General features: G+C 43.6%; 2 protein-coding genes across 4 annotated transcripts; both read left to right on the top strand.

Annotated features, from left to right (window-relative positions):
* The first annotated feature begins 11,694 nt into the window (after positions 1-11,694).
* On the top strand, positions 11,695-59,277 carry LOC106576501 (sortilin). Its single transcript, XM_045700021.1, has 21 exons — positions 11,695-12,608; positions 13,195-13,257; positions 13,948-14,024; positions 14,123-14,225; positions 14,786-14,953; positions 15,534-15,607; positions 16,042-16,088; positions 16,210-16,346; positions 17,376-17,459; positions 20,519-20,579; positions 45,076-45,231; positions 46,371-46,471; positions 46,598-46,697; positions 47,221-47,395; positions 47,933-48,126; positions 48,667-48,859; positions 52,731-52,847; positions 53,235-53,361; positions 53,770-53,876; positions 57,779-57,899; positions 58,120-59,277. Exons 1-21 carry the CDS (start codon positions 12,363-12,365, stop codon positions 58,132-58,134), a joined length of 2,466 nt encoding a protein of 821 aa, XP_045555977.1. The 5' UTR covers positions 11,695-12,362; the 3' UTR covers positions 58,135-59,277.
* Positions 59,278-60,985: 1,708 nt separating this feature from the next.
* Positions 60,986-80,174, top strand: LOC106576502 (protein FAM3C). 3 transcript variants are annotated; one of them, XM_014153716.2, is made up of 10 exons: positions 60,986-61,244; positions 64,402-64,458; positions 70,689-70,793; positions 71,685-71,708; positions 72,195-72,318; positions 73,659-73,717; positions 76,014-76,064; positions 76,180-76,264; positions 76,733-76,859; positions 77,933-80,174. In XM_014153716.2, the coding sequence occupies exons 2-10, from the start codon at positions 64,446-64,448 to the stop codon at positions 78,020-78,022; spliced, it is 678 nt and encodes a 225-aa protein (XP_014009191.1). In that variant the 5' UTR covers positions 60,986-61,244; positions 64,402-64,445; the 3' UTR covers positions 78,023-80,174. The 3 variants fall into 3 exon arrangements, with proteins under 3 accessions (XP_014009191.1, XP_014009192.1, XP_014009193.1); XM_014153717.2 differs by lacking the exon at positions 60,986-61,244 and adding an exon at positions 61,628-61,820; XM_014153718.2 differs by lacking the exon at positions 60,986-61,244 and adding an exon at positions 62,601-62,780.
* The last annotated feature ends 53,065 nt before the right edge of the window (positions 80,175-133,239 follow it).

The following is a 133,239-nucleotide window of genomic DNA, read 5'->3' as shown; positions in this document are numbered from 1 at the left end:
ATCTCTTAAATGGGCTCTTCTCTTCATTTCTTTTAAACAATGTCAGAGAAAGAGGCTGAGGACGAGAAAGGGAAAGAAATAGCTACCACTGAGAAAGAGGTATCTCCCCATCACCCCTTTCTCCCACTCGAGACCTGGTGTCTGAAAGGGATCAGAAACAGGTGACTGAGTGTTTGTGACAGTTGCTCAGACTCGAGGACGGAAAATCCTCTTATGCTGCCCGTGGAGAGCATAGCAACGCCCCATCCTTGTCTGTGCAGTCAAGCCCCCAGTCAACCTCTCCATGGAACCCTCTTTTCACAGCTAGGTTAACACTGGAGCCGAAGCCTAACGTGAGATCAGCACGCTTGTTACTCTAAACGTTCGTGGAAATCACACACTGCTATCTATGTGATATGCGTGTCAATTCAAGTTCAGATGTGCCTCTCTGTGTTGTTTACCTCGAAAGCATATATACAAATGCATGCATGCATGCATGCACGCACGCACGCACGCACGCACGCACGCACGCACGCACGCACGCACGCACACACACACACACACACACACACACACACTGGCATAGGGAGTTGGGTCACTTTAGTCCATTATTTGTACTCTGTCTTTGTGACCCTTCCGCTCATGTACTAATGTGTGTGAACCCCCCCACCCCACACATTCACTGGATTACCATAATGATAATGGGTCTCATGTGCAGTATGTGGCAAGGTGGTGTTGGCCGTACCCCTTTCCTGCAGTCAATGGCCAAAAGCGCCCTCTTTGGTCTCATGGGTAGAATGTTATTAATAAAAATTAATTATTATTATTTATTTATTTTACAACAAAAATCCAGTATTTTCTATGTCAAGCAGTTTTGTTATTGATTGAAACGTAGATGCTGGCAGTAGAGAAGCAGGTGCAGGTGGTAGGTTTAATATAACAAACATGGAACGATACAACATAGGAGTAGCATCTTGACATGAAACAAAGAAGCAATCCTGCCTGGGGAAAGAACACAATGGAGTGCCAGATAAAGGGGAGGTAATAAATGAGGTAATGGAGTCCAGGTGTGCCTCATGATGAAGCACAGGTGAGCGTAATGATGTTTGCCAGGACCGGTGGTTAGTAAACCGGGACTCCACACCAACCTTTGGGGACCACCCTTGAGGAGAGAGGTGAGAGGAGCGGCGATGGAGCTAAAGCTCCTGAGGAAACGGCCTTGGAACTTGGCAATCCACAAAAAAAACGTTGTAACCTGTTTATGGTGGTTGGGACTGGCCATAACCTGACTGCATCTACCTTCTTGACGTCCATCTTCACTCCTTGCGGGCTGATTTGGTAGTATAGGAAGGAGACAGCCTCCTGATGAAACTGGTATTTCTGAGCCTTGTCAAACAGTTGGTTAGCCAGAAGGCGTTCCAGGACTACTCGGACGTGAGCGATGTGATCCTATAAGGTAGCCGAGTAGACCAGGATGTCGTCGATATACACAACCACCTGACTTCTGAGCATATCCCAGAACACCTCATTGACAAATGCCTGGAACACTGACGGAGCATTGGCTAAGCCAAATGGCATCACCAAGTACTCGTAGTGACCAGACATCGTGCTTCCGTTCATCCCCCTCCCGGATGCAGATGAGATTGTATGCACTCCGCAGGTCCAGTTTGGTAAAGAACCGGGCCACGCGGAGCTGTTTGATGGCACCAATGGGAGAGGGTAACGGTACTTGGTGGTGATGTCATTGAGTCCTCTTGTAATCAATACATGGGCGTAACGCTCCATCCTTCTTGGCCATGAAGAAGAAGCCTGCAGAAGTGGACGTGTGGATGAAACCTTGTTGGAGCGCCTCATGGATGTACTCCATGGCCTTGGTTTCAGCCACCGACAGAGGGTAGATGCGTCTGGGTGGGGGCGCAGAGTCTGCAAGCAGGTCGATGGCAAAGTCCCAGGGGCGATGAGGAGGGAGACAGGTGGCGCAGGTTTTGGAAAATACCTTCCCCAGGTCCTGGTATACCTTCGGGATGTTGGGCTGAAGGGCAACCACAGGACTCTCAACCGGCGTGGAACCGAAGGGGATGGGAAAGCAGGCCCTTCGGCATTCGGGTGCCCAGTCCATGATTTTCATCCTTGACCATGAGATGGTGGGATTATGGCTTTGAAGCCAAGGGAGGCCGAGGATGATCTTGTGAGCTGGTGCACGGGTGATGAAGGGAATGTTCTCCTGATGGATGGACTCCACAGTGAGGGTGAGTGGTTCGGTGATGTGTGTGATGGTCCCGGGACCTAATGGCTGATTATCGAGGGCTTGAACATGGAAAGGAGAGGAGAGCAGGTATGAGGTGATGTTAAGAGAGGAGGCAACAGTCTGGTCAGTAAAGTTCCCCGCGGCACCGGAAACCACTAATGCTGTAGAAACAGACGCTGGCAGTAGAGAAGCAGGTGCAGGTGGTAGGTTTAATATAACAAACATGGAACGATACAACATAGGAGTAGCATCTTGACATGAAACACAGAAACAATACTGCCTGGGGAAAGAACACAATGGAGTGCCAGATAAAGGGGAGGTAATAAGTGAGGTAATGGAGTCCAGGTGTGCCTCATGATGAAGCGCAGGTGAGCGTAATGATATTTGCCAGGACCGGTAGTTAGTAAACCGGCGACGTCGAACGCCAGAGGGGATTAGCGGGAATAGACGTGACAGTGATGTAAATAAAGTGTAATATTGGGATGCAAACTCAACATTTCAACTCTATATCTGACATGGTACAGGTGTCTTCTTTTTTAAAGCCCATAACCATGTGTGTTGAGGTGTATACTTTGGTTTCAAAGTGTGTGTCACTGTGTGTGACCGTGATTTAGCCCACTGCAGTCTTATGTAACCATACCAAACGTAACATATCATACTCATTTGAGTGTCCTGGATTTACATTTACTGTTACGTACACTCTACACTGTGTATACAAAACATTAAGAACACCTTCCTAATATTGAGTTGCACCATCCGCTTTTGTTCTCAGAACAGCCTCAATTCTTCGGGGCATGGACTCGAAAGCACAAGGTGTCGAAAGCGTTCCACAGGGATGCTGGTCCATGTTGACTCCAATGCTTCCCACAGTTGTGTCAAGTTGGCTGGATGTCCTTTGGGTGATAGACCTTTCTTGATACACACAGGAAACTGTTGAGTGTGAAAAACCCAGCAGCATTGCAGTTCTTGACACAAACCGTGCACCTGGTACCTACTACTAAACCCCAATCAAAGCCACTTAAATATTTTGTCTAGCCCATTCACCCTCTGAATGGCACACATACACAATCAATGTCAATTTTCTCAAGGCTTAAAAAATGTTATTTGACCTGTCTTCTCCCGTTCATCTACACTGATTGAAGTAGTATAGTGACATCAATAAGGGATCATAGCTTTCACCTGAATTCACCTAGTCAGTCTATGTCATGGAAAGAGCGAGTGTTCTTAATGTTTTGTATACTCAATGTATGAGACCAGTCTTTGTGTGGACACTCATTGAGCAGAACTAAGACAAACGTCAGGCATGAGACTCCTCAACCCAGCGATGACTGGGCCCAACAAACGAGCCCTGTGTGTGTGTGTGTGTGTGTGTGTAGACTGAGGACATCCTCCATCAGGTGACCTGAATATAGAGTCCCCCTGCCTAACTCATGTCACATTTAGCCACTTTGATAGAACAGTGCTCTCTTTTCACAGAATACTTCCTTGGCTACTTTACACTAGGCTACTTTGCCAAATTCACTTTATTCTCTTTTATTCTAGACATAATCCTATCTGTTGGCCTTCACATCTTTCAAAGCCTAACTTACATATGCATGCAATGCAAGATGCAAAACGACGTTGCGTAGCAAAAGCACGCAGATGTGCAGCCCTGCAATTTAAACTCAATGCAAGTACTGCTACGCTGGATCGCCACTAGACGCAAACATTTTGTCCAAACGTTCACTGCTTGATCCTCATGTTTGCCGGCTTTGACAATGAATAGTCTAATGTAGGGCATTGAATATGACCCACAATCTTGTGGCCATCAGCTCTCAACCAGAGGAGGCTGGTGGGAGGAGATATAGGAGGATGGGCTCATTGTAATGGCTGGAATAGAATAAATGGAACCGTTTCAAAAACATTAAATATATGGAAACAACATGTTTGACTCCATTCCATTTATTCCATTCCAGCCCGTTCCTCCCACCAACCTCCCCGGCAATATGGCCTTGTTGAATACAGTATTTAAAATGGATTTTATTTTTCGTTGAGTTACTGGTTTAATGTATATTGTGTTACATTGGGTTATTTTGTACTGCGCAGCCATTAGGTTGTCATCGTTTTACCCGCAATGTACATCTATATTTCCCTGCTGGCATTAGCTGGAACAGAAATATAGTAATCTGAGTAAAATGACTTTGACACCCCTGTGCCAGTATTTATCAAGAGTCTCAGAGTTGGAGTGTGGATCTAGGAGTAGGTCCTCTACCCCTGTCCATGATAATCTGATCCATTGTAATCTGAAAGGCAAAAGTGATACTTGACCATCATTCCTACTCTGAGGCATTGTTAAATATATCTCTCTCATTCAGAAGGGTTGGGTTAAATGCAGAAGACACACTTCGGTGGAATGTGTTCAGTTGTACAGCTGACTAGGTATTCCCCTTTCCCTAATACACTGAGACGCTTATAAAACGGGCCCAGGTTGGTGCCCTGGTGTTCTACTGTTAATCATCGACATCTAGTGGTCATGGACTTTTAATGCAATATCCCCTGTGATTTCCCCCATGCATACCTTCTGAGGACAAGCCACTAGTCATTTGTCTGGGCATTCCCTAGTCAAATCAAATCAAATCAAATTGTATTAGTTACATGTGCCCGAATACAACAGGTGTAGACCTTACAGTGAAATGCTTACTTACGAGCCCCTAACCAACAATGCAGTTTAAAGAAACAAATATGAATAAGAATAAGAAATAAAATTAACAAGTAATTAAAGAGCGGCAGGAAAATAACAATAGCGAGACTATATATAGGGGGTACGTGTACAGAGTCAATGTGCGGGGGCACTGGTTAGTTGAGGTAATATGTACATGTAGGTAGATTTATTAAAGTGACTATGCATAGATGATAACAACAGAGAGTAGCAGAGGTGTAAAAGAGGGGGGGCAATGCAAATAGTCTGGGAGGCCATTTGATTAGATGTTCAGGAGTCTTATGGCTTGGGGGTAGAAGCTGTTAAGAAGCCTCTTGGAGGAAGCCTCTTGGAGCCTCTCGGAGGCCGAGCAGTTGCCATAGCAGGCAGTGATGCAGCCAGTCAGGATGCTCTCGATGGTGGAGCTGTAGAACCTTTAGAGGATCTGAGGACCCATGCTAATTCTTTTCAGTCTCCTGAGGGGGAATAGGTTTTGTCGTGCCCTCTTCCCGACTGTCTTGGTGTGCTTGGACCATGTTAGTTTGTTGGTGATGTGGACGCCAAGGAACTTGAACCTCTCAACCTGCTCCACTGCAGCCCCGTCGATGAGAATGGGGGCGTGCTCGGTCCTCTTTTTCCTGTAGTCCACAATCATCTCCTTTGTCTTGATCACGTTGAGGGAGAGGTTGTTGTCCTGGCACCACACGGCCAGGTCTCTGACCTCCTCCCTATAGGCTGTTTCATCGTTGTCGGTGATCAGGCCTACCAATGTTGTGTCATCGGCAAACTTAATGCTGGTGTTGAAGTCGTGCCTGGCCGTGCAGTCATGAGTGAACAGGGAGTACAGGAGGGGACTGAGCACGCACCCCTGAGGGGCCCCTTTGTTGAGGATCAGCTTGGCGGATGTGTTGTTACCTACCCTTACCACCTGGGGGCAGCCCGTCAGGAAGTCCAGGATCCAGTTGCAGGGTGAGGTGTTTAGTCCCAGGGTCCTTAGCTTATTGATAAGCTTTGACGGCACTATGGTGTTGAACGCTGAGCTGTAGTCAATGAATAGCATTCTCACATAGGTGTTCCTTTTGTCCAGGTGGGAAAGGGCAGTGTGGAGTGCAATAGAGACCACATCATCTGTGGATCTGTTGGGGCGGTATGCAAATTGGAGTGGGTCTAGGGTTTCTGGGATGATGGTGTTGATGTGAGCCATGACCAGCCTTTCAAAGCACTTCATGGCTACAGACGTGAGTGCTATGGGTCAATACTCATTTAGGCAGGTCCTTGTTAGCTTCAAGAATATTAAATATGGTGTGACTCATCTTTGGAGAGCTATCCTATAGAAAATACCGTTAGGCCTACTAATACAGTTTACAGTTGTAGTTTACTGGGGTTTCTAGGGTTCTATATTATGTCAGGTGGGGTTTGCCCAGTGGTGGAAAAAGTACCCAATTTTCCTACTTGAATAAAAGTAAAGATACCTTAATAGGAAATGACTCAAGTAAAAATGAAAGTAACCCAGTAAAATACTACTTAAAAGTATAAAGTCTATTTCCTTATATTAAGCAAACCAGACAGCACAATTTGTATTCATTTTTTTAGGGATAGACAGGGGCACGTCCTTTCAACGTCTAGTTTTGATTTACATTTGGTTGAGTTGTCAACTAACGTGAATTCAACTTGAAATCAACAAAAAATGTCACCATGTCATTGGACAGGTTGAAAAAAAGGGAAAACATATTTTATTTTCATTACTTTTTGCAAATCCAATCAGTTTTCCACATTGATTCAACATCAGCAATTTAAATGTTTTGTTGTTTAAATTACATGGAAACAACGTTGATTCAGCCAGTTTTTGCCCTGTGGGCGTGACCAGAAACAAAACAATGTGACCCATTTAAAAATGGACCTGAAGGGGGACCTTAAAAAAGGCAAGTCATATAATTTATATGCTATTATTCAGAATATTATTTGTTTATTTAACCTTTATTTAACCAGTAAGTCCCATCCTTGGTTAACTTTTACCCAGAGTGCCTTTAGCAGCTCAGTGAATTTCTGTCCATTTGCTCCCTGTGGTCAATGTCAAGTCCTTGGAGAAACATGAGAGTGTATGACTGACTGACCGCAAATAGCAAGAGACAGGCCACAATAGGCCTACAACAATACTCATTGGTTGTTTGATTCACTGATTCTACAGAAAGCTGAAGCTTAAATTGTGAAATTTGCTGGGTGAAACTAGTACCCAAATCACCAGCCTAATGTGGAAGTCCCCATGTCAGTGTACATCTGTCTGATATATATGAAAGCCGAAAGGTTACTCAAGGGGATGAGAAGGGTGTGGGTGTATGTTAATATTACTGTAAAAGCAAACCACAGAGTATAAAGCTGAACCTATTAATGTGTAATCACTCTCTTTGACATACACAGAAAGTAGCCTAAAGCAAAATGGGTCTCAGAACTGTGGGAAAGAATGCATTGTGCAACAACTCCTAACTTCCCAGAGCTACTTATTGAGTGGATTGTCAAACAACTAAAGAGTCTACAGTGGTTACATTCTTAACTGCTATGTCATGTTATTTCTTGGTGGGATGGGAATAGGCTAAATATAAAATATGTAGAGCACTTGTCTTATCACACAGACAAGTAGTCCATCCAAGTCCAATCAGACTTCAGTAGCCTTTTCTGCCATCTTGCGTGAGTTACCTGTGAAAGAGACTAAAATTAAATCATTAGCACGCCTATGTATCAAGAATTGGACATTCCCATCTATTTGATGATGTCATTACACACAAGCTTTGAAGCAAGGGAGCGCTGCGATGCATCATCACATTGCCACATTGCTGTCTGATATCAAGAGGAGAGTAACGTATTTACCTCGATTGTTTTAAAGAAAACTTGAGGAATATCTAAAGACTGTGTCGTCATTAGCAAGGAAAGTCTGTCTTCCACGCCAACCTTGGATAGGTAGTTAACCCACTCTGCACAAGTTGAAGTTGAAAATCGGCAGGCATATTGTAAGTACTCAACAGTTTCTGGCAGCGTTCCTTTTGGTACTGTACTTTACCACCACGCGGTTAATGTGGGGTTGTGTTTCCGGTTATGTAATAGTAATTTAGTATACGTTTTGGAAAATACATGGAAAAGAGTACAAACAACAAAACACATGTAATTAATATTATTTCTATTTGTGAAGGTGACGCTGCGGTTGTCCAACCACGTTCATTTCACTGGAGAAGCTATGATGACAGACGTCTTGAAGATGTTTTTTATCGGGACAGCGTTCACTGTCCTAGCCGCGCTGATGGAAATGGTGGATTCATTTGGTGGTCTCATGTATGTCCAAGGCGCGGATGCGGCAGAATATTTACAGTTGGACAGCAGTACTGACATACGGATGTCTTCAACCCATTCAAGAGGTTCAGAGAGTACCAAACGCATTGGATCCTGATGAGGAAAGAATGTGGAGTAGAATTAACACGGACAGGCTTGGTTTATGTTATGTTTTCGTTTGTCAATTACTGCTTGCACTGTACAATGTGTACACTGATTTTTACAATAACATTATTGAGCCTTTCATCGTTGTTCGCTTTCAGTTTCACTAGTTGGTGTCCCACTCCCACTGGCCAAAACCTGGTTGAATCAGCGCTGTTTCCACGTCATTTCAACCCCCGAAAAATCTATGTGATGACGTTGAATGAGCGTGGAAAACTGATTGGATTTGTAAAAAGTCATCAATGTATGGCCACTCTGTCTCGTTTTTAACCTGAATCCAATGACATGGTGATATTTTTTGTTGAATTGTGCAATTCAGAACTAGACGTCGAACCCCGTGCGCAGTGGGGTTTGATTTATACAGGTCACTACGGGTTTGATGAGTTGTTTAACTTGTTTTGCACATTTGAAGAACACCCTAGTTGATGTTTATAGTAGGCTATTACTAAAGTACTAGGTCATATGGACAGCTATTACGATGTAGTTCTATCCACTATATTCTATACTAATACTTGGTAGGGCAGCAGGCGGAGCGTTGGGGCAGTAACTGAAAGATCGCTGGTTTCAACCCCCGAATTGACTAGGGGGGGAATCTGTCTGTGCCCTTGAGAAAGTTACATAATTTCTGATTGATTGATTGCTTCTGTGGACAGGTGTCTTTTATACATGTAACAAATTGAGATTAGGAGCACTCCCTTTAGGAGTGTGCTCCTAATCTCAGCTCGTTACCTGTATAAAAGACACCTGGGAGCCAAAAATCTTTCTGATTGAGAGGGGGTCAAATACTTATTTCCCCCATTAAAATGCAAATCAATTTATAACATTTTTTTTCATGCGTTTTTCTGGATTTTTGTTGTTGTTATTCTGTCTCTCACTGTTCAAATAAACCTACCATTAAAATTATAGACTGATCATTTCTTTGTCAGTGGGCAAACGTACAAAATCAGCAGGCGATCAAATAGTTTTTTCCCCCACTGTAGCGTTGCTTTCAAATATACAGTAACATGAGTAACCTGCTTCATTGATCACACAGCATAAAATAGGGTATATTATAGGCTACAGGTGTTTTCCATCACAGATCACACAGGAAACAGAATAAAATAAATGAACTGAAAATGCTAAATGATGAGAAAACATGACAAAGTAGATGTCTAACTATTGTCAATGTTCAACTGAAAGTTTATGTATCTGTAATGATGTAGGCCTTTACATCATTCAGAATGACTCTAGTCTTTAGGTTGGTCTTTTTAGCCACTGGGGCTACCACGCTGCTGTTGACTGAAATGCGATGCTTTTATGCCAGGCTATTAGCCTGGCTACTAGCCACATCATTTTGTACTATGCCCTTGCATCTAAGATGTAAGTTGCTCTCTCATCTTGCATATCATTTGATTTGATTTGATATACTAAATTGACCAAGAGGAGAAATTTGACTTGGACAATTAAAGAGTGCTGCTGATTCTACATAAATACATACAATCAATTGACACAACATACATAGAATAACACCCCATCATACACCCACTCAAAAAAAGGTTGTTCATGCCAGCAAGGCTGTGACTTAGGTTCCACATGATATAAGTCCTACAGGCCAGGCTCCAGTCCATTATTGCTATCTCCCTAATCAACCTCTGTGTTTCCCCTGCTGTTTACAAAATCTATTGACATGGGGACAAAATCATGTTTATATCTGTTCAGCCTGCATCTAGGCATAACAGGGGTTCTCAAACTTTTTGGGGCCGGGGAACCCTTTTGTGATAGCAAATTTGTAAGGGACCCCCCTGATAATCAGAACACAACTCCAGTGTTGTACATGGCTGGACGAACCATGTCTCAGGCCTTGTGATGGAACATTTTAAAGGCCCACCTACTGGCATCGGAGAGAACATTTAGCATTTTCTAGCTAATTTCTTGCAGTTCTACGTATTTTATCATGGGGCAGAGAGATTTTTTGTTGTTCCAACTTTAAAGCCAATATCCTGCAATTCTACACACATTTTGCAGTTTTTCCCAAGTAGCGCAGCGGTCTAAAGCACTGCATCTCAGTGCTTAATACGTCACTACAGACACCCTGGATTGAAACCAGGCTGTATCACAACCGGCCGTGATTGGGAGTCCCATAGGGCGGCGCACAATTAGCCCAGCGTCGCCCGGGTTTGGCCGGTGTAGGCCGTCATTGTAAATAAGAATTTGTTCTTATCTGACTTGCCAACTTAAATAAAGGTTCAATTAAAAAATATAAAAAAATTGCAGTGCATTTATGTAAAAAATAAATAATTGATAATTGGTGGAGTACTGTGGATACCAATATCCCTGTGAGCCTCCCATGCCCATGTTACCCAGGGTTAACCTTTTACTGCAGTGGGCTAAATCAGGGTCACAGAGTGTTTCTTGGTAGTCTTAAACAAATCTACTTTGAAACAAAAGTATACAGCTCACACACATGGTTATGGGCTTAACAAAAGGAGACACCTGTACTATGTCAGATATAGAGTTGAAATATATTACATTTTGAGTTTGCATCCCAATATTACACTTTATATACATCACAGAAGACTGAAATATAACAAAACCAGTTGTTTAAAAAAAAATAGGTTTATTTATGAAAAATATGAATAACATTCCACCCATGAGGCCACTAGTCATTTGACTGCAGGACAGGGCTACCAACCTGAATTGTAGATGAATAATATTAGGTCTACATGTATTGTACCCTCTGAACTTAATCCACAGATCCCTTGGCCAAAATGTGTTTAATCTGTTGTTATTAGTAACATTCTTAAAATAATTACATGTAATTAATTATATATATATATATATATATATATTACCAGTTCAAAATTTGGGGTCATTTAGAAATATCCTTGTTTTTGAAAGAAAAGCACATTTTTTTTGTCCATTAAAATAACATCAAATTGATCAGAAATACAGTGTAGACATTGTTAATGTTGTAAATGACTATTGTAGCTAGAAACGGCAGATTGTTAATGTTACTAATATCCTTCTTGAAGAAGGAAGGCTATCACTCAATTTTGGAACGCCGTGCCATACCCTAAGGACGGCGCCAGTGTCCTCAACAGAACAATGACCCAAAGCACAGCTCCAAACTATGCAAGAACTATTTAGGGAAGAAGCAGTCACCGGATCGGTTTTGTGTCATTTAGAGGGAAATTGCGTGCGTTTTAGCGTTTGAGTCACGTTTCAAAAGTTGCTAAAAGTTCCAAATATATTTTTAAAAGTAGCTAAATTTGTTGCTAGGTGCTGTTTGAAAAAAAAGTTGCCAGGGTAGTCTGAAAAGTTGCTAAATCTAGCAACAAAATTGCTAAATTGGCATCACTGTCTACATGAATTTGTAAAAAAAAATCCCAGAAGGAATTGGTACGAGAGGCTACAGTGTTCTCTTATAGGCCAACTGCGTCATCTCGCGGTGTTCAACAGTTGTTTTACTGTCTGCGGGACAAGGGAGAAGCGCATAAATTGTTGCTGATGACATTACATCTATTAGGCAGGTTGTTTAGTTCTATGTAGTAATATTTTGCAGACTACTGTAGATGTGTTGCTATGGTGGGAGATACTTTTCTCACACTTGTAATACATAAATGACTTGTTATGCTACAGGGAATTTAGCCTATAGCTACTATAGCATTGACATAAATCATAGGCTGCTATAGGCTTAGCTTACTATTAATATTTGCAAAGGCGTTATAGTGGCTGATGTGAAGGAGGTTTTGTAGCCTATATATACAGTATATGGACATCACTTGGATGCGGCATGGGGGCGAACAACCGTTGATATACCCACTGGCAGCAGATTTTATGTAAATGATTCGTCATACATGTGTCTCTCCGTCCCCCAGCCATTCAAGTGCGACACTTGTCATTTGTCGCTTGAAGCGATAGGCAGTGCTGGTCTATCATACGTGACCCGAACTGTGGGATTTGGGACTTTACCGTTATTTAGCCCACCACATCAAAATGACTTGGAGACTTTTGGTCCTCGGTGGGGCATGCTTTCTTCTTCTGGGTGTGGGGGGTCAGTGCAAAGAGCAACGAAACCGGAGAACGGTGTCTTTCCATCAGACTCAGCAAGGTGGGGACCAACGCCAAGTCCTCTCACGGCCAGAAAGGGATACCACAGCTTCTCCAAGACCCACTTTCACCGCTTGTAAACTCCCTCTCACACCATTAGAACACCGGGTGTTGGATCAAAATACACACGAGGTGAGAGCTATGTCAGTGCTGTTTTTGACGTACTTTATCAATTACTATAGCATCAACAACGCAGTTTTACTTTTGCAATAGCATAAATAAATGCAAATGTATCATAAATGTCATCATGATTAATGCTTGCTTTATTCATGATTTTGAAGGTGTGATGTTATGGGTGTATGTGAGGAAAACTATTAAGTTGAGTCTCACTCGCTCTCTTTCTCAATACAATTCAAATTGCTTTTTTGGCATGACGTGACAATGTGCCAAAGCTTTCTTTGGAGATTTACAATATTTACATAATTAATAATAATCAATATTGTCAACTGGACAACAGTAACAAAAATAACCGAGGGTAAAAATAACCATACATTGAATAAAAGCAATAAGAATAGAGGACATGTGCAGGTTGGTTGGTCTGTCAGACACTGTCCCTCATCTTGTCTCTCTCGCTCTCTCTCTTTCTCTCTCTCTCTTTCTTTCTCTCTCTTTATCTTTATCTTTCACTCTCTCTCTCTATCTCTCTTTCTTTCTCTCTCTATCTCTCTTTCACTCTCTCTCTCTCTCTCTCTCTCTCTCTCTCTCTCTCTCCCTTCAGACAGGGTTTCATGGTGATGATGGCTCCAGTTTTACTGTCACATGGGTTGGAGACGGGACAGGAGTACGTATGGTCGTCACTAAATGGATGATGGATGTAGCATCATTGTCATCATCACTCATTGGGTGCATCTGAAAGGGCTGCAGCTCATTACGCTGGAGTAGCTTCCTCACCTCGTTTCCTCTCTTTCAACTGCGATAACCAGACAGTGAGGCAACGTGATAGATGCCAACAGGGAATTTGCTTTCACCTGTCCAGTTCTCTCACATCGATGCAGATGAAGGAAAGGAAAGGGGACGAGGAGAGAGGAAACCTTTTAAACCTTTGACAACAGTTTTTACATTTGGTTGATTGATTGAGTGATTGGTTAATTTATTGATTTGTTGATTGAGTGATTGATTGAGTGAGTGATTGGTTAATTTATTGATTTGTTGATTGAGTGAGTGATTGAGTGAGTGATTGGTTAATTTATTGATTTGTTGATTGAGTGAGTGATTGAGTGATTGGTTAATTTATTGATTTGTTGATTGAGTGAGTGATTGAGTGATTGCGTGATTGGTTAATTTATTGATTTGTTGATTGAGTGAGTGATTGAGTGAGTGATTGTTTAATTTATTGATTTGTTGATTGAGTGAGTGATTGAGTGATTGCTTGTAATGACAGGTGGATAAATGGTAATTGCTAACTGTGCATAAACTGGTAATAGTACAGTTATGGTGAAGTTTAGCCAAGTGTTAATTTGTGTCCCACCAGGTGATCTTGGTGTTGTCTACAATCAGTGCTCCTCTAGATTCCTTCTTCGAGGGCGGTTCTTCACGATTGTACCGCAGGTTAGTGGATGGTGGCAATATATCTGTCTGTCTGTTTGTGTCTCTAGATGAACTGAGCCAGTGTTCTGACATTTTGGCCTGTTATACTCCCCTCTCAGTGCAGACTATGGCAAGTCTTTCCATGATATTTCTCATCTCATCAACAACACCTTCATAAGGAAGGAATTTGGACTTCTGGCTGGACCAGGGAACTCTCAACAGGTAAGCTGCCTGATCACAAGTGTACATGCAGGAAAGCATTCTGGCTGATGACAGACGCTGTGTGTCTGTATGTCTGTGTGTATGTGTGTGTGTTTGTGACTGTCTGTTGTGCATGTGCAGACACGTCAGCCGTCTTGGTTCTTGCTGTCCAATCAGCTTGAGCCATGCCACTGTGGTCACATGCCACTGTGGTCACGCTGCTCAGAACACTGGTGTGAAGACTAGGCAGTGAGAACAACAAAACTACCAAACCCATTTCTCCTAAACAACCACATCAGGGTGGTATCCATTAGGGCACAACGTAGCAAAACAATCTGCAACGGAAAATGTTCAGCAGCAAAAACAAGCGTTTCTTATTGGACAAATTCAGATCTGTTGCAGTTTGTTTTTGTCTGTTTGGCGTCTAACGAGTACACCTCAGGATGAGGCCTCATAGTTTTATGTTGGGGGAGGTGATTTATATGAAGACAATAGAGAAGACAAGGGGAGGAAGCCAGTTTAGACTATTGAGATGCACGTTAAGGCAACCTCCAATCACCGATGCGTGTTCTGATTGACAGGTGATTCTGACTGCAGACACACCGGTTTTGGACAACCCCGGTGGCGTCATCTTTACCTCAACTGACGCCGGAGTGTCGTTTAAGTCTGTCCAGCTGCCTTTTCACCTGGCCCAGCCAATCACCTTCCACTTCTTGAATCCCGAGTACTTAGTGGCCATCAGCATAGATGTGAGTAAATAAACAAACATGCTCTTTATCTCTTTGTGATCACACTCACCTCATGGGCACACACATACACACACACACACACACACACACACACACACACACACACACACACACACACACACACACACACATACATACATACATACATACACACACACACATACATACATACATACATACATACATACATACATACATACATACAAATCACTCTGCCATTTCCTGGTAGAAAAAATTATAATAGTTAACCTAATTTCAAATTATGTGACAAAACAAGCAAGTCTAGTGTAGATAATCATTGTACCATCTTAACTGCTGTGAAATATATTTTCCATAACCAAAAATATTGTATTTTCAGCTGTTTGAAGCTGGTGTACAAAACCAAAAGTAAAAGACGCAAAAACGGAACTTAATAACAGGAAGCAGCACAGATAAAACAGATCTAACGCTTCTTAAGATTGCTTTCAATTAGAATTATAGACCTATAACTCACATTTCTATGGGAATTTGGTCGGGTCACCCAAAAAGTTACATATTCCAGCATTAAAAACACATTCTCCTATGCTTTTCTCACTTGCAGGGCGGCCTGTGGCTTTCTCTGGACTTTGGGGCTGTGTGGACAAAGGTTCACGAAGGAACACAATCTTTCACGTGGTGAGAACAAACGGGGCACACACACAAACACACACACACCACAATGCTCAGTTTGATCAGCCGTGCCCAGACAAAGAGTGGAGGTGTGTCGTGTTCAATCTAAATACTGACTTCAGTACATCAATGTAGTAAACACACAGAGCTCATGAAGCACATTTGGAATGTTTATCCCAGGTCTGGTGGCAACTGTAGTGTGTTTGGTAGGAGTAAGAAGCTCCTATTTGTTAAGTCACTAAAGGCACATTTTCACATTGGTTGATATCAATGCATGACCAAGTGAAAATTACTTGAGTGTAAGTTATAGGATTTGCCCCTATGTAATAAATAAAAACAAAATGTAATAAATATGATTATTAACTGGGTCTCTCTCTCTCTCTCTCTCTCTCTCTCTCTCTCTCTCTCTCTCTCTCTCTCTCTCTCTCTCATTTTGTCAGGGGCTCCGGCATCACTCTCTTCTTCAGCTTCAGTCCCAAAGGAACAGGTGAGAGCAGGGTCGTATTCATTAGTACACACCGTAGCAAAACATTTTGAAACCAAAAAATGAGCGACAAGTTCATTTTCTTCTGTTTGTGCGCTGGTCTAGTAATGTGTTGTGTCATTAGTGGAGGCAGACAGAAGAGGAGAGCTGTTCCTAAAGAGGACAGAAGACCTGGGGAAGACGTTCACCACCGTGGCACACAGCATCTTCTCCTTCGGCTATGTAGGAGGCTTCCTCTTCACCTCAGTCATGGAGACACTGGTGAGACACACACACACACACACACACACACACACACACACACACACACACACACACACACACACACACACACACACACACACACACACACACACACACACGGGTATCAACATATAAGCTGACATATACAATCATTTACACTCTGTGTTATTCTGTGTTATTTCCACTCACTCTGCCTTTCATTGGTCCAGTCAGTCAACAGTCCTACACCACATTGTGGTTCTTGCTTGGTTAGATCTGTGTTGTGACTAAGTGATTCTCTCCCAGGGAGCCTTGGTTAGATCTGTGTTGTGACTAAGTGATTCTCTCCCAGAGAGCCTTGGTTAGATCTGTGTGGTGACAGGGAGCCTTGGTTAGATCTGTGTGGTGACAGGGAGCCTTGGTTAGATCTGTGTGGTGACAGGGAGCCTTGGTTAGATCTGTGTGGTGACAGGGAGCCTTGGTTAGATCTGTGTTGTGACTAAGTGATTCTCTCCCAGGGAGCCTTGGTTAGATCTGTGTTGTGACTAAGTGATTCTCTCCCAGGGAGCCTTGGTTAGATCTGTGTTGCGACTAAGTGATTCTCTCCCAGGGAGCCTTGGTTAGATCTGTGTTGTGACTAAGTGATTCTCTCCCAGGGAGCCTTGGTTAGATCTGTGTTGTGACTAAGTGATTCTCTCCCAGGGAGCCTTGGTTAGATCTGTGTTGTGACTAAGTGATTCTCTCCCAGGGAGCCTTGGTTAGATCTGTGTGGTGACAGGGAGCCTTGGTTAGATCTGTGTTGTGACTAATTGATTCTCTCCCAGGGAGCCTTGGTTAGATCTGTGTTGTGACTAATTGATTCTCTCCCAGGGAGCCTTGGTTAGATCTGTGTGGTGACAGGGAGCCTTGGTTAGATCTGTGTTGTGGCTAAGTGATTCTCTCCTAGGGAGCCCTGGTTAGATCTGTGTGGTGACAGGGAGCCTTGGTTAGATCTGTGTTGTGACTAATTGATTCTCTCCCAGGAAGCCTTGGTTAGATCTGTTTTGTGACTAATTGATTCTCTCCTAGGGAGCCCCACGTGTCATCTATGTGTCCTCAGACCAAGGGGACCACTTCAACAAGGCCCAGCTCCCCTCCGCCTCCACTGAGCAGGTAGGACAGGCTCTTGTCTGTCTGTCTGTCCATTATGTCCCTCTGTACCCCACTATGTCCCCTCAGCCCTCACTTCATTCTATTGTCCTCTGTCTATGGCTGTTATGGTAACCATATTACCGCCACACCGGTAATGAGTAATGATGGCAGTCAAATTCCACGTGACCTTTTAGTCATGGTAATTAGGCTTCTGCAAGCTCTGATGCTGCTGATGGTCATTAGTAGCCTACATAAATTACTAACTGCAACATTTCTAAAAGCTATGCAATTGTGTGAGAAAACAGAGTTTTGATGGCCTCTATTAAAAAGAGGAGGATCCCATCAGCTTTCTATAGGCTAGGCCTACTATATTTATTAACTTTCCTAATATTAAGCACATTGCTTTGCTTTACAACAGGAGTATAGCCTACCTGGCTGGCATGAAAATGAACCATGGGAAAAGGGTCTTCTATTTAAGTATTTCCCCATGCCTCTGGTCAGAGACAGGTGCATGATAATGGCCCATTCTAAATCAAAGCTAATTTCAGACATATATTATTTAGTATGTAAAGATAACATTAGATTAAGAATAGTCTGATGGATGACAATATAAGCCTATCACTTCTGAATGATATATTATCAGTTGTGAATGATGCCCAGCTTGTGCAGTAATAAGTAAGGCAAGAAACAGTGCATGCCTTTTTTTGCGACTTTTTCAAATCATAGTCACACACCTCATGTAGCCTAGCCCATAGGCCTATATGTTTTGATAATGTTTGTATCACAACTAAAGTAGCCAAATAACTTCCAAAAATCAGGCATATCAGGCATATTAATCCGCTCTATAGAGCCAAACTGGCATATTTACGCTGCACGTGAGTTTCAAGTTTGGGGAAGATCATTTTCACCATAGAAATGCGCCTTTATAATACACCATTGTATGCCTAATCACATTTGCCGTCACTTTCAAGGACAGTTTTCCCGCTAATTGATTGCTGCGCTTATAATGTGAAGAAATAGCCGAATAGTTTATCAACATTTTAAGCTAAACGTTCTGATCTGTTGCCTCTATTGCTTTTAAAAGTTTTTTTGATGCAAGTGGCCTGGGGATGAAGCCCAAAACAAACACGTAAACAAAAACACAGGAGTGTAACCCAAACAAAAGAGCGAGGGAAAACCTCTAATAAATACACGGGACCAGACCCGCAGTACACTACACGGGGTGAGATCCATAATAACAAATGCACAACATAACACGGGACGAAACCCGTAATAAAAAGCACTATACACGCAGCACGAAAGCCGAAATAACAAAGAACAGGTACTCACAGACCAACGTACATGGGAACAATAACCGGCAAGACAATGGTGAACAGAGGGCACATATATACAATTACTAATCAGGGGAATTGGAATCAGGTGTGCGTAATGAGACAGCTCAGTGACGCCTAGAGGCCGGTGACATAGACCTCCAGAACTGGTGCATGGAAGGGCAGCAGTACCGGGGGAATCCGTGATATATGGGGGAATAGTAGATTGACATAGGCTAGTGTTCTGCTGTTCGTTAGGGCCACTCATCTTATTGGCTGATGAAAAGTAGTGGACAGTTCTAACATCTTCAATATGGGCCTGGGAATTTGGAATTGCGTCCCCCGATGTGTCTGTCTTCATTCACTTGTATCCTACTTCTTAGCTGAAATGCCTGTGAGAAGGACCCGATCACGTGACGGGCAATGGATATTAAAAATGTAGATATCTGAGAGAGCCATGCGAGTGAGAGGTGCTTCGGAGCACGGCAGCTGGGAGAAGGGAATTCTAATTATTATATTCAGCCAAAGGGCACAACGGCCACTTTGGCCGCAAAGGCATGGATTTTTTAGGGGGCGTTACGGCCACACAAGGGGGATGCCGCCCGGGAAATTTGAGGCTTGTCAAATTGTGAATGAGAGACTGCTGAAGTGTGTGTAGCTTGGACAATAAACAAATAAGAGCTCATGCCTTTCATGCAACTATCTTTCAAATCAATATTAGAGTCGCATCATACAGCCTTAGAATGTATAAAAACTCTGAACATATAGCCCGACGTTTGTGTCACAGCTAAAGTTGCATAAATAACTCTAAATTAAGCATATAGGAGGACCAGTTTCTTTGTTAACCGCTCAACACAGAATAGCCGCATGTGCGCGCTTCCTTTGAAATCGTTTGGAGAAAAGATCCTTTCTATTTTATGAATCTATGTTCGATTGTATTCTTCATACTATAAAATAATACAATTAATAACGTTCATTAACCGTGAGACTGGCAGTTATTTGCTTGACAATCATCGGCTGACAAAATTTCATGACCGCCACAATCCTACCCTTGTCCATCTCTCCTGTTCCTCTGTACTGTTGTCTTCCTGTCCCTGTCTTCCCCTGTCTCTCTGTTCCCCCTGTCCCTCTGTCTCTGTCCCTCTATCTGTCCCTCTGTCATAAATTCATTTTAAAATATCTAAAATTCCAGATCAGGGTGACAGCATTTTGTCAAGTACACAGTAAAGAATCTGTCACAACAATTGACAAGACATAGTACAGATTAAAAACCACATTGTGATAAAGTAACTACAAGATATAGTAACTGTCACCAAGGTTCTGGTCTAGAAGCTCTTGAAAGAGGAAGTAGGGGTTTGAAAGAAGTTCGCTCATATCAGGAGGAGACCGTTTGGCATCTTTCCATTACAACACATAACGTAACGACAGATGCCCACACCTGGTCTTGCCACCGACAAAGACACACATACGATCCCCTGCTCTCCTCTCTTTCCCTCAACTCCCTCCCAAACTGTATCTTGCTGACGAGACAGAAACAAAGATATTCTCTCACGATGATTAAAGGCTTAGAAATGGGATAACACACACACACACACACACACACACACACACACACACACACACACACACACACACACACACACACACACACACGCACACACACACACACACAGAGGATGTCGCTTGCATGCCATGGGTTACAATAACGCAAACAGTTGCACACGTCTTAATGATTCATTTTCTCACCTGTATACGTGTGTGTGTTTCCAGTTCTACTCGGTTCTGGATGGGGATGAGGATATGATCTTCATGCATGTGGACAATCCAGGAGGTACTGTAGGGGAAAGGAGTGAGCGTCATCGCAACTCACTCAAACACACATATCTTACAGACACTCTGTCACACGCACACACTCTAGTCTCTTTTTCTATCTCACTTTCTCTCCCTCTCTCTTTCACACATTCTAACTCACACACTCACACATGATTTTCAAGTACAGACAAAGGACATATGAGCCACATGGTCTTTAGATTAAACATTAAAGTTTACTCATGTATTTTGCTCAGCACCGATTGTGTCTGAAATTGTACATCTATTTCATCTAGATCTATGGCTGTCTAAGCCTGCTAACCCTTATGTCTGTCTCAGCCGTACTAACCCTGGTATGTCTGTCTCAGTGCTACTAACCCTGATATGTCTGTCTCAGTCCTACTAACCCTGATATGTCTGTCTCTGTCCTACTAACCCTGATATGTCTGTCTCTGTCCTACTAATTCTAACCCTGATATGTCTGTCTCAGTTCTACTAACCCTGATATGTCTGTCTCTGTCCTACTAACCCTGATATGTCTGTCTCTGTCCTACTAATCCTGATATGTCTGTCTCAGTCCTACTAATCCTGATATGTCTGTCTCAGTCCTACTAACCCTGATATGTCTGTCTCAGTCCTGCTAACTCTAACCCTGATATGTCTGTCTCTGTCCTACTAACTCTAATCCTGATATGTCTGTCTCATTCCTACTAACCCTGATATGTCTGTCTCAGTCCTGATAACTCTAACCCTGATATGTCTGTCTCTGTCCTACTAACTCTAACCCTGATATGTCTGTCTCAGTTCTAATAACCCTGATATGTCTGTCTCAGTTCTACTAACCCTGATATGTCTGTCTCAGTTCTACTAACCCTGATATGTCTGTCTCTGTCCTACTAACTCTAACCCTGATATGTCTGTCTCAGTCCTACTAACCCTGATATGTCTGTCTCAGTTCTACTAACCCTGATATGTCTGTCTCAGTTCTACTAACCCTGATATGTCTGTCTCAGTCCTACTACCCTGATATGTCTGTCTCAGTCCTACTAACCCTGATATGTCTGTCTCAGTCCTTCTGACCCTGATATGTCTGTCTCAATCCTACTAACCCTGATATGTCTGTCTCAGTCCTACTAACTCTAACCCTGATATGTCTGTCTCAGTTCTACTAACCCTGATATGTCTGTCTCAGTCCTACTAACCCTGATATGTCTGTCTCAGTCCTACTAACCCTGATATGTCTGTCTCAGTCCTACTAACTCTAACCCTGATATGTCTGTCTCAGTCCTACTAACCCTAACCCTGATATGTCTGTCTCAGTCCTACTAACCCTGGTATGTCTGTCTCAGTCCTACTAACCCTGGTATGTCTGTCTCAGTCCTACTAACCCTGGTATGTCTGTCTCAGTCCTACTAACTCTAACCCTGATATGTCTGTCTCAGTTCTACTAACTCTAACCCTGATATGTCTGTCTCAGTCCTACTAACCCTGATATGACTGTCTCTGTCCTACTAACCCTGATATGTCTGTCTCATTCCTACTAACCCTGATATGTCTGTCTCATTCCTACTAACCCTGATATATCTGTCTCAGTCCTACTAACTCTAACCCTGATATGTCTGTCTCAGTTCTACTAACTCTAACCCTGATATGTCTATCTCAGTCCTACTACCCTGATATGTCTGTCTCAGTTCTACTAACCCTGATATGTCTGTCTCAGTTCTACTAACCCTGATATGTCTGTCTCAGTCCTACTAACCCTGATATGTCTGTCTCAGTCCTACTAACCCTGATATGTCTGTCTCAGTCCTACTAACCCTGATATGTCTGTCTCAGTTCTACTAACCCTGATATGTCTGTCTCAGTTCTACTAATTCTAACCCTGATATGTCTGTCTCAGTTCTACTAACCCTGATATGTCTGTCTCAGTCCTACTAACCCTGATATGTCTGTCTCAGTCCTACTAACCCGGATATGTCTGTCTCAGTCCTACTACCCTGATATGTCTGTCTCAGTCCTACTAACTCTAACCCTGATATGTCTGTCTCAGTTCTACTAACCCTGATATGTCTGTCTCAGTTCTACTAACCCTGATATGTCTGTCTCAGTTCTACTAACCCTGATATGTCTGTCTCAGTTCTACTAACCCTGAGATGTCTGTCTCAGTTCTACTAACCCTGAGATGTCTGTCTCAGTCCTACTAACACTGATATGTCTGTCTCAGTCCTACTAACACTGATATGTCTGTCTCAGTCCTACTAACCCTGATATGTCTGTCTCAGTCCTACTAACCCTGATATGTCTGTCTCAGTTCTACTAACTCTAACCCTGATATTTCTGTCTCAGTTCTACTAACCCTGATATGTCTGTCTCAGTCCTACTAACCCTGATATGTCTGTCTCAGTCCTACTAACCCTGATATGTCTGTCTCAGTCCTACCAACCCTGATATGTCTGTCTCAGTCCTACTAACTCTAACCCTGATATGTCTGTCTCAGTCCTACTAACTCTAACCCTGATATGTCTGTCTCAGTTCTACTAACTCTAACCTTGATATGTCTGTCTCAGTCCTACTAACCCTGATATGTCTGTCTCAGTTCTACTAACTCTAACCCTGATATTTCTGTCTCAGTTCTACTAACCCTGATATGTCTGTCTCAGTCCTACTAACCCTGATATGTCTGTCTCAGTCCTACTATCCCGGATATGTCTGTCTCAGTCCTACTAACCCTGATATGTCTGTCTCAGTCCTACTAACCCTGATATGTCTGTCTCAGTCCTACTAACTCTAACCCTGATATGTCTGTCTCAGTTCTACTAACTCTAACCCTGATATGTCTGTCTCAGTTCTACTAACTCTAACCCTGATATGTCTGTCTCAGTCCTACTAACCCTGATATGTCTGTCTCTGTCCTACTAACCCTGATATGTCTGTCTCATTCCTACTAACCCTGATATATCTGTCTTAGTCCTACTAACTCTAACCCTGATATGTCTATCTCAGTCCTTCTACCCTGATATGTCTGTCTCAGTCCTACTAACCCTGATATGTCTGTCTCAGTTCTACTAACTCTAACCCTGATATGTCTGTCTCAGTTCTACTAACCCTGATATGTCTGTCTCAGTCCTACTAACCCTGATATGTCTGTCTCAGTTCTACTATCCCTGATATGTCTGTCTCAGTTCTACTATCCCTGATATGTCTGTCTCAGTTCTACTAATTCTAACCCTGATATGTCTGTCTCAGTTCTACTAACCCTGATATGTCTGTCTCAGTCCTACTAACCCTGATATGTCTGTCTCAGTTCTACTAATCCTGATATGTCTGTCTCAGTCCTACTAACCCTGATATGTCTGTCTCAGTTCTACTAACCCTGATATGTCTGTCTCAGTCCTACTACCCTGATATGTCTGTCTCAGTTCTACTAACCCTGATATGTCTGTCTCAGTTCTACTAACCCTGATATGTCTGTCTCAGTTCTACTAACCCTGATATGTCTGTCTCAGTTCTACTAACCCTGATATGTCTGTCTCAGTTCTACTAACCCTGAGATGTCTGTCTCAGTCCTACTAACCCTGATATGTCTGTCTCAGTTCTACTAATCCTGATATGTCTGTCTCTGTCCTACTAACTCTAACCCTGATATGTCTGTCTCAGTTCTACTAACCCTGATATGTCTGTCTCAGTCCTACTAACTCTAACCCTGATATGTCTGTCTCAGTTCTACTAACCCTGATATGTCTGTCTCAGTTCTACTAACCCTGATATGTCTGTCTCAGTTCTACTAACCCTGATATGTCTGTCTCAGTCCTACTAACCCTGATATGTCTGTCTCAGTTCTACTAACCCTGATATGTCTGTCTCAGTTCTACTAATTCTAACCCTGATATGTCTGTCTCAGTTCTACTAATTCTAACCCTGATATGTCTGTCTCAGTTCTACTAACCCTGATATGTCTGTCTCAGTCCTACTAACCCTGATATGTCTGTCTCAGTCCTACTAACCCTGATATGTCTGTCTCAGTCCTACTAACCCTGATATGTCTGTCTCAGTCCTACTAACTCTAACCCTGATATGTCTGTCTCAGTTCTACTAACCCTGATATGTCTGTCTCAGTCTACTAACCCTGATATGTCTGTCTCAGTTCTACTAACCCTGACATGTCTGTCTCAGTTCTACTAACCCTGAGATGTCTGTCTCAGTTCTATCTAACCCTGAGATGTCTGTCTCAGTCCTACTAACCTACCCTGATATGTCTGTCTCAGTCCTACTAACACTGATATGTCTGTCTCAGTCCTACTAACCCTGATATGTCTGTCTCAGTCCTAACCTAACCCTGATATGTCTGTCTCAGTCCTGCTAACTCTAACCCTGATATGTCTGTCTCAGTTCCTACTAACCCTGATATGTCTGTCTCAGTCCTACTAACCCTGATATGTCTGTCTCTGTCCTACTAACTCTGTAGAACCCTGATATGTCTGTCTCAGTCCTACTAACCCTGATATGTCTGTCTCAGTCCTACTAACTCTAACCCTGATATGTCTGTCTCAGTGCTACTAACTCTAACCTTGATATGTCTGTCTCAGTCCTACTAACCCTGATATGTCTGTCTCAGTCCTACTAACTCTAACCCTGATATGTCTGTCTCTGTTCTACTAACCCTGATAGGTCTGTCTCAGTCCTACTAACCCTGATATGTCTGTCTCAGTCCTACTCTAACCCGGATATGTCTGTCTCTGTCCTACTAACCCTGATATGTCTGTCTCAGTCCTACTAACCCTGATATGTCTGTCTCAGTTCTACTTCTAACCCTGATATGTCTGTCTCAGTTCTACTAACCCTGATATGTCTGTCTCAGTCCTACTAACTCTAACCCTGATATGTCTGTCTCAGTCCTGCTAACCCTGAGATGTCTGTCTCTGTCCTACTAACCCTGATATGTCTGTCTCAGTCCTACTACCAACCCTGATATGTCTGTCTCAGTTCTACTAACCCTGATATGTCTGTCTCAGTCCTACTAACCCTGATATGTCTGTCTCAGTTCTACTAACAACCCTGATATGTCTGTCTCAGTTCTACTAACCCTGATATGTCTGTCTCAGTCCTACTAACCATGATATGTCTGTCTCAGTTCTACTAACCCTGAGATGTCTGTCTCAGTTCTACTACTAACCCTGATATGTCTATCTCAGTCCTTCTAACCCTGATATGTCTGTCTCAGTCCTACTAACCCTGATATGTCTGTCTCAGTTCTACTAACTCTAACCCTGATATGTCTGTCTCAGTTCTACTAACCCTGATATGTCTGTCTCAGTCCTACTAACCCTGATATGTCTGTCTCAGTTCTACTGACCCTGATATGTCTGTCTCAGTGCTACTAACCCTGATATGTCTGTCTCAGTTCACTGCTAACCCTGATATGTCTGTCTCAGTTCTACTAACCCTGATATGTCTGTCTCAGTCCTACTAACCCTGATATGTCTGTCTCAGTCCTACTAACCCTGATATGTCTGTCTCAGTTCTATAACTAACCCTGATATGTCTGTCTCAGTTCTACTAACTACCCTGATATGTCTGTCTCAGTCCTACTAACCCTGATATGTCTGTCTCAGTCCTACTAACCCTGATATGTCTGTCTCAGTTCTATCCTAACCCTGATATGTCGGTCTCAGTTCTACACTAACCCTGATATGTCTGTCTCAGTCCTACTAACCCTGAGATGTCTGTCTCAGTCCTATATTAACCCTGATATGTCTGTCTCAGTCCTACTAACTTCCTGATATGTCTGTCTCAGTTCTACTAACTCTAACCCTGATATGTCTGTCTCAGTTCTACTAACCCTGATATGTCTGTCTCAGTTCTACTAACCCTGATATGTCTGTCTCAGTCCTACTAACCCTGATATGTCTGTCTCAGTTCTACTAACCCTGATATGTCTGTCTCAGTTCTACTAACCCTGATATGTCTGTCTCAGTCCTACTAACCCTGATATGTCTGTCTCAGTTCTACTAACCCTGATATGTCTGTCTCAGTTCTACTAACTCTAACCCTGATATGTCTGTCTCAGTTCTACTAAGCCTGATATGTCTGTCTCAGTCCTACTAACCCTGATATGTCTGTCTCAGTTCTACTAACCCTGATATGTCTGTCTCAGTCCTACTACCCTGATATGTCTGTCTCAGTCCTACTAACCCTGACATGACTGTCTCAGTTCTACTAACCCTGATATGTCTGTCTCAGTTCTACTAACTCTAACCCTGATATGTCTGTCTCAGTCCTACTAACTCTAACCCTGATATGTCTGTCTCAGTCCTACTAACCCTGATATGTCTGTCTCAGTCCTACTATCCCTGATATGTCTGTCTCTGTCCTACTAACTCTAACCCTGATATGTCTGTCTCAGTCCTGCTAACTCTAACCCTGATATGTCTGTCTCATTCCTACTAACCCTGATATGTCTGTCTCAGTCCTACTAACCCTGATATGTCTGTCTCTGTCCTACTAACTCTAACCCTGATATGTCTGTCTCAGTCCTACTAACCCTGATATGTCTGTCTCTGTCCTACTAACTCTAACCCTGATATGTCTGTCTCAGTGCTACTAACCCTGATATGTCTGTCTCAGTCCTACTAACCCTGATATGTCTGTCTCAGTCCTACTAACTCTAACCCTGATATGTCTGTCTCTGTCCTACTAACCCTGATAGGTCTGTCTCAGTTCTACTAACCCTGATATGTCTGTCTCAGTTCTTCTAACCCTGATATGTCTGTCTCAGTTCTACTAACCCTGATATGTCTGTCTCAGTCCTACTAACCCTGATATGTCTGTCTCAGTTCTGCTAACCCTGAGATGTCTGTCTCAGTTCTACTAACCCTGATATGTCTGTCTCAGTCCTACTAACCCTGATATTTCTGTCTCAGTTCTACTAACCCTGAGATGTCTGTCTCAGTTCTACTAACTCTAACCCTGATATGTCTGTCTCAGTTCTACTAACCCTGATATGTCTGTCTCAGTTCTACTAACCCTGATATGTCTGTCTCAGTCCTACTAACCCTGATATATCTGTCTCAGTTCTACTAACCCTGAGATGTCTGTCTCAGTTCTACTAACCCTGATATGTCTGTCTCAGTCCTACTAACCCTGATATGTCTGTCTCAGTCCTACTAACCCTGATATGTCTGTCTCAGTTCTACTAACTCTAACCCTGATATGTCTTTCTCAGTTCTACTAACCCTGATATGTCTGTCTCAGTTCTACTAACCCTGAGATGTCTGTCTCAGTTCTACTGACCCTGATATGTCTGTCTCAGTGCTACTAACCCTGAGATGTCTGTCTCAGTTCTGCTAACCCTGATATGTCTGTCTCAGTCCTACTAACCCTGATATGTCTGTCTCAGTCCTACTAACCCTGATATGTCTGTCTCAGTCCTACTATCCCTGATATGTCTGTCTCAGTTCTATTAACTCTAACCCTGATATGTCTGTCTCAGTTCTACTAACTCTAACCCTGATATGTCTGTCTCAGTCCTACTAACCCTGATATGTCTGTCTCAGTCCTACTAACCCTGATATGTCTGTCTCAGTTCTACTAACTCTAACCCTGATATGTCTGTCTCAGTTCTACTCACTCTAACCCTGATATGTCTGTCTCAGTCCTACTAACCCTGATATGTCTGTCTCAGTTCTACTAACTCTAACCCTGATATGTCTGTCTCAGTCCTACTAACTCTAACCCTGATATGTCTGTCTCAGTTCTACTAACCCTGATATGTCTGTCTCAGTTCTACTAACCCTGATATGTCTGTCTCAGTTCTACTAAGCCCTGATATGTCTGTCTCAGTCCTACTAACCCTGATATGTCTGTCTCAGTTCTACTAACCCTGATATGTCTGTCTCAGTTCTACTAACTCTAACCCTGATATGTCTGTCTCAGTTCTACTAAGCCTGATATGTCTGTCTCAGTCCTACTAACCCTGATATGTCTGTCTCAGTTCTACTAACCCTGATATGTCTGTCTCAGTCCTACTAACCCTGATATGTCTGTCTCTGTCCTACTAACCCTGACATGACTGTCTCAGTCCTACTAACCCTGATATGTCTGTCTCAGTTCTACTAACTCTAACCCTGATATGTCTGTCTCAGTCCTACTAACTCTAACCCTGATATGTCTGTCTCAGTCCTACTAACCCTGATATGTCTGTCTCAGTCCTACTATCCCTGATATGTCTGTCTCTGTCCTACTAACTCTAACCCTGATATGTCTGTCTCAGTCCTGCTAACTCTAACCCTGATATGTCTGTCTCAGTGCTACTAACCCTGATATGTCTGTCTCAGTCCTACTAACCCTGATATGTCTGTCTCAGTCCTGCTAACTCTAACCCTGATATGTCTGTCTCTGTCCTACTAACTCTAATCCTGATATGTCTGTCTCATTCCTACTAACCCTGATATGTCTGTCTCAGTCCTGATAACTCTAACCCTGATATGTCTGTCTCTGTCCTACTAACTCTAACCCTGATATGTCTGTCTCAGTTCTAATAACCCTGATATGTCTGTCTCAGTTCTACTAACCCTGATATGTCTGTCTCAGTTCTACTAACCCTGATATGTCTGTCTCTGTCCTACTAACTCTAACCCTGATATGTCTGTCTCAGTCCTACTAACCCTGATATGTCTGTCTCAGTCCTACTAACCCTGATATGTCTGTCTCAGTTCTACTAACCCTGATATGTCTGTCTCAGTTCTACTAACCCTGATATGTCTGTCTCAGTCCTACTACCCTGATATGTCTGTCTCAGTCCTACTAACCCTGATATGTCTGTCTCAGTCCTTCTGACCCTGATATGTCTGTCTCAATCCTACTAACCCTGATATGTCTGTCTCAGTCCTACTAACTCTAACCCTGATATGTCTGTCTCAGTTCTACTAACCCTGATATGTCTGTCTCAGTCCTACTAACCCTGATATGTCTGTCTCAGTCCTACTAACCCTGATATGTCTGTCTCAGTCCTACTAACTCTAACCCTGATATGTCTGTCTCAGTCCTACTAACCCTAACCCTGATATGTCTGTCTCAGTCCTACTAACCCTGGTATGTCTGTCTCAGTCCTACTAACCCTGGTATGTCTGTCTCAGTCCTACTAACCCTGGTATGTCTGTCTCAGTCCTACTAACTCTAACCCTGATATGTCTGTCTCAGTTCTACTAACTCTAACCCTGATATGTCTGTCTCAGTCCTACTAACCCTGATATGACTGTCTCTGTCCTACTAACCCTGATATGTCTGTCTCATTCCTACTAACCCTGATATGTCTGTCTCATTCCTACTAACCCTGATATATCTGTCTCAGTCCTACTAACTCTAACCCTGATATGTCTGTCTCAGTTCTACTAACTCTAACCCTGATATGTCTATCTCAGTCCTACTACCCTGATATGTCTGTCTCAGTTCTACTAACCCTGATATGTCTGTCTCAGTTCTACTAACCCTGATATGTCTGTCTCAGTCCTACTAACCCTGATATGTCTGTCTCAGTCCTACTAACCCTGATATGTCTGTCTCAGTCCTACTAACCCTGATATGTCTGTCTCAGTTCTACTAATTCTAACCCTGATATGTCTGTCTCAGTTCTACTAATTCTAACCCTGATATGTCTGTCTCAGTTCTACTAATTCTAACCCTGATATGTCTGTCTCAGTCCTACTAACCCTGATATGTCTGTCTCAGTCCTACTAACCCGGATATGTCTGTCTCAGTCCTACTACCCTGATATGTCTGTCTCAGTCCTACTAACTCTAACCCTTATATGTCTGTCTCAGTTCTACTAACCCTGATATGTCTGTCTCAGTTCTACTAACCCTGATATGTCTGTCTCAGTTCTACTAACCCTGATATGTCTGTCTCAGTTCTACTAACCCTGAGATGTCTGTCTCAGTTCTACTAACCCTGAGATGTCTGTCTCAGTCCTACTAACACTGATATGTCTGTCTCAGTCCTACTAACACTGATATGTCTGTCTCAGTCCTACTAACCCTGATATGTCTGTCTCAGTCCTACTAACCCTGATATGTCTGTCTCAGTTCTACTAACTCTAACCCTGATATTTCTGTCTCAGTTCTACTAACCCTGATATGTCTGTCTCAGTCCTACTAACCCTGATATGTCTGTCTCAGTCCTACTAACCCTGATATGTCTGTCTCAGTCCTACCAACCCTGATATGTCTGTCTCAGTCCTACTAACTCTAACCCTGATATGTCTGTCTCAGTCCTACTAACTCTAACCCTGATATGTCTGTCTCAGTTCTACTAACTCTAACCTTGATATGTCTGTCTCAGTCCTACTAACCCTGATATGTCTGTCTCAGTTCTACTAACTCTAACCCTGATATTTCTGTCTCAGTTCTACTAACCCTGATATGTCTTGTCTCAGTCCTACTAACCCTGATATGTCTGTCTCAGTCCTACTATCCCGGATATGTCTGTCTCAGTCCTACTAACCCTGATATGTCTGTCTCAGTCCTACTAACCCTGATATGTCTGTCTCAGTCCTACTAACTCTAACCCTGATATGTCTGTCTCAGTTCTACTAACTCTAACCCTGATATGTCTGTCTCAGTTCTACTAACTCTAACCCTGATATGTCTGTCTCAGTCCTACTAACCCTGATATGTCTGTCTCTGTCCTACTAACCCTGATATGTCTGTCTCATTCCTACTAACCCTGATATATCTGTCTTAGTCCTACTAACTCTAACCCTGATATGTCTATCTCAGTCCTTCTACCCTGATATGTCTGTCTCAGTCCTACTAACCCTGATATGTCTGTCTCAGTTCTACTAACTCTAACCCTGATATGTCTGTCTCAGTTCTACTAACCCTGATATGTCTGTCTCAGTCCTACTAACCCTGATATGTCTGTCTCAGTTCTACTATCCCTGATATGTCTGTCTCAGTTCTACTAACCCTGATATGTCTGTCTCAGTCCTACTAACTCTAACCCTGATATGTCTGTCTCTGTCCTACTAACCCTGATAGGTCTGTCTCAGTTCTACTAACCCTGATATGTCTGTCTCAGTTCTACTAACCCTGATATGTCTGTCTCAGTCCTACTAACCCTGATATGTCTGTCTCAGTCCTACTAACCCTGATATGTCTGTCTCAGTTCTGCTAACCCTGAGATGTCTGTCTCAGTTCTACTAACCCTGATATGTCTGTCTCAGTCCTACTAACCCTGATATGTCTGTCTCAGTTCTACTAACCCTGAGATGTCTGTCTCAGTTCTACTAACCTAACCCTGATATGTCTGTCTCAGTTCTACTAACCCTGATATGTCTGTCTCAGTCCTACTAACCCTGATATGTCTGTCTCAGTCCTACTAACCCTGATATGTCTGTCTCAGTTCTACTAACCCTGAGATGTCTGTCTCAGTTCTACTAACCCTGATATGTCTGTCTCAGTCCTACTAACCCTGATATGTCTGTCTCAGTCCTACTAACCCTGATATGTCTGTCTCAGTTCTACTAACTCTAACCCTGATATGTCTTTCTCAGTTCTACTAACCCCTGATATGTCTGTCTCAGTTCTACTAACCCTGAGATGTCTGTCTCAGTTCTACTGACCCTGATATGTCTGTCTCAGTGCTACTAACCCTGAGATGTCTGTCTCAGTTCTGCTAACCCTGATATGTCTGTCTCAGTCCTACTAACCCTGATATGTCTGTCTCAGTCCTACTAACCCTGATATGTCTGTCTCAGTTCTACTAACCCTGATATGTCTGTCTCAGTTCTATTCCTAACCCTGATATGTCTGTCTCAGTTCTACTAACTCTAACCCTGATATGTCTGTCTCAGTCCTACTAACCCTGATATGTCTGTCTCAGTCCTACTAACCCTGATATGTCTGTCTCAGTTCTACTAACTCTAACCCTGATATGTCTGTCTCAGTCCTACTCTAACTCTAACCCTGATATGTCTGTCTCAGTCCTACTAACCCTGATATGTCTGTCTCAGTTCTACTAACCTAACCCTGATATGTCTGTCTCAGTCCTACTAACCTAACCCTGATATGTCTGTCTCAGTCCTACTAACCCTGATATGTCTGTCTCAGTTCTACTAACCCTGATATGTCTGTCTCAGTTCTACTAACCCTGATATGTCTGTCTCAGTCCTACTAACCCTGATATGTCTGTCTCAGTTCTACTAACCCTGATATGTCTGTCTCAGTTCTACTAACTCTAACCCTGATATGTCTGTCTCAGTTCTACTAAGCCTGATATGTCTGTCTCAGTCCTACTAACCCTGATATGTCTGTCTCAGTTCTACTAACCCTGATATGTCTGTCTCAGTCCTACTACCCTGATATGTCTGTCTCAGTCCTACTAACCCTGACATGACTGTCTCAGTTCTACTAACCCTGATATGTCTGTCTCAGTTCTACTAACTCTAACCCTGATATGTCTGTCTCAGTCCTACTAACTCTAACCCTGATATGTCTGTCTCAGTCCTACTAACCCTGATATGTCTGTCTCAGTCCTACTATCCCTGATATGTCTGTCTCTGTCCTACTAACTCTAACCCTGATATGTCTGTCTCAGTCCTGCTAACTCTAACCCTGATATGTCTGTCTCAGTGCTACTAACCCTGATATGTCTGTCTCAGTCCTACTAACCCTGATATGTCTGTCTCAGTCCTGCTAACTCTAACCCTGATATGTCTGTCTCTGTCCTACTAACTCTAATCCTGATATGTCTGTCTCATTCCTACTAACCCTGATATGTCTGTCTCAGTCCTATAACTCTAACCCTGATATGTCTGTCTCAGTCCTACTAACTCTAACCCTGATATGTCTGTCTCAGTTCTACTAACCCTGATATGTCTGTCTCAGTTCTACTAACCCTGATATGTCTGTCTCAGTTCTACTAACCCTGATATGTCTGTCTCTGTCCTACTAACTCTAACCCTGATATGTCTGTCTCAGTCCTACTAACCCTGATATGTCTGTCTCAGTCCTACTAACCCTGATATGTCTGTCTCAGTTCTACTAACCCTGATATGTCTGTCTCAGTTCTACTAACCCTGATATGTCTGTCTCAGTCCTACTACCCTGATATGTCTGTCTCAGTCCTACTAACCCTGATATGTCTGTCTCAGTCCTACTGACCCTGATATGTCTGTCTCAGTCCTACTAACCCTGATATGTCTGTCTCAGTCCTACTAACTCTAACCCTGATATGTCTGTCTCAGTTCTACTAACCCTGATATGTCTGTCTCAGTCCTACTAACCCTGATATGTCTGTCTCAGTCCTACTAACCCTGATATGTCTGTCTCAGTCCTACTAACTCTAACCCTGATATGTCTGTCTCAGTCCTACTAACCCTAACCCTGATATGTCTGTCTCAGTCCTACTAACCCTGGTATGTCTGTCTCAGTCCTACTAACCCTGGTATGTCTGTCTCAGTCCTACTAACCCTGGTATGTCTGTCTCAGTCCTACTAACTCTAACCCTGATATGTCTGTCTCAGTTCTACTAACTCTAACCCTGATATGTCTGTCTCAGTCCTACTAACCCTGATATGACTGTCTCTGTCCTACTAACCCTGATATGTCTGTCTCATTCCTACTAACCCTGATATGTCTGTCTCATTCCTACTAACCCTGATATGTCTGTCTCAGTCCTACTAACTCTAACCCTGATATGTCTGTCTCAGTTCTACTAACTCTAACCCTGATATGTCTGTCTCAGTCCTACTAACCCTGATATGTCTGTCTCAGTTCTACTAACCCTGATATGTCTGTCTCAGTTCTACTAACCCTGATATGTCTGTCTCAGTCTTACTAACCCTGATATGTCTGTCTCAGTCCTACTAACCCTGATATGTCTGTCTCAGTCCTACTAACCCTGATATGTCTGTCTCAGTTCTACTAATTCTAACCCTGATATGTCTGTCTCAGTTCTACTAATTCTAACCCTGATATGTCTGTCTCAGTTCTACTAACCCTGATATGTCTGTCTCAGTCCTACTAACCCTGATATGTCTGTCTCAGTCCTACTAACCCGGATATGTCTGTCTCAGTCCTACTACCCTGATATGTCTGTCTCAGTCCTACTAACTCTAACCCTGATATGTCTGTCTCAGTTCTACTAACCCTGATATGTCTGTCTCAGTTCTACTAACCCTGATATGTCTGTCTCAGTTCTACTAACCCTGATATGTCTGTCTCAGTTCTACTAACCCTGAGATGTCTGTCTCAGTTCTACTAACCCTGAGATGTCTGTCTCAGTCCTACTAACACTGATATGTCTGTCTCAGTCCTACTAACCCTGATATGTCTGTCTCAGTCCTACTAACCCTGATATGTCTGTCTCAGTCCTACTAACCCTGATATGTCTGTCTCAGTTCTACTAACTCTAACCCTGATATGTCTGTCTCAGTTCTACTAACCCTGATATGTCTGTCTCAGTCCTACTAACCCTGATATGTCTGTCTCAGTCCTACTAACCCTGATATGTCTGTCTCAGTCCTACCAACCCTGATATGTCTGTCTCTGTCCTACTAACTCTAACCCTGATATGTCTGTCTCAGTCCTACTAACTCTAACCCTGATATGTCTGTCTCAGTTCTACTAACTCTAACCTTGATATGTCTGTCTCAGTCCTACTAACCCTGATATGTCTGTCTCAGTTCTACTAACTCTAACCCTGATATTTCTGTCTCAGTCCTACTAACCCTGATATGTCTTGTCTCAGTCCTACTAACCCTGATATGTCTGTCTCAGTCCTACTATCCCGGATATGTCTGTCTCAGTCCTACTAACCCTGATATGTCTGTCTCAGTCCTACTAACCCTGATATGTCTGTCTCAGTCCTACTAACTCTAACCCTGATATGTCTGTCTCAGTTCTACTAACTCTAACCCTGATATGTCTGTCTCAGTTCTACTAACTCTAACCCTGATATGTCTGTCTCAGTCCTACTAACCCTGATATGTCTGTCTCTGTCCTACTAACCCTGATATGTCTGTCTCAGTCCTACTAACCCTGATATATCTGTCTTAGTCCTACTAACTAACCCTGATATGTCTGTCTCAGTCCTACTAACCCTGATATGTCTGTCTCAGTCCTACTAACCCTGATATGTCTGTCTCAGTTCTACTAACTAACCCTGATATGTCTGTCTCAGTCCTACTAACCCTGATATGTCTGTCTCAGTCCTACTAACCCTGATATGTCTGTCTCAGTTCTACTATCCCTGATATGTCTGTCTCAGTTCTACTACACCTGATATGTCTGTCTCAGTTCTACTAATTCTAACCCTGATATGTCTGTCTCAGTTCTACTAACCCTGATATGTCTGTCTCAGTCCTACTAACCCTGATATGTCTGTCTCAGTTCTGCTAACCCTGATATGTCTGTCTCAGTCCTACTAACCCTGATATGTCTGTCTCAGTTCTACTAACCCTGATATGTCTGTCTCAGTCCTACTACCCTGATATGTCTGTCTCAGTTCTACTAACCCTGATATGTCTGTCTCAGTTCTACTAACCCTGATATGTCTGTCTCAGTTCTACTAACCCTGATATGTCTGTCTCAGTCCTACTAACCCTGATATGTCTGTCTCAGTTCTACTAACCCTGAGATGTCTGTCTCAGTCCTACTAACCCTGATATGTCTGTCTCAGTTCTACTAATCCTGATATGTCTGTCTCTGTCCTACTAATCTAACCCTGATATGTCTGTCTCAGTTCTACTCTAACCCTGATATGTCTGTCTCAGTCCTACTAACTCTAACCCTGATATGTCTGTCTCAGTTCTACTAACCCTGATATGTCTGTCTCAGTTCTACTAACCCTGATATGTCTGTCTCAGTTCTACTAACCCTGATATGTCTGTCTCAGTCCTACTAACCCTGATATGTCTGTCTCAGTTCTACTAACCCTGATATGTCTGTCTCAGTTCTACTAACTCTAACCCTGATATGTCTGTCTCAGTTCTACTAAGCCTGATATGTCTGTCTCAGTCCTACTAACCCTGATATGTCTGTCTCAGTTCTACTAACCCTGATATGTCTGTCTCAGTCCTACTACCCTGATATGTCTGTCTCAGTCCTACTAACCCTGACATGACTGTCTCAGTTCTACTAACCCTGATATGTCTGTCTCAGTTCTACTAACTCTAACCCTGATATGTCTGTCTCAGTCCTACTAACTCTAACCCTGATATGTCTGTCTCAGTCCTACTAACCCTGATATGTCTGTCTCAGTCCTACTATCCCTGATATGTCTGTCTCTGTCCTACTAACTCTAACCCTGATATGTCTGTCTCAGTCCTGCTAACTCTAACCCTGATATGTCTGTCTCAGTGCTACTAACCCTGATATGTCTGTCTCAGTCCTGCTAACTCTAACCCTGATATGTCTGTCTCTGTACTACTCACTCTAATCCTGATATGTCTGTCTCATTCCTACTAACCCTGATATGTCTGTCTCAGTCCTGATAACTCTAACCCTGATATGTCTGTCTCTGTCCTACTAACTCTAACCCTGATATGTCTGTCTCAGTTCTAATAACCCTGATATGTCTGTCTCAGTTCTACTAACCCTGATATGTCTGTCTCAGTTCTACTAACCCTGATATGTCTGTCTCTGTCCTACTAACTCTAACCCTGATATGTCTGTCTCAGTCCTACTAACCCTGATATGTCTGTCTCAGTCCTACTAACCCTGATATGTCTGTCTCAGTTCTACTAACCCTGATATGTCTGTCTCAGTTCTACTAACCCTGATATGTCTGTCTCAGTCCTACTACCCTGATATGTCTGTCTCAGTCCTACTAACCCTGATATGTCTGTCTCAGTCCTTCTGACCCTGATATGTCTGTCTCAATCCTACTAACCCTGATATGTCTGTCTCAGTCCTACTAACTCTAACCCTGATATGTCTGTCTCAGTTCTACTAACCCTGATATGTCTGTCTCAGTCCTACTAACCCTGATATGTCTGTCTCAGTCCTACTAACCCTGATATGTCTGTCTCAGTCCTACTAACTCTAACCCTGATATGTCTGTCTCAGTCCTACTAACCCTAACCCTGATATGTCTGTCTCAGTCCTACTAACCCTGGTATGTCTGTCTCAGTCCTACTAACCCTGGTATGTCTGTCTCAGTCCTACTAACTCTAACCCTGATATGTCTGTCTCAGTTCTACTAACTCTAACCCTGATATGTCTGTCTCAGTCCTACTAACCCTGATATGACTGTCTCTGTCCTACTAACCCTGATATGTCTGTCTCATTCCTACTAACCCTGATATGTCTGTCTCATTCCTACTAACCCTGATATTTCTGTCTCAGTCCTACTAACTCTAACCCTGATATGTCTGTCTCAGTTCTACTAACTCTAACCCTGATATGTCTATCTCAGTCCTACTACCCTGATATGTCTGTCTCAGTTCTACTAACCCTGATATGTCTGTCTCAGTTCTACTAACCCTGATATGTCTGTCTCAGTCTTACTAACCCTGATATGTCTGTCTCAGTCCTACTAACCCTGATATGTCTGTCTCAGTCCTACTAACCCTGATATGTCTGTCTCAGTTCTACTAATTCTAACCCTGATATGTCTGTCTCAGTTCTACTAATTCTAACCCTGATATGTCTGTCTCAGTTCTACTAACCCTGATATGTCTGTCTCAGTTCTACTAACCCTGATATGTCTGTCTCAGTCCTACTAACCCTGATATGTCTGTCTCAGTCCTACTAACCCTGATATGTCTGTCTCAGTCCTACTAACCCTGATATGTCTGTCTCAGTCCTACTAACTAACCCTGATATGTCTGTCTCAGTTCTACTAACCCTGATATGTCTGTCTCAGTTCTACTAACCCTGATATGTCTGTCTCAGTCCTACTAACCCTGATATGTCTGTCTCAGTTCTACTAACCCTGATATGTCTGTCTCAGTTCTACTAACTAACCCTGAGATGTCTGTCTCAGTCCTACTAACACTGATATGTCTGTCTCAGTCCTACTAACCAACCCTGATATTATGTCTGTCTCAGTCCTACTAACCCTGATATGTCTGTCTCAGTCCTACTAACCCTGATATGTCTGTCTCAGTCCTACTAACCCTGATATGTCTGTCTCAGTCCTACTAACCCTGATATGTCTGTCTCAGTCCTACTAACTAACCCTGATATGTCTGTCTCAGTCCTACACTCTAACCCTGATATGTCTGTCTCAGTTCTACTAACAACCCTGATATGTCTGTCTCAGTCCTATCTAACCCTGATATGTCTGTCTCAGTCCTACTAACCCTGATATGTCTGTCTCAGTTCTACTAACCCTGATATGTCTGTCTCAGTCCTACTAACCCTGATATGTCTGTCTCAGTTCTACTAACTCTAACCCTGATATGTCTGTCTCAGTCCTACTAACCCTGATATGTCTGTCTCAGTCCTACTAACCCTGATATGTCTGTCTCAGTCCTACTAACCCGGATATGTCTGTCTCAGTCCTACTAACCCTGATATGTCTGTCTCAGTCCTACTAACCCTGATATGTCTGTCTCAGTCCTACTAACCCTGATATGTCTGTCTCAGTTCTATCTAACCCTGATATGTCTGTCTCAGTCCTACTAACCCTGATATGTCTGTCTCAGTCCTAACTAACCCTGATATGTCTGTCTCAGTTCTACTAACCCTGATATGTCTGTCTCAGTCCTACTAACCCTGATATGTCTGTCTCAGTCCTACTAACCCTGATATGTCTGTCTCAGTTCTACTAACTCTAACCCTGATATGTCTGTCTCAGTCCTACTAACCCTGATATGTCTGTCTCAGTTCTACTAACTCTAACCCTGATATGTCTGTCTCAGTTCTATAACTCTAACCCTGATATGTCTGTCTCAGTTCTACTAACCCTGATATGTCTGTCTCAGTCCTACTAACCCTGATATGTCTGTCTCAGTCCTACTAATCCTGATATGTCTGTCTCAGTCCTACTAACCCTGATATGTCTGTCTCAGTCCTACTAACTCTAACCCTGATATGTCTGTCTCAGTCCTACTAACCCTGATATGTCTGTCTCAGTCCTACTAACCCTGATATGTCTGTCTCAGTTCTACTAACCCTGATATGTCTGTCTCAGTCCTACTAACCCTGATATGTCTGTCTCAGTCCTACTAACCCTGATATGTCTGTCTCAGTCCTACTAACCCTGATATGTCTGTCTCAGTTCTACTAATACCCTGATATGTCTGTCTCAGTTCTACTAATTCTAACCCTGATATGTCTGTCTCAGTTCTACTAACCCTGATATGTCTGTCTCAGTCCTACTAACCCTGATATGTCTGTCTCAGTTCTACTAATAACCCTGATATGTCTGTCTCAGTCCTGCTACTCTAACCCTGATATGTCTGTCTCAGTTCTACTAACCCTGATATGTCTGTCTCAGTCCTACTAACCCTGATATGTCTGTCTCAGTTCTGCTAACTAACCCTGATATGTCTGTCTCAGTCCTACTAACTACCTGATATGTCTGTCTCAGTTCTACTAACCCTGATATGTCTGTCTCAGTCTCTACTAACCCTGATATGTCTGTCTCAGTTCTACTAACCCTGATATGTCTGTCTCAGTCCTACTAACCCTGATATGTCTGTCTCAGTTCTACTAACCCTGATATGTCTGTCTCAGTTCTACTAACCCTGATATGTCTGTCTCAGTTCTACCTAACCCTGATATGTCTGTCTCAGTTCTACTAACCCTGATATGTCTGTCTCAGTTCTACTAACCCTGATATGTCTGTCTCAGTTCTACTAACCCTGAGATGTCTGTCTCAGTCCTACTAACCCTGATATGTCTGTCTCAGTCCTACTAACCCTGATATGTCTGTCTCAGTCCTACTCTAACCCTGATATGTCTGTCTCAGTTCTACTAACCCTGATATGTCTGTCTCAGTCCTACTAACTCTAACCCTGATATGTCTGTCTCAGTTCTACTAACTCTAACCCTGATATGTCTGTCTCAGTTCTACTAACCCTGATATGTCTGTCTCAGTCCTACTAACCCTGATATGTCTGTCTCAGTTCTACTAACCCTGATATGTCTGTCTCAGTCCTACTAACCCTGATATGTCTGTCTCAGTTCTACTAACTAACCCTGATATGTCTGTCTCAGTTCTACTAACTCTAACCCTGATATGTCTGTCTCAGTTCTACTAACCCTGATATGTCTGTCTCAGTCCTACTAACCCTGATATGTCTGTCTCAGTCCTACTAACCCTGATATGTCTGTCTCAGTCCTACTAACCCTGATATGTCTGTCTCAGTCCTACTAACCCTGATATGTCTGTCTCAGTCCTACTAACCCTGATATGTCTGTCTCAGTTCTACTAACTCTAACCCTGATATGTCTGTCTCAGTCCTACTAACTCTAACCCTGATATGTCTGTCTCAGTCCTACTAACCCTGATATGTCTGTCTCAGTCCTACTAACCCTGATATGTCTGTCTCTGTCCTACTAACCCTGATATGTCTGTCTCAGTCCTACTAACCCTGATATGTCTGTCTCAGTCCTACTAACCTAACCCTGATATGTCTGTCTCAGTCCTACTAACCCTGATATGTCTGTCTCAGTTCTACTAACCCTGATATGTCTGTCTCAGTCCTACTAACCCTGATATGTCTGTCTCTGTCCTACTAACTCTAACCCTGATATGTCTGTCTCAGTCCTACTAACCCTGATATGTCTGTCTCTGTCTACTAACTCTAACCCTGATATGTCTGTCTCAGTGCTACTAACCCTGATATGTCTGTCTCAGTCCTACTAACCCTGATATGTCTGTCTCAGTCCTACTAACTCTAACCCTGATATGTCTGTCTCTGTCCTACTAACCCTGATAGGTCTGTCTCAGTTCTACTAACCCTGATATGTCTGTCTCAGTTCTACTACTAACCCTGATATGTCTGTCTCAGTTCTACTAACACCTGATATGTCTGTCTCAGTCCTACTAACCCTGATATGTCTGTCTCAGTTCTGCTAACCCTGAGATGTCTGTCTCAGTTCTACTAACCCTGATATGTCTGTCTCATTCCTACTAACCCTGATATATCTGTCTTAGTCCTACTAACTCTAACCCTGATATGTCTATCTCAGTCCTTCTACCCTGATATGTCTGTCTCAGTCCTACTAACCCTGATATGTCTGTCTCAGTTCTACTAACTCTAACCCTGATATGTCTGTCTCAGTTCTACTAACCCTGATATGTCTGTCTCAGTCCTACTAACCCTGATATGTCTGTCTCAGTTCTACTATCCCTGATATGTCTGTCTCAGTTCTACTAACCCTGATATGTCTGTCTCAGTTCTACTAATTCTAACCCTGATATGTCTGTCTCAGTTCTACTAACCCTGATATGTCTGTCTCAGTCCTACTAACCCTGATATGTCTGTCTCAGTTCTACTAACCCTGATATGTCTGTCTCAGTCCTACTAACCCTGATATGTCTGTCTCAGTTCTACTAACCCTGATATGTCTGTCTCAGTCCTACTACCCTGATATGTCTGTCTCAGTTCTACTAACCCTGATATGTCTGTCTCAGTTCTACTAACCCTGATATGTCTGTCTCAGTTCTACTAACCCTGATATGTCTGTCTCAGTTCTACTAACCCTGATATGTCTGTCTCAGTTCTACTAACCCTGAGATGTCTGTCTCAGTCCTACTAACCCTGATATGTCTGTCTCAGTTCTACTAATCCTGATATGTCTGTCTCTGTCCTACTAACTCTAACCCTGATATGTCTGTCTCAGTTCTACTAACCCTGATATGTCTGTCTCAGTCCTACTAACTCTAACCCTGATATGTCTGTCTCAGTTCTACTAACCCTGATATGTCTGTCTCAGTTCTACTAACCCTGATATGTCTGTCTCAGTTCTACTAACCCTGATATGTCTGTCTCAGTCCTACTAACCCTGATATGTCTGTCTCAGTTCTACTAACCCTGATATGTCTGTCTCAGTTCTACTAACTCTAACCCTGATATGTCTGTCTCAGTTCTACTAAGCCTGATATGTCTGTCTCAGTCCTACTAACCCTGATATGTCTGTCTCAGTTCTACTAACCCTGATATGTCTGTCTCAGTCCTACTACCCTGATATGTCTGTCTCAGTCCTACTAACCCTGACATGACTGTCTCAGTTCTACTAACCCTGATATGTCTGTCTCAGTTCTACTAACTCTAACCCTGATATGTCTGTCTCAGTCCTACTAACTCTAACCCTGATATGTCTGTCTCAGTCCTACTAACCCTGATATGTCTGTCTCAGTCCTACTATCCCTGATATGTCTGTCTCTGTCCTACTAACTCTAACCCTGATATGTCTGTCTCAGTCCTGCTAACTCTAACCCTGATATGTCTGTCTCATTCCTACTAACCCTGATATGTCTGTCTCAGTCCTACTAACCCTGATATGTCTGTCTCTGTCCTACTAACTCTAACCCTGATATGTCTGTCTCAGTCCTACTAACCCTGATATGTCTGTCTCTGTCCTACTAACTCTAACCCTGATATGTCTGTCTCAGTGCTACTAACCCTGATATGTCTGTCTCAGTCCTACTAACCCTGATATGTCTGTCTCAGTCCTACTAACTCTAACCCTGATATGTCTGTCTCTGTCCTACTAACCCTGATAGGTCTGTCTCAGTTCTACTAACCCTGATATGTCTGTCTCAGTTCTACTAACCCTGATATGTCTGTCTCAGTTCTACTAACCCTGATATGTCTGTCTCAGTCCTACTAACCCTGATATGTCTGTCTCAGTTCTGCTAACCCTGAGATGTCTGTCTCAGTTCTACTAACCCTGATATGTCTGTCTCAGTCCTACTAACCCTGATATTTCTGTCTCAGTTCTACTAACCCTGAGATGTCTGTCTCAGTTCTACTAACCCTGATATGTCTGTCTCAGTTCTACTAACCCTGATATGTCTGTCTCAGTTCTACTAACCCTGATATGTCTGTCTCAGTCCTACTAACCCTGATATATCTGTCTCAGTTCTACTAACCCTGAGATGTCTGTCTCAGTTCTACTAACCCTGATATGTCTGTCTCAGTCCTACTAACCCTGATATGTCTGTCTCAGTCCTACTAACCCTGATATGTCTGTCTCAGTTCTACTAACTCTAACCCTGATATGTCTTTCTCAGTTCTACTAACCCTGATATGTCTGTCTCAGTTCTACTAACCCTGAGATGTCTGTCTCAGTTCTACTGACCCTGATATGTCTGTCTCAGTGCTACTAACCCTGAGATGTCTGTCTCAGTTCTGCTAACCCTGATATGTCTGTCTCAGTCCTACTAACCCTGATATGTCTGTCTCAGTCCTACTAACCCTGATATGTCTGTCTCAGTTCTACTAACTCTAACCCTGATATGTCTGTCTCAGTTCTACTCACTCTAACCCTGATATGTCTGTCTCAGTCCTACTAACCCTGATATGTCTGTCTCAGTTCTACTAACTCTAACCCTGATATGTCTGTCTCAGTTCTACTAACTCTAACCCTGATATGTCTGTCTCAGTCCTATTAACCCTGATATGTCTGTCTCAGTTCTACTAACTCTAACCCTGATATGTCTGTCTCAGTTCTACTAACTCTAACCCTGATATGTCTGTCTCAGTCCTACTAACCCTGATATGTCTGTCTCAGTTCTACTAACTCTAACCCTGATATGTCTGTCTCAGTTCTACTAACTCTAACCCTGATATGTCTGTCTCAGTCCTAGTAACCCTGATATGTCTGTCTCAGTCCTACTAACCCTGATATGTCTGTCTCAGTTCTACTACCCTGCTTGCTGCAATGGAAAAGCTTGAGTTTATTAGAGAGAAAAAGGAAAGACTGGTTTCACAAGTTGTCAGTATTGCTGACAAATCATCCGATCATACAGGTTGTGTGTGTGTCAGTGCATACAGTAGGTGTCTATGGGTGGAGGTCCGAGGTGTTGGTGCCATTCAGCTGAATGGAGGAGATAAGAAGAAGGGGTTTTATCTGAGTGGGGGAAGGTTAGAGGTAGACAGAAACATTGATAGGCTAGAATAACAGCTGACACATCTCTGGGCATCAGGGTACACACACACACACACACACACACACACACACACACACACACACACACACACACACACACAGCAACACATGGTACAAAGGGATTTTAAGCCCAGAAGGTCATATGCATACTATTTACCACTAAGTGCTGATGTAAGTTGTTTCTACATCCTTGATGTCAGGAGGGTTCTTCACACCATTTATTGATGTTTACGGCCCCTTATCGCTATGCCGACTCATAGAGGGCTGTGTCAGCACAGTTGGGTTTGTTCCCAAGCCTACAGAAGACACTGTATTTCTTCCGTCCGTGTGTGTGTTGTCTCATGGGGTCGGGATAGAGTAGATGATTAATGACTATTCCTTCTATATTATAATGTTTGATTCTATTGACTTTCTATTCTATTGTACCATACTCTACTGTCTTCTATTCTCCAGAGGAAAGCTACTTTGGGACGGTGTACACGTCAGATGACCGGGGCATCCTGTACTCTAAGTCTCTAGAGCGCCACCTGTTTGGTGGGGAAGGGAAGAGCGACTTCACCAACGTCACCTCCATGAGAGGAGTGTACCTCACCAACGTACTGGAGGAGGGTACGCAACTACGCATCAACACAATCTGGGTCGTATTCTTTAGGAACATAAACAGTCCGAAACGGGGAGGGACTCTTATAATCTACACCCGTCACAGCCAGAAGAGGACTGGCCACCCCTCAGAGCCTGGTTTCTCTCTAGGTTTCTTCCTAGGTTCCTGCCTTTCTAAGGAGTTTTTCCTAGCCACCCCTCAGAGCCTGGTTTCTCTCCAGGTTTCTTCCTAGGTTCCTGCCTTTCTAAGGAGTTTAGCCACCAGAGGGTATTTCTCCTAGGTTCCTGCCTTTCTAAGAGTTTTCCTAGCCACCCTCAGAGCCTGGTTTCTCTCCAGGTTCTTCCTAGGTTCTGCCTTCTAAGGAGTTTTTCCTAGCCACCCCTCAGAGCCTGGTTTCTCTCTAGGTTTCTTCCTAGGTTCCTGCCTTTCTAATGAGTTTTTCCTAGCCACCCCTCAGAGCCTGGTTTCTCTCCAGGTTTCTTCCTAGGTTCCTGCCTTTCTAAGGAGTTTTTCCTAGCCACCCCTCAGAGCCTGGTTTCTCTCCAGGTTTCTTCCTAGGTTCCTGCCTTTCTAAGGAGTTTTTCCTAGCCACCCCTCAGAGCCTGGTTTCTCTCCAGGTTTCTTCCTAGGTTCCTGCCTTTCTAAGGAGTTTTTCCTAGCCACCCCTCAGAGCCTGGTTTCTCTCTAGGTTTCTTTCTAGGTTCTAGCCTTTCTAAGGAGTTTTTCCTGGCCACCCCTCAGAGCCTGGTTTCTCTCCAGGTTTCTTCCTAGGTTCCTGCCTTTCTAAGGAGTTTTTCCTAGCCACCCCTCAGAGCCTGGTTTCTCTCTAGGTTTCTTCCTAGGTTCCTGCCTTTCTAAGGAGTTTTTCCTAGCCACCGTGCTTCTACATCTGCATTGTTTGCTCTTTGGGATTTTAGGCCGGGTTTCTGTTTAAGCGCTTAGTGACAACTGCCGATGTTAAAAGGGCTTTATAAATACATTTGATTGATTGATACCTGAACTTGTCCAATATACAGTGCATGCAGTTTGTAGGGGGGGTTCCAACTTGCTGATTAAAGTGTGAATGCATGTATTTTTTTAGTGGCAAAAATATGACAATTACTAATCCAAGCTAAAACGTTTTTTTCCTGGGTATTGTTTTTGACAGACGGCCGCATTCGGACAGTCATTTCATTTAACCGAGGGGGAGAGTGGACACTCCTCAACAAGCCCCAGAATGTTGAGTGTGGTGAGGATTCAGGAAATGATGTGAGAACTAACTTCATTCCCTCCTCTGACAATTAAGTATGTTGAGTATGTTGATGCTTATTATATGATTGTGAACACTGGATTCGTGTGTGTGTGTGTGTGTGTGTGTGTGTTTGTTTGTGACAGTGTAACTTGCACATCCACGGTGAGCACAGTCGCTACAACGGCATCACTCCCATGCTGCCTCTCTCTGACCCCACTGCCGTTGGCCTTGTCATCGCCCACGGTAACCAAACTGTCAATCATACATATTAAAGACATGTTGCATTGTGATACTTCTGTATTACCTTAGTGTACAGGATGTTGTGCACTACATGTTGCATTGTGATACTTCTGTATTACCGTAGTGTACATGATGTTGTGCACTACATTTAGCATTGTAGGGAATCTTGAATGGACTACACAGGAAATTCTTCCCCCCCTAATAATTCTGTCATCACTACAAAATAGCTGATCCCATATATAGTGCACTATATATGCCTGGTCCCAATTCGTTCCCTCACCATTTCATGTTTGCAGATCAGTAATGTGGGATCAGTATGGTGAAAGCTTCTCCACTACACTGGTTATCTCTATCCAGGCCCTTCAGGTCAGACAACATTGGAGGGTTAGGGCTAAACGGAGGGGTAGGGAGAAATTTGGGACCGGATGACTGACAGATAGAACATGTTTTCGGACACATCTCCCACCCTCTAGCTGTCCCAGAATGTGTGTGACCTTTCTATGACCTCTGCGCTTTGACCGGTCAGGCAGTGTGGGGGACTCCATCTCGTCAACACGGCCTGACGTGTACGTGTCAGAGGATGGGGGGTACAAGTGGAAGGGTTCCCTGAGGGGGCCCCATCACTACAGCATCCTGGACGCTGGGGGGCTCGTCGTGGCTGTGGAGGCCCACCCCATGGACGGCCAAATCAACACCATCAAGTACTGAACACCACACGCACGCACACACACACACACAGTCGGTGGCATGTAGAAAGATCGGGTGTAAGGAGATGCTTTTTATTTGCACCCCCACCCATGGCATGCAAGCGACATCCTCTGAGTGTTTTGTGTGTGTGTGTGTGTGTGTGTGTGTGTGTGTGTGTGTGTGTGTGTGTGTGTGTGTGTGTGTGTGTGTGTGTGTGTGTGTGTGTGTGTGTTTGACTATGGAGTGTGGTGTGTCTATCTGCTCTCCTCTCCCTATGAAGTTGTGGCTGTGAATGTGTCTATAAGCAGTCCACTACCCGGTAACTCTGTATGCATGTGTTTTAATTCTGTGTACTTCATGCGTGTGTGTGTGTGCTTGCACGTTCACATTGAGATGTTTATACAGGGTCGTATTCATTAGGCACCAAACGAAAGAAAACAACCTTAACTTTGTCCAATAAGAAAGGCTCGTTTTAGCTTTCCGTTGAAAAGTGTTTTGTGACTCTGTGCACTAATGAAAACGACCCTGTATGTCATTGTGCATCACCCCAGGTTCTCCACAGATGAGGGCCAGTGTTGGAAGGTGTACAACTTTACAGAGCAGCCCATCTTCTTCGCTGGCCTGACATCCGAGCCGGGCACCAAGACCATGAACATCAGCGTGTGGGGCTACCGGCCCGAGGACGACCACCAGCCCATGTGGGTGGTGGTCACCATTGACTTCCAGAGTCTCCTCACCAGAGAGTGTGGGTAAATCTCAATTGTATTTCCTTGATTCTTTGTGCCCTGTGTCTACTCGTCTCCTTGTCAAAACTCTGGAGGAGAATGCCTGAGGGGAGGAACCTTGGATCTTCTCCTCCAATGCTTTTTGAGAAGGAGGTGAGGAGAGTGGTCACGAGGAATCAAGGAAAGATGATTGAGATTCCTCCTGTGAGTCATTTGTTTGTTGTCAAATGTAATATCCCCAAGGATCATAATCATTAAACCAACAACAGACATTTCACAAGGAATGAAATAGTAGCTAGCTTTCTATTGTGAGAATACCCAAAGAGTGTCGTCAAATATGTGGTTTCCATATGTTTGATGTGTTTGATACCATTCCATTGATTCCATTCCAGCTATTACAATGAGTTCGCCCTCCTATAGATCCTCCCACCAGCCACCTTTGGTGTGCACCCCTGTGGGTCACTAGGAACGGAATTAAACATACTGATATCGATAAATAAATACTAAAATTGGCATGTCTCAATAGTCTTTCTCTATTGGTTAACGTTGGTTTCCCATAGGTGGTAACCAGGACTATGTTCAGTGGTTGGCCCATGCCACAGAGGGCGGGGACTTGGCCACAGAGGGGTGTGTCTTGGGCTACAAGGAGATCTTCAGGAGGCTGAGGAAGCTGTCCGTCTGCAGGAATGGACGGGACTACGTGGTGAGCAGGCAGAAAAGCCCCTGCCCCTGCACCAGAGAGGACTACCTATGGTAAGAAACACTGTCAGGGGTCCAGTCTAAACTGACGAGGCTATTCCGTTATGGTCCTGGAGAGCTGTAACACTGCTGGGTTGTATTCAGTAGTAACCAGAAGAAAACAAACTGAAACAGAAAGGGACTACCTGAACTTAGCCTCTCTGGGCTAGGTGGGACGTTTGCGTCTCACCCTAGTCAACAGCCAGTGGAATCCCGTGGCGCGATATTCAAATACCTTAGAAATGCTATTACTTCAATTTCTCAAACATATGACTATTTTACACCATTTTAAAGACAAGACTCTCGTTAATCTAACCACACTGTCCGATTTCAAAAAGGCTTTACAACGAAAGCAAAACATTAGATTATGTCAGCAGAGTACCCAGCCAGAAATAATCAGACACCCATTTTTCAAGCTAGCATATAATGTCACAAAAACCAAAACCACAGCTAAATGCAGCACTAACCTTTGATGATCTTCATCAGATGACACTCCTAGGACATTATGTTATACAATACATGCATGTTTTGTTCAATCAAGTTCATATTTATATCAAAAAACAGCTTTTTACATTAGCATGTGACGTTCAGAACTAGCATTCCCACCGAACACTTCCGGTGAATTTACTAAATTACTCACGATAAACGTTCACAAAAAACCTAACAATTATTTTAAGAATTACAGATACAGAACTCCTTTATGCAATCGCGGTGCCCGATTTTAAAATAGCTTTTCGGTGAAAGCACATTTTGCAATATTCTGAGTAGATAGCTCAGCCATCACGGCTAGCTATTTTGACACCCACCAAGTTTGGCACTCACCAAACTCAGAGTTACTATAAGAAAAATTACCTTTGCACTCCCAGGACTTCTACTTCAACAACAAATGTTGGTTTGGTTCCAAATAGCGGCGTTTTGTTCGTGCGTTCAAGACACTATCCGAAGGGTGACGCAGCGGCGCGTATCGTGACAATTTTTTTTCAAAATATTCCATTACCGTACTTCGAAGCATGTCAAACGCTGTTTAAAATCAATTTTTATGTGATTTTTCTCGTAAAATAGCGATAATATTCCGACCGGGAGTCGTTGTTTTCGTTCAAAGACTGAAAAAGTAACATGGACTCTTCACGTGCACACGCGCGCCCGTCTCATTGTTCTCAGATCGACCACTTACCAAATGCGCTACTGTTTTTCAGCCAGTAACTGCAGTCATCATTCAACGTTCTGGCGCCTTCTGAGAGCCTATGGGAGCCTTAGAAAGTGTCACGTTACAGCAGAGATCCTCTGTTTTGGAAAGAGATGACAAAGAAGGCCAAGAAATGGTCAGAGAGGGCGCTTCCTGTTTGGAATCTTCTCAGGTTTTGGCCTGCCATATGAGTTCTGTTATACTAACAGACACCATTCAAACAGTTTTAGAAACTTTAGGGTGTTTTCTATCCAAATCAAACAATTATATGCATATTCTAGTTACTGGGCAGGAGTAGTAACCAGATTAAATCGGGTACGTTTTTTTATCCGGCCGTGCAAATACTGCCCCCCTATCCCCCAACAGGTTAGGAAATGCTCGTTTTCATTGTCTGTTGAAAAAAAGAAATGCTTTGTTGTGCCCTAATAAATTCAACCCTGGTTTTCATTCTCTCCCTTTACATTTACATTTAAGTCATTTAGCAGACGCTCTTATCCAGAGCGACTTACAAATTGGTGCATTCACCTTATGATATCCAGTGGAACAACCACTTTACAATAGTGCATCTAAATCTTTTAAGGGGGGGGGGGTTAGAAGGATTACTTTATCCTATCCTAGGTATTCCTTAAAGAGGTGGGGTTTCAGGTGTCTCCGGAAGGTGGTGATTGACTCCGCTGTCCTGGCGTCGTGAGGGAGCTTGTTCCACCATTGGGGTGCCAGAGCAGCGAACAGTTTTGACTGGGCTGAGCGGGAACTGTGCTTCCTCAGAGGTAGGGGGGCCAGCAGGCCAAAGGTGGATGAACGCAGTGCCCTTGTTTGGGTGTAGGGCCTGATCAGAGCCTGAAGGTATGGAGGTGCCGTTCCCTTCACAGCTCCGTAGGCAATCACCATGGTCTTGTAGCGGATGCGAGCTTCAACTGGAAGCCAGTGGAGAGAGCGGAGGAGCGGGGTGACGTGAGAGAACTTGGGAAGGTTGAACACCAGATGGGCTGCGGCGTTCTGGATGAGTTGTAGGGGTTTAATGGCACAGGCAGGGAGCCCAGCCAACAGCGAGTTGCAGTAATCCAGACGGGAGATGACAAGTGCCTGGATTAGGACCTGCGCCGCTTCCTGTGTGAGGCAGGGTCGTATTCTGCGAATGTTGTAGAGCATGAACCTACAGGATCGGGTCACCGCCTTGATGTTAGTGGAGAACGACAGGGTGTTGTCCAGGATCAAGCCAAGGTTCTTAGCACTCTGGGAGGAGGACACAAGGGAGTTGTCAACCGTGATGGCGAGATCATGGAACGGGCAGTCCTTCCCCGGGAGGAAGAGCAGCTCCGTCTTGCCGAGGTTCAGCTTGAGGTGGTGATCCGTCATCCACACTGATATGTCTGACAGACATGCAGAGTTGCGATTCGCTGCCTGGATATCAGAAGGGGGAAAGGAGAAGATTAATTGTGTGTCGTCTGCATAGCAATGATTGGACAGACCATGTGAGGATATTACATTACATTTACATTTAAGTCATTTAGCAGACGCTCTTATCCAGAGCGACTTACAAAATGGTGCATTCACCTTATGATATCCAGTGGAACAACCACTTTACAATAGTGCATCTAAATCTTTTAAGGGGGGGGTTAGAAGGATTACTTTATCCTATCCTAGGTATTCCTTAAAGAGGTGGGGTTTCAGGTGTCTCCGGAAGGTGGTGATTGACTCCGCTGTCCTGGCGTCGTGAGGGAGCTTGTTCCACCATTGGGGTGCCAGAGCAGCGAACAGTTTTGACTGGGCTGAGCGGGAACTGTGCTTCCTCAGAGGTAGGGGGGCCAGCAGGCCAGTGGTGGATGAACGCAGTGCCCTTGTTTGGGTGTAGGGCCTGATCAGAGCCTGAAGGTATGGAGGTGCCGTTCCCTTCACAGCTCCGTAGGCAATCACCATGGTCTTGAAGCGGATGCGAGCTTCAACTGGAAGCCAGTGGAGAGAGCGGAGGAGCGGGGTGACGTGAGAGAACTTGGGAAGGTTGAACACCAGACGGGCTGCGGCGTTCTGGATGAGGATATGACAGAGCCAAGTGATTTGGTGTATAGCGAGAATAGGAGAGGGCCTAGAACAGAGCCCTGGGGGACACCAGTGGTGAGAGCGCATGGTGCGGAGACAGATTCTCGCCACGCCACCTGGTAGGAGCGACCTGTCAGGTAGGACGCAATCCAAGCGTGGGCAGCGCCGGAGATGCCCAACTCGGAGAGGGTGGAGAGGAGGATCTGATGGTTCACAGTATCAAAGGCAGCAGATAGGTCTAGAAGGATGAGAGCAGAGGAGAGAGAGTTAGCTTTAGCAGTGCGGAGAGCCTCCGTGACACAGAGAAGAGCAGTCTCAGTTGAATGCCCAGTCTTGAAACCTGACTGATTAGGATCAAGAAGGTCATTCTGAGAGAGATAGCAGGAGAGCTGGCCAAGGACGGCACGTTCAAGAGTTTTGGAGAGAAAAGAAAGAAGGGATACTGGTCTTTAGTCAGGGATACAGGAAACCAGAAGTTGAGAGTTGTCCATTTAAAGGCACAATCTGTTACTTCATTTCTAGTCAAAAAAGCATTTTTTTTCTCTAATTGTGCCTTTGAGGCAAAGGCAGAGTCAACGCAGACCCAAACATAACATTTCCAACGAGGCATATACTGTTTCTGTGGTTGAAATGGCCTAATGTGTCTCTCCTTTCCAACAGTGACTATGGTTACTATCTTCATGAGAACAGCTCAGAGTGTATGAGACAACTGGACACTGCAGACCACGCCCTGGAGGTGTGTCTAAATGGAGAGGAGGAGGAGCTTAGGACGTCGGGGTAATTATGACACACACACACATTTGTTTTATTATCCTTGTGGGGACCAAACAATTGATTCCCATTGAAAATCAATTTTTCCTGACCCTAACCCTAACCTTAACCCCTAACCTTAACTCCTAACCCTAATTGTATCCCTAACCCTAAACTTAACCCCTAAGCCTAAAATAACCTTTTTCCTTGTGGTCCCCACAAAGATAGTCAAACCAAACACCTACACACACACACACACACACACACACACACACACACACACACACACACACACACACACACACACACACACACACACACACACACACACACACACACACACACACACACACACACACACACACACACACACACACACACACACACAGTTCACCGTGTGATCTCCATGTGTAGGTACCGTAAGATTCCCAGTGATAAGTGTGAGGGAGGTTTCACTCCCCTGAGCAGAAAGGAAACAGTCAACAGGCATTGTGGGAACTCCAGTCAGCCCCCCACTGCCAGCCCATATTCTGAAACCCCGGTGAGTGTGACCTGTGTGTGTGCGTGTGCATCTGCGAGTTTTTGTGTGGGTTTCCTTTGAGTGTGTGTGTGCTTTTGTTATTGCTCACAGTGTGAAAGGTGTGACTTACCTGGGCATAATGTAACAACAGTGTTCTTCATTCTCAGGAGACACATTGTGAGCTGGGTTTTGTTCCAGACCAGTACTAACACACCTGATTCAATCAATCAATGGCTTGATAACTGGTTGATGAGTTCAATCAGTTGTGTCAGCGGTGTGCTGGAACAAAAGCCTACACACCCTCTGGGTACTTCCTCATCAGAAAATACAGCCCCACATATTAGATGATGCGATGCGTCACATGATAAAGCTTTATAGCGTTTAGAATATTATGACCAGAAATATGATAATGCTATGTCTGTATTTCAGAGAGAGAAGATGCTGTTGATCGTAGTTTGTGTTGGATTAGGGATTGTCATTCTGGTGGCTGTTGCTGCTGCTGTCTATACTGTAAGGAGAATGATCTATGGAAATAGGTGAGCCACATACACATTTATGCGCACGAGCATGCAAGTACACACACATACAAACACACACACACACACACACTCACTTCCGGCGCCGACAGAGATGGCCGCCTCGCTTCGCATTCCTAGGAAACTATGCAGTATTTTTTTTTTTTTATGTGTTATTTCTTACATTGTTACCCCAGGAAATCTTAGGTTTTATTACATACAGTCGGGAAGAACTATTGGATATAAGAGCAACGTCAACTCACCAACATTACGACCAGGAATACGACTTTCCCGAAGCGGATCCTCTGTTTGGCCTACCACCCAGGACAATGGATCGGATCCCAGCAGGCGACCAAAAACAACGACGTCGTAGAAGAAGGGGCAGACGGAGCGGTCTTTCTGGTCAGGCTCCGTAGACGGGCACATCACGCACCGCTCCCGAACATACTATTCGCCAATGTCCAGTCTCTTGACAACAAGGTAGACGAAATCCGAGCAAGGGTAGCATTCCAGAGAGACATCAGAGACTGTAACGTTCTTTGTTTCACGGAAACATGGCTCACTCGAGACACGCTATCGGAGTCGGTACAGCCACCTGGTTTCTTCACGCATCGCGCCGAGAGAAACAAACATCTCTCTGGTAAGAAGAAGGGTGGGGGTGTATGCCTTATGATTAAAGAGACGTGGTGTGATCATAACAACATACAGGAACTCAAGTCCTTTTGTTCACCTGACTTAGAATTCCTCACAATCAAATGTCGACCACATTATCTACCAAGAGAATTCTCTTCGATCATAATCACAGTCGTGTATATTCCCCCCAAGCAGACACATTGACGGCCCTGAAAGAACTTCATTGGACTCTATGTAAACTGGAAACCACATATCCTGAGGCTGCATTTATTGTAGCCGGGGATTTTAACAAGGCTAATCTGAAAACAAGGCTCCCCAAATTCTATCAGCATATCGATTGTGCTACCAGGGTGGGCAAAACCCTAGACCACTGTTATTCTAACTTCCGCGACGCATATAAGGCCCTCCCCCGCCCTCCTTTTGGAAAATCTGACCACGACTCCATTTTGTTGCTCCCAGCCTGTAGACAGAAACTAAAACAGGAAGCTCCCGCCCTCAGGTCTGTTCAACGCTGGTCTGACGAATCGGATTCCACGCTTCAAGATTGCTTCGATCACGTGGACTGGGATATGTTCCGCATTGCAGCGAACAACAACATTGACGAATACGCTGATTCGGTGTGCGAGTTTATTAACAAGTACATCGGCGATGTCATACCCACAGCGTCTATTAAAACATTCCCAAACCAGAAACCGTGGATTGATGGCAGCATTCGCACAAAACTGAACGCGAGGAACCACTGCTTTTAATCAGGGCAAGGTGACCGGAAACATGACCGAATACAAACAGTGTAGCTATTCCCTCCGCAAGGCAATCAAACAAGCTAAGCATCAGTACAGAGACAAAGTGGAGTCACAATTTAACGGCTCAGACACGAGAGGTATGTGGCAGGGTCTACAGTCAATCACGGACTACAAAAGAAAAATCAGCCCCGTCGCAGACACGATGTCTTGCTCCCAGACAGACTGAACAACTTTTTTGCTCGCTTTGAAGACAATACAGTGCCACTAACACGCCCGCTACCAAAACCTGCGGCCTCTCCTTCACTGTAGCCAACGTGAGTAAAACATTTAAACGTGTTAACCCTTGCAAGGCTGCAGGCCCAGACAGCATTCCCGGCCGCATCCTCAGAGCATGCGCAGACCAGCTGGCTGGTGTGTTTACAGACATATTCAATCAATCCTTATCCCAGTCTGCTGTCCCCACATGCTTCAAGAGGGCCACCATTGTTCCTCTTCCCAAGAAAGCTAAGGTAACTGAGCTAAATGACTACCGCCCTGTAGCTCTCACTTCCGTCATCATGAAGTGCTTTGAGAGACTAGTCAAGGACCATATCACCTCCACCCTACCTGTCACCCTAGACCCACTCCAATTTGCTTACCAACCCAATAGGTCCACAGACGACGCAATCGCCATCACACTGCACACTGCCCTAACCCATCTGCACAAGAGGAATACCTATGTAAGAATGCTGTTCATCGATTACAGCTCAGCATTTAACACCATAGTACCCTCCAAACTCGTCATTAAGCTCGAGACCCTGGGTCTCGACCCCGCCCTGTGCAACTGGGTCCTGGACTTCCTGACGGGCCGCCCCCAGGTGGTGAGGGTAGGTAACAACATCTCCACCTCGCTGATCCTCAACACTGGGTCCCCACAAGGGTGCGTTCTCAGCCCTCTCCTGTACTCCCTGTTCACCCACGATTGCGTGGCCATGCACGCCTCCAACTCAATCATCAAGTTTGCAGACGACACTACAGTGGTAGGCTTGATTACCAACAATGACGAGACGGCCTACAGGGAGAAGGTGAGGGCCCTTGGAGTGTGGTGTCAGGAAAGTAACCTCACACTCAATGTCAACAAAACAAAGGAGATGATCGTGGACTTCAGGAAACAGCAGAGGGAGCAGTCCCCATCTACATTGACGGGACAGTGGTTGAGAGGGTGGAGAGTTTTAAGTTCCTCTGCGTACACATCACGGACAAACTGAAATGGTCCACCCACACAGACAGCGTGGTGAAGAAGGCGCAGCAGCGCCTCTTCAACCTCAGGAGGCTGAAGAAATTCGGCTTGTCACCAAAAACACTCACAAACTTTTACAGATGCACAATCGAGAGCATCCTGTCGGGCTGTATCACCGCCTGGTACGGCAACTGCTCCGCCCATAACCGGAAGGCTCTCCAGAGGGTAGTGAGGTCTGCACAACACCTCACCGGGTGCAAACTACCTGCCCTCCAGGACACCTACACCACCCGATGTCACAGGAAGGCCAAAAAGATCATCAAGGACAACAACCACCTGACCCACTGCCTGTTCACCCCGCTATCATCCAGGAGGCGAGGTCAGTACAGGTGCATCAAAGTGGGGACCGAGAGACTGAAAAACAGCTTCTATCTCAAGGCCATCAGACTGTTAAACAGCCATCACTAACATTGACTGGCTGCTGCCAACATACCGACTCAACAACAGCCACTTTAATAATGGAAAAATTGATGTAATCAATTTATCACTAGCCACTTTATATATATATATATATTTACTTACCCTACATTACTCATCTCATATGTATATACTGTACGCTATACCATCTACTGCATCTTGCCATCTTGATATAATTAAATGTATCACTAGCCACTTTAAACAATGCCACTTTATATAATGTTTTCATACCCTACATTACTCAACTCATATGTATATACTGTACTCTATACCATCTACTGCATCTTGCCATCTTGATGTAAGGTATCACTAGCCACTTTAAACAATGCCACTTTATATAATGTTATCATACCCTACATTACTCATCTCATATGTATATACTGTACGCTATAACATCTACTGCATCTTGCCATCTTGATTTAATTAAATGTATCACTAGCCACTTTAAACAATGCCGCTTTATGTTTTCATATCCTACATTACTCATCTCATATGTATATACTGTACTCTATACCATCTACTGCATCTTGCCTATGCTGTTCGGCCACGACTCATATATTTTTATGTACATATTCGTATTCATTCCTTTACACTTGTGTGTATAAGGTAGTTGTTGTGAAATTGTTAGGTTATATTACTTGTTAGATATTACTGCATGGTCGGAACTAGAAGCACAAGCATTTCGCTACACTTGCATTAACACCTGCTAACCATGTGTATGTGACAAATACATTTGATTTGATTTGACACACACACAAACACTGCTCAGGTACAAGTGCACATTGAAATGCCTGCTTCCGTTCTGGTCCTAAATATTGACATGCCTTGTGGCTCTGCTCCGCCCCCTACAGGGCGCCAACGTATCGCTTCTCTGTCCTGCAGCTTCAGGATGATGACCGCTCCATTGCCGCCGACCCAGAGAGTGTCGCCAGTAGCAACGGAACATCAGTCTTCCAAGTGGATTCAGATGATGTGAGTGTTATTGGCTTTAGCATGGTGGCTAAAGGCACTCAGGATTTTTAGGACATTTTGTGTGCATAGCAAAAGGCAAAATATGTGTGAACTTGTGCATTTAAGGGCAACTTTAAGGTCATGTTGACCCGTCAATAGTTTTAAATGACAATGATCCATTTACAAGACGTAATGTGGAAAATATTGATAATTTCCCTCTGTTGTCCCCCCCGTTTTGTAGGATCTTATTGAATGAACAACATGAGATTAAATATCTTGACGATGATCTCCAGAGCTTGGCCATTTGGATGTATGGCATTCCACTTGTTGTATTACGTACCTGTTGCATCTCAATGGAAAGATGTCTAGGGTTTGTAAGGAACACATTGCGGATGTCATGTAGATGGTATGCAGATGTCCCGAGCTATTTATTGAGCGAAGAACACTTCCCACTGGGCACACACTGGTTGAACCAACGTAGAATAGAGTTTACTTCAAGTTTCACTGCTCTGTTTTTAAGTATTTCATGAATTAACAGTTTGTCTCTGATGATATTATTTATGTGTGGAACACTTTCTTCAACTTGCACAATTTTGTATGGCGCTTGGAACGCATTTGATAGTGGGTTTGATTCCCGGGACCACCCGTGTGTAAAATGTATGACTGTAAGTCAATTTGGATAAAAGCGTCTGCTAAATGGCCTATATTTATTATTCTTATTACCACTGTTCACTAGTCTGTATTTTGATGAGGCCCTGAATAATGTGCATTCCTAATAAATCAATACAGTAATGTTAGAATAGCGATGTAATGGAAATAAAGTGCCTGATTACCTCAATTATTCTGTATTTACTCTGCAGGAACAATCAACTGTTATCTGTTATGCACTGTGCATTTATTCCTCATGTCTCTATTTCTTTATCTTTAACTCTGCATTGTTGGAAAAGGCCCCGTGAGTAAGAATTTCACTGTTAGTCTACACCCGTTGTTTATGAAACATGTGACAAATAACATATGATTGATTTGACATGTAGAGTGGATCCACAGCAAGTAGAGATTACGATCAACTTGTTTTGTATTTGAATAGATTATCTTCTGTTAGTCAGCACCTCACTTAAACAGTCTATGTTCTTTAATTGTTTTACTTCCTAGATGGATTTTTTTTTGCCTTATTGCTTACCTGTACAATGTGCCATGTGGGCTAGGGCTCCAACCGATGGGTTCCACTTGTTCTTTCTGGACAGGACCACCCACAAATGAAATCCCTGTTTGAATTCTTTAAAAGTGCATAATTCCTTCCTCGTTGATTAGAAATAATTGGAAAGGTAAAAGCCATGTGATGGTGCCCTTGCATTTACTTGTCCAATCTTGTAATAATAATCAATGATTGCCAGATGAAGGAGGAAGGATGGACTTTTCATTCAACTAATCTCCCCACACAAGAGGGCGCTGTGCAGCATATCCTCGCCCGAAGGGTCTTTGCCAAGTCTTGTGTCTATGCTTTGCCCCTCCTTAGAGCTGATGTGACTTCGAGTGTGTGTCATGAACAACAGCACTAGCAACAAAAGTGAAATTGGCTGTTTGCCTTCAAAATAAAAGTCCCCCATTGAAACTGATGCCAAAGGATGAAAATAGTGGAATTATGCCACAATTGGACTAGATAATGGTAAACAAGGTTGTTTTATAATGTTGGTATATACATTTAACAAAAGACAATTTAACACAAAACATAAAATTCAGTTGAAATCGCACTGTGGATGTATATAGACTTCAGAATTGCATTGGAGGCATACTTAAATTGCAATGTACAGTCTTACCTATGGATCTTGGGTCCATGAAATGGGGTATCAGCCTACTCAGTGACACCTACAGATTACATTGCTTAAAGAGTTTACACAAATACTAGCGTCTTAGCTCTTATTACAGAGCTTTAAATGTCGGAAATCCCCTCACTATTCAGCCTATTGTATGTATTGGATATTCATATTGCAATGTACAGCCTTACCTATGGATCTTGGGTCCATGAAATTGGGTGTCAGCCTATTCAGTGACACCAACAGATTACAACACAAATATTAGCTTCGTTGCTCTAATTGCGGGACTTTAACTGAGGAGTATTTTTCTCTGCTCATGCAGGAGTAATAAAGGCCTAGTTCACAAATTTTGTAAAATAAAAATATACTATTATTACTTTTTATTTCGATTTATCAGGGGCTTCCCGCGGTTATAGAACTCGCACTGCAGAGCAGTAGGTGGGAACACAGAGCTAGATAAGAGGAACAGATGGCCGTGTTCAGGATGTAAATGACAGTGAGTAGCGTGGATGAAAAGGAGGAAATTGAGAAAAGGTTGGAATGCCAACAGCTGTACTGGAATGAGAACAATATGGGTGTCAGTTCTGATTATATAGAGTGGGAGAATGAGGGTCAAGGACTTAAATGGTCTGTAGTGGAGACACAGGAAGAAGAGAGATCATGATACAGAAAGCAGTGGAGCGTCTAGGAAAGAAAGCATAAAGAAGCCCAAGGTTGGAAGCAAGAGTCATAATGTGTCAGAGTGGAAAGTGGTGATGGTGTTTGATGAGACCACAGGGCCTCATTTACACCCTATCCGACTAACCAATGCCTTGGAGAAAGAGATAGTTTGACTTCACCTATCCCAGTTCATTGGAAAGGTAAATTGCTAATGTTTTGTGGTAGCCAGGCTCAGAAAGGGAAGATTCTGCAAATGGAAAAGCTTAATGGGATGAAGCTTAAAAGCCATATCCCTGGGGCTTATGCTAGGTTGAGGGGAATCATCACTAGGGCCCCAATATCCATGTCCATAGTTGATATTAAAGAAAATGTGAAGGGAGGCAGAGTGATTGAGGCCAAAAGTTTGCTCAGTAGGAAAGAGGGTCAAAGAAGTGAAAGTGTATCAGTGCTGCTGAGGTTTGAGGTTTTGCCTAGAAAAGCACAGATAGCGTTCCCTTATTTCAATGTTGTTGACATGCTGAATAATTCTAATGGTGGATTGTTTCAGCAGGTTATAGATAAAGTTGAATGGATTCGGGTGCTTGGGACGGGTTTTAGCAGGTATTGATTTTTTGATTTTGTATTTTCTAGGTAGACCGTGATTCATCGTAAACTTCAGGACAGTACGTAGCAGTATGCACCTTAAACGTGTGTTTGCGGACCGCCATGATTTCAAGATGAAGAGAACGGCCTCACACTCCAGTACAGTAGGTGGCGGTGAAGAATCATGTTTGGTCGTTCTTCATGTTTAGTAGATTATTGAAGTACCACAAGAGTATATAGCGATTTTCTGAAACAAGGAAGAAGAGTCTGTCATCGTATAGGCAAGGCTTGTAACCGTGGAGTTTCTCAGGTAAAGTTGCCAGCTATCTTGTTAACGTTCGCTGTTTTTTTTTTTTTAGCTCATGCCAATTAAATGGACTTGCTGCTGGGGCAATCAGGTTTATCTAACTATTTTGACTAGGGTTGGCTAGCTAGCTACTGTTAACGGAATCTAACTAAATTGTGAATCGCTATAACTAGCTAGTTATGGCTAAATCTAACCATACTTTAACGTTACGTATTTGGGGACGTTAATCTATTCGGAAAAATTGCTGTGTCAAGTTTGCACAGTTAGCCGACTACTGTTAGCCAAACACTTAACACACAACTAATTGTGTAGCCAACCGATCTGACCCGATTGTTTAAACTGCACCAGGGTCGGACAGGCTTCCTATGTAGATTAAAAGTGAAATGAATAAACTTCCGGTGTAGATTAAGACAGGAGCTAGCATGAGATAAGGTTTGGAAAGCGTAGCTAGCAACCTCAATCCGAATTGTTCCAAAATGGCTGCTGTCCTGCTAACTCGCATGAGGACAACATAGCAGTCATTCAGTCTTCTTGGTATGACAATTTGGACTACAAGCCATTTCCCATCCCTGTATTGAGGTATGTTTTCCGAACCATATCTCGCTCCGGCTCCAACCGTAGTGCAGCTGAGCAGTCGGATCTGCTGGCTAACTAATTGTACTTACTAGGACGTTTTCATTCAGCTGCCCTGAATGTGTCTGTGGGTTTTTCCTTTCAGTTAAGGCCTAGGCAACCAGGTGAGGGGAGTTCTTTACTAATTAGTGACCTTAATGGAATGATTTCGACACGTGCCCTGAGAGACTAACAGTGAAATGCTTACTTACGGTCCTTCCCAACAATGCAGGGAGAAAGAAATGAGAAATAACAGAAAAGTAATACTAAAGACACAATTATACACAAAAGTAATAATAAATACACAGCAATCAGACACAATTAGTAACAATAACTGAGGTAGATGGACATATAACACATAGGAATAGGTCTAGGGAAAATGTGCTATAGTTAAAGGGAATACCTATAACCATACTACCCTGTTCACGTTACTTGGCAGTTTTTCAGCAGGGTCAAGTTGTCTCTGAACCGCACCTTTTGAACTGTAGCTTGACTCATTTTCTTACGGCCAGGAACAATCCAGGACACACTTGCAACCCGTCTAGCTTCCTCACAGTGGGTTGTGGGAATTGCGGTTTAAGAATCATTGATGTATGAAGGTTTTCTGTGGTCATTGACCTGCAGTAGAATCTGTCTAATACTTGTAAAGAGACAACTTCACCTGTGTCAGATAAGGGAGATACAAAATGTGCAACATGCCAGACAAGTGGGCGACAACATTCCCTTGCAGTAATCTCCAGCCCAAAGCCCTGTGGGGTGTGATGTGTGACTGGAAACGAAACAGGCTGAAGGATGCTAATCCATGGAATACAACCTTGATCCAAGCATCAGATTCCCAATGCACAGCAATCACAGACACTAAGACTTTGAGAGGCGATGTCAGGACAGGTGGGAGCAGAGAGGGTGATCGTGACAGAAATCACTTAGGTAGGTCTTATCTCTGCTTCATTTTACTGTCATTACCTCTCATTCCCCTCCCAATGTAAAAGCCTCAGTATAGATTAATACATGACAGGTTGTATATAACCCAACCACGCATGCTGCTATTAGCACAGAGTCAAAAAGATGGAATTCACACGGTACCTCAGAGCCCGCTAATGGGATTTCTCGCATTGTCTGCTCTCCTGACCTTAACACGCCTGCATAGTGTGTTAATCAGCTTCCATCAGTCACTCAACATTGCTTATTGTTTATTACTTTGGCTCTATTGGACCCAACATTATGACACTTTAGACAACGGTTACATATTTTCACAAATACCAGGTATTCTTGATCAAGTCCTCTCGAAGATGTTTATGAATGTCCTAATACTCTACCCATTGACATTGTCAGAACAAGCCTCTTAAAATTGCTCAAAAACAAACTCCTCCAATTAGCTCTGTCTCGAAAGCCCCGCTATATATTTCAGACACTGTCATAAATTATTCACGCTGTATATTAAACACTTCAGTTTCCCACTTTAATCTCAACTAATTTGCTTGGTTTCTGACCTCCCTAAATGCTTTCTCATCGTCGTGGGTGATCAGGCATACCACCATTGTGTCATCAGCAAACTTAATGATGGAGTTGGAGTTGTGCGCGGCTATGCAGTTGTGGTTGAACAGGGAGTACGGGAGGGCACTAAGCACGCACCCCTAAGGGGCCCCAGTGTTGAAGATCAGCGTGGCGGATGTGTTGTTGCCTACCCTCACCACTTGGGGGGCGGCCCGTCAGGAAGTCCAGGTTCCAGTTGCAGAGGGAGGCGTTCAGTCCCAGGATCCTTAGTTTCAGTTAGCTTCACAGTGTAACGTTTTAATTTCTGCTGAAATCAAAAAAGAAAAGTTATCTTGCACATTCAGCAGGCTGTGGTGTGAAATAGGCTTTTATTACTCATCGTTAATGCCGTCTTTGGTGTGCTGATTAATGCACAAGCACGCTTTTGTCCCCACTCCTATCAATATTTATTTTGATTAAGTCATACAAGTGTTACATTGCGGGAAGTTTAAAATACATTGTCATTACTACATTACTATTTTTAACACCAAAAAAACATTTAATTTAATCAAATATTTTCAGTCGTCTTCCTCAAATGAACGGGAAGATGATGCAATCTTTGCAAGAGGAAGGAAATCTAATTTCATTGGTCCTCAACTCATGGCTCAGTCATTTCGTTCAGGGTAAGTGGAGTTAGCAGGGAGTTAGCCTTCCCTGGAGCATGTTTAGTTCTGAAGACATTTACCTGGCTGTAAGGTGAGACGCATTCGTATGACTGGTTGACCAAAATTGCCTCTTCGTAGGATACCCCTCTAGCTGTGGATGTATTCCTGGCAATATTTATTCAGCCATCCCATTATGACCTACCAGTCTTCCTTGTTCTCAGTTAGATGCCAAAGTGAGTGAGTCATGTTTTAAACCCAGGAGGGAAGGCTAATGTCCAAGTAGGAGTGTGACATGATCATACCCAACCAGCCAAAGTTAACTAGCTAGTCAACCTTACTGTCGAACCACAGTCACTCCCTCTGAATGTCTCTCCACACTGGAGAATACTGACATGTTTGTCTTTCAACAGGGGCATTCATTGTCTTGTACTGACTGCAGATTCTTGGGACCAACATGAGAGCTGGAGGTAGGTTTTGCTATAATAGGTACCTGTATTCTCTGCAATTAGCATAACTTTTATCACATTTACTTGGGTCAGTGTGACAATTGTTCATCTTGGCTATTCTGTCAACAAACCATATTCTTAATCACAGTACAACATAGCTATGCCTATAGCCTACTTTAGTTTATTAGGAACCCCATTAGCTGCTGCTCATGTAGCAGCTACTCTTCCTGGGGTCCACACAACATGTACAAATACATGACAAAATACAGAACGGTAATAGACAAGAACAACATAAGATATTACATTAATATAGAAATAAGAGGTGTGTGTATGAAAGAAAGACTCCAATCGATTCCAATAGACAGCAAATACTATTTACACACTTCATATATACGTTCTTATGTACAATACAGTTAAATGAGATGTTCAGAAAGAGGAGAGGTGCTGTGATACAATATGTTTTTAAATGTAAACTTAAGTAACCTCTGGCAGAGCATTCCACGATGACATGTTTCTATACATAACTTAGCGACACATTAAATCTGTTTTTGGTTTGTGTACCGTGAAGAAACCCATAGTGGTGTGTCTGAGGTATGTATGTATGTATGTTTGAAGTGTATGCAAATGTTTAGGCATTTTCAAAAAAACACATTTTTCTTAGACTAGAAGTAGTCAGTCTTTCATCGTTGAGGAGAAACTATCATGTTGTTAGTTGTGTGTGCAGTTAAAGGCAAGGTGTTTGTTTTCAGCCAGCTGCAGCTTTGCTAGGTCTTTCTTTGCTGCTCCTGACCATATTACCGGACAGTAATCAAAATGGGACAAGATCAAAGCCTGGTACAGTTGATCTTACCACAACATACATACTGTACCGCTCACCAGCTTCACAACAACTTTGTATATGACTTGACAATGATAACTGACCATCCAATGATACTCCTAGGAGTTCAGCTTCCTCAATGTGTAGCGGTATTGTTAGAGAGGGATACAGATTTTGTCCTGGCGCCAGGCAGGTATTAACCCTGCCGAAAGAAGAGAGTAGGATGGAGTAGCACTACCAGACAGGCACACAGCAGGAGACTGCCTAGACTATTGTAGCCTGTGTGCCAGATAGCCAGTGGAGAGAAAAGATAAGAACACCATTCGTTAATCGAACCACCAAAAAACCTAAAAAGAATAAAGCACTATAAAAAAGCGACAAAGTCTAAACTTGCAATATTCTTTACGTCCCAGAGGGGGGGGGTTGTTAATAAACAATAAACTCTCACGCAACCTCACTTTAACCTCACCATTCTGTATACGTCTGGCCCTTTGGACACTGTGTTAACTAACCTGTGTTAACTAATGCCATACAACACTCCTTCCGTGGCCTCCAACTGCTCTTAAACGCTAGCAAAACCAAATGCATGCTTTTCAACCGTTCGCTGCCCGCACCCGCACGCCCGACTAGCAACACTACCCTGGACAGTTCTGACTTAGAATATGTGGACAACTACAAATACCTAGGTGTCTGGCTAGACTGTAAACTCTCCTTCCAGACTCATATTAAACATCTCCAATCCAAAATCAAATCTAGAATCGGCTTTCTATTTCGCAACAAAGCCTCCTTCACTCACCCAGCCAAACTTACCCTAGTAAAACTGACTATCCTACCGATCCTTGACTTCGGCGATTGTCATCTACAAAGTAGCTTCCAATACTCTACTCGGCAAATTGGATGCAGTCTATCACAGTGCCATCCATTTTGTAACCAAAGCCCCTTATACCACCCACCACTGCGACCTGTATGCTCTAATCGGCTGGCCCTCGCTACATATTCGTCGCCAGACCAACTGGCTCCAGGTCATCTAATAGTCTATGCTAGGTAAAGCTCCGCCTTATCTCAGCTCACTGGTCACGATAACAACACCCACCCGTAGCACGCGCTCCAGCAGGTATATCTCACTGGTCATCCCCAAAGCCAACACCTGCTATGGCCGCCTTTCCTTCCAGTTCTCTGCTGTTAGTGACTGGAACGAATTGCAAAAATCGCTGAAGCAGGAGACTTGTATTTCCCTCACTAACTTTAAACATCAGCTATCTGAGCAGCTAACCGATCGCTACAGCTGTACATAGTCCATCTGTAAACAGCCCACCCAATCTACCTACCTCATCCCCATATTGTTTTTATTTACTTTTCTGCCCTTTTGCACACCAATATCTGTACTTGCACATCATCATCTGCTCATTTATCACTCCAGTGTTAATCTGCTAAATTGTAATTACTTCGCTACTATGGCCTATTTATTGCCTACCTCATGCCATTTGCACACACTTGTCGTGTCTTTGGGGGTACCATTAAACTGAAGACATGTTTATAAATTAGCTCCCTGTAATTACTATCACGCGATTAAACTGATTAATCGTTTAATTGTAATTAACTAGGAGATCGGGGCACCAAGGAGAATATTCAGATTACAAAGCTATAATTTTCCTAATATAACTTTCCTGTACTATAATATTATATTCTATTATACTATAGGCCGATTATCTTCTGGTTTAAATGGTGTATTTTACCTCGAGTCCAGTCTCATTCCAAAAGTCGTAAATTGTTGTATCTGCACGAACCCAGTCTTTACTAAAATCATCCATACATCAATTGTCTTAAAATCATTTATTTACTACACTAAGTAATTAACAGAAAACATACAAACAGTAATTATCGTCACAAAGGATTGATATAGTAATGTGCGCTAATGGCTAACAGGCATGGCTGGTCTGTTAGACAATGGGTCATAAACGGTCAGCTGAGAAGGTACACAGAGTTCATTAATATTAACAATTGAAGGCTCACTCATTCGGGAACAATTGCAATCAATATATATTTACGCTCAGTGTGTCGTTCTGATTCTTGTTGGAGAGTTCGGTTCTGTTGGAGTTTTTTGTTCGCGTTCTCTCTCTCTCGGTTAGAATGGATCTTTCAGAGCGACATTCATTAATGTCGTCATAGAATGGATGTTTCGTTGGTCTTCGTGTTCGATGATATAATTTACTTAGCTGCAGACTAATAATTAATATCAAAGACTTGTTCTTATTCTGTCGGTATCAATAGTCTAAAAGTTAACCACGTGGTATGGTTCACTTTCAGTAGAGGAATTGGATGGTAAAACCTATTGGCCATGGAGTGGAGGCCTGATCTAAAGAAATGTAAATCAGGGAGGGTTTTATAGTGACCCTTGAACAGGCTTGTCAAATGACGCCTGGTCCTGTATGGGTCCCTGGGGGCGTGCCTATGACTGAGTTAGACTTGGTTACAGAAATACAATTCTATCACATTACATCAGTACATAGCATCTCAATGTCTTACAAAAGCTTTATCCTTATTAATACATTCCATACACCCATTATGATGCAAGTCTCAAGCTGAGTCTATTATATAAACAGTTTTATGGTAATATGGCTACTATATTGTCTCTTCTGAGTATCACAAAATTGTACCAAGCGGATCAGTTCGTAGCTGGATTCTTCACCAATCTTCCATACCTTCTCCAGAACACACATGTCGCTCGGTTCTCCAATTCTATGAGTTGGAAGAATTTCCTTTGTCTCTCTATGAAACATGTGGTAGGAGATTCTCCTCTTAGGGTTTTTACAACCCTTTCACACAGGGCCTGGGTTGGGGGGAAGGTAGGTTGGGTGGTGGTGAAAAAGGGAGGGGTCAACTGTCCTCCCTGTACCAAAAGAGGCCAACGTCATGACACACTGTATATAGACTGTTTTTTTTCTATTGTGTTATTGACTGTACGCTTGTTTTTTCCATGTGTAACTCTGTGTTGTTCTTTGTGTCGCACTGCTTTGCTTTATCTTGGCCAGGTCGCAGTTGTAAATGAGAACTTGTTCTCAACTAGCTTACCTGGTTAAATAAAGGTGAAATAAAAACAATTAACTAATATATCAACCCAAATACATCCGGCAGGGCAATAATAGTCCAGCGACACTGAACATCAAAGGGAGCGCAGTGGGGGGAAAAATAAGTTTGCTGGAGCCATAGAGGGAAAATTAGTGAGGGGGGTTTAGCTGTTGACTTCAGGCTTTGTTCAAACGCACAGTCTGTCAGTCTGATACACCTGATGGTTTGTTTGTCAAAGCTTCAACACTGTTGCTACTAATCCATTCGATCAATGACAGGAGCGGTCCCCAAAGATTCCAAACACGACCTAGAGCGTTAACACCGGCGATCAACTTCAACACTTTACAAACTAATCACGCTGAAAATAAACAAGACTTCTGCAAAGAGTTAAACACACTGTTAAAACTGCCGCGCCGACCGAGAGCCTCCATACAGAGCCGGAAGAGCCGGAAGAGCTGTCTTTATTATCTCCCTCCTGACTGCTGCTGTGCTCTTAAAGGGGCAGCCCACGGTGAAGGCTCCGTGCAGGATTTCACTACAAATGTTCACAACCTTTATGCACATCTCCAGTGTAGGTCTAAGAGAATGCTTTGAATCAAATACAATGCTTTTTGGTTTCAGATGAATTTAACACCAGATTATTGTCATTTCCCATTCTGACACTGACTGTAAGTCCTTGCTAAGAGTCTCTGTGAGCTCATTGGCTGTAGATGGTGATGTGTGCAATCAGCATACATGGTCATTCTAATTTCTTGTAAGACAAGTGGAAAATCATTTGTTAAAATAGAGAAGAGTGACGGCCCAAGGAAACTGCCCTGAGGGATACCTCATTGTAGATATCTGATGATAAAGAAGATTCCATTGAAGAACACTCTGGGTTCTATTGGATAAGTAACTCTCCAACCGTGTGATGGCAGGTGACGTAAAGCCATTCCAAGTGAGTTTTTTTCAATAACAAATGATGATCAATAACATAAGGCTTCACTGAAACTTAACAATACAGCTCCAACTATCACGTAATCAATTTATTTTAGCCAGTTGAGTGCCTTTCCCTATATGTAGTTAACTTGTTCTTTATAAAACAGCATTGCATTTGCTCAAACGCAGTTCTCCATCAGTTTACTAAAAACAGGCAGCACACTGGCTGGGTGGATGTTAGAGTCAGCAAAGGGTGCTTTACTATTTTTAGGAGGTGGAATTACTTTAGCTTTCTTCCACACCTGTGGACACAATCCTGGTTTAAAGACATGGCAATACAGTCTTACCATTCTCAGTAGTTTCCCTTCTAGGTGTTCTATACTGGGTGGCTTATCATTGATGGATGGTAACTGTTTTTCCACCTATTCCACACTAACTTGACCAAATTCAAAACGGCATTCCTGCTCTTTCATTATTCGATCTTCAATACACATATGATGGTTCAGTGTTTTAACTGACTGTTTGTCCTCTTTACCGGTGAAATAGTCATTGAAATGAATTGGCTATATCAGAAGGTTTTGCTATAAATGGCCCATCATCAATGAACGATGTAGATTTAATTGGGTTTTCTGTCCATAATATAACTTAAGGTGATCCAAAGTATTTTCCCATTCTTTTTTTAATGTAATTTCTTGTTTTAGTAATATTATAATAGTTTTTTTAAATTGAGTCACAAAATGTCTCAATTGATAGTATGTCGACCAATCAGCTGAGCAGCCTGACTTGTTTGTCACCTTTTTCTTCATCATTTCTTTGAACCATATCATTTTTCAGTTCATCGACCCAGGGGGCTCTAACAGTTCTCAGTTTCTTAACAGGTGCACGCTTGTCAACAATTGGCAAGAATAATTTTACAAATACTCCGAGTGCTGTATCTGGTTTCTCCTACTTATACACATCAGGCCAACAAATGTTTTTCATCTTAAACAAGAGTCCTGAGAACATTTTGTATGACCTGTTATAAATAACTTTAGACCCTGCCTTTGGTACCTTTGGCTTTTCTTGCTATTGCTACAATGTTATGGTCACTATTGCCAATGGGAACTGACATTGCTTTGGAGCAAAGCTCTGCAGCAGTGGTGAAGATCTGATTAACACAAGTGGATGTCACAGGTCCAACACTTGATTTACACTCTAGTTGGTTGAGTGATAACCTGGGTCATGTTACAGGCATTAGTCACAGTAAGAAGCTTCCTCTTGAGAGGACAACTAGATATCCAGTCAATGTTCAGGTCACCAAGAAAATGAATTTCTCTGTTAGCGTCAGAGACCTTATCTGGCATCACACATATTATACATGGTGTTTAAATAGGTTTCTCTCTCCTCTCTCGCTCCATCTATTGATCTCTATTCGTTCTCTTTCTTTGGTCTGTCTATTTTCCTTCAGGCATCTTGAAGTTGGCTGCATTGGTTTCGGTCTTTTTCCTGGCAGTTTTCCTTGCCTTCCAGCTGCTGGAAATTAATATGGACTTCAGTTTGGCGAATGTGTTTGGTGAGTTTGGTTTGGTGTTTTCCAGTGTTGTAACTGTGCATATCAATCTATTGCCTGATCTTGCATGGAATTCCAAAGAGGAATTACTTAGTTTCAAAGGCTATTATTTTGAATACATCTCTCAATAGATAGGATTAATAATCTTCACCAGGGATTCAAAATTTAGGCCTTCAGAAAAACCTTTGTTGTGTCTGCATACGACACCCCTTAGTCTCTGGCTAAAGCTAAATTCACATTTACATTTACATTTAAGTCATTTAGCAGACGCTCTTATCCAGAGCGAAAATTCACACACTACGGAAACGGAAGGTGCGTAGGACAATGTTTTTCGTCACAAAAGGGGCGGCTCCTTGTAATACTTTCTGGCATTCGGGCGTACTTTTGTACTACCTGGAAATTGAGACGGTCGGTATCATTCCTTCTGCAGCCGTGGGGACAGTGTTGTTCCTTGTTCTGATCTACAGGTTATTCATCAAAGTTGCCTATTTTGTATTTGTAACCAAATATAATCTCTGTGACTGTACAAACAGTAAACCAAACAACAAGAATCCACCCCCTCAAAATATTTAGTTTATAGAAGAACCTGCTTTAGCCAAGGATATCAAACTGGGATAATGTTTTAGGTTGCACCGGCAAGTAGAAGAGGATTTGCTAGGGCATATTTAAAAAAAAAAAAAAAAGATACATCTGATTTCACATGGAGATGTGGGATGCTAAAAGGCCTGGCTAGCTTGCTATGTTTTAAGCCAGGCTAAAGCCAGATAGCCAGATTTTGTACAAAGCTCAATGTTTTAACTTTCTTAAATAAGGAACTCGTGAGCTCACGGGCTAATGTCATAAAGACATCTGAAACTCGAGTCTAACTTGTCTGTTTCTGTCCCTCCACAACAGGGTCTATGCCTGTAGAGGAAGGCCGTAAGTATACTTCAATCACTTCTCCTGTTACATCACTTTAACCTAATTCCTGATTCCCTCAATCAAGTTACATTTCTTATTTCAGGGCTGATCTTCTCTTAACAAACCATGGAAACACCTTACCATGTAGGCTTAAGTGTTAGGAGCTCAGTAGTTAATCTGTGTGTTGTGTAGTTACCACCTGGCCTTTATTGTGAATGTTTTGGTTCTTTAGCTGTTGAGTTCTTTGTAAATAGTCTGGTTTGTTCTGCAGGTGTGTGAGTTATATTGTGTCCCCGGTGAGAGAGATTCAAGCTGTGTGTGTAATAGTAGACTGTTTGCAGGGCCTAGATATGTGCGTGTGAGAGAGATTCAAGGTGTGTGTGTAATAGTAGACTGTTTGCAGGGCCTAGGTATGTATGTGTTTGCTGATATTGGGTGTGTGTTTGATGGGGGGGTGGTAAAGTGTGTTGGTATTGTATACTCTGTTTGGAATTCCATTCACAGCTACCAGACTGCACCGCTACAAGTGTGGCCTCTCCAAGCCATGTCCTGAGGGACACTTCTCCTTTAAGATGGCCAGCGGAGCAGCCAGTGTTGTGGGTCCCAAAATCTGCCTGGAGGACAACATGTAAGAGACATGATAGACCTATATTAACAGTACAACCCACATCCCTCTCAACCTATATTAACAGTACAACCCACATCCCTCTCAACCTATATTAACAGTACAACCCACATCCCTCTCAACCTATATTAACAGTACAACCCACATCCCTCTCAACCTATATTAACAGTACAACCCACATCCCTCTCAACCTATATTAACAGTACAACCCACATCCCTCTCAACCTATATTAACAGTACAACCCACATCCCTCTCAACCTATATGCAGGGGCCTAATTAGAAACAACTATTTTAAATAAGACATGTTTTATCCCCCCCGCACAAAAAAAGAACCTTGCACTTGACTTTTCCTACTAGCACTGACTTTACTGATAACTACTTTTTATTTAGAAAGAATTTCCAGCACTTACTATGACTGTTATGTGGTTGTCTCACCTAGCTATCTTAAGACGAATGCGCTAACTGTAAGTCGCAATGCATAAGAGCATCTGCTAAATGACTACAATGTAAACATCTATTGTCAGGTAGATATCTAGAGTGCAAGGCTGACACAATAGGATAATCTACAACACAATTATCCATGTCTGTTCTACAGGATGCATTTCTATTCTTATTTTATAGATTCCTAGACAGACTAGCGTAGACCGGTATGAACTATATCGTAACTGAGGTGGCGATTCGATTTAAACATGCCTGAAGCAGCCTGTCGACTGTTAATCCTCTATTTAATTAACTGTCAACTGTTAACCCTCTATTTAATTAACTGTCGACTGTTAACCCTCTATTTAATTAACTGTCGACTGTTAACCCTCTTTAATTAACTGTCAACTGTTAACCCTCTATTTAATTAACTGTCGACTGTTAACCCTCTATTTAATTAACTGTCGACTGTTAACCCTCTATTTAATTAACTGTCGACTGTTAACCCTCTATTTAATTAACTGTCGACTGTTAACCCTCTATTTAATTAACTGTCGACTGTTAACCCTCTATTTAATTAACTGTCGACTGTTAACCCTCTATTTAATTAACTGTCGACTGTTAACCCTCTATTTAATTAACTGTCGACTGTTAACCCTCTATTTAATTAACTGTTGATTGATTCTTGTGGTATTCTGCATCCGTGTTATTGAAATCCAATTCCTCAGGCATTGCTTCAAGGGAATCAAGTCTGGTTAGGAATAAGTCTTTTATTTTTGTGTCGACGCTATACGGGTGTGACAAGTCTCAGTACAGTGGTGAAGAAAGCCACATGACCGGGAACAAAGACAAGGATGGGACTAACCTAATCATAAAATACATGCAGGCTCACAATCACATAATGCCTAATTTGTCCTTTCAGATTGATGAGTGGTGTCAAGAACAACGTGGGAAGAGGAATTAACATCGCCCTGGTTAACGGTAAACCAGCCTTGTCACTGCTACATACCATAGACAAACAGTACTTCTCCTTGTAGTCAAATCGGTTGTTTTACATGATTACATCTGTGAGTAATATGACAATTGAAAATGACATCTGCTGTGTGAAACATTTACTTTGTTCAGGGATTGGCAGCTCGAGTCCTTCGAGGATGTGTAGAATGTGTAGATGGCTTTTAGTGCTGGGCTGGAACAAAACCCTGCATACAACATGGCCCTTCTGGACTGTAGTTGCCCGTCCCTGCCTTGCTTAACCTCTTGGGGCTAGGTGGGACGCTAGCGTGCCACCTGTGGTGCACTCCATCAACAGCAGGTGCATTTCAAGAGCGGCAAATTTGAATCCAAATAAATGTCAAAATTCAAATTTTTCAAAAATACAACTATTTTACACCATTTGAAAGATAAACATCTCCTTAATCTAACCACGTTTTACGATTTCAAAAAGGTTTTACGGCGAAAGCATAAATTTAGAGTATGTTAGGACAGTACATTTACAAGAGTTGTGTGTAATGTTTTGTCAAGTCAAAGACAGGGTCACCAAAACCATAAAACCAGCTAAAATGATGCACTAACCTTTTACAATCTCCATCAGATGACACTACTAGGACATTATGTTAGACAATGCATGCATTTTTAGTTCTATCAAGTTCATATTTATATCCAAAAACAGCGTTTTACTATGGCATTGATGTTGAGGAAATCGTTTCCCTCCAATAACCGGCAGTCAAGTCAGCGTCACAAATTAAATAATTAAAATTAGAAAACATTGGTAAAATATTATATTGTCATTTAAAGAATTATAGATTTACATCTCTTGAACGCAATCAACTTGCCAGATTTAAAAATAACCTTACTGGGAAATCACACTTTGCAATAATCTGAGCACTGCGCCCAGAAAAATACGGCGTTGCGATACAGACTAGACGTCATGTTGGGGAGATCTAAAATCGAAAATACTATGTAAATAATCCATTACCTTTGATTCTCTTCATCAGATGTCACTTCCAGGTATCACAGGTCCATAACGAATGTAGTTTTGTTCAAAAAAGCTCATCATTTATGTCCAAAAATCTCCGTCTCGTTAGCACATGATGTAAGCCAGCCGGACTTCTCGTCATGAACGAGGGGAAAAAATATATTTCCGTTCGTTCAAACATGTCAAACGTTGTATAGCATAAATCATTAGGGCCTTTTTAACCAGAACATGAATAATATTCAAGGTGGACGAATGCATACTCTTTTATAACGTATTGGAACGAGGGTACCCAACATGAACTCGCGCGCCAGGTGTCTAATGGGACATCATCGTTCCATGGCTCTTGTTCGGTCAGATCTCCCTCCAGAAGACTCAAAACACTTTGTAAAGGCTGGTGACATCTAGTGGAAGCAATAGGAAGTGCCAAAATATTCCTAAACCCCTGTGTTTTTCAATGGGATAGGTTTAAAGTCAATACAACACATCAGGTATCCACTTCCTGTCAGAAAATGTCTCAGGGTTTTGCCTGCCAAATGAGTTCTGTTATACTCACAGACACCATTCAAACAGTTTTAGAAACTTTAGAGTGTTTTCTATCCATATATAATAAGTATATGCATATTCTAGTTACTGGGTAGGATTAGTAACCAGATTAAATCGGGTACATTTTTTTTTATCCAGACGTGCAAATGCTGCCCCCTAGACCCAACAGGTTAACTACTTCAATACTAACCTGTCCATACCGCTGTTCGTATACACTGAGTGGACAAAACATTAAGAACACCTTCCTAATATTGAGTTGCATCCCATTTTGTCCTCAGAACAGCCTCAATTTGTAGGGGCATGGACTCTACAATGTGTCAAAAGCGTTGTCAAGTTGGCTTGATGTCACACCGGAAACTTGGTGTGACAAACCCAGCAGGGTTGCAGTTCTTGACACAAATCGGTGCACCTGGCACCTACTACCGTACCCCCGTTCAAAGGCATTTAAATATTTTTCTCTTTCCAATTCACCTAAATGGCAAACATACACAATCCATGTCTCAAGGCTTAAAAATCCTTATTTGACCTGTCTTCTCCCGTTCATCTACACTGATTGAAGTAGTATAGTGACATCAATAAGGGATCATAGCTTTCACCTGGTCAGTCTGTCATTGAAAGAGGTGTTCTTAATGTTTTGTACACTCGGTGTAAACAGTGCTTTCCATTGTCGTTGAATGTACTATAATTCACTATTCATGATAGGAGTTGGCTTGTGAGTGTACATTAGCTTGTCGTGAACAAGTTGTTTGTTCTCCACAGGAAAGACAGGGGACCTCATCAAGACAGACTACTTTGACATGTGGGCGGGAGGTGAGGCCTTAGTTTCAGTTAGATTTCCCGTGTTTCCGGGTCATGGTGTGTCTCTTGACTAGGCAGGCGGACTAGGTAAACCAATCTTGTACCTGTGTATTTGTTGTGTGTGCAGATGTCAACACGCTCATCACATTCCTGAAGACTATTGAAGAAGGAACAGTAGTGATGATGGCCACGTTTGATGATTCGGCCTCAAAGTAAGTGTTCCTAACTGAAGAAAGATGCACGTTCAGCATTTAACTTCTCCATGAACTCTTAGATGATCATTTTAAGCTTAGGCAAATACTTCAGGTCAGTGTCTTGATCAATCTGTTTCGTTCCTCCAGGGACTTAATTGAACACTTGTAGAGTTGACAAATGACTATCACTTAAATACACCCATTAACTGACTGCGGGGAAATGTAAATGAATTTCACCCTAACTGCTGATATTAAAGGAGTAGTCACCAATTACTGATGTTTAACAATGGTGACTAAGAGAAAAGGAAAGAGTGGTAGGTAGAGACATTTTAAGTGTCTTGTCTACAGACTCTTAATGACATTCTAGCTGTGTATTCACTAGCAAATGGACCGAAACGGGGAGGGACTACCTGAACTTGTCCAATAAACGTTTTGTCCAATAAACGGTGTGCACAAATGAATACGACCCTGCTTTGCGGTCCACAGGCTGAACGACGAGTCCAAGAAGATGATTGGTGAACTTGGCAGTTCCAGCATCAGCACATTAGGCTTCAGGGACAACTGGATCTTTGTGGGAGGCAAAGGGATCAAGACCAAGAGTCCCTTTGAGCAGGTAACTTCAACCCCCCCTCCACACTTTTAAATCTTTATCCTCCTTAACCTGGGTTGTTCAGATTTTTTCTTTCTGGTCTGTTCACATGGGACTTTTTCACCTCCCCGTTGAAATATCATGGCTTCGGTGAAGTACAACTGAGAGAAGTTTGTCTATAGAAATATAGTACCTAGAACACACCATTTATCGTGATACAGACTCATTTTCCAGCCCTGTCATAGAGTTGCGCGTGCTGTTCTGCTTCAGAAATGGCTGTGTTTGATATTGGAGTCAATCCAACGTAAAACTCCACCTGGATGTCATTGTCTACAACCCTCAGACTCAACTCTGGACCTCCAAGCCAGTCCCACTGCATTTTGTCATTGTGCCACTCTAATCAGGGACTGATTTAGACTCAGGACAGTATGTGTGTGCAGTTAATTATCAGGTAGAACAGAACCAGCAGGCTTCGGACCTTGTAGGGTAAGAGTTGAGCACCCCTGGTCTACAACGTCACAGATGTCATCGGACGATGGATTACCTAGAGGTGAAATAACCCAAATGGAGCTAGATAAAGCCAGAATAATAATCTACTTGTTGAGCATAGCTATAGTCATCAGCCTGGTGTTCATGGTCATCACTCACTGTTCAGTTTGTCACGGTCCCGACATCAGCGTATAACTATCCTGCAACAGGGCTATTTGACGCGAGAATGCACTCGAACGTGACATTTGTTTGTAAACTAAATAATGTCTCTAAGATATGTAAAACACAGCCGCTCCATGATTTAGTTTTCGTTCTTTACAGTTCTGAACTATTGATTTCATTATCTGAGTTTTACCAGAGAAGACAATTTTGAGAATACTGACATTTCCATCTGACCCTGGAACATGTCGTCCCAGGCACTCCTTCAATATTGACTTTCCACCCTCCCTTATGTGTTGTTGGGACATTTTGTGATCGCTGTGCCGGTACACACACAGCGTCCTATTCCCTTTGAAGTGCACAAAACACTTGCACTATATAGGGAATAGGCTGCCATTTGGGATGCTGCCATTGGGTCTAATCCAAAACCTCTGTCTCTGCCTCTACAGCACATAAAGAACAACGCCGACACCAACAAGTACGAGGGCTGGCCCGAGGTGCTGGAGATGGAAGGCTGCATACCCCAAAGACAGGAGTGATCTTTTCACTTAAACCCTCGACCGGCCATCTCCTGTTCCCTTCATCGCCGACCCCTTCACGCCTTTGGTTGCGTCTCCCATTCTTCTCTTAAAATAGTGTACTTGCACACTTTCCTATGATGGCTCTAACAATGGTGGAACCTCCCTCCACCCAATGCTAACACCAACGCAACCTTTGCATTTTAGAGACTGTCCCTCTGCGTTGCAGCTGTCAATGTTTGCAGCAATCGGTGTTTGACGTCAGGGAGCATCCTTGTATCTTCCTGTGTTTTTGTGTCAAGGTATTGTCTATTTATAGGAAGAGGAATGGAAGGGTAGCTGGTATGGCAGAAATCCCTGTTATTGGTTATTCAGCAGAATGTACCAAGATCACTGTGAAATTTGTAAATAGAAATACAAAAAAAGTAGCAAACTTTTGAACATCCGTATTGTAATATAAAATCTTGGAAAGCTATATGGCTTAAGATCCTTGTTACTTAAGAGTGAATTTATATTCTAGCTTTTTATCTTTAGTGATTGGTCTTTTTTAATTGTTAGTTTTTGTGTGGGTTGGGAGTGGAATGAATGAGGAAGCATAGAGCTAAATCGCGTTAGTGGGGATTTTGTCTTGTGTGCATCTTCCTTGGATAGAATGGGAATTGTTGGTTTTGGATGGGGGTCATGTTTCAGTAAAAATCTATCTATTTTAGGGAAATATTTAGCTGGTTTTGCTGATTTTGATAACAAATCACTTGGGATTTTATTGGCACCTTGACAGCCTTGGAAAAACCATTCAAGAAGTAGATTGATACATTACAAAGATGACTAGGTTTAGATTTTGTGGCTAGATCTTACTTTCCCCAGTATCTCTGGTTTACTTTAAAGACTACTAACTCTCTGCATCACATCTCTTCCACTTGGCTCTCCTAAAGCTTTGATTATCTCATTGCGACTGACTTTTTTGTTCTTATCATATAATGCAAAAACTTCCTAGGCTGAAGCTCATAGATTTTAGCTGATTTACTGCTGGCTTTTGCAACATTGCATCATGTCCCCCCTGGATCTTGTTCAATGAGCGGTCTCAGTACCACTGTTCATTAGCCGTGGTCATATTAGCTACAATTCAACCCAGCTGTCATTTTGTCACACTTGGAATGGAGTAAGCTACATATATAAAAAATAATACATTTGACATTTTATTTAACTAAGCAAGTCGGTTAAGAACAAATTCTTATTTACAATGAAGGCCTACACCGGTCAAACCCGGACGATGCTGGGTCAATTGTGCGCCGCCCTATGGGACTCCCAATCACGACCAGGTGTGATAGTCTGGAATGGAACCAGGGTGTCTAGTGACTCCTCAAGCACTGAGATTCTGTGCCTTAGACCGCTGCACCACTCGGGAAACCACGGATTGAGTCAGTGGATTCATTCCTGTTCTGTGTGAAGTTGAATCCATTGGGAGATTATTGCATATGCTATTATGTCATGTGCTTTAACTACGGTAACAGCTGGTGCTAAAAGTAACACACGTTTCAGAGTGTAACGTAAAACTCTTGTTGCTTGAAACATCTCACCTCAGTCCCCTAGTTGGTTCAAAGGATAACAGTGTATGGTTGTGGTCAAATGGCAGGAATACAATCCTGGTTCCAGTTCTGTTTGCATTTAGAGCAGTACATGTAACCTAACACAATGTGATTGTGGAGGCTATTCTGAAACCTGTACCCCCCCATCCACTTGTCTATGGAGTCAAAAGGATTTCCCCTTTTCTCTTGACATTGGCAAGATATTTTAACACAATGAATGACATCCTCCCCATTGCCTTTTAAAAAAAGATCTGTGTTCTGTTCTTTGGTTTCATTTGAGGACCTTGAGTGAAGTGAAAAGCCCAAATCGATGCCCCATCGATGCCATTCCTAAAACAAGTGTGTTCTTCCTGCTCTTAAAGGAATTCATCCCACCAATGTGCCTTGTCTGACTTACAAATCCACAGTCTGTAATATTCCCCATTTCTGCATCTCTACTAAACTACTGATTCCTTAATCATACATGTTGTTGCAAGGGGAACAATTCTGATAATTGTGACTGATTTTGTTGCAATGTCTTACATCTGTCGTGAAACATTTCAAACAACTTACCATTCATGAGTATGGTTAATAAAGCTCAACCTGTCTTCATTGTACGTGTGACATTTATTTAGACAGAAGTCCTGAATTTGGAAAGTATTTCTCTCACAATGCCTTTAACGTCTTAAATCCTATATGTTGGCAGATGAAGTTGACTTGATTTCAGGGAGGAAAGAAAGAGTACATCTGGCTTCTTCACCTGTGGGGTCGTATGACGGGGTGCGGAGGCATATTTCTGTCTGTAATAAAGCCTTTTTGGGAGGAAAAACTCATTTTGATTGGCTGTGCCTGGCTCCACAGGGCCCTTTCCCAGTCATGTGAAATCCATAGATTAGGGCCTGATGAATTTATTTCCATTGACTGAATTCCTTATGAACTTTAACTCTGTAAAATCTTTGAAATTGATACATGTTGCGTTTTTATATTTTTGTTCAGTATAGTCATCTGCATCAATCTGGGTTGTTTTCAGGAGGTTACATCATACTCAATGTTGCAGATGGAAATGGCATGAATAGATATAGCTCTTTGTTTTGTTACTGTGACACTCTGTTCTACATAGCCTAATGTTTCTGAACTAAGAACATTCCACAAGGTTGTGCCGGGATTCTATTATAATAACCAAATACCCTATTCTCTTTGCAAAAGGTAAGCAATAATTTACCACCTGGTTTTTAATAAGAATTATAGAATTCACTGGATTGTATGCGAAGCAGTAATTGTTTCAAAACATCTCCTGCCATGTCACTGATGCATCGAGAAACAGTGTTGTTTGATGAAGTCATTGTCTGTATAGTTATTTTGGCCTTTTCCCCCAGCATTGTCCCAGCCATATCCGCGGCAGCAGGAAGAATTAAGTCCTCCACAATAGTATGGGGCTTGCCTATCCTAGGCACTCGGTAGCTCACCATATAAGATGCTTCTAGCACCTTCTTATTAATGGTATCTGTTGCATCAGATTCACAACTGTCAGTGTCCATGCTAGCTGGGCTGACAACAAATGTAGAATTACTGATGCTAGCATTGGATGTGCTCGTGGAAGCAGAACAATTTCTGTCGTTGACAGGTGCAGGTGTAGTACTACTGGTAGTAGCAGTATTACCAGTAGAGCTGGTATGTGTCGGGCCTTACTTTTATTTAACAATTTATACATTTTCTAGCAAAAGGAATGAGCAGCAGCTACGTTTGGCTACATACGGACTGTTAGTTGAATTCCCGCGAGAGAGTAACGGTTAATGTGATTGGGCTAACTGTATTTGACATTACGATGTTATTTCGCTGAACACTAGATGGTTTAATTTTATTTTTGGCAGTGAAACGAGGCTACTCAAGCGAGAAAAAAACCTCACCCAAATGTATAGCCCCGTTGGAAAAAAGAAATGGACTGTTTGAAAATGTGAAGAAGAAATATAAATAAATAAATGTTTTTAAAATGTGAATTACATTTTTATTTGGCGTACCCCCGATGGCATTCCAGTTTGGGAATACCTGCATTACATGATCACTACAGTAGCCCCACATGGCTATAAATAAATGATGAGATTATATGGCCATTAAATAACACATCATAGCTTGGCATATTTAGATTGGGGAATAGGCCTAAATCATATTAACTTTCTATTTTGCAGCTCAGGAGGTTATTCTAAACTAGGCTCTTCTGTGTCTTAAAAGTCATTTGCTGAAGGCCAAGCCTATACTACGCCAGCTACTGGTATAACATCGTTATCGAATGCCGTTCTACAACAAGCTCTAAACTTTTATTTAGGAAATTAAACCGGAAATTGCAAAGCAACTCTAAAGTCTGGGCTAGAGTTGCTTGATTGACTAGCTACGTTCAGTTCATGTCCTTTGTGGAGGCCGCATCCCTGACGAAAGTTTGTACATATAAAAAAGATCTGTAAGCGAGTAAAGTGAGATGTAAAGTAAGAATTGATTTTCATAGTTGTAACATTTACAGAACTAATTTAACGGTTACTGCATGGCTTTTCTTACTATCCTAACAACTATCCTAACAATTTACCTATGGGTTTTCTTATGATTCTAATGATACGTACGTTCAACATTGTGGCAGCTATCTGGCTCCATGTTATGTTTTTCTCCCAATGTTTGTCGCTGGTCAATCATAATAAAGTGTTGTTGCAAATAGGTATGTTTCATTTTACACGCACAAGTAACAAACCGCAACCACTGTGTTACAAAACTTAGCTAATGATATTGTTCTGGTTGTTCAAGGTCGACATATTTCCAGATTGTTGCTCCCACTTGAAAAGCAAGGAAGAAATACTTGGCTTCTCTTCGACATTTTGATATGTTAAGGGCCTGTGACTCACTTAGTGCTGAGCGATTAGTGCTTTTTGAGGTCGTTTCGGGTTCCGGTTAAATTATTAAAATCACGGTTTTCGATTATTTGGGTTGAATGCTGTGACACAGAATCAAACCATTAATAAAAGTCCCATGATGGTAGTGAGTTTTGACTGCCCGTTACAGCTTATCACTTATTAACCATAATTATTCACATTACTTTAATCAAATATTTCAGTTGTGTATATTACATTTGTTTTATTTGATGACTTATTTCATTCCAAGTCATCTCATCTCTATAGAACTGCTGCATATGCTGTCTGACAATCATTATTTAGTAGTTATTCAAAGTAAATAAGGCATACTTTTATGACTGCTGAATACCAACTATAAACCACATAGATCATGTATTTTCAGGTAGAGATACCTCGCGAAGCAACAGCTGCTCTATATATCCCCAATCGCGCATTATTCTGCTTCTTCCGTAGCAGACAGAAACACAGACCAGACAATGTTATATCGTCATTGTAGTTAATTACCACGTTTTATGCGCTAAACTATTTAGAATATTGTCCTGTTGGAAACTACAACTCCCTACTACATCGCAGAGTTCAGACTGGATCTGATTTGTCTCTTATTAGTTGTTTAAAAAACGTGTCTCTCAGACCTTTACAACTCGTTCAGGCAGTATTGTAAGACAGGGGGCGCTATTCACCTATTAATGGTCCGCCTGTAAACTACATTCCTTGAGGCTCAGCTGTTGAGGTTGCTATCAGGCATCATCTGTTGTAGGAGGCACATGTCTAGTTTTATGCTGACGGGATACGTTTATTTGTGTATATGACTAGGCCTATGAGTGCCGCTGAGTGTGCGTCCTATTTAAGTGTATGATGCCATTTGCCACCAGTATGTTGTACACTGCCTATTGTAAACACGTAAGAGATGTACAGTTGAAGGCGGAAGTTTACTTACACTTAGGTTAAGTCATTAAAACTCGTTTTTCAACCACTCCACAAATTTCTTGTTAACAAACTATAGTTTTGGCAAGTCGGTTAGGACATCTACTTTGTGCATGACACAAGTAATTTTTCCAAAAATTGTTTACAGACAGATTATTTCACTTATAATTCACTGTATCACAATTCCAGTGGGTCAGAAGTGTACATACACTAAGTTGACTGTGCCTTTAAACAGCTTGGAAAATTCCAGAAAAGGATGTCATGGCTTTAGAAGCTTCTGATAGGATAATGGACATCATTTGAGTCAATTGGAGGTGTATTTGTGGATGTATTTCAAGGCCTACCTTCAAACTCAGTGCCTCTTTGCCTGACATCATAGGAAAATCAAAAGAAATCACCCAAGACTTCAGAAAAAAATTGTAGACCTCCACAAGTCTGGTTCATCCTTGGGAGCAATTTCCAAATGCCTGAAGGTACCACGTTCATCTGTACAAACAATAGTATGCAAGTATAAACACAATGGGACCACGCAGCCGTCATACCGCTCAGGAAGGAGACGCATTCTGTCTCCTAAAGATGAACATACTTTGGTGCGAAAAGTGCAAATCAATCCCAGGACAACAGAAAGGGACCTTGTGAAGACGCTGGAGGAAACGGGTACAAAAGTATCTATATCCACAGTAAAACGAGTCCTATATCGACATAACCTGAAAGGCCACTCAGCAAGGAAGAAGCCACTGCTCCAAAACCGGCATAATAAAGCCAGACTACGGTTTGCAAAAGCATGTGCGAGCAAGGAGGCCTACAAACCTGACTCAGTTACACCAGCTCTGTCAGGAGGAATGCCCCCCCCCAAAAAGAAAAAAAATACTGTGGGAAGCTTGTGGAAGGCTACCCAAAACGTTTGACCCAAGTTAAACAATTTAAAGGCAATGCTACCAAATACTGATTGAGTGTATGTAAACTTCTGACCCACTGGGAATGTGATGAAAGAAATAAAAGCTGAAATAAATCATTCTCTCTACTATTATTCTGACATTTCACGTTCTTAAAATAAAGTGGTGATCCTAACTGACCTAAGACAGGGAATTTTTACTAGGATTAAATGTCAGGAATTGTGAAAAACTGAGTTTAAATGTATTTGGCTAAGGTGTATGTAAACTTCTGACTTCAACTGTATTTGCATGTCTTAAACAGCAGTGGATTCATGTAGCATGGTACCAGTATTGGGACACTACGATACCAGATTTTCCTAGGCAAAAAAGAAAAAAGGAAGCAAATTAAATTCTATGGTCCTTTAAAACCTACTTTTGTAAAACGTGTCCTGTAGCTTGCAAAATAAACATGTGACTCCTGATCACAACATAAGCCAGTTTTTTCAAACTCGATTCTCTCCCCAAACTCTTAATACCACTCCTGTTTCTTTTACACCACCCCTTCCACCTCTATCTACCCCGTGACCATTCTGCCATTTCCCCCTCTCCCTCAAATGTGACACCCTCCAAAGCCCCTGATTCAGCCAGCTGTGTTTACGCTCCCTGTGTTTCTCTGGGAGATTCTGCTGACTTCTGCACAGCCACAGCTTATTCTCTCAGCCCCACACCAGATCAATGAGTGTCCATGTGTATATACGTTCACATATGTGCATTGTGTCACTGTCAGGCAAGCACATGCACGCTCTGCACTGCAACCGTAGCCTATAGGCTACACACAGGTCTATGTGTTATAGTGTTTGAAGTAGGCTAGCAGATAACTGCATTTTCTCTTTGTTTTGCTGTTTTCCCCACTCAATGGGAAACCATATGTGTTGTGTTTTGATCCTGGTTAGGCCCGACATCATTCCCGTAAGTTCCTTTAGTTGTTTTTCTGAGAAACCCAGGGTTTTCACAGAGTTACACTAATTTCCCGCTAATCATTTCAGAGTGCTGCCCTCTTGACACATGAAAATTGCTTACCTCTCTCTCTCTCTCTCTCTCCCCACACAACACACACACACACGTAAACACACACAAACAGAGGCCTCTACTCTTATGCACAGAACAAAGATCTCATTGACGTCTGACATTTTGGTCTCCCAGTTGACTTTACCTTAGATGTAAACAACAGGGTCAGGAAGTTGAAGCGGCTCAGAGCCTGCTGAAAATAGTCCCATCCATCCCCCATCTCAGCATCTGCAGTTCTACTAGTAGAAACTGCCCCACTTCCTCTTTCGGTGCTCCCCCCTGCCTCACCAAGAAGAGGAACTGCAAGGGGAGATGGTCAGTGGTTAGACTGGAGAGAGTGCAGCAGTACATCATGTATTTGTATTAGAATAGGGACCGTCAGTTAGATTTAACCGCCAATGGTTGGGGGGCCAGAACATAAATACAAATCATTTGTAGGCTGCAAATTGATCACAAGAAGCCCACACAGATATATTTGACTAAAATATTATAATTTAAAACCTTGATTACATTTGTGTACCATAACGTGTCTCTGTGCGTGGGAATATTAGGAACAGATTTCCAAAATCTCTTGGAGCTGATTTCCGTGGGGTTTTTACAGTATTTTATGTCCAACAATGAAGATGATAAAAAAATTTTAAAAAATTGCTCAGAAAACTTGAGGGGCCCAAAAAACCACTCACAGGCTGCCAGTTGGTGAACCCTGTTTTAGAGGCTTGTTTCCACTGCCCTGTACTTAATAATTCCTGGAAACGACATCTCTGCACGTTTAGAGCAGGGCGATATGTAAAAAAAATCCATATTGTGATATATTTCCTGAATTCATGCGATACCGATAAATAGAACTATACAGTTATAACAATGTGCACTGCCGTTTTTTATTTTATTATCCTTTAAAGTACTACTACTAGTTTGATGGCTGTAGCCATCATTTGTCCCATTAAACAAACTTATTTCATTTCAAACTTCACATTTCTGTAGTATAGGCTACTTATCATAATGAACGATATCAGCAAAATGCCTGCGATAATTGATCGGTATGGTCGGTGTCAATCATTTTTGGTATATCTTCCCAACTCTAGTGTCTAGTGTCTAGTGTGTGTGTGTGTGTGTGTGTGTGTGTGTGTGTGTGTGTGTGTGTGTGTGTGTGTGTGTGTGTGTGTGTGTGTGTGTGTGTGTGTGTGTGTGTGTGTGTGTGTACGTGCGTACGTGCGTGCGTGCGTGCGTGCGTGTGTGGAGAACAGAATGGTGCCTTCAAACAAGGGTGTTACATTTAGTCCCCCATTGACCTTCCCTTTGGCTACAAGGTATTTTTACATTCATTATGGAACTCCTTAGCAGCCACTTTCCAATACTCTTGGATGGCCTCCTTTCCTCTCGCTCTCTTTTCCTTCATGACAGCTAACAGATGAAAGGCTTGATGGATTCTCACCAGATGAATGTCACCTATCCAATGTTTTCAGAGCAGTGACAGAGTGAGTGGAGATGAAATAACAACCCTATTTGGGCATAGTGAATATCTGCCCATTTGCAAGTGAGTTAAAGATGCGCTCTCGAACTTTTGTATAATTTCAGCCAGTAGTTTTGAAAGTGGCGCTCACGATCAAATTCTGTACTACATCATCCATTTTGTATATATGTTACGTCCTGCAAAAAACATTATACATTTTTTTGGTGCAATTTGTATGATATGTTACGAATCCATTTGATGCTATACATTATGAATTTGTTGTGCTTAAGATCCTGGACTGCATCTTTAAATATAGACTCTAGTAATCGAGAGGGATTCATAAGAGTTACTGATGACTGATGTATTTTGGAGGACAGAGGGGATGAGTTTCATTAGTCATTGCTCTGATCTATGTGGCATGACAGCGGCAAGACAATCATTTGTCCCATTTGTTGACATAATGGCGTTACTGTCTTGAATAAGTTGTGAGAGCAGAACTGGGAAGCAGTTTCTGGGAAGCAGTTCGGTCTTTTCCCATAAATAGAACCGCGTCGGCCCTCGCCTCCCAAGCCACATGTAACAAACACAATACCCATAAATACCCATGGAGAAAACAGAAACCACGCTGAACGGTTTTCCTTCATGTCGTCCCTTGTCATCACATAGTTTTCTTGGTCGCCATGTGCAACACAGGTTGGATGACACTCCAGATCGATCTCCCTAGTGGCGGTTCTGCATTTGGGCCCCATCTAGTAACATTTCCTCAGCGTTGTGCCAACATTTCTACTAGTGTGTTGTTCCATGTCATGTGTCGGGTGGTCTGGCTTTGGTGTCCATATGGGGAGGTTGAGTGAAGTACGTGCCTTGGAGGAGACATTGACAGTGATCGGTTTATTTGGATTGCTGGACTCAGCCCATTCTATTTAGTTCTAGGAGCAGAAACTCAGCCAAAAACATATTTCATGGAAACACAGACCCCATGAAATGGTGTCACTTGCTGACATATTCTCAGTGGGTCCTTAGCTCTACAAACAATCAGATTAGTTTTCCTGATCTTTTAAATTCCATTTTCCGGTGTATGTTTTGGTTGGTCCCAAGAGTTACGAAATGTTTTAAGCCTATTTTCAGGGAGGGGGCTCCAGACTGGTTATTATTAGTTGTGAACTCACTTCCTGGAACTACTGGCTATAGCATATAGTACAGTATGTGGACTCCACTTGGTAGCAACACACAGTGGTATGAAACCTGGAGTCCATCTGTGTCTGCTATGATGTCTTTATCAGGAAGCTAGGCTCACTCTTTCCTGTGCTACCCTCCAGGGTCCTAATCATTTAAGTGCACCAGAACAAAAAAGTTCACATAGAGAGCCTGCTTCCCAGTTTTGGCCTGTTTGCTTCCATTTCGTGCCTAGTGAATAAGACCCTGGTATTTAGACTAGCCTTATTCAGAGTGATGCATGCCAAGTTGTTATTGTCTGGAGCCCCTCATCCTTCTTTGCTTTAATATTGTGACAGTACACAGATCTCTTCTAATCAAAGATTTTCAATCCAGGAAGTTGAGGTAACGCAATCTGAGGCCAGTCAACTTCTTCAGGATCGGTGTCCCTTCCATGGGACGGTTGAGCTAACGTAGGCTAATGCGATTAACAAGCGGTTGTAAGTAACAAGACATATCTGATATTGTCAGAAACCTTACATTCTTGTTAATCTAACTGCACTGTGCAATTTACAGTAGCTATTACAGTGAAATAATACCATGCTATTGTTTGAGGAGAGTGCACAATTTTGAACATGATAAGTTATTTATAAACAAATTAGGCACATTTGGGCAGTCTTGAGTCAAACTTTTGAACAGCAATGCAATGGTTCATTGGATCAGTCTAAAACATTGCGGGGCGCTGCTGCCATCTAGTGGCCAAAATCTAAATTGCACATGGGCTGGAATAATACATTATGGCCTTTCTCTTGCATTTCAAAGATGATGGTACAAAAAAATATATAAAAGAATGGTTGTTTTTTTCTTTATATTATCTTTTACCAGATCTATTGTGTTATATTCTCCCACATTCCTTTCACATTTCCACAAACTTCAAAGTGTTTCCTTTGAAATGGTACCAAGAATCTGCATATCCTTGCTTCACGGCCTGAGCGACACGCAATTAGATTTGGGAATGTCATTTTAGGCGAAAATTGAAAAAAAGGTGCTTAATAACGTATGAATTGAGACCTGGCCAGCCATAGCAAACCCCTGACAACTATACTAGGGGTATCTAAAGTGTAGACTAGTTGATGGCATTTCACAGCCCCCTTCAGCACAAAAGTGCCCCTCTGTTCTGTCCCTTATTTTGGTTTCTATAAAAAGGCCAGGTGTGTGAGTTTAACCTGTGCCTACACCCTCTTGTAACCCACCTCCATGTCTCCCCCTCAGACACACACACACTCAACCCTCCTGAGGGTCTGTTGCCTTGACGTGCCAGATGAGTTACCTATGGCTTTCGGTAAAAATAACCCCCAGCGCTTCCCAGCCACGGGCCCCTTAAATATCAACCGACTTGCAGTTCGAGTTGATTTAATCTCATTGGCTTGTGTTTGCGTTCACATGCATGTACACTCATGTACACGCACTGCCTAAACATATTCATCCTGAGAATGATATTTTAATTAGAACTAGGTCGACTTGAGACGGAATGAAGCATTTCATAGCTTTTTGTATTTTAACAATATTAACTAGGAAATGTATCAAACAATCAGTCTTTGACTTTAGGCCTATTTTGTAAAACAGGACAGTGGAACAGGGGAATGTAGCCCAACTTTTATTATGGTCTGTGTATATAGAAAATATCTGACTAATCTCAAGTCACTCTGTGTGTGTGTGTATTTGCGGCGTCCTGCTCCATTTCTGCCGTGTCCCACCCTGTTGTTGTTGACGTTCCCTGTGTTGAGAGGAGAGGTCCCTGAACTCCGTGAGCGTGCTGTTTTGCATCTTTACCTGAGATCTAGCTCTCTCCTCAGGCCTCCAACAGGAACACTGAAACACCTGGTGGTAGTGGAGCAGAGGCGGGGTCACCCCCCCCCCCCCCCCCCCAGTAAACACAAGATCAGTAAAAGTGTGTGTTGAGAGATTGACAGGGGTGGGGAGCAGAAGTTTAAATGGCTGATAGACTGAATGGAAACACAGTGTGTTTTGCCTTAGCGTTACTTAGGTGACATTGGAACCACCACTCTAAGTGGTACCACATGGTGGTGTGTGTGTTCATACGTGCGTTCATGTGTTTTCATCTATTGCCCAAGACCTGCACCCAGTATCAAATAGCATATGCTACAGGAAGTAGCATATATGGAGATAGAGCACTGTTTGGCTAAAGCTGTCCAAATAGGAACGCCAGTTCAATTTGTGATACTTGCCAATTCAATCCATTATATACAGCATTTCATTAACAGAACACACAAGTCAGATGATGATTCCACACTGCTTTAGAAATGATTCAAGTGTTTTGAATAGAGAACATAATTACCAACCGCACATCTTGTCAACGCAAACAGCCAAATAGTCTCAAAGACAAAAGAAAATCCAGTCTCCATTCACTACAGACCCGGATTCGATCCAGGGCTGTATCACAACCGGCCATGTTCGGGAGTCCCATAGGGCGGCGCACAATTGGCCCAGTGTCGTCCGGGCTAGGGGAGGGTTTGGCCAGAGGGGCTTTACTTGGCTCATTGCGCTCTAGCGACTCCTTGGGTCGTCAGGTGAACGGTGTTTCCTCTGACGCATTGGTGCGGCTGGCTTCCTGGTTAAGAGGGCGGGTGTTAAGAAGCGAGGTCTTCGGAGTACGCATGATTCAGCCTTCGCCTCCCAACCCCATTGGGGAGTTGCAGCGATGAGACAAGATTGAAATTGGGGGAGAAAAAGGGGGTAAAACTTTTTTTTTAAATATAAAAATTGTTATTGTTTGAGGATATTGATGTATAACATTTGTATTATCCTTTTATTCAGCCGGCCCTGCCCCTTTCTCTCTCTCTCTCTCTCACTCTCACTCTCACTCTCACTCTCACTCACTCACTCACTCACTCACTCACTCACTCACTCACTCACTCACTCACTCACTCACTCACTCACTCACTCACTCACTCACTCACTCACTCACTCACTCACTCACTCACTCGCGCAGCTTGGCACAAAGGTCCTTTGTCAAGCCATGCATGTAGGGAGAAATTAAATTACAGACCAGAAGTGGTGTGTGTGTGGGGGTGTGGGTGTGTGAGGGTGGGGATGTGGGTGTGTGAGGGTGGTGTGGGTGTGTGAGGGTGGGGGTGTGGGTGTGTGTGTGTGTGTGTGTGTGTGTGTGTGTGTGTGTGTGTGTGTGTGTGTGTGTGTGTGTGTGTGTGTGTGTGTGTGTGGGTGGAGGAGGGGTCAGCAGTCTCTGAGATACTCCAGCATCTGATCTTGTTAGACTAATAGTCACACTGCCTTTCCCTGCACTAATGGTCACACTGCCTTTCCCTGCACTAATGGTCACACTGCCTTTCCCTGCACTAATGGTCACTCTGCCTTTCCCTGCACTAATGGTCACACTGCCTTTCCCTGCACTAATGGTCACACTGCCTTTCCCTGCACTAATGGTCACACTGCCTTTCCCTGCACTAATGGTCACACTGCCTTTCCCTGCACTAATGGTCACACTGCCTTTCCCTGCACTAATGGTATCTTGGGGGTCAAAGGGGAAGGGTGGTATGACAAGGCATGAGAAGCTATAGGACAGGGGTAGGAAACTACATTCAGCCGCTGGGACGAGTTTTGATGGTCGGGGGGCTGGAGCATAATTGTAATAATTTGTACACTGCAAATTGAACACAAGTAAGGCCAAAACGAGTTTGTATTTGAAATTAAGAAACATACATCGATGACATGCTGACTACACCGGCCACGCGCGTGTTGATTTTGTACATCCCCAACAGACATGTTCATGACACGCAGGTTGAAAATTCAAAACCAACTTTATTAGTTTTTGGGCTTGGCAAAAACACATGAAACATTCATGGACATTTAGCTAGCTTGCTGTTGCTAGCTAACTTTTCCTGGGAGATCAACATTGGCTTGTTATTTTAGCTGAAATGCATATGGTCCTTTTTTTATCTGGATCTTGTCATACAATAATGTGTATATCTGACACAAAAAATTATGCATGTAGTAATCTGTTCTGAGCCAATACATTCTAATAGTCTAATAAATACATGTCATATATGCTATTGCAAAAATAATCATTTGCTTGTGTTGATGAAGGTTTTAGGTAGGCCTACCATTTAGAAATCAATCTTTTTTTTTTCATCGTATTGTCTCTCTCAGCCTATAGCCGATAATGAAACATTCCCCTGAGGAGCTCAACTACAGGATGCAGCTCCCTTGGTGATGGAGAATGTCCCTCTGTTTTGCAAATGTTTATGCTGTAAACCTTTTCACCGCTGGCCTATAGTGGATAAAGGGCCCACTGCGGGCTTAAAGCTACCAATTAGACCTGGCTTAGATTAGACGGGTAGTTAGGTGCCGTAAATGAACTAGCAGCACTGCGTGTTTCTGTGTGTTCATCTATTTTGGCCATGGGTCTCATTACTGTGTGTGTGTGTGTGTGTTAGACTTGATGCTCCTGTATGTCTCCTCTGTGTGTATCAGCTTGAGAACCCCATTCCAGACAGACCTGCTGCTTCCAGTTAAGGCCCAGTTCTTATCACGTGTAAATGACCAACACCCAGGCTCACACCAGCCCACCACACCCCTCCGAAACACCTTTACGGGAATTGTTGTTGAATTACAGAATGGGAGACAAGCTATTTTTCAACAGTTGGGGAGCTAAACAGCCCTGGGCTTTATTACCTTGGTGGTAAATGCTTCCAGTCTGGTAACACTGGTCTTTTCTGTTCAGTCTCCATAAACACTATTACCACCTCCTTCATTATTAGATTGGTTGCCAGGAAAACAGACAACTGTTTTGGGAGGTTTAGGTGGTGCACCACTGGTGCAATTCTCTCTTTCACAAGCTGTCCTTGGTGGTTTCGATGTCCAGTCGTCTGCTGTAGTGTCTGAAGAAGCCCCGGATGACTAGGTTGGGGGTAGGGCCTACATCTCGTTGGTCTAAAGTGGCTTCCTCTCCTTGCTTCCTCTCCTTGCTTCCTCTCCTTGCTTCCTCTTCTTGCTTCCTCTCCTTGCGTCCTCTACTTCATCAGCGCTGATCTGTAAACACATACAGTGCCAGTCAAAATTTTGGACACACCTACTCATTCCAGTTTTTATTAGTTTTTACTATTTTCTACATTCTAGAATAATAGTGAAGACATCAAAACTATGAAATAACACATATGGAATCATGTAGTAACCGAAAAAGTGTTAAACACATTCTTCAAATTAGCCACCCTTTGCCTTCACAGCTTGTTTGCACACTCTTGGCATTCCCTCAACCAGCTTCATGAGGTAGTTACCTGGAATGCATTTCAATTAACAGGTGGGCCTTGTTAAACATTAATTTGTGGAATTTCTTTCCTTCTTGGTGCGTTTGAGCCAATCAGTTGTGTTGTGACAAGGTAGGGGTGGCATACAGATAGCCCTATTTGGTAAAAGACCAAGTCCATATTATGGCAAGAACAGCTCAAATAAGCAATGAGAAATGACAGTACATCATTACTTTAAGACATGAAGGTCAGTCAATCTGGAAAATGTCAAGAACTTTGAAAGTTTCTCCAAGTGCAGTCGCAAAAACCATCAAGCGCTATGATGAAACTGGCTCTCATGAGTACTGCCACAGTAAAGGAAGACCCAGAATTACCTTTGCTGCAGAGCATAAGTTCATTAGAGTTAACTGCACCTCAGATTGCAGCCCAAATAAATGCTTCATGGAGTTCAAGTAACAGACACATCTCAACATCAACTGTTCAGAGGAGTCTGTGTGAAACAGGCCTTCATTACATTTACATTTTAGTCATTTAGCAGATGCTCTCATCCAGAGCGACTTACAGTAGTGAATGCATGCATTTCATACATTTTTTTCTCCGTACTGGTCCCCCGTGGGAATCAAACCCACAATCCTGGCGTTGCAAACACCATGCTCTACCAACTGAGCCACACGGGACTTCATAGTCGAATTGACACCAATAATAAGAAGAGACATGCTTGGGCCAAGAAACATGAGCAATGGACATTAGACCGGTGGAAATATGTCCTTTGGTCTGATGAGTCCAAATTTGAGATTTTTGGTTCCAACCGCCGTGTCTTTGTGAGACGCACAGTAGGTGAACGGATGATCTCCGCATGTGTGGTTCCCACCGGGAAGCATGGAGGAGGAGGTGTGATGGTGTGGGGGTGCTTTGCTGGTGACACTGTCTGATTTATTTATAATTCAAATGACCTGGCCTCCACAATCACCCGACCCCAACCCAATTGACATGGTTTGTGATGCAAGTGCTCAGGATATGTGGGAACTCCTTTAAGACTGTTGGAAAAGCATTCCTCATGAAGCTGGTTGAGAGAATGCCAAGAGTGTGCAAAGCTTTCATCAAGGGAAAGGGTGGCTACTTTGAAGAATCTCAAAGCTAAACAAATCTAAATATATTTTAACACTTTTTTGGTTACTACATGATTCCGTATGTGTTATTTCATAGTTTTGATGTCTTCGCTATTATTATACAGTGTAGAAAATAGTAAAAATAAAGAAAAACCTTTGAGTGAGTAGGTGTGTCCAAACGTCTGACTGGGACTGTATGTGATGGATATCTACAGAGCGTTTGCTTTCCCCTGTTTACGTGCTTCCATACCAGTTACAGATGAAGGGAAAGGACTCCAGACTGATATGTTGCCGTCTGCCCTCTCTGTCAGCATCAACAGTGTCGTGTCTGGTTTCACCTTTCAGCCCGGCACCTGCTGCTTCCATTACATCATCAAACTCTTGATCAACAAAGTGATTCATTTCTTCAAGGAACATCACCTGGTCGACCGTAGCGGAGAGGATGGCCAATGAGCACTCGGCACCTCCTCTGCAGTGATGCTTTGTCTTTGGCCCCGTGTCCGGTGGTTAATTTAGACCTCTATTGATGTAGAGGTCCACAAAAGGCCAGGGTTGTTACCAACCAGCTGTGTTTCGTGCTCCCTGCTTTGAGGAGGCACTCTGTGTATCAGAGGCCTGAGTCCTTCTATTTCTGCCGATCCCCTGTGTGTCTCTCACACACACACACACACACACACACACACACACACACACACACACACACACACACACACACACACACACACACACACACACACACACACCTGCTGTTATCGCAGCTGTGACTTAGTTGGCAACGTCAGGAGCCCCAGCACCCCTACCAGGCCTCCTGCTAATCCACTCAAACTGATTGTCACCCTGCCTCTCTCTCTCTAGATCTCTATCCAAAACAACACTCATCTCCATTCCCTGGACTCACCAGGCACACACACACACACACACACACACACACACACACACACACACACACACACACACACACACACACACACACTGGGGTGCTATGATCATCCCCTCATGCGACTAAGAATGCTGATGACCTTGAAGCAGTTTATTCCTAAACCCCCTAAAGGTAAAACTTCACCCAGATCAATTTTCAAGCCATCAATTAGGCCCTGTTGTTTTAGGCATTACCTTACATAAGGAATATTTGCTTAACTCTACAACAAGCTCATCAACTGTCATGTTGTCCCTGAGTAGGACTTCCTACCCTAGCCTGTTCACGTATAACAGGTAGGGCCAGTTCCCAGTAACACTGCTGCATCGGTGGAAAACAGGGTGCCACAGCCAGTATCTCTGGGTTATAAATATCCACCAGTGTTTGCCTGGTATACAATGGCTGATGACAGAGCTGCTTTTTCCATGGAAAGTAGCAGGTGGTCACTTCTCACTGGCTTATAGCCACTGTTAGAGTTGTGTTTGAGACCAGTTTGTCCGGGTGTAGGTCCTAGCTGCAATATACCAAGAGCCTGTATTATTATGTGAATAATATAATAACAATGTGAAGTAATACATAACTTGAATGTCTATATCAGTTTGAGAAAACCAATGCGCTCTGTTGCCTTACTCTTCCCAGTCCCTCACTAATTACATTGTTCTCATTGCAGTTTATTTATCAGTGTGAATGTCGTTAGTGAAGAGTAATGAGGTATCAGGGAACCGCTGCCTCCTCTCTCTATCCATCTCCCTTATCCCTGGATTCCATTATAGCCTAGCTTCTATAATGCAGCTCCTCCTGGGTACATCTCAGTAGTCTAAAGTGGTTCCCTATAATGCATCTCCCACTGGGTACATCTCAGTAGTCTAAAGTGGTTCCCTATAATACATCTCCCACTGGGTACATCTCAGTAGTCTAAAGTGGTTCCCTATAATGCATCTCCCACTGGGTACATCTCAGTAGTCTAAAGTGGTTCCCTATAATGTATCTCCCACTGGGTACATCTCAGTAGTCTAAAGTGGTTCCCTATAATGCATCTCCCACTGGGTACATCTCAGTAGTCTAAAGTGGTTCCCTATAATGCATCTCAGTAGTCTAAAGTGGTTCCCTATAATGTATCTCCCACTGGGTACATCTCAGTAGTCTAAAGTGGTTCCCTATAATGCATCTCCCACTGGGTACATCTCAGTAGTCTAAAGTGGTTCCCTATAATGTATCTCCCACTGGGTGCATCTCAGTAGTCTAAAGTGGTTCCCTATAATGCATCTCAGTAGTCTAAAGTGGTTCCCAATAATGCATCTCCCACTGGGTACATCTCAGTAGTCTAAAGTGGTTCCCTATAATGCATCTCAGTAGTCTAAAGTGGTTCCCAATAATGTATCTCCCACTGGGTACATCTCAGTAGTCTAAAGTGGTTCCCTATAATGTATCTCCCACTGGGTACATCTCAGTAGTCTAAAGTGGTTCCCTATAATGCATCTCCCACTGGGTACATCTCAGTAGTCTAAAGTGGTTCCCTATAATACATCTCCCACTGGGTACATCTCAGTAGTCTAAAGTGGTTCCCTATAATGTATCTCCCACTGGGTACATCTCAGTAGTCTAAAGTGGGTCCCTATAATGTATCTCCCACTGGATACATCTCAGTAGTATAAAGTGGTTCCCTATAATGCATCTCAGTAGTCTAAAGTGGTTCCAAATAATGCATCTCCCACTGGGTACATCTCAGTAGTCTAAAGTGGTTCCCTATAATGCATCTCCCACTGGGTACATCTCAGTAGTCTAAAGTGGTTCCAAATAATGCATCTCCCACTGGGTACATCTCAGTAGTCTAAAGTGGTTCCCTATAATGCATCTCCCACTGGGTACATCTCAATAGTCTAAAGTGAAGTGGTTCCCTTTATTTTCCATCCTTTTGTCATTTTCATTGACCTTAAAGATTTTGAGGTAAAATAAAATAGGCTGATAGTTTTCAGCCATGTTGCTTCCACCTATCCTGTGTTTTCATATCAGAATAAGGAAGAGGAAGCAATTTTAGACAATTGAGATACACCCCTGTGTGTCCTGCTCCAAGTCCCCCAACTAACCGCAGGTGTCACGACTTCCGCCGAAGTCGGCTCCTCTCCTTGTTCGGGCAGCGTTCGGCGATCGACGTCACCGGCTTTCTAGCCATCGCCGCTACATTTTTCATATATCCATTTGTCTTGTTTCCATACACACCTGGTTTTCATTTCCCCAATCAAGCTACTTGTATTTAACCCTCTGTTTCCCATCATGTTTTGTGTGTAATTGTTTCATGTTATTGTGGTGTTTTATTACACGCTTTATTTTTGTATGTTCCATGTTTTGAGCGCATTTGATTTATGTAGTGCTCTCGTTTTTGGAACTAAAATAAAAGTGCGCCTGTTTACATCACTCTACTCTCCTGCACCTGACTTCGCCTCTATACACCCGTTGACAGAATTACACACCTCTAATGGAGTCAGCAGGAGCAGGTACCCCGGTTAAAGGAGTCGAGGAGCGCGTCCAGGAACATTCGGCAAAGTTACATCATCTTGGTGCCATGATGGATCGCGTTGTCCAGACCATGGACCGCTGGGAGAGACAGGAAGTCTCTCCAGTGCCTCGACCAGCACAACCGGGGTTGTCTCCACCCGTTCCATCCGGAGAGAATTCCAGTTGAATACGTCTCTCCCTTCCCAGGGAGTATGATGGAACGGCAGCACAGTGCCAGGGATTCTTGCTACAACTGGACCTCTACCTGGCCACTGTGCACCCAGCTCCCTCAGGAGGGGAGAGAGTGGCCGCCCTCATCTCCTGCCTCACAGGAAGAGCGCTGGAGTGGGCAAACGCTGTGTGGAGAGAAGGAGACACGGCGCCAGACCACTTCGAGGAGTTCACCCGTCGCTTCCGGGCCGTCTTCGACCATCCACCTGAGGGCAGAAAAAAGGGGGAAAAGGGGGGAAAGGCTCTTCCATTTGAGACAGGGGACTAGGAGCGCCCAGGACTACGCCCTGGAATTACGGACCTTGGCCGCCGGAGCAGGCTGGAACGACAGGGCCCTCATCGACCACTATCGATATAGCCTACGAGAGGACGTCTGACGTGAGCTGGCCTGCAGGGATGCCACCATTTCCTTTGACCAACTGGTGGATTTGTCCATCTGGTTGGATAACCTGCTGGTCACCCGCGGATGTCCAGAGGGGGCTCTGTCGGTTCCATCGTCCAGCACCCCCACTCCGGTGCCCATGGAGTTAGGAGGGGCTGCTCATAGGGAGACTGGAGGAGGAGCCATCACGTGCGCCATCTGTGGCCGCAGAGGACACACTGCTGGTCGGTGCCATGTTGGTTCCTCTGGGAGTCGAGGCAACACTCTGGCGTCACCCCAGGTGAGTTTGCACCACATTCATCCAGAGTCCTCTGTTGATCAACCGTTTGTGCCTGTTTGTTTCCCTGAGTTTTCCCCACATTCCCAGCATAAGGCGCTCATCGATTCAGGCACAGCTGGGAATTTTATCGACAGAGCATTAGCCATTAGGTTAGGGATACCCATTTTCCCTATAGTTAGATCCTTCCTTGTACACGCTCTAGATAGTCGACCATTAGGGTCCGGGCTAATCAGGGAGGCCACCATCTCCTTGTCCATGGTTATGCAGGGGGATCATGAGGAGTGAATCAGTCTCTTCCTCATTGACTCTCCTGCGTTTCCTGTGGTACTAGGCCTTCCCTGGTTGGCTCTGCATAACCCAACTATTTCCTGGCAACAGAGGGCTCTCACGGGGTGGTCGCGAGAGTGCTCAGGGAGGTGTGTAGGGGTTTCCGTTGGTGCTACCACGGTGGAAAGTCCAGACCAGGTCTCCACCGTGCACATCCCCCCAGTATATGCCGATTTGGCTCTCGCCTTCTGTAAAAAGAAGGCGACTCAATTACCACCTCATCAACGGGGGGATTGTGCGATAAATCTCCTGGCAGACGCTGAGCTTCCCAGGAGTCACGTGTATCCCCTGTCACAAGCGATGACGGTGGCTATGGAGACATATGTCTCTGAATCCCTGCGTCAGGGGTACATTCGGCCCTCTACTTCACCCGCCTCCTCGAGTTTCTTTTTTGTGAAGAAGAAGGATGGAGGTTTACACCCATGCATTGACTATAGAGGTCTCAATCAAATCACGGTGAGGTACAGTTACCCGCTACCTCTTATCGCCACGGCGATTGAGTCAACGCATGGGGCGCGCTTCTTCACGAAACTGGATCTCAGGAGTGCGTATAACCTGGTGCGTATCCGGGAGGGAGACGAGTGGAAGACAGCGTTCAGTACCACCACAGGCCATTATGAGTACCTCGTCATGCCGTACGGGTTGATGAATGTTCCATCAGTCTTCCAATCCTTTGTAGACGAGATTTTCAGGGACTTGCACGGGCAGGGTGTAGTGGTGTATATCAATGACATTCTGATATACTCCGCTACACGCGCCGAGCATGTGTCCTTGGTGCGCAAGGTACTTGGACGACTGTTGGAGCATGACCTGTACGTCAAGGCTGAGAAATGCCTGTTCTTTCAGCAGGTCGTCTCCTTCCTAGGGTATCGCATTTCCACATCAGGGGTGGAGATGGAGAGTGACCGCATTGCAACCGTGCGTAATTGGCCGACTCCCTCCACGGTAAAGGAGGTGCAGCGATTTTTAGGGTTTGCCAATTACTACCGGAGATTTATCAGGGGTTTTGGCCAGGTTGCTGCACCCATTATCTCACTGCTGAAGGGGGGTCCTGTAAGGTTGCAGTGATCGACTGAGGCGGACAGGGCTTTTGGGCAGCTAAGAGCTCTGTTTACTTCGGCTCCAGTGCTGGCCCATCCGGATCCCTCTTTGGCATTCATAGTGGAGGTGGACGCGTCCGAGGCTGGGATAGGAGCCGTGCTCTCACAGCGCTCGGGCACGCCACCGAAACTCCGCCCTTGTGCTTTCTTCTCGAAGAAGCTCAGTCCAGTGGAGCGTAACTATGATGTGGGGACCGGGAGTTGTTGGCTGTGGTTAAAGCGTTGAAAGCATGGAGACATTGGCTTGAGGGGGCTAAACACCCTTTCCTCATCTGGACTGACGACCGCAACCTGGACTACATCCGGGCAGCGAGGAGACTGAATCCTCGTCAGGCAAGGTGGGCCATGTCTTTACCCGTTTTGTGTTTACCCTATCCTACAGACCAGGTTCCCAGAATAAGAAGGCAGATGCACTGTCCCGGCTGTATGACGCAGAGGAGCGGCCCATGGATCAGACTCCCATACTCCCGGCCTCCTGCCTGGTAGCGCCGGTCGTGTGGGATCTGGATGCGGACATTGAGCAGGCGTTGCGTACAGAGCCCGCTACCCTCCAGTGTCCCGTTGGGCGTATGTACGTTCCATCTGCTGTCCATGACCAGTTGATCTCTTGGGCCCACACGTCTCCCTCCTCTGGTCATCCGGGGATCGGTCGGACGGTGCGCTGTCTAACTGGGAAGTACTGGTGGCCCACTTTGACTAAGGACGTCGGGGTCCCCAGTTCACGTCGAGAGTTTGGAAGGCGTTCATGGAACATCTGGGGGTCTCGATCAGCCTTACCTCAGGTTTTCACCCCGAGAGTAACGGGCAGGTAGGGAGAGTCAACCAGGATGTGGGCAGGTTTCTGCGGTCCTATTGCCAGGACCGGCCGGGGGAGTGGGCAGCGTTCATGCCCTGGGCCGAGATGGCACAGAACTTGCTTCACCACTCCTCCACTAACCTCTCCCCCTTTCAATTCATATTGGGGTACCAGCCGGTTCTGGCACCGTGGCATCAGGGTCAGACCGAGACTCCTGCGGTGGATGACTGGTTTAGGCGCACGGTATTTAACCCTCTGTTTCCCATTATGTTTTGTGTGTAATTGTTTCATGTTATTGTGGTGTTTTATTACGCGCTTTATTTTTATATGTTCCGTGTTTTGAGCGCATTTGATTTATGTAGTGCTCTCGTTTTTGGAACTAAAATAAAAGTGCGCCTGTTTACATCACTCTACTGTCCTGCATCTGACTTTGCCTCTATACACCCGTTGACAGCAGGAGCACTTGTTCGAATAGGCCATTTTTTTATGATGGTTTAAACTGCACCCTGGATATTTTCCTTGGCGTCGTGAAGGTAGAGAACAATTGCCGCTGGCTGTGAAATGCAGCCCGGCACGTTCCAACTGACCACAGTCTGCACCAAAATGGCCGTCCTCACAGCGCTCAGGCAAGGCCTCATTAGTAATGTTTGGCTCCACACGCAAAGGGGCTTATTATGGATTAATGACGTCTAGTTAAGCTTAGGAGTTGTTATAGTCCCTGTGGAAGGAGGCAAGCACAATTGATTCTTTTAGAAAAATCTCCTGTTTGTTTCCCGTGTTGGCAGTGATGTTATTCAGCTGGCAAGGTGATGCCTTCATGGGCACTTCAGTAAAAAACTATGTGGTTATTAACAAATAATTTATGAGTTTGTGTTGAACCATTTTTGCTTGTTTAGCATTTTAGAGTTTTTAAATTGTATAGAAATGCAGTACATGAGTTTCACTAAAGCTTAGACCCTGGTTATGGCCCTGGTAACATCTACCTCACTAAAACTCAGACCCTGGCCACGGCCCTGGTAACATCTACCTCACTAAAACTCAGACCCTGGCCACGGCCCTGGTAACATCTACCTCACTAAAACTCAGACCCTGGTCACGGCCCTGGTGACATCTACCTCACTAAAACTCAGACCCTGGTCACGGCCCTGGTGACATCTACCTCACTAAAACTCAGACCCTGGTCACGGCCCTGGTGACATCTACCTCACTAAAACTCAGACCCTGGTCACGGCCCTGGTAACATCTACCTCACTAAAACTCAGACCCTGGTCACGGCCCTGGTAACATCTACCTCACTAAAACTCAGACCCTGGTCACGGCCCTGGTAACATCTACCTCACTAAAACTCAGACCCTGGTCACGGCCCTGGTGTGAGTTGAACCGTCTCAGAAATCTCTCTGCGTTACGTGCAGCAATCGTTAAGTGTTATGGAACGTTTTGAAATGTGTTTTTGTTGTTCAGAGCTCTATAGAGGAGCATCAACCATGATGTACCTGTATCTGTAGCGTCCCTTCATGATGATGTCATCCATAGCTGCATGATCAGGAAGAAATCCATTTTCATTCACTCCCAAGTCAACAGTTATAGGGTAGTGAGTCAGCACTCTATAGCTAATAGACGTGATTAAGCTATATCTTAGCTGACCATCAAAGTATCAGCATTCAAGAGAGGCCAGTTCAGAGGTCAAAAGATACAGGGGTGTGTGGTATCCTGACGGGACACATGCAAACGTCCTTTGATATAGACTAGTGCCGTGGCTTGTCAAAGAGGGGCGGTGCACTAATGTGATTTATATTGCATGTGCAAAGTGGCAATTGATTTGTGTGTGTGGTGGAAAAAGTACCCAATTGTCATACTTGGTTTTGGTTTTAAATATACTTATCATGTGTGTTTAGTGAGTCCGACAGATCAGAGACAGTAGGGATGACCAGGGATGTGTGTGAATTGGAGATAGTTTTCCTGTCCTGCTAAGCATTCAAAATGTTGCGTGTACTTTTGGATGTCAGAGAAAATGTATGCAGTAAAAAGTGATATTGTTTTCTTTAGGAATGTAGTGAAGTCTAAAATATAAATAGTAAAGTACAGATACCTCAAAAAATGACTTAAGTAGTACTTTGCACCAATGTGTGTGTGTGTGTGTGTGTGTGTGTGTGTGTGTGTGTGTGTGTGTGTGTGTGTGTGTGTGTGTGTGTGTGTGTGTGTGTGTGTGTGTGTGTGTGTGTGTGTGTGTGTGTGTGTGTGTGTGTGTGTGTGTGCGTGTGTGTGTGTGCGCGTGTGCGGCTTTATTAGGCTACTACTTCTCTGTATTTCCGGCTTAATGTAAAAGCACCCAGGACCCAGACACAATCAACACCAGTATACTAGGGGCTTTTGACAAGTGAAGAAAACACTCTATTGTGGTCATGGGGCTTATTGGGGCTTATGTACATTGCTCCTTCCTGTTTTTATGCCATTATTAATCTCAGATACGTGATCTGAAACCATAACACACAGTACATATTGTTCTCTCTCTTTCTGTCTGTGTGTGTGACTAGTGTACTCCCTCGGCGTGCGGATGTACACAATGTCCTCTACCATTATCTTTGACACACACACACACACACACACACACACACACACACACACACACACACACACACACACACACACACACACACACACACACACACACACACACACACACACACACACACACACACACACACACACACACTGCCTCAAGTGCAGAGGTCAGGAGAGTCAGGAGATCAGACAGGGAACAAATAAAAAGGGAAGACGGAGATGGAAGACCATTGATGCTTCTCTCTTTTTTTTCTCTCTCTCTCTCTCTCTTTCTCTCTTTCTCTCTCTCCCCTCTTTCTCTCCCCTCTCTCTTGCTCTCTCTCTCTCTCTTTCTCTCTCTCCCCTCTTTCTCTCCCCTCTCTCTTGCTCTCTCTCTCTCTCTTTCTCTCTCTCCCCTCTTTCTCTCCCCTCTCTTGCTCTCTTTCGTGCTCTCTCGCTCCCTCTCTCTTGCGCTCTTGCTCCGTCTCACTGTACCCAGACTGTCTAAATAGCAGTTTTCCCTGTCAGATTAATAGTATGGGTGACTGTAGCAATGCTGCCTTGCATAAGCAGCCCATTTACTGAGTACCCGCTCTCTGACGCGCAGGGGGAGACATGTCACAAATACCAACCCCCTTAAGTGATTGTTTCTGCTCCTAAGATGTTTTGAAAGTCCTGTCTGTGGCATTCAATGCGCACAGAGATGTGAAAGCATCCACTCTTCCCTCTGCAAGCCCTTTTTAATCCATCATTGCTGGGTTGTTTCCCTGCCGTCTCAGGGGAAGGCACAGTTTCCTCTTTTGGACAGCAGTGATGCAATCACAGCAAAGTTAGCCTCTTCCTCATTTTAGAGAAGGTGGTGGATCTTTTGTAATGATTGAGCCATGAGTAATCCTCATGTGTAAATACAGAGAAATAGGGAGTGGGTTCAATTTGGTTACAGATAAAGGGATCAATAAATGGATGTATAAATGTTATTACATTGATACATGTAGAATGTTATGAAAGGAAATAGGCCTTTAGTGGTGTAACCAAATAGAGAAAGTAAGTAGTCAACATTTGTTGTTGGATTTGGCTGACTGTCAACACCAGAAACACAATACCATGAATGTATTCAAGCAGTGGCTGAATGTTAAACTAGCACAAGGCTAAGATCATCTGACTGCCAATGTAATCTAGTAGCCTACACTCCCACAATATGTGGACAGTACACACAGGTGAAGTCATGCAACCTTCCAAAGAAAAGCTGTTTGCTGGGACACTATATGCCTAGTGATAGTTGTAGATTGGATTTTACTTTGGGTTCTTTCCATAGAAGTACTATTCTAACTCTGGTAGCCTACATTTCGCAATTATATCTACCAAGAGCGTTTAAATGATTAACTATTATTGGCTATTTGTGTTTATATGCCTTAGTTTCCACATCAAGCTTGACCTATATTCTCTGTGATTAGAGAGTGATGGAGTGTTTCTTCATGTGGTCACAGCTGTTAGGGAAACGGAGCCAAACCAGGTTTGCCCTCATCTGCATCACAGAGGTCAAGGGTCATCTCACAGGGCGCTGTGACTCGGCCGCCCGTCGGACCGTGAATGAGGCCCTCTGTTCCCCCTGCATGCTTGCCTGCCTTTCACTAAGCAGTTGGAGCGGGATCAGCTATACCCACCGGCCAAAAACCACTCTGTCATGTAGGACAGCCAGACTTGGTGTCTGTCTGTCTGTCTGTCTGTCTGTCTGTCTGTCTGTCTGTCTGTCTGTCTGTCTGTCTGTCTGTCTGTCTGTCTGTCTGTCTGTCTGTCTGTCTGTCTGTCTGTCTGTCTGTCTGTCTGTCTGTCTGTCTGTCTGTCTGTCTGTCTGTCTGTCTGTCTGTCTGTCTGTCTGTCTGTCTGTCTGTCTCATTTCTGGAGGTGTAGGTAGGAAGAAAGAAGTGAGAGGAGAGGAAAGGAGAGGGGGGACGCAAGTGAGAGCAAGGGGAAGGATAAAGCGAGGGAAGAGCTATAACCTTGTCTTCTGAGAGTGATGGAAATGGAGTGAGAGAGTGAGAAGGGAACGCTAGATAGCACAGGAAGGAAATATTTGCATGGTATTTTGAGATGACCTGGTATATAGTATGGCCTGAGACTTGTGTGTTTGAGTCCAGAGGTATTTATGGTTTCCACGGGGCAAAGATCAGATCATGAGGGCGGCAGAACTGGTTTGGACAATATCCCTCTGAGCAGACCTGGGTTCAAATACTATTTGAAATCATTTTAAATACTTTGTCTGTGCTCGATTGAGCTTGCCTGTTGTGAGGAAACCAACAGAAATGTCCCAAAAGTGCAAACCCCACCCTCCTGGTACTCTAGGCAAGCTTAAGCATAAACTGAAAATATTTGAACGATTTCAAATGGCATTTGAACCCAGGTCTGGCTCTGAGCCTAACAGCTATTATGGCCAGATGCCAGTCATAGTAACAGAGAATCTGTAGCATTTGTGAGTCAGTCTCCAGCCACGTTTGACTCTCCGTAAACACATTGTGATTTAAGAGCTAAAATGGCCCACGCTCTCTCTAGCCAGTTGTGTGTGAACTGAGCAAACGTTTGTTGTTCTATCTAATAAGCTGTCACAGTGACACACACACGACCAAACACTATCATGGTCGACTCAACAGAAGGTTCATTTTCGGAGTCAAGCAGCATCGGTAGTATTATTGAGAGTTGTGAACACAGAAAAAGTGTTGGAGTTGTATCTTTCCAGTGATAGTGACCATCTTCATACGAAACCTTCAGGGCTATGTCCTACACTGTCACACTACCAGCCCACCTCAAGTTTCTTTCTCTCCTTCTGTAGCCACTTTCACAAAGAGACAGGTTGTAGCTCATCAGGATGCATGGCTCAATTAGGCCTCTTTAGCCCTTCCATACTGTCCAGTTCTGTGACCCATCCACATATAGGTAACTGCCACATCCACATACAGGTAACTGACCCATCCACATACAGGTAACTGACCCATCCCCATACAGGTAACTGCCACATCCACATACAGGTAACTGCCACATCCACATACAGGTAACTGACCCATCCCCATACAGGTAACTGCCACATCCACATACAGGTAACTGACCCATCCACATACAGGTAACTGACCCATCCACATACAGGTAACTGACCCATCCACATACAGGTAACTGACCCATCCACATACAGGTAACTGACACATCCACATACAGGTAACTGACACATCCATATACAGGTAACTGACCCATCCACATACAGGTAACTGACCCATCCACATACAGGTAACTGACTCATCTCCATACAGGTAACTGACTCATCCACATACAGGTAACTGACACATCCCCATACAGGTAACTGACCCATCCACATACAGGTAACTGACACATCCACATACAGGTAACTGACCCATCCACATACAGGTAACTGACACATCCACATACAGGTAACTGACACATCCCCATACAGGTAACTGACACATCCCCATACAGGTAACTGACCCATCCACATACAGGTAACTGACCCATCCACATACAGGTAACTGACACATCCACATACAGGTAACTGACACATCCATATACAGGTAACTGACCCATCCACATACAGGTAACTGACACATCCACATACAGGTAACTGACTCATCCACATACAGGTAACTGACTCATCCACATACAGGTAACAGACCCGTCCCCGTACAGGTAACTGACTCATCCACATACAGGTAACTGACTCATCCCCATACAGGTAACTGACCCATCCACATACAGGTAACTGACCCATCCCCATACAGGTAACTGACTCATCCACATACAGGTAACTGACCCATCCCCATACAGGTAACTGACTCATCCACATACAGGTAACTGACTCATCCCCATACAGGTAACTGACCCATCCACATACAGGTAACTGACTCATCTCCATACAGGTAACTGACTCATCCACATACAGGTAACTGACTCATCCCCATACAGGTAACTGACACATCCCCATACAGGTAACTGACTCATCTCCATACAGGTAACTGACTCATCCACATACAGGTAACTGACTCATCCCCATACAGGTAACTGACACATCCCCATACAGGTAACTGACCCATCCACATACAGGTAACTGACACATCCACATACAGGTAACTGCGACATCCACATACAGGTAACTGACACATCCACATACAGGTAACTGACCCATCCACATACAGGTAACTGACCCATCCACATACAGGTAACTGCCATATCCACATACAGGTAACTGCCACATCCACATACAGGTAACTGACCCATCCACATACAGGTAACTGCCACGTCCACATACAGGTAACTGACACATCCATATACAGGTAACTGACCCATCCACATACAGGTAACTGACCCATCCACATACAGGTAACTGCCACATCCCCATACAGGTAACTGACCCATCCACATACAGGTAACTGACACATCCACATACAGGTAACTGACCCATCCACATACAGGTAACTGACACATCCACATACAGGTAACTGCCACATCCACATACAGGTAACTGACACATCCCCATACAGGTAACTGACACATCCATATACAGGTAACTGACCCATCCACATACAGGTAACTGACACATCCACATACAGGTAACTGACTCATCCACATACAGGTAACTGACTCATCCACATACAGGTAACTGACCCATCCCCATACAGGTAACTGACTCATCCACATACAGGTAACTGACTCATCCCCATACAGGTAACTGACCCATCCACATACAGGTAACTGACTCATCTCCAAACAGGTAACTGACTCATCCACATACAGGTAACTGACCCATCCCCATACAGGTAACTGACTCATCCACATACAGGTAACTGACTCATCCCCATACAGGTAACTGACCCATCTCCATACAGGTAACTGACTCATCCACATACAGGTAACTGACTCATCCCCATACAGGTAACTGACACATCCCCATACATGTAACTGACCCATCCACATACAGGTAACTGACACATCCACATACAGGTAACTGCGACATCCACATACAGGTAACTGACACATCCACATACAGGTAACTGACCCATCCACATACAGGTAACTGACCCATCCACATACAGGTAACTGCCATATCCACATACAGGTAACTGCCACATCCACATACAGGTAACTGACCCATCCACATACAGGTAACTGCCACGTCCACATACAGGTAACTGACACATCCATATACAGGTAACTGACCCATCCACATACAGGTAACTGACCCATCCACATACAGGTAACTGCCACATCCACATACAGGTAACTGCCATATCCACATACAGGTAACTGCGACATCCACATACAGGTAACTGCGACATCCACATACAAGTAACTGACACATCCACATACAGGTAACTGCCACATCCACATACAGGTAACTGCCACATCCCCATACAGGTAACTGCCACATCCACATACAGGTAACTGCCACATCCACATACAGGTAACTGCCACATCCACATACAGGTAACTGACACATCCACATACAGGTAACTGCCACATCCACATACAGGTAACTGCGACATCCACATACAGGTAACTGACACATCCCCATACAGGTAACTGACCCATCCACATACAGGTAACTGACACATCCACATACAGGTAACTGACACATCCACATACAGGTAACTGACACATCCACATACAGGTAACTGCCATATCCACATACAGGTAACTGCCACAACAATGGAAACATAAAGTGTCTTAACAGGGCTTTGGGCCTCATATCTCTACATTCTTACGTCTGGTCCCAGATCTGTAGCAGCACAAACAGGACTGTGACAAGGCTTTGTATATTTGCATGGGCAGAACAGTGTTTGTTAACAGCAGAGCAAAAGAGGAAGTTAGAGCTAGGCTTTTCTCATGCCAGTTCATCTCCAGTGTGTACGTATCACATGCCTCTCTTGGGTTGGTTAATCAGCGGTCGTGTTGTGTTTGCTCTGTTCGGAATACAAGCGGGGCAAGACTGATTCGTGATTCGTTTGGTTTGGATAGGGAGATCAGCATAGACAAATGGTTCTCTCAGAGGAGACTGTTTATGGCAATCAACAGAGTGCAACACACACACGTATGTTGTGTAGAGGGAAGGAAGGAGCGAACACATTCTCTTTCGCACGCACGCACACACACACACACACACACACACACACACACACACACACACACACACACACACACACACACACACACACACACACACACACACACACACACACACACACACACACACACACACACATTATTGGCCTTGAGTGGTGTTACTTCAGGGACCAACAGATAAGACTAAGGGCATGTTTTGGTACCATGAATGGTTTTAAGGATAAACAGTTGAATGCTGTCCATCCCAGGGGAGCGTCATCCTCAGTCATGCGCCGGCCCGGTTTGTTGTTTTTAAAACATCTCTGAGGTCATCTGAGACATCTGGCTTGTTTTTCCAGCAAACTACTTAGTCCTGGGGCTGTTTTTCCCATGGTTCCCTTTCCAGGACATGCAAACACAACAGATAGTGTCTCCCATTGAGGCAGTCTCACTGGACCTGCATGGGAGACAGTGATTTGCATGCATGGAGAAAAACTGTCACTTTGCAAGGCGGCCATTTTTTATCAGTGGCCCAGGGTTCATGCAAAGGTAGGCTTTTTCTTAGCACACCGTTTTTGTGTTACCTGAGTAGCAGAGGTGTATAAAGATGGCTGCCCCATGCACTTACCACAAATTCCTTGTTTTGCGAAGTTAGACGTACTGTACGCTGCTCTCCGTTATTTTTGTAAGGCCATTAGCACAGTATACATGATCCCAAGACCCCGGCAATTCAAGACCCCGGCAATTTGATAAACCGATTGTGCTGATTTAGTGGCACATTGAACCATATCGCACACCGTAGTTTAAAAACTCATTGGATAGTGCTAAAACAATGAGGTCATATCTGAATTCTGTCATCTTTATGAACGTTCTCCATTGATGTCCCCCTTTGAATGTAAGCAGTTTTGATTGTGTTCTATTTTGGTAAAATGCTCAGTTCTGTTTTGCTCTGAAACTTAATTTAAAGATCTATAAAGGAACTGAGAGAGCCCTGTGTCGAGTTTCTATGCAAATGTCAGGAATGTTGATATAGACTAGTTCTTGGTACCGCATTTCTTTTCTTAATCTGTTCCCCAATACAAGTGTTTTATATTTGGTCTCGTGATGATCTGCAGGCACCCACCCGTGTCTTTCTCACGTGCCCACTCTCGCCCCTCTCTGGGCCAGCCCGCCCAGCTCTTCTCTGGTTCAGCCAGGCCTGTTGACTACAGTAGCTGGTACCATCATCACAGGCCCATTGAACTCGTGGAAGCTCAGCAGACAGTTTGGTGGGGGCCGAGGGCGACGCCGAGCCACAGGCCTTCTATTGTGAAGACAGATGTGAGGGGTGAAGAGCTGGAGGGGTTAGTAGTAGTAGTAGTACTAGTGGTGGCTGAAGGGAGTGGTTTGGTGGTTGTTATGGCGTCACATAGAAAGGCCATTGTTGATGATGTCTGCAACATGGGTCAATCGAGTCCTCCGGCCGCCCCTGCATGTTGGACTTTGTGACTCCGTCTTTTGTGAGGGGCCCTTCAGTGCTCGTGACTTGGTGGTTGGGATGTCCTTGTTGATCTGCTGAAGGTTTGAATGATGTCACGCTGCTGCCCCAGTGGCACAAGCACCCCCCGTTAACGTCTCGCGCCAGACAGAGGAGAAAGGCCGCATTCATTGTCTCGCTATGCTAAAATGTTATTGACAACTGCCGATGCCACCCACTGCTGCCATACAGACAGCAGCGGATGGCATCTGGGTGGCAGGTGGCCTAGCGCTTAGAGCGTTGGGCCAGTAACAGAAATGTTGCCAGTTTGAATCCAAATCTGTCAGTCTGCCCTTGAGCAAGGCAGGTAACCCCCCCAACAACAGCTCTCCGGGCGCCCCAAATGTCACAGCCCACCACACTTCTCCGAGTCAGAGGGGTTAAAAGCGGAAGTCATGTTTTAGTTGGACCATGTGTGCTGTTGATAATGTGGAGGAGGATGTAAGGATGTTTCCACACATACTTTTGAGCTGTACTTTGAATCAGAGTTCAACTATTATTTTAGTTTCACATTGCCAAATGTCAAACGAACAAAAATTCCTAAACCAAACATTTATATTTTTTACATTTTAGTAATTAAGCAGATGCTTTTATCCAGAGCAGCTTACAGTTAGTGCCTTCATCTTAAGATAGCTAGGTGGGACAACCACATGTCTCAGTCATAGTAAGTACATTTTTCCAAACAGAAAAGTTATTTGTTTATTGGACAAAAATGTCAAGTTAAATCCATTTATGATTATCATGAAGCATCACTTGTGTGTCCCAATCTTCCAACAATATGCAGGAGGAAAATACTCTTTAACTGCCACGTGGATAGTCTATAGTCAATAGCATGTATCCCTGGTATGGCCCTGTCTCCTTCATCTGCATCGATGTGCTCGTGGATGCCTTGCTACTCACAGAAGGTTTCAGAGCTCTCAAGTCATGGGTCAAACAACCTATAATAATGCTGTGTTTCTTTTCCTGTGTTTGGTCCAGACTGCGTACTCACATACAGTGAACCACACCAGATAATAATTTAATCGGACCGAGACTACCTTTTTAATTAGCGACCCACGGTGCGTTGTTTAGTGCGCTCTGAGTGTGGATAGTGTTCACACCAGTCCAAACAAACCCAACTAAGAGAGTAAAAGCGTCAGAGTTCGGGGAAAAAACTCACCAAACCATTTTGGTGTGAATGCCCCCTAAGTGCCACTTCAAGGCCAGCTTTCCTTTCCATTCCTTATAACCATTAGGATAACACACAACTGATCTATGAAGCAGACCATATGAGTCCCTTACACCAGCATACACATCAAGTCTTGGAGTGTTTGTGTCTCTGTTTTCACACGTGCTTGGTATGGTCATGCCATGTTATTCACCGTGAAGGCGAACCGCTCCCCCACATGTAATTAACCGTGATCCTATGATCCCCTGAAAGGTCCCCTAAACCCATTCAGAAAACAACACCAACACTCATATGTCATGAATATGTGTTTATGTCCTTTTATTCTCACTGGGTTTACAAGCACACACACACACACACACACACACACACACACACACACACACACACACACACACACACACACACACACACACACACACACACACACACACACAATATGTTTTACTATCCTAGTGGGAACCTAAAATTGATTTACATTCCAAATCCTCTTTTCTCTAACCCTAAATCTAACCTTTAACTTTACCCTAACCTTAAACCCTAACTCCTAGCCCTAAAACGAACCCCTAACCCTAATCCTAACCCTAATTCTAATCCTAAACCTAGCACCTAAACCTAAAATAGCCTTTGTCCTTGTGGGGTCCTGGGAAATTTCCCCATGAGAGAGAATTTTCTGTGTTTTACTATCCTTGTGGGAACTTTTGGGGATTTCCAGTACCCAGGGGTTTGTTATTAAAAGCCCCCCCATCACACACACAGTTTTGCCATTTCCAAAAGGATGAATTTGGGTGTTTTTGGATGAGGAAGTGATTTGCTGTTTGGGGTAAGTTTCTATAAAACGTGAAATCACAAAGGTGTATGGACCCTCCTAGAACATGCCATTTACATCAAAAATAGAGATTTGGTTGTCAAAAAACAACAACTTCTCCTTTAAGCCCCTTTTAAGCCCACAAATCTCACACTGTAATATCTGTGCATATTTTCCCCTTTGCTCTGTCCTAGCTTTACCCTTTCAGTCAAAATGCCTTTGGTTTCTCCCTACAGATGAACCCCCCCACACATCCCTCAGAAACGGCCAACGCTCTCTGGCTGTCGTTGGACCCCCTCTCTCTCTCTCCATTTTGGCAGGCCAGGGTCTTTTATGAGTCAGTGTAACCATCATCATAAAATCTCTTATCTTGCTCTCTCTCTCTTTTGCACTTTCTCTCAAGGCCCTTGCCAGTCCATTAAGTATTTATTAAGGTGTTTTATTCCGCCAATACAACTGTCTGTGTGCTTGTGTTTGTGTGTTTCTGGAATGCCCTCCCGGACCACCTGAAGGCACCACAGACGCTGGGTTCCTTTAAAATGGGCCTAAAGACTTTTCTCTTTAGGAAGGCCTTCTGTTGACAGCTGTGCTCCTTGGTGTCCTTGTCCCTTGTAGTGTCAGCTGTCTTCTTTGTGTCCGTTGCCTGTCTAGGTGTCTATTTTTGTCAATTTGGTTCTTCAATTTGATTTTATGCACTTTGAGATTAGATTATTCTGTATATTGAAAGCGTTTTACACATTTTATAAATGAATATTATTATGATTGTGTGGGTGTTAGGGTAGCTTTGAGTGTGAGTATGCAAGCGATAAATACTGACTCCATGTGAGAGTGAGAGAGAGAGAGTGAGAGAAAGGGAGGGAGAGAGAGTGAGAGAAAGGGAGGGATTGAGAGAAAGGGAGGGAGAGAGAGAGAGTGAGAGAAAGGGAGGGAGGAAGAGTGAGAGAAAGGGAGAGAGAGAGAGAGAGAGAGAGAGAGAGTGAGAGAAAGGGAGGGAGAGAGAGTGAGAGAAAGGGAGGGAGAGAGAGTGAGAAAAACGGAGGGAGGGAATGAGAGCATGTTTTCATATGTGCCAAAGGCAATTTTTAATTCTCTAGCACTGTGTTTCAAAAACATACACACACAAACCCGTACACACTCCTACACACTGTCACACTGACATATAATACACACAGAACTCACATGCACTAGGTATGTGACAAATATAAAACATTTCTTAACGTTAAACTGCCATTTCTTTCTCGTTTAAAAGTTGAAGAAAAAAAATCATAAAATGACATGAATTCAACATTCTGTGATGTGACCTCTAGGGGGTGATGCAGTTCAATGTCCCACAGTCCTGGATACCTCCCAGCTAGACAGCGACCGGTTTACTGCTGTCCCCCACCCACTCAGAAACCATGGTATTAATGCTGTTTTAGGTTCTCTGTGCCTCTCCTCCATGTTCTCAGTACATGGAACTTCATGTCCCATCAATGTGATGGCTCGTTGCAGTGATGTATGACAGCGTGTTCATAGACATCCAACAATCTGTTGTTAACGCCACGTATGGGGTTTGATATGGGGTTTGAGAGCTCGCGCTTTGTATTTGCAGAGCAATCATTGTACAATTTCTCCATCGACATGGCATCTGGTAGTCTGGTTGTAGATATGCCATTAGGGTATTGAAGCCGACATCCTCTACCATTGACTATGGCTGCATATCAACTGGAATCATTTTCTGACTCCGTCCCTTATCGCACTGCTGCCAGCAACAGGTTGGGTCTCACGGTGCCTCTTTTTCAGCACCTGTACTGCCACTGGAGCTCAGTTCCACCTTGCAAAGTCAGCATTTCATCACAATACAGGACTTCGCTGCTGTCGCTTCCCTGTCTCACTCTCTTCTTTTCCAACTGTTAATGACAATGGCAAATAATTAGAAAGATTCATATATCCTACTTCCTGCTCTGTACTGTAATTTAAATAATTTAGTTAGGGATCCCAAATTGGTTTAAACGACACAACCCTAACATGCACGCTATCAAAGATGGTTTAGTATGAAGATGTAGAAACTGCATCTCCAATAGAAATCCCCAATAACGCTTGTAGGTGATGTCATGGCGACGGCGGCTAGCTAAGCTCATGCACAGAAACATGCCACCGGGTCTAACAGTCGTCTCGCGCTGAACTGCACATGTGCAGGCAGGGGCGTTGGCAGAATTTTGGGCCCCATGGAGAAAAAAAACCTACTGGGCCCCTAACATAGAAATCAGAATGTTGCAGATTAAAATAACGTACTGAACAATATGTGTTATTAAATGTACTAACTAGAAGCTTCTGCTGCTTTATACTACAATTGTGCAGATTCTAGTTTCCACCTTTATCCTTTGACAAATATAAACAATATTGCAAAATGTTTTGGTCCCTAACGTTAACAAAAGCTGTCTGTGTCATGAGATTTTTATGACGCTTTATTATAAATAACTACACAATTGATGACTTATTTTTTTTAATATATGGTATTGTAGTCAGTTTTAATGAAGAAATTATCCATGTTTCAGATTAAATCATTTATTACCCATTCTTATAAACAAGGCTAACCCTCTTCTGCCCTATGCATGATTCCTAAATATATGCCTAAATAACATACCCCAAATGTTAAATGTTTCTGAACTATGTGGACTGCAGACATAAATGTGGTACCTACAGAGAACAAGCATCTGTGAAACTGCAACTGTAGTGTCAAGACATTATGTGGGCATTCCTGAGTAAGTTCAACAGGAGATAAACCATAGCAGGAAATACTCTGAAACGGTATTTTCCCCATCCCCGGGCAGGCTTGGGTGGAACAGGTTAAGGCAGTTGTCCTTGAGTTTGTTCCCTGTAAACAAAACTCAGAGGTTACACTGCACCAAGAGCACAGCATCGAGCCTTCTTGTGAGCAAACTCATTTATAATGTCTTTAAAGTTACATTTTCTAGCTAACTGGTTTTCAATTGAAAGGATGGCAAGGCTGTTGAACCTGTCTTGGCACATTGTAGATCTTAGATAGTTCTTCATAAGTTTCAGCTTACTGAAGGCACGTTCACCTCCAGTAACTGTTACAGGCATTGTACAGAAGATTCGCAGTGCAACGCACACCTCTCCAAAAATGTTCTGTAGCTGCATCTTGTGGATGGCATTTAGGATCTCTACAGGAGAAAGACCATCTGAAAAAGTGCCACCATATATCGTCTTTAGATGTCTCATCCAACTGTGAGATCTTTTGAGTACTTGCTTCTCAATTTGTGGCAAGATACACAAATGAGGTTTTCAGTGATTTTTGTAAATGTAGGTATTGGTGAAAACTCCTCGCATATTGCTGCAACCGTGTGGAACCCCATGTCCAAATGACTGATTATTCTATCCAGAGCCATGTAAAACACTGTGTTGAACCCCATGTCCAAATGACTGATTATTCTATCCAGAGCCATGTAAAACACTGTGTTGAACCCCATGTCCAAATGACTGATTATTCTATCCAGAGCCATGTAAAACACCGTGTTGCGAAATCCAGTGTCTGACTTCTGTTCATCTGCTATGTCATCTTCAGTCTCATCAAGGAAACGTTTTATTTTTTTCTGGCGGCTCCACTGTTCACTGTGTAACTGAGTAGTTACACCCATCTCATTTGCCACCATGGAGGCTTCTGCCAGAAGAGTGTCCCATTGATTACGCAGAGCTTGTATGTCCTCCTGTAGTGCCTTAATGTGAGCTGCTTCAGTGTCCAGAGAATTCTTTCTCTGGACACTGACAATTAGGCTTCTATTCTCAATACACTGCTAAACTTTTACCCAGAAAGTGAGCAGGAAGACTGCCTTGAAAGACATGAAGTAGCTTTTCAGACCTTTTGCTCAGATTTGGCTTCGTTTGTCAGGCAGCAGGTAGAAAGAAACATGTCTAGGGAATTGATGATAGACGGTAAATGAGTTGCCACTGGTCGGACCGCAGAAATGCACGCACTCCATCGCGTGTCTGAAAGGCGGTTAAGAGAGCAGCCAGTCTTTTCCTTGAGAATGGCCCATCGCTCTGGGCTGGCACTGAACAGATTGTAAAGACGATTCACACAGCCAAAAAAGGTTGATACTTCTGGGCACGACTGAGCTGCATGTACACCCACAAGATTAAGAGTATGGGAGGCACAAGGTGAGTATGTGGCCAGTGGATTGTTTTGCAGTATGTGTGCCTGAACTCCCTTCCCTTTCCCTGACATATATGCACCATTATCATAGCCTTGACCACGGCAATCTGCTGTCAATACCATGCCCTTCCAATGCACTCACAATCATTTCAGAAATGTCACTGCCTGTCTTTCTAGCAAAGTCTTTAAATTCAAGAAAATGTTCAATTATTTCCAATTCACCTGTTCCCTGAATTTTATCTTTGTGTACATATCTCACCAATAATATACATTTTTCTCAGTATGGGAAATGTCTGGAGTTGCATCACATATAACCGAGTAATAGATTGCATCTTCTCTTTCATAAAGTATTGTTTTCAAAACCCTTTGACCACATATTACTATGAAGTCGTTTTGTCTCTCAGGGCTGAGGTAATCAGTCAGTCGTGCTCCTTTCTTTTTGTCCCTGACTTCCTGTAAGTGTCTACATAATAGCGGGTCATAGTTTGACCACAGTTCCAGTAAGCCTAGGTAATGTCCATTATGCACATCATCAAGATTGTGTGATTTCCCCCAGAATGGCAGATTCCTAGATGCTAAGTACAGTGTCACATCCACAATCCTTTCTAGAAGTGCTCTGTTTTTATATATTTCTGACTGGATTTCTGCAGCTGACTGTCTATACACATTCTCATCAACGGGGCTGTAGTGGAGCAGGTTGAGAGCTTTAAGTTCCTTGGTGTCCACATCACCAACAAACTAACATGGTCCAAGCACACCGAGACAGTCATGAAGAGGGCACGACAAAACCTATTCCCCCTCAGGAGACTGAAAAGATTTGGCATGGGTCCTCAGATCCTCAAAAGGTTCTACAGCTGCACCATCGAGAACATCCTGACTGGTTGCATCACTGCCTGGTATGGCAACTGCTCGGCATCCGACCGTAAGGCACTACAGAGGGTAATGCGTACGGCCCAGTACATCACTGGGGCCAAGCTTCCTGCCATCCAGGACCTCTATACCAGGCGGTGTCAGAGGAAGGCCCTAAAAATTGTCAGACTCCAGCCACCCTAGTCATAGACTGTTACCACACAGCAAGCGGTACCGGAGTGCCAAGTCTAGGCCCAAGAGGCTTCTAAACAGCTTCTACTCCCAAGCCATAAGACTCATGAACATCTAATCAAATGGCCTCCCAGACTATTTGCATTGCCCCCCCTCTTTTACACCTCTGACACTCTCTGTTGTTATCATCTATGCATAGTCACTTTAATAAATCTACCTACATGTACATATTACCTCAACTAACCGGTGCCCCCGCACATTGACTCTGTACCATGTGACTAATACCATTTGATTTGTTGCTGTTGTTACGGTATGCTGCAGATTTGACCATTTCCAGTTATAGTTCTTGTGAGACACACCATCCTCATGCTCTGGTAGTGTGTCATACATTTTCCTCCATTTCACTGGTGATATCTTATAGCCATCCTTACTAATCAGAGAACTGGGTGATGGTTTACTTATGAGAAAAAAGAACACATGGAATGCAATTAATGCCTTTACACTCTCTGCACCCCTCTCTTCTGTTTGCTGACTTACTGTACTGTAAATAGTTGGGGAATGGCTTGCCTTCTGAGTCTGGGGGCATGATTTTATACAGTTCTGTCTCCTCACCACACCTGTTGGCAGGTCTGGAAACAATAGCTTCTCTTTCATGGTCTTGTACTTTCTCTGGCCACAGTGCTGGATCATCTAAAACCTAATTTTCCTAACTTTGAATCTGTCCATACTCTTCCTTTCCATTATTACTTGTTTGTTCAATTTTCTTCTGTCACTCCTTCACTGGCACTGCTGCTACTCTTTAACTCCTCTTCCTCCTCTCTGCATCAGAGTCTGTCTGACAGCTTTCTGCTGAAATTCTGCCTACCTGGGACTATCTAGGCACTAGGAAGTGAGATAACAAGGGGATTTTAGGTTTAATGTTCTCTCCTACAAAGGTTATCATACTAAAAATATACTACTGAAAGAAACTACGTTTTAATAGTATACATATCAAATAGAATACCTATTTAAGTGTTTCTAAGTCATCATGTGCCTAAATGTACAATTTTAAAATGGTCTAGTTATGCTGCAGCTGCTACAAAACAACTGCCTCACCTCCAAGGTCCGCTGTTTCAACTTCATGTAGTAGACACATGTTGGGATCTTTGTCTACAGCAGTAGTAGTAGTAGCATCTACAGTATGGATAGGTAGGATACATGCTAGGTTTTAATTTTAGTCTAGCTAGCTAACAAATATTACGCAAATATTGGGGAATATAGTTATAATGATATCTAAATAATAGCTAACTAGCTAGCCATAGCTGGTAGGGGTAGCTCATCATCATGTTAATAATTACTGCTCTGACCGAGCTGAGGGAGTCCACGGTAGACAGCTACCAGTAGCTAGCAAGCTATCAAGTTAGCTATATTGGCTAGCTAGGCTACTCAGTTCGGCAGGCAGTCTGCACTGACTTACCACTCAAATCCTTCTCCTCGTTTTTTTTCTGGGAAAAAAACGTGAGTAATTATTTTCCTGAATTTTGCTGTATCTGTCTCTGTTTCCTTTCTTTCCTTTTCTGGAAACCCAATTTCGTTTTTGAGGGGGGCATAGTGGTTATCTCTCGTGAATGCTTATGCTACATGCCGGTGGAGGTACAAACGGGATGGTTGGCTAGAGATGCCTGATCTGATTATGGTTATACGTTTTCATTTTCATCACAGATGTTTTTGTCTAACATTTTTTAAATGATAAACAAATCATTTTCTTAACATTTATGGGCCCCTACCAGGCTAGGGCCCCATGAATCATTCATGTTTTCCCACCCTTAACGACGCCCTTGTGTGCAGGCTGTCAAATCAAAGGCGCTTCTTCGATATAAGGTTTTTTGTTTTTGACAAAAATGAAAAGTTGTCACTTTCACGAGGTTGGAGTAATAACATGTTCAGCTACTTAAAACATTGTCTCCAATCGAGTTTGTGCCTTTAGAGTTCGAGAAAATAATCAACTAAGGAAGACTCTTTCATTTCTCTCTTTGACTTCTCGGTCTCCAAACACTGGTCTGGTCTGCCTAGTCTGTGTCACAAGCATTCCCGGAAGTCGAGGCGATGTTGGGCCTTTGGGTTATGCTGTTCTCCCACACGGGTCCTTGGTGGTGTTGATAGCTGCCCCTGCTGCTGCCTGCTCTAAAGTGTCTGCTGGATTGATCTCTTATGTATTCGACTGGAGGTCAAACGAAGGGAAGGGGACTGGCTGCAGCCACAAAGAGCATTACACAATCCCTTTCACATTTCCACTGTGAGAGAAAGAAGAGAAATTGAGAGAAAGTAAGAAAGAAGAGTGAAATCACACAGGAGATTTTCACAGGTTATATATTTTGCAATACTCTCATCTTGTTGCTATCTATCCTCACGCTCTCCTCATTTGAATGCATTTCAAGTGCATGTGCACAGCACAGCACAGCTCTATCCCCACCCACTCTGACCGCTGTACCTCTTTTCATAGTGGTCTTCAGTAAGGGGGGGTTGTCAATCACACCGTTAGGCCCCCCTGAGGACCCAGAGGGCTTATGATGATTCCAAAAGAAATCACATTAACCGTTCTCATCCTATCGATCCTGACGATGACATCACCCACTCTCAGCTCTCCATTTCCCGTGAAGGGGAGCGAAGGAGAGAGGGAGGGAGATAAATCTTTAACCAAGAGAGATTCTCTTTCAGTCAGGGAGAGTTGCGCCATCGATTTGGGTTTTGCCCTCGGCCCGTCTTTGCCCCTGCGAGAGGCTCGGTGTCCGTTCCTGAATGGAAGTTTCCACATTAGGCTCTCCGGAGGCAGACCCAATCTATGAGGGAATTGCATTAGGCGGAGTACAGCTGGTCAGGGCCCTAACACTGAAGATGAGCTAATGAATGGCTGGGAAGAAACATGCGCCCGTGTTTATTTTAAATTGTAAAGAATGTTCCCGTCCTAGATGGATTTTTTTAATAACTTTATGGAAATGTGTGGCTAATGTGTGAAATGTGTGTGTGGGTGGGTGTATGTGGGTGTATGTGTGTGGGTATGTGGGTGTGTGTATGTGGGTGTATGTGTGTGGGTATGTGGGTGTGTGTGGGGGGGTATGTGAGTGGGTATGCGGGTGTGTGTGGTGTGTGGGTGTGTGTCTGTCTCTGTCGGTTTGTTTAAGCATGGAGTGTGTGCATTTGAATGGAATGGAATGGTGTGTATAGGGCGGTTTTGGGATGGATGGAATGGTGTGTATAGGGCGGTTTGGGGTTGGATGGAATGGCGTGTATAGGGCGGTTTTGGGTTGGATGGAATGGTGTGTATAGGGCGGTTTTGGGTTGGATGGAATGGTGTGTATAGGGTGGTTTTGGGTTGGATGGAATGGTGTGTATAAGGTGGTTTTGGGTTGGATGGAATGGCGTGTATAGGGAAGTTTTGGGTTGGATGGAATGGTGTGTATAGGGCGGTTTTGGGATGGATGGAATGGTGTGTATAGGGTGGTTTTGGGTTGGATGGAATGGCGTGTATAGGGAAGTTTTGGGTTGGATGGAATGGTGTGTATAGGGCGGTTTTGGGATGGATGGAATGGTGTGTATAGGGAAGTTTTGGGTTGGATGGAATGGCGTGTGTAGGGCGGTTTTGGGTTGGATGGAATGGTGTGTATAGGGCGGTTTTGGGTTGGATGGAATGGTGTGTATAGGGAAGTTTTGGGTTGGATGGAATGGTGTGTATAGGGTGGTTTTGGGTTGGATGGAATGGTGTGTATAGGGTGGTTTTGGGTTGGATGGAATGGTGTGTATAGGGTGGTTTTGGGTTGGATGGAATGGCGTGTATAGGGCGGTTTTGGGATGGATGGAATGGCGTGTATAGGGTGGTTTTGGGTTGGATGGAATGGTGTGTATAGGGCGGTTTTGGGTTGGATGGAATGGTGTGTATAGGGAAGTTTTGGGTTGGATGGAATGGTGTGTATAGGGCGGTTTTGGGTTGGATGGAATGGCGTGTATAGGGAAGTTTTGGGTTGGATGGAATGGTGTGTATAGGGTGGTTTTGGGTTGGATGGAATGGTGTGTATAGGGTGGTTTTGGGTTGGATGGAATGGCGTGTATAGGGCGGTTTTGGGATGGATGGAATGGTGTGTATAGGGTGGTTTTGGGTTGGATGGAATGGCGTGTATAGGGCGGTTTTGGGTTGGATGGAATGGCGTGTATAGGGTGGTTTTGGGTTGGATGGAATGGCGTGTATAGGGAAGTTTTGGGTTGGATGGAATGGTGTGTATAGGGCGGTTTTGGGTTGGATGGAATGGTGTGTATAGGGTGGTTTTGGGTTGGATGGAATGGCGTGTATAGGGTGGTTTTGGGTTGGATGGAATGGCGTGTATAGGGTGGTTTTGGGTTGGATGGAATGGTGTGTATAGGGTGGTTTTGGGTTGGATGGAATGGCGTGTATAGGGTGGTTTTGGGTTGGATGGAATGGTGTGTATAGGGTGGTTTTGGGTTGGATGGAATGGCGTGTATAGGGAAGTTTTGGGTTGGATGGAATGGTGTGTATAGGGCGGTTTTGGGTTGGATGGAATGGTGTGTATAGGGTGGTTTTGGGTTGGATGGAATGGCGTGTATAGGGCGGTTTTGGGATGGATGGAATGGTGTGTATAGGGTGGTTTTGGGTTGGATGGAATGGTGTGTATAGGGCGGTTTTGGGTTGGATGGAATGGTGTGTATAGGGTGGTTTTGGGTTGGATGGAATGGTGTGTATAGGGCGGTTTTGGGTTGGATGGAATGGTGTGTATAGGGAAGTTTTGGGTTGGATGGAATGGTGTGTATAGGGCAGTTTTGGGTTGGATGGAATGGTGTGTATAGGGAAGTTTTGGGTTGGATGGAATGGTGTGTATAGGGCGGTTTTGGGATGGATGGAATGGCGTGTATAGGGTGGTTTTGGGTTGGATGGAATGGTGTGTATAGGGCGGTTTTGGGTTGGATGGAATGGTGTGTATAGGGTGGTTTTGGGTTGGATGGAATGGCGTGTATAGGGAAGTTTTGGGTTGGATGGAATGGCGTGTATAGGGCGGTTTTGGCTTGAATGGAATGGTGTTTATAGGGTGGTTTTGGGTTGGATGGAATGGTGTGTATAGGGTGGTTTTGGGTTGGATGGAATGGTGTGTATAGGGTGGTTTTGGGTTGGATGGAATGGCGTGTATAGGGTGGTTTTGGGTTGAATGGAATGGCGTGTATAGGGTGGTTTTGTTTTGGATGGAATGGTGTGTATAGGGAGGTTTTGGGTTGAATGGAATGGTGTGTATAGGGAAGTTTTGGGTTGGATGGAATGGTGTGTATAGGACGGTTTTGGGTTGGATGGAATGGTGTGTATAGGGTGGTTTTGGGTTGGATGGAATGGCGTGTATAGGGCGGTTTTGGGATGGATGGAATGGTGTGTATAGGGTGGTTTTGGGTTGGATGGAATGGTGTGTATAGGGCGGTTTTGGGTTGGATGGAATGGTGTGTATAGGGTGGTTTTGGGTTGGATGGAATGGTGTGTATAGGGCGGTTTTGGGTTGGATGGAATGGTGTGTATAGGGCGGTTTTGGGTTGGATGGAATGGTGTGTATAGGGTGGTTTTGGGATGGATGAGTGTGCTTCTAGTTTCACATTTTCAAGTTTTATTTATCACATGCACAAGTAGAGTGAAATGCTTAACTTGTGAGCCCTTCCCAACAATGCAGTACATTGATGCATGCAGGGTTGTGTGTACCTGTGCAGTTAGGCTATATTTCTCAAAGTGTGCATCATTGTTGAATGCATTACTGTGCCTAGTGTGGCGGAGGTGAGTCAGACTCACGCTCACGTGTTCAGCTAGTCTTCCCCCAGTTACACCAGTCTGTGTCTATAATTGACATGCCCTGTTTTGTCATTTCTTAAAGGGAAAACCAAAGACAAGCGAGCCAGTTGCCGCAGCCCCTGATGTTTGTCCCTCAGGTCAATATTTGTTTCATTTTTTTATTATTAATCTCCCGTCCCTTGAAATATGACATTTAATTACACAGGTTTTAGAAAAATGCATGTTTTGACAGTGTGGTCCAGGAAAGAGAGATTGAACATCCCGTCCAATAGGTTCACTGCCACCGCAGATGAATTACTTTTGTATATAGAGGGTCCATTATGGTGGGAATGCAAACAAATTGGAGGGAAAGATTGATTAGCTGTGCCTGAATTGCCGTCATCTGAAATGTTAGAGCCTTTAATAGAAGCGTTTTCTACCAAAGATGAAGGGATTTGAAAAAAGGGCCTAAAGGAATCCCCCAGAATCCTCAATTTACGTTCATATTGAGCCCCTTTATTAAAAATGCGTTAAAAGAGCACAGCTGGTTGGAAAACTACTTATATCTTCTCGGCTTTCATTTTTCCTCTGAGCTCCGACACTGAATTAGAATTCCCATTAAAAGTAGGTCATCCTCTGTCATGCACGCTTCCCCCTCTAATCCCTATTCAAAACGCCTCTCGGAAAAGACAGAACGACTCCTCAATTCCCTTCTATGCAGACATTGTTATCTATGTGGCTTGCTTGGGAGATCTGCAAAGCTATGGCTACCGAGAATGCTGAATATACAGGCTACAGAGTCTCAACCCCACCTCACCTGGCAAGCCTCACACAGAGGGTGACCTGGCAACTGACCTGGCAACCCTATAAGCACATCTGGCAGTGATCACCTCATAATGATGACCTTTTTTACAATACTACATTTTGGGGACATTTAGTGGGTCAAAATGTTGCAGATGGGAATTAAATGCTTAGAATCAGATTGTCATATAGCAGGGTTTCCCAAACCCGGTCCTGGGGCCTTCCATGGGGGCACGTTTTAGTTTTTTTCCTCATCATCAAGTCTTTACACCTAACAATGTTATCCCCCCTGGTAACATTCAATCATCTCACCTGACCATCACCTGGCAGCACTCTTTACACCTAACAATGTTATCCTCCCCCTGGTAACATTCAATCATCTCATCTAACAACTCACTTACCTGATGATTTCATTCCAAAACGCTCAGCTCCCGGTGGTGACCCTTGGCTCACCTGACTCACAGAACACTCACCTCGCCTCACTGGTCCTTGTCATTACCTGGCAACCCACTGCACTTGACAATAGTATGTTCATTATTTATCAATGTTTGACATTTTTTTCAAATACCTCTAGCTGGCAATTCAATGGTACACAATGACTTATTATGTCTCTGTTCTCTGATAGTAAATGACTCGGTAAAGCAGGGGGGAATTCAAACTCTTGAGGGGTAGTCCTTTACTGTACATAATCCCTCTGGTCTCTCTCAGTTCCCTTACTTGGTTCTGATCAAAGCCCACTGACAGCCACTATCAAAAGAAAACAAGAGAGTGGGCATAATTGCGTCTCCGGAGAAAAACAGATAATCCCCTTTTAATTACTGAGAACAAAAGGTAAACTGCAGCGTACTTCAAGGCAACGACGTCCCCCCTTGATGGGTTGTCACCATGGCAATAGATCCGTCAGGTCCAGTCCTGGCACGTCTCTGTGTGTGTGTGTGTGTGTGTGTGTGTGTGTGTGTGTGTGTGTGTGTGTGTGTGTGTGTGTGTGTGTGTGTGTGTGTGTGTGTGTGTGTGTGTGTGTGTGTGTGTGTGTGTGTGTGTGTGTGTGTGTGTGTGTGTGTGTGTTTGCCGTACATAGTTCTGTTCCATGCCTGTCTCAGGAATACTTAGCTGGCCCAAGGACGCCATCAAACGGAGCTTCCATAGAGAAGGCCACATTAAGACGGCAGCATTGCATTGCTGTGTCTTTTATCTTCAGCAAACAGATGGCTTGTTGTTTCTTCAGGTCCTACAGGCTGTGTGGGTTGATGTCTTGCCTGCTATCATGGTGAATTGGATGATGTCATGGAAGTCTGTCGGGATGTGTGTGTGTGGTGTAGATGTATAGGCCTACATGGTGTGAGACAGATTTCAATACAGTATATAGGCTTGTTGGATGTATACAACCAAGGGATTTTGTTTGTGTTGTGGCATCTTTGTGATGTTTTTGGCGTTTTCGTCCAACCATAAGGTCTCTTAATAACCACAGTAGCACTTTAAAGCTGCAATATGTAACGTTTTGGGCGACCTAACCAAATTCACATAGAAGTGTTAGATATAGATCTGTCATTCTCATTGAAAGCAGGTCTAAGAAGCGGTAAATCTGTTCTATGTGCGCTATTTCTATGCTTCCCATTCTTAAATTTAGTTTTTGCCTCTTTTACTTTTGGTTTTGTACACCAGCTTCCAACAGCTGAAAATACAATGTTTTTGGTTGTGGGAAATATATTTCACAGTGTTTTAGATGGTACAATGATTCTCTACACTAGACTTGCTTGTTTTGTCGCGTAAACTGAAATTAGGCAAACTATTAGAATTTTAGCAACCAGGAAATGGCGGAGCGATTTCTGCATGGTGCATCTTTAACAGTGGTAGTCTCCCTTATGTCTCATCACATTAGAATGGAACATTTAACACATTTGTCCGACATCAGGATTTATTAGATGCCTCTAGTAATTAATTGTTTATAGTTGACCCTAAAGCTCCATGGAAGACCTGGCAATAATCCAGATGAATCCTGCGTAGGTGCGAACCCACAGACCTTTTCTCAAAAAGCCACTCATCTTGTAATGCTCCATCTTATCTGTGACTTCAGGCTACTATGTCTCTCAAAGCCCAGTCACATAGCCTAACCTAAGTTTGCAACATTATACAATTCACTGCACAACTCAGTTTATGTATTATTGAGTTTCAATCGTATTAGTGGTGTGTGTGTGTGTGTGTGTGTGTGTGTGTGTGTGTGTGTGTGTGTGTGTGTGTGTGTGTGTGTGTGTGTGTGTGTGTGTGTGTGTGTGTGTGTGTGTGTGTGTGGGGGGGTGATTAGCCTAGTTGTTGAATAACATATTGTGTAATGCCGCTTAAGTTCGGAATCATTGTTAGGAAATACTTGATTTCCACAGCATATTTTTTCTTCAGTAAACTAGCATGGAATTGGAAACAAACCTTTCAGCGATAGACTTAGGCTAGGTTCTGTTTTTTAAATATTTCAATATTTTAACACAGTTGATTTCACACAAAGGGCTTCCCTTGAGTAATGGAACCAGAATGCTAATGCCTGAACCAATTAGAATCATTTTATTACAGCCAGACTACCCTGCCCCCCACACACACACACACACACACACACACACACACACACACGTCCTCAATGACAAAAACCAAAGCAGAATCCAACAGTAAACACTTTTTTAAATCTTCAAAGTCCAGCACTGTTACATTTATAGAGAACATTTTCTCGGCCCACTAACCAAAGGCTTCTGTTTTGCCTACGCTAATCATGTGGTGCCAGGCCAGCCTCAGAAGTGACCTCATAAAATACAGAAAACTGAAGTCTGGCCAGACAAGACAGATAAGGAGCCTTGTTCTGCTGTGTGCTGGGTACACTGGGAGATTTGGCCTAGAGCTGTGTGTCTGTCTGGCCCTCCTGGGGGGTGTGGCTTGTATCTGGCCCTCGTGGTTTGTGTGCGTGCAGCCGTGCACATATGCTTGAACTTAGAGATGAAGAGTCCTGGAAAGGTAACATTTGAAGGAGCACTTTTAAACCATTACACTATCAGTCTATCACACACACTATCTCTCATTATCTATAACAGAGACTTGCACAGGAGGCTGGTGAGTGGAGGACGGCTCATGGAATGGTATTAAAACACACAAACACCATTTGTTTGACATCATTCCATGAATTCCGTTCCAGCTGTTACTATGAGCCTGTCCTCCCCAATTAAGGTGCCACCAGCCACCTGTGGTAGAGAGGCATGCTCTCTCACAACACTTGTTCCGAGGAGAAGTGTCATTGAAGAAGTTGTGGAATGCGTCACACCAACGTGCTCTTTGCAGAGTAAGGCGGATGTGTGTGTGTGACATGCATGGTAGAGTGTGGGGTTATGGAGGAAAGTGTTGATAAACATGCTGAGTAGGAGCAGGGTGGTGGTGTGTGGGATAGACATGGATTATGTGACAGGGAATGAGTGTGTTTTGGGGTGTAGACAGTATGAGACTGTTTGAATGGTATACAGGAAAAGGGTGTTTGTGCGCGTGTGCGTGTGCGTGTGTGTGTGCATGTGCGTGTGTGTGTGTGTGTGTGTGTGTGTGTGTGGACCAGAAGTCCCCACAAGAATAGTAAACAAACAAAAATTGGACCAACTGTGAACAGTTGACCTATGAGGTCAAATGCTATTTCTAGGGGTTTAGGCTTAAGGTTAGAATTTGTGTTAGAATTATGCTAAGGGTTAGGGTTAGGAGCTAGGGTTAGTTTTAGGGTTAGGAGCTAGGGTTAGTTTTAGGATTAGGAGCTGGGGTTAGTTTTAGGATTAGGAGCTGGGGTTCGTTTTAGGATTAGAAGCTGGGGTTAGTTTTAGGATGAGGAGCTGGGGTTAGTTTTAGGATTAGGAGCTGGGGTTAGTTTTAGGATTAGGAGCTGGGGTTAGTTTTAGGATTAGGAGCTGGGGTTAGTTTTAGGATTAGAAGCTGGGGTTAGTTTTAGGATTAGGAGCTGGGGTTAGTTTTAGGATTAGGAGCTATGGTTAGTTTTAGGATTAGGAGCTGGGGTTAGTTTTAGGGTTAGGAGCTAGGGTTAGTTTTAGGATTAGGAGCTAGGGTTAGGTTTAGGGTTAGGGTTAAGGTTAGGTTTTTGGGTTAGGGTTAAGGTTAGGGTTAGGGTAAGGGGTTAGGGAAAATAGGATTTTGAATGGGACTGAATTATGTGTCCCCACAAGGTTAGTTATACAAGACTGTGTGTGTGTGTGACATTTCCTCAGGCCCTTACCTCACAGGGGTGGGCAACTCCAGTCCTTGAGGGCCTGATTGGTGTCACACCTTTTTTCCATCCCTAGCAAACACAGGTGATTAATCAAATTGCATTCTAAACTGAAGATCATGATTAGGTGATTATTGGAGTCAGGTGTGTTAGCCGGGGCTGGGGCAAAACTGTGACACCAATCAGGCCCTAAGGGACTGGAACCCCATACGCCTTGCAGCAATGCTGTGTTGAGCTTAAGGACTTTGTGCTTGGTCGTCAATGAGAGGCTTTGCCTATATGTGTCTGTCTGGCACAACTTATTTTTGTGGGCAATGTTTGTCTAGATTGTTTGTGTGTGTGTGTGTGTGTGTGTGTGTGTGTGTGTGTGTGTGTGTGTGTGTGTGTGTGTGTGTGTGTGTGTGTGTGTGTGTGTGTGTGTGTGTGTGTCTGTCTAGGTTGTGTTTCTGTCTAGGTTGTATGTGTAAGTGTGTGTGTCTCTAGGACTAGGTTGTGCGTCAGTCTAGTGTGTGTGTGTTTGGCTTCCCCTGGTTTCCCCCGATCAAGGCTGGCCTGATTCTCCTGACAGCCCCTGCAGGTAAATCCCCCAACAGCCTGCTCAGAGTCTGGGCCCAAGGCTGCCACACACACACACACACACACACACACACACACACACACACACACACACACACACACACACACACACACACACACACACACACACACACACACACACACACACACACACACACACACACACACACACACACACACACACACTCACACAGGCCAGACCAAAACACCTAGGGGGAGACCTAGCCTTGACACCACACATCCAGAGACCAGACAGACCAAGACCAGACACACCCCACACTGCTCACTATCCAGAACTGGTCCAAAGCAGAGTCAAATAAGCTCTCAAACACATTCTATCTATTTCTCTATTTATCTGTGTGCGTGCGCGCACGTGTATGTGTGTGTGTGTGTGTGTGTGTGTGTGTGTGTGTGTGTGTGTGTGTGTGTGTGTGTGTGTGTGTGTGTGTGTGTGTGTGTGTATGTGACATTTCCTCAGTCCCTTACCTCCCCGTAACAGCTGTGCTGTGTTGAGCTTAAGGGCTTTCTGCTTGGTCGTCAATGATAGGCTTTGCCTATCTGCGTCTGTCTGGCAAGACTGTTTTTTTGCGGCAATGTGTGTCTAGGTTGTGTGTGTGCCTGTCTGTTTATCTAGGTTGTTTCTGTCTAGGTTGTGTGTGTCAAATCAAATCACATTGTATTTGTCACATGCGGCGAATGCAACAGGTGTAGACCTTACCGTGAAATGCTTACTTACAAGCCCTTAACCAACAATTAAGATTTTTGTTTTAAGTAAGAAAAATATTTGCTAAAAATAACGCCAAAAAATATATTTAACACAATAAAATAACAATAACGAGGCTATAAACAGGGTGTACCGGTACAGAGCCAATGTGCAGGGTTACGGGTTAGTCAAGGTAATTGAGTTAATATGTACATATAGTTAGGGGTAAAGTGACTATGCATAGATAATAAACAACGAGTAACTGCAGCTTAAAAAGGGGGTCAATGTAAATAGTCCGGGTGGCCATTTGATTAACTGTTCAGCAGTCTTATAGCTTGGGGGGTAGAAGCTGTTAAGGAGCCTTTTGGACCTAGACTTGGCGCTCCGGTACCGCTTGCCGTGCGGTAGCAGAGAGTGTGTGTTTCAGTGGAAGCTCTTCAGAGGAAGAAAGGGAGGACCATCCTCCTCAGTGAATTTCATAAAAATAAAAATGATAAAACTATCCTAAACATAATCACATCACCAAATAATTTATTAAAACACTATTTTGCAAAGAAAGTCTACAATAGCCTCAACAGCACTCTGTAGGGTAGCACCACAGTGTAGCTGGAGGACAGTTAGCTTCCGTCCTCCTCTGGGTACAAAACCTAGGAGGCTTATGGTTCTCACCCCCTTCCATAGACTAATTATGACAACTTCCGGCGGATGTCCTCCAACCTATCAGAGTTCTTGCAGCATGAACTGACATGTTGTCCACCCAATCAAAGGAACAGATAATGAATCTATTATTGAAAGCATAAGCTACAGCTAGCTTGCACTGTAGTGCATAACATGTGTTGCGTAGTTGACTCAAAGAAAGAGAAAGACAATAGTTCAACAGTTTTGAACAAATTAATTTCTTCCAAAATGAAGGAGAAGAAATAGAAAAATGTGTATAGAGAGAGATTGTCATTTCCCCCCCAGTTTTACTTACTTAGCTAGCAAACACAGATAGTTAGTTTAGTCTACTGAAACACCCAGCTCAAACAGGGGGATGCTATGTTAGCTAGCTGGTTATGGCTATCCAACACTGGAACTCTTCCAAGTCAAGGTAAGCTTTTGGTTTGATTAATTTATTGACACCGGGGCCCGCCGGTGTAACTGCTTACTGATTTTACTTTAGCTAATATAGTGACAATGATGTAGGCTGTATGTAGCGGTTATGATATGGTTTGGCTTGGAAAAGGTTTTTTCCCTGGTCACATACAGCTGAAGTGTTGTGCATTGAAGTCCACAAGCGAAGGGAAGAGGTGAGAGGAGGAGAGCGCTTGGATGCGAGAAGGAATACAACGTGGCTATTATGGACTGTGTTTACACATGATCAGGGGTGTATTCTGTTGAAAAACGTTTCTTAAACGGAAGCAAACGGAACAAAACGGGGATAAACATACTAGAATTTGTCCAATAGAAACTCCCGTTTGCAACTGTTGGACTAATGATTACATCAGCTAGACACAGGCAAGAGTGTGCAAGGCGATATTGAATGTCACTGTCTGTGTGCACCTACTTTGTAAACTTTCATTTATAGGCTAGGTTGTTGCAACCTCATGATGGGTAAATGGAAAATTAGAGTATAATTTAGTAGCCTAAACCTATCGCTGTTACATTGAACTGGGTGAATGGAATATGAATGACAGTCATCCAATATGCTGTAATAGAAATAAGGCCACGCTCATGAAAAAAAATCATCCTCCCTCATCTTAAACTGCACTGACCACCGCTCGTGCGTTTGTCTAGCTGCCCCTGATTTCCCCTGAGGCTGGCCTGATTCTCCTGATGACCCCTGCAGGTAAATCCCCCCAACAGCCTGCTCAGAGTCTGGGCCCACTGCTGTCAGTGACACACACAGACACATATACCGCACCGCCACTGCTAAGTCGTGGCCGCCACTGCAAATAAATATATATATGTACAGTAAGTGTTTTTGGAGAAAATAATGTCAAGATGGTGAAACGTTTTCAGTGTAAACTTAAACGCCGAAAACCAGATATAAAGTATAAAAGATAATGGTTATACAGTATATACAGTGCATTCCTAAAGTATTCAGACTTTTTACACATTTTGTTACGTTAATTACAGCCTTATTCTAAAATGGATTAACATAGTTTTCCCCCCTCATCAATCTACACACAATACGCCACAATGACAAAGCAAAAACTGGATTTTAGAAAAAAAATCTAATTTATAAAAAATAAAACCTGAAATATTATATTTACATAAGTATTCATACCCTTTACTCAGTACTTTCTTGAAGCACCTTTGGCAGCGATTACAGCCTCGAGTCTTCTTGGGTATGACGCTACAAGCTTGGCACACCTGTATTTGGGGATTTTCTCCCATTCTTCTCTGCAGATCCTGTCAAGCTCTGTCAGGTTGGATGGGGAGCGTCGCCGCACAGCAATTTTTTTAGGGCTCTGAACGGGCCACTCAAGGACATTCAGAGACTTGTCCCAAAGCCACTCCTGCGTTGTCTTGGCTGTGGGCTTAGGGTCGTTGTCCTGTTGGAAGGTGAACCGTCACCCCAGTCTGAGGTCCTGAGCACTCTGGAGCAGGTTTTCATCAAGGATCTCACTGTACTTTTCTCCATTCATCTTTCCCTCGATCCTGACTAGTCACCCAGTCCCTCCCGCTAAAAACATCTGCACAGCATGATGCTGCCACCACCATGCTTCACCATAAGGATGGTGCCAGGATTCCTCCAGACGTGACGCTTGGTATTCAGGCCAAAGAGTTCAATCTTGGTTTCATCAGACCAGAGGATCTTGTTTCTCATGGTCTGAGAGTACTTTTGGTGCCTTTTGGCAAACTCCAAGCAGGCTGTCATGTGCCTTTTACTGAGGAGTGGCTTCTGTCTGGCAACTCTACCATAAAGGCCTGATTGTTGGAGTGCTGCAGAGATGGTTGTCCTCCTGGAA

This window comes from Salmo salar, chromosome ssa17 (assembly GCF_905237065.1).
Source record: "Salmo salar chromosome ssa17, Ssal_v3.1, whole genome shotgun sequence".
NCBI lineage: Eukaryota > Metazoa > Chordata > Actinopteri > Salmoniformes > Salmonidae > Salmo > Salmo salar.
The sequence above is the reverse complement of the archived record's forward strand: the minus strand, read 5'-3'. Positions and strand labels throughout refer to the sequence as shown.

What these genes read in the sequence shown, in the direction of transcription:
- LOC106576501 (XM_045700021.1), top strand. Translation starts at nt 12,363, where the DNA reads ATGACTTGGAGACTTTTGGTCCTCGGTGGGGCATGCTTTCTTCTTCTG. An exon ending in TGGATCAAAATACACACGAG is followed by an intron (nt 12,609 to 13,194) that starts GTGAGAGCTATG and finishes CTCTCCCTTCAG; the next exon opens with ACAGGGTTTCATGGTGATGA. An exon ending in CCTCCGCCTCCACTGAGCAG is followed by an intron (nt 17,460 to 20,518) that starts GTAGGACAGGCT and finishes GTGTGTTTCCAG; the next exon opens with TTCTACTCGGTTCTGGATGG.
- LOC106576502 (XM_014153716.2), top strand. An exon ending in CAGTTTGGCGAATGTGTTTG is followed by an intron (nt 70,794 to 71,684) that starts GTGAGTTTGGTT and finishes CCTCCACAACAG; the next exon opens with GGTCTATGCCTGTAGAGGAA. An exon ending in TAACATCGCCCTGGTTAACG is followed by an intron (nt 73,718 to 76,013) that starts GTAAACCAGCCT and finishes TGTTCTCCACAG; the next exon opens with GAAAGACAGGGGACCTCATC.